We start from the raw sequence: 144,179 nt of genomic DNA, 5'->3' as shown, positions 1-144,179 counted from the left end.
AAAAGCAATTCACTGCTATTTCCAAGCCCATAGGTGATCCAATTTCATCTTGGCAGTGAATTACTGATTCTCACACATATTTCATCCTTGAACTTTAGCCTGGCCTCTGTATTATCCTAAAGCCCCTAAATGAGCTAATTGTGAACATACTACAGTTTAAATGCCTCAATAGGTTGCCATTTTATATAATGTGACAATAAACTGTTATATTATATTTAATGTGGTCTTGTAATTCTCGATTGAACATATTAATGTGCTAGCTATATTAATAAAGCAATTAGAAATAAAGATGGTTAGTGAAGGATGCTCAGGCTTGTGCTGGAACAGAAGTACAAACCAATTAAAGCTGGTCATTAAATATTTATGCTGTTTTAAAACAAAATTAGCAAGACTTTACATACAAAATTAAGTTACTGTAAAAGGGATTTTTAAATGTTTTAATTCATTCTCGGAATGTGTGCGTTGCTGGCAAGGCCGGCATGTATTGCCCATCCATAGTTGTCCTGACTCAGTGGTTTGGGCATTTCAGTGTGCAGTTAAGAAGCCAACCGTGTGGGCTTGGAGTCACATACAGGCTAGACTGGGTAAGGACGGCAAGTTTCCTTCCCTAAAGGACAGCAGTGAATCAGCTGGTCACTTTTACTGATTCCAGCTACTTATTGCTAGTCCAGTAGCATATCTACTACAGACTGAAGGAGGGAAAGAGTTCCACAATTTTGAAAGAGAACGAGGGTAGAAAAATGAACGGAGTCTTGACATTAAAGCGAGGATTTAGTGAGAAATAACAACATGTAGCTTATAGATGCATTATTTGATAGGGTCAATGATTAGACTCTGAACAATAACATTCCTGCAATTGAAATGAACTTTCAGCAGGAACTAATTTATAGAAAACATTTTGTATCAAAGAAAAATGAATGCTAATAACCAATGTTGTATAAATATGTTAAACATGGGTAATGCGTCAGAAGCTGAACATTTTCTTAACAACTTGCTCTCTCAATAAATGCCCATTTGTTAACCTTGTCCAAGTCTAAACACATTCTGCCACCCGTGTTTCATCCATGCTTTTGTTCCCTCCAGATTCTACTATTCTAATGCTCTCCTAGTTGGTCTTCCATCTTCCACCTTCCATAAACTTGAACTCATCCAACACTCTACTACCTATATTCTATATTCTAAATTCTAACCCGCAGCAAGTCCCACTCACTCTGATTCACCAATGCCTCAATGTTCAAATACCTCCATGGCCTTTGCCCTCCATATCTTTAGAACCTCCTTCAGAGTACAATCCACCGAGGACTCTGCATTGCTCCAATTCTGATCTCTTGGCCAACCTCCATTTCCTTCACTGCACCATTGGTGGCCGTGCCGTCTGCTGTCTGGGCCCTAAAACTCTGGAATTCCCTCCCTAAACCTCTCCGCCTCTCTACCTCTCTCTCCGCCTTTAAGACCCTCCTTAAAACTTACCTCTTTGACCACATTTTTATTCACCTGTCCAAATATCTCCTTTTTTAGCTCAGCGTCAATTTTTGTTTTAATATGCTCCCGTGAAGGGTGTTGGGATATTTTCTTCTTTTAAAGACACTATATAAATGCAAGTTGTTGAAAGAGGTATCGCTTATAGAAACATAGAAACATAGAAAATAGGTGCAGGAGCAGGCCATTCAGCCCTTCTAGCCTGCACCGCCATTCAATGAGTTCATGGCTGAACATGAAACTTCAGTACCCCCTTCCTGCTTTCTCGCCATAACCCTTGATCCCCCGAGTAGTAAGGACTTCATCTAACTCCCTTTTGAATATATTTAGTGAATTGGCCTCAACTACTTCCTGTGGTAGAGAATTCCACAGGTTCACCACTCTCTGGGTGAAGAAGTTTCTCCTCATCTCGGTCCTAAATGGCTTACCCCTTATCCTCAGACTGTGACCCCTGGTTCTGGACTTCCCCAACATTGGGAACATTCTTTCTGCATCTAACCTGTCTAAACCCGTCAGAATTTTAAACGTTTCTATGAGGTCCCCTCTCATTCTTCTGAACTCCAGTGAATACAAGCCCAATTGATCCAATCTTTCTTGATAGGTCAGTCCCGCCATCCCGGGAATCAGTCTGGTGAACCTTCGCTGCACTCCCTCAACAGCAAGAATGTCCTTCCTCAAGTTAGGAGACCAAAACTGTACACAATACTCCAGGTGTGGCCTCACCAAGGCCCTGTACAACTGTAGCAACACCTCCCTGCCCCTGTATTCAAATCCCCTCGCTATGAAGGCCAACATGCCATTTGCTTTCTTAACCGCCTGCTGTACCTGCATGCCAACCTTCAATGACTGATGTACCATGACACCCAGGTCTCGTTGCACCTTCCCTTTTCCTAATCTGTCACCATTCAGATAATAGTCTGTCTCTCTGTTTTTACCACCAAAGTGGATAACCTCACATTTATCCACATTATACTTCATCTGCCATGCATTTGCCCACTCACCTAACCTATCCAAGTCACTCTGCAGCCTAATAGCATCCTCCTCGCAGCTCACACTGCCACCCAACTTAGTATCATCCGCAAATTTGGAGATACTGCATTTAATCCCCTCGTCTAAATCATTAATGTACAATGTAAACAGCTGGGGCCCCAGCACAGAACCTTGCGGCACTCCACTAGTCACTGCCTGCCATTCTGAAAAGTACCCGTTTACTCCTACTCTTTGCTTCCTGTCTGACAACCAGTTCTCAATCCACGTCAGCACACTACCCCCAATCCCATGTGCTTTAACTTTGCACATTAATCTCTTGTGTGGGACCTTGTCGAAAGCCTTCTGAAAGTCCAAATATACCACATCAACTGGTTCTCCTTTGTCCACTTTACTGGAAACATCCTCAAAAAATTCCAGAAGATTTGTCAAGCATGATTTCCCTTTCACAAATCCATGCTGACTTGGACCTATCATGTCACCATTTTCCAGATGCACTGCTATGACATCCTTAATAATTGATTCCATCATTTTACCCACTACTGAGGTCAGGCTGACCGGTCTATAATTCCCTGTTTTCTCTCTCCCTCCTTTTTTAAAAAGTGGGGTTACATTGGCTACCCTCCACTCCATAGGAACTGATCCAGAGTCAATGGAATGTTGGAAAATGACTGTCAATGCATCCGCTATTTCCAAGGCCACCTCCTTAAGTACTCTAGGATGCAGGCCATCAGGCCCTGGGGATTTATCTGCCTTCAATCCCATCAATTTCCCCAACACAATTTCCCGACTAATAAAGATTTCCCTCAGTTCCTCTTCCTTACTAGACCCTCTGACCCCTTTTATATCCGGAAGGTTGTTTGTATCCTCCTTAGTGAATACCGAACCAAAGTACTTGTTCAATTGATCCGCCATTTCTTTGTTCCCCGTTATGACTTCCCCTGATTCTGACTGCAGGGGACCTACGTTTGTCTTCACCAACCTTTTTCTCTTTACATACCTATAGAAACTTTTGCAATCCGCCTTAATGTTCCCTGCAAGCTTCTTCTCGTACTCCATTTTCCCTGTCCTAATCAAACCCTTTGTCCTCCTCTGCTGAGTTCTAAATTTCTCCCAGTCCCCAGGTTCGCTGCTAATATGCATTTCCCATTTTCCTGACATCCAAGGTTCATTTTAGTGGAGAAAATAGAGGTGAATGTAAAGCAAAGAGCACTGCTTTATAATCATGTCTACTTTTTAACCAAATGTTTACCAGAATTAGAGAACAGAGCAAAGTATACACCTCGCAATATTTCAATATGAAAGGAAGTGGATTAGCTCCCAACTTATTTATTCGTTCCTGGGATATGAGTGTCGTCGGCAAGGCCAGCATTTATTGCACATCCCTAATTGCCCTTGAGTGGTGGTGAGCTGCCATTTCAGAGGGCAGTTAAGAGTCAACCACATTGCTGTGGGTCTGGAGTCACATACAGGCTGGACCAGGTAAGGGTGGCAGATTTCCTTCCCTAAAGGAAATTCATGAACCAAATGGGATTTTTAGGACAATCCAATAGTTTCATGGTCACCTTCACTGATACTAGATTTTTATTCCGGATTTATTTAATTAACTGAATTTAAATTCCCCAGCTACCATGGTGGGATTTAAACTCATGACCACGATGCTACCATATCTGTAGCATAGTGGCACTAACATTAATGGCAGGAGACTTTGGATTGGTCCATCGCACCTTATGAAAACCTATTTATTTTATTTGACCAGTCGGGTAGAGCAGTGAAAGATGATTGATGGGGTGCTGGCCTCAAGTCTTGCTTATTAATAAAAACAATGGAAAGGGTTTTATTGAGAATTGGTTGACCTCAAAAGACCATCTAGATAGGTAATCGTATTTATGTGGAGAAATCTTAGTGGAGTTTACATACATATACCCTGTACATAGACGCCACAAAAGCAACAGCACAGCAGATTCTCAACTGATTTTCCTTGGGTTACAAAAGCGATGAGAATACCCATTAAGATTCCCTCGATGGCGCAAACCTAACGTCACCACCTCTGAGTCACACGGACCTAAAAAGTCCCAGTCTGTGCTGCGTTAGCTGATCTGGGTTGGAGTGCTGCCATTATGTCCCCAATTTAAGGAAGGACACATCAGCCAGTGTTCTGGCGCAGATTGCTTTACAGCGACCCTTGCTGACAGTGGGTTTGTGTACGTGTAGGGCAAACTTGGCTGTGATGTCTCCCACAATCAAACATTCAAGGCTCACACATGAAAATAGACTCTAAGGTCAACTACTAGACACTAGCTGTGGCACTGAGCCTCAACAAGGGAGTTAACTCATTCAGGAGGGACGGAAATTTATTAAAATTCAAGTTTATCAATTCAAGAACTTTAAGTGCTGTAAAGAGATTACGTTATGAGAAGCAGGGTACCATACACTAAATACTTTTATCGTTCATGCGTTATCATGCCAGCCTCTCTCAAATATTATCCTGATGCAATGCTGACTATTACCCTAAATGTTTGATTAACCCTTTGTTCAGTTAGAATGCGTAGCCACTGACGTTATGTAAGGACATCACATGGTATCGTGGTACTCAGCCTTGTGCACCAGACGTATTCTGGATTCTGGGTCGGTGTTTAGTTGGCCAGAGCAGCCTTTGGGGCCTTAGAATTGGCCTCAACACTCCTGCGCTAGGAAGCAGAAACGTCACCCAGTGCTCCCACACCTGATGGTTATCCAATGATTCAAAGAATGGTAAAGCAAGCCTTGGATTTATATAGCGCCTTTCACAACCACCGGATGACTCAAAGCGCTTTACAGCCAATGAAGTACCTTTGGAGTGTAGTCACTGTTGTAGTGTGGGAAACGCAGCAGCCTATTTGCACACAGCAAGCTCCCACAAACTGCAATGTGATAATGACCAGATAATGTTTTTTTTGTTATGTTGATTCAGGGATAAATATTGGCCATGACGCCAAGGATAACTCCCCTACTCTTCTTTGAAATAGTGCCGTGGGATCTTTTACGTCCACTTGAGAGAGCAGACAGGACCTCAGTTTAACGTCTCATCTGAAAGATGGCACCTCAGACAGTGTAGCACTCCTTCAGCACTGCACTGGGAGTGTCAGCCTAGATTTTTTTTGTGCTCAAATCCCTGGGGAATGATGCAACACACAGGCAGGTCATTCGGCCCATCGTGCCTGTGTTTCTGCTGTTTCCTGCTGGAAAATGTGTATGTGTGGACATGGGGGAAGGACAGGATGGGGTCAGCTTTGATGCCATCTGCTACAGTTTTGGGATTTCTTTACTTTTTTTTGTTCTAGATATTTTTGGCTTCTGTCCTTCAGGTTACTCTCGTAGGTGAGGATTATCTCCAAGTGTTCCAGAGAGAGTATTTTCACTCGCTCAGATATCTCGGTACATTCAGGGAATGAACAGAGAACGCTTTTCAGTTTATTTCAGCGCTTGATTTCGTCGTTATCCTTGGAAGGCTGCAGTGTATCACTACAACTTTTAGCCTTGTCCGGCTTTGGTCAACTGAGTTACTATGCCAGTGATGTGGGCGAGATATTAATCCCATGTCTGACTGAAACTGGTAGTATAGTCAATGTCTGCCAGGGTGTAATCCCTGGCCGCTGTTGGAACACAATCCAACAACCAGTTGAACATGGCGCATGTAGTCTTCATTCTAAAAGACATGCCTGGGAGCATGTACAATCCTGAAGGTGTATCCAATGTGGCGCACAGCTGGACCCCTGTAGTTAGTGACCCTTGCCAATAACCTTTTGTCAGGTCTAGAGTCATCAGATAATTGGTACCAGAGATTCTCTCGGATCTCCTCCATGTGAGGCATAGAAACATAGAAACATAGAAAATAGGTGCAGGAGTAGGCCATTCGGCCCTTCGAGCCTGCACCGCCATTCAATAAGATCATGGCTGATCATTTCTTCAGTACCCCTTTCCTGCTTTCTCACCATACCCCTTGATCCCCTTAACCGTAAGGGCCATATCTAACTCCCTCTTGAATATATCCAATGAACTGGCATCAACAACTCTCTGCGGCAGGGAATTCCACAGGTTAACAACTCTGAGTGAAGAAGTTTCTCCTTATCTCAGTCCTAAATGGTCTACCCCTTATCCTAAGACTATGTCCCCTGGTTCTGGACTTCCCCAACATCGGGAACATTCTTCCCACATCTAACCTGTCCAGTCCCGTCAGAATCTTAAACGTTTCTATGAGATCCCCTCTCATCCTTCTAAATTCCAGTGAATAAAGGCCCAGTTGATCCAGTCTCTCCTCATATGACAGTCCAGCCATCCCGGGAATCAGTCTGGTGAACATTCGCTGCACTCCCTCAATAGCAAGAACGTCCTCCCTCAGATTAGGAGACCAAAACTGTACACAATATTCCAGGTGGGGCCTCACCAAGGCCCTGTACAACTGCAGTAAGACCTCCCTGCTCCTATACTCAAATCCCATAGCTATGAAGGCCAACATACCATTTGCCTTCTTCACCGCCTACTGTACCTGCATGCCCACTTTCAGTGACTGATGAACCATGACACCTAGGTCTCGTTGCACCTCCCCTTTTCCGAATCTGCCACCATCCAGATAATATTCTGCCTTCGTGTTTTTGCCCCCAAAATGGATAACCTCACATTTATCCACATTATACTGCATCTGCCATGCATTTGCCCACTCACGTAACCTGTCCAAGTCACCCTGCAGCCTCTTAGCGTCCTCCTCACAGCTCACACCGCCACCCAGTTCAGTGTCATCTGCAAACTTGGAGATATTACACTCAATTCCTTCATCTAAATCGTTAATGTATATTGGAAATGTACATAAGGCATCAGGTTATTTAGATTTCATAATCTAAACAGAACCACTCGGTCATATCCCTCTTGGCATTCGGTACCACTAGCGTGGCTCACAGCGTCTAGGATGGCCATTTAAATGTTAGATGAGATATTTGATGCTTATTTTAATGTGCACATTAGCACACTGGATCTGAAATGCCCGGGCTCATCTAATGTCAGCTGTGGCTTAGTGGGTAGCACTCTTGCCTGAGTCAGAGGTTTGTGGATTCAAGTTTGTTGTGTATGCAATAACTGTTAGACTGAGTACTGTTTAACACCAAGAGGTATGACCTTGGCTCTGCTTTATTAAGGCTCAAAGTGACTAATATGCAAAATGGCTGACCTTTTATACTTGGACTGCACACATGTGCGTGCAGCCCAATGGCCTCCAACACTGACGCCATCCAGTGGCTAGTGATCCCAAAAGCACATACATGACAATGCCCCCCCTCTGAGATATTAACACAGTCTTTTACAAATTGAGACGGTCCAGTGTTTTACGCTCCCGGGTTGACCGTCTCAGTTCAACTCCAGCCTTGGGTGAGTGTTCAGAGTCTGTTGTGACTGGTGGCTGGGTGGCTGACCTGATGGGAGTGGCAATGGCCATGTCAGGGATTGAAAGTCCCGATTCACTGATGATCACTGAGTCCTCTGATGATTGGGGGTAGGTTGGTCGGTCGTCAATTGTCTCTTCCTCCGACTGTTCCGGTTCGTCTGTGTGCCGCAGCTTTGTCTGATCCATATGTTTCCTGTGTGTTTGCCCATTTTTGAGCTTGACAATAAATACTTTGTTGCCCTCCTTGGTCATGACAGTACCAGTGATCCACTTGGGACCCTGACCATAATTCAGAACATATATAGGATCATTTACAGAAATATCACGTGACACAGCTGCATGATCGTGATACCCTTGCTGACTTTGTCTTCTATATTCAACCTGATTATTCAAGTCAGGGTGTACAAGAGATAGCTTGGTCTTAAGACCTCTCTTCATTATTAATTTAGCAGGCGAGACCCCGGTAAGCGTGTGTGGTCTTGTCCTGTAACTAAGCAGTATGCATGACAGGCGGGTCTGCAGTGACCCTTGGGTTACTCGCTTCATACTCTGCTTTATGATTTGGACAGCACGTTCTGCTTGCCCATTGGATGCAGGTTTAAACGGTGCTGACCTTACATGTTTGATACCATTGAGTTTCATGAACTCTTGAAACTCCTGACTGGTGAAGCAAGATCTGTTGTCGCTAACAATGATGTCAGGCAGACCATGTGTCGCGAACATGACACTGAGATTCTCAATGGTAGCTGTGGATGACATGATTATACACTCTATCCACTTCGAATATGCATCCACCACAACTAAAAACATCTTCCCCAGGAAGGAACCTGCAAAGTCTATGTGGATCCTGGACCATGGTATGGACGGCCGAGAACACAGACTCGGCGGCGATTCCGCTAGTGCTTTGCTGAGCTGCAATCAAGTGTTGCACTGATGCACACATGATCCAGCTTAGAGTCAATTCCCGGCCATTATACATGAGACCTGGCGATGGCTTTCATCATTACAATGCCGGGATGTGTGCTATGTAGCTCACTTACAAATTTCTCTCTCCCTTTCTTGGGCATAACAACACGATTGCCCCACAGTATACAATCCGACTGAATAGACAGTTCGTCTTTGCGTCGAATGTAAGGTTTGGTCTCCTCACACATTTGCTTGGTTATGGCAGACTAATCACCTTGAGGATGCAACTCTTCACCAACGATAAAATCGGATCCTGGCTGGTCTAGGTCTTAACTTGTTAAGCCGTGACAGGGGTTTCTTCACTCTCAAAAGCATCCATAACTAACAACAGGTCTGCCGGTTGTGGTGTTTCCACCTCCGGTGTGGGCAACGGCAGACGACTCAAAGCATCAGCACAATTCCCGGTGCCAGGTCTATGGCGAATGACATAATCATAAGTGGATAATGTCAGCGGCCACCTCTGGATGTGGGATGAAGCATTGGTATTGATACCTTTGTTTTCAGAGAACAGTGAAATGAGCGGCTTGTGATCTATCTCCAGTTCAAACCGAAGACCAAACAGGTACTGATGCATCTTTTTAACCCCATACACACAGGCTAGTGCTTCTTTCTCTACTATGCTGTAAGCTCTTTCCGCTTTAGACAAACTTTTTGAAGCATATGCGACTGGTTGAAGTTTACCCGACTCATTAGCTTGTTGGAGTACGCAACCAATTCCATATAACGAAGCATATGGGTCATAATGTACCAGCAGCTTGTTGGAGCAAAGCAGATCAGTGGCTTTATCAAAAGCTCTGTCTTGAGACGCACCCCAGTTGTCGCCTTTTCTTAGCAGCATGTGCAGTGGTTCTAACAAGGTGCTCAATTTAGGTAGGAAGTTACTGAAGTAGTTGAGTAGACCCAGGAACAAATGCAGCTCCGTCACATTCTGCAGCTTGATGGCCTTGGTTTTCGTGTCCGTGGGCCTGATACCGTCAGCAGCAATTTTCCTCCCCAGGAATTCGACCTCTGGTGCCATGAAGACGCACTTCGAGCGTTTCAATCTGAGTCCCACTTTGTCCAGACGATGTAGAACCTCTTCCAGGTTGTTCAGATGTTCGGTGGTGTCATGACCTGTGACCAGGATGTCATCTTGGAACACGAAAGTTCTGGGAACGGACTTCAGTAGACTCCATGTTCCTCTGAAATATTGCTGCAGCCGAGCGAATTCCAAAAGGGCACCTGTGATAAATAAGCAGTCTTTTATGCGTGTTAATGCATGTAAGTCTCTTCGACGTCTTGACCAGCTCCTGTGTCATGTAGGCCGACGTCAAGTCCAGTTTGGTGAACCGGCTAGCGTTGCAAACAAATCATCAGCCTTCCGCAACAGGTACTGATCCTGTTTCAAAACCCTGTTGATCGTAGCCTTGTAGTCTCCACAGATTCTGACTCTGCCATCACTTTTCAGCACAGGAACAATGGGGCTGGCCCATTCATTAAATTCAACCGGCGATATGATCCCTTCACGCTCGAGTCTGTCCAGTTCGATTTCGACCTTCACCCTCACCATATACGGAACTGCCCAAGCTTTATGATGGATGGGTCTTGTATCCGAGTCCACATGGATCTGCACCTTGGCTCCCGTGAAGTTGCCAATGCCTGGTTCAAACATCGAGCAGAATTTGCTCAGTACTTGGGCACATGTATCTTTTTCCTATGACTACGCCTTGATGTCGTTCCAATCGCATCTGATTTTTTCAAGCCAGTTCCTGCTGAACAGCATTGGGCCATTGCCTGGGACAATCCATAGCGGTAACTCGTGAACCGCACTGTCATACGACACTTTAATTGTGGCACTGCCAAGCACCATTATGAGTTCTTTGGTGTACATGCACAACTTGGCATTAACTGGACTCAGCCTGGGCCTCACAGCCTTAGTATCCCACAGCTTGTTGAATGCCCTCTGGCTCATTATCGATTGACTCGCCCCAGTGTCCAGTACCATCGATACCGGGACCCTATTAAATTTCACGTTGATCATTATCGGTTTGCTCTTCGTTAGGAATGTGGACAGTCCATACACTTCCTCTGGTATCTCGGATTGCGTATCCGGATCCGCGCTAGTCTGACCATCATCCTCCACGTGGTGTGTTGCAGCACGCTTGCTCATCTGCCGACACTTGTGCTGGAGATGCCCCACTCTCAGACAGCCTTTGCAACTATATTGCTTAAATCGGCACTGCTGATACCGGTGTTTCCCCCACAACGCCAACATGGAGACATCTGATGCATTCACGCTGGCGGATTTGGACAGCCACAGGTTTCACATACTCGGTCGGGTAGACCCTGCCATGTGCCACTCTGCTGAACGCCGAATCAATCGTATTTACAGTACTTGCCGAGTTTCAATTTTTCACTGATATCTGCTTTAGACTTCTATCCGTCGTCATGCATGACTGAGCGATCGTGATGGCCCAGTTCAAGTCCAACATCTCCACCGCCAGTAGTTTACACAGGATCACCTCATGGTTGATGCCGATTACAAAGAAGTCCCGCAGCATGTCTGCCGATACAGCCCCGAACTTACACAGTCCCGCTGGACGTCTCAGGTCGGCAACGAATTCTGCCGCATTCTGGCCCTCTGAGCGAACGTGTGTGTAAAAACTGTATCTCGAGATGATGATGCCTTCGTCTGGCTTAAGCTGGTCCTGTACCAGTGTACACAATTCTTCATACGTCTTCTCTGTTGGACTCACAGGCAGGAGTAGATTCTTTATCAGACCATAGATTTTTGGACCGCAAACCGTGAGGAACACCGCCTGGTGCCGATCTGCGTCGCCGACCTCCTCCATTTTGTTGGCCACGAAGAACTGGCTCAAACGGCTCACAAAGTCTGCTCAATCTTCTCCTTCCAACAATTCAATTGTGCTCATTTTTGCATGCAAAGGTTCTTGCTGCCTCGTTGCCAAATGTTGTGTATGCAATAACTGTTAGACTGAGTACTGTTTAACTCCAAGAGATATGACCTTGGCTCTGCTTTATTAAGGCCCGAAGTGACTAATATACAAAATGGCTGGCCTTGGTCTCCAATGGTGACGCCATCTAGTGGCTAGTGATCCCAAAAGTACATACATGACAAGTCCCACACCAGAGACCTGAGCACAGAAATCGAGGCTCCAGTACTGAAGGAGTGCTGCACTGTTGGAGGTGCCGTTGGATAAGACATTAAGCAGAGGCCCTATCTGCTCTCTCAGGTAGATATAAAAGATCCTATGCCACTATTTCGAAGAAGACCATGGGAGTGATCCCCGGTGTCCTGGCCAACATTTATCCCTCAAACAACATAACAAAATCGGATTGTCAGATCATTATCACATTGCTGTTTGTGGAAGCTTGCTGTGCACAAATTGGCCACCTCATTTCCTACATTACAACAGTGACTACACTCCAAAAACTAACATTGGCTGTAAAAGCGTTTTGGGATGTCCGATGGTCGTGAAAGGCACTATATAAATGCAAGTCTTTTTTTCTTATGCAGAAAACACTTTGGGCCATTTAGTTTATTGAGAAAAATGTCTCAAACCTCAGCAACATCTTCCTAGCTTGCTGTTTCTGCAGGGTGATGGTTGCCCAGGCGCTTCAAATCCAGCGTGCTGACCTCTTGCTGTGAGAAGGGCAGGATTTACAGAAGGGCAGGATTTACAGTTGGTGGTACTTCTCCAGTGCTTTGAGGTGCCTACTCTACATAGTCCATGCCCATGCCTCTCTGATAGACCATACACTCGGTGTCCATGTAGTAATCCAAGTGGGCAGATTTCTGAGCCACGTCTCTCCAAGCTACTAGACAAAGTTTTATTCCCATCCTTGGGAGTTCTGCTCACCCTATGCATGCAGTATGTATGAGTCCATGCAACAGTGAACCTCCATACTGGCCCATGTGTCGAGGGTAAGCAGTATCCTCAATATTGAATCAATATTGTTTAACTTGGTAATAATTCAAAAAGGTTGGGATGAAACTTATCTGTGCCATCAGCCAGCTCATGATTTCCTGTCAAGAAAGGAAAAATTACTCTCTGGTATCAAGTTGGATTTCATGAAATGATTTCCTACATGGTTATGGGCGATAGGCTTGCTGTTGATATGCCCTCTCCACCAGTTCAGGAGCGTGTCAGAGCTGTGTCTCTCTCTTTCTTCTTGTCATTGTTTCTTCACCTCGAATCTGTGAAATTCCTTCTTGGGTTTCAGCACCTGCCAATGCTTTGCTTTTTCCTGAACAGTAACATGCGTTAGTTCTATCTCTCTATCCATATCTTTCTGAGCAGTCCTGGGCATTTTTAATTACTACTGGCTGTTGCTATTCTGTTTTTTTGTGTCTCACCTTTGTTGCAGCCACTGTTGTATTGTTGGGCTTCTTTACTCTCATTTTTAACTCGAGGTATCTGCGCTCTGACAATTCTGGCCTCTTGCGCACCCTCAATTTTAACTGTTCAACTGTTGGCGGCCGTGTCTTCAGCTGCCGAGGCCCTAAGCTCTGGAAGTCCCTCCCTAAACCTCTCCACCTCTCTACCTCTCTTTCCTTCTTTAAGACGCTCGTAAAAACCTCGCTCTTTGGCCAAGCTTTTGGTCATTTGCCCTAATATCTCCTTACGTGGCTCGGTGTCCCAGATTTTGTTTGATAATGCTCCTGTGAAGCACCTTGGGACATATTACTACATTAAGGGAGCTATATAAATACAAGTTGTTGTTGATGTTTATGGCTTCCATGTTTCAAATTATCTCTTGGGTGAGGGCAACTCCCAATATTTTCTAGTTAAATTTGTAGCGTGCCCAGGGAATTAACTGAAAACCTCATCAGTTGACTTTAACTAGCAGTTTTATCACATTATCTTGCATGATCCTCCTTATCTTTGAAAGGTATTAACTGTCAGGCAAACTTATTAAACATTAATATAACAAGCAATCAAAAGCAGTAACACAACATATATTTTGACAGTGATTGATAAGCTTAGCTAGTTCCTCGTGTAGTAGAAAATAATACTTTGCAACTGCTGTGTTGAACTATGATGTATGTACTTTTCTTTTGTACCAGCTCTGTTTCCTTTCTCACCATCAATGGAAGTTGCCTCGCCTGTCGATCTCCCTTCAATGGTTACAGGGGTAGATTTTGACTCTGCAATAATGTAAAACCATGGTGTCAGTTGTGGCTCAGTTGGTAGCACGCTCGCCTCTGAGTCAGAAGGTTGTGGGTTCACAGACCCACTGCAGGGACTTGAGCACAAAAGTCTAGGCTGACACTCCCAGTGCAGTACTGAGAGATCGTTGCCGTCTTTCAGATGAGACGTTAAACCAAGGTGGACGTAAAAGATCCCATGCACTATTAGAACAGTGGGGGAGTTATCCCTGGTGTCCTGGCCAATATTTATCCCTCAATCAACATAACAAAAACAGATTATCTGGTCATTATCACATTGCTGTTTGTGGGAGCTTGCTGTGCACAAATTGGTTGCCACGTTTCCTACATTACAACAGTGATTATACTTCAAAAATACTTCACTGGCTGTAAAGCGCTTTGGGATGTCCTGAGGTCGTGAAAGGCGCTATATAAATGTAAGTCTTTTTTTAAAAACAGGTGATAGCGAATCGGCAGCCCTATTTATATATAAATAGGAGCAGGAGCCAGCCATTCAGCCCTTCGAGCCTGCTCCGCAATTCAGTAAGATCATGGCTGATCTTTTATCTCAACTCCACTTTTTCCATATCCCTTGATTCCCTTAATATCAAATAATCTATCGATCTCTGCCTTGAATATATTTAATGACTGAGGTATACATCTCCTTATATACCGTGGTAAAATTAAAGGAGCTGATACCATGCTCAAATCAGGGACAAAACTATTTCATGGTTGAATAGCTGCTGACGCTGGTTATCCAGCCTTGCACATGGAGAGTTTCACTTAGATGAGGTTATGGAGAGCTTCTGGATTCATAGAACGGTACCCTACAAGGAGTCAATGTTCCAGGAAAGGAAGAATGGGGAGAACATGGGCGGGGGGGGGGGTGCCGATGGTGGTGGGGGGGGGGGGGTGGTGGGGGCGGGGGGGGAGGAGGAAGTTCAATAGTGTAGACCACTTTGTTTGTAAGGCTCGCTGTATCCTATTTGAGACTTTATCACTTCTAAGTTATCCGGTCAGCCTCATTTGTCAGGATAATGACCGTATCTTACTATTCGCAATGACATATTATCTGGCAAGAGGCTTATGATGTATAATTTACACAGATGCCACTTGAAAGAAAACATGCAAGTTTTACAAATTGTATAGCAAATTCAATGCTTCCTAGGCCAAGGAATCCTGTAAAAAAGGAATTGTGTTTTCATTTAGTAATATGCCAACTTTGAAAGCACTTTACTCTGTACAGTCAGACCTGATTAATCTATCTCCTATGGGGAAAACCTGAATTTGTTATGTTTTAAAAATTAACAGACAATTGAGACATCAATGTATTGTATTATTGAAATCAACTGGTAATGTCACATTGTTGCATAAAAACATTACGGGAAGTATTGGTGAAAAGCTGATTTATGTAGCTATTTGTTGCATTGTCGGGCATCTGTGATAAACAATCGAACATCTTGCTTTGCTGTCACTATACAGCCCCATTAACTATCCTTTCAAATCTAGGCCCTAAATTCCGGCATTGTTTTTGGTGCAAATGTGATATAGCTCTGGCCGAGATGGGACTGATCCATGAGGAGTCAGTCAAGTGCATCAGAGTTACACCCATTCTAAAATACAGCCTAAATTCTGGCAGAAGTAACCGCTGGCAGAAGATGAGCCCCCCACAAAGAGCCTCACGTATGCAAATGATCACATAAGGAGGGCGAAAAGCTGCTGTCCGAGAATTTGCACCATTTACACCAGAATTGCTCCTGACTTCAGTTAAGGTTGTAAAAAAGTGAGATTTGACTTGTTAAAACAGGAAGTGGTGGAATCTGTTATGTCCTAGGATGCTCTGATAATGACTCCACGAGGCAATGTGTTGTACTTGAACTGTAGTGACCATAGTCCATTACTGATAATTCCAGAGTGAGGATCATACCTGGTGGCCTGCCTTTTATACTAGGCCAGGCACACCTGTACAGGTAACCTACAAGTCTCCCACTACTGTGCCCTCTGGTGGCATACCTTGTGATAGTACAAACAGTAGCCATGTGGGATGCATGACATCATTCTTCCCCAAGCCTTTAGTGCAAATCACCTCTGCATTGACTGTGCTCTGGGCGTAGCTCTATCTGGTTGACCCTTGGCGGGTCGTTTCAATCTTGGGTGAGTGGTAAGTGTTTCGTTGGCAGTAGAGTGCTGGTAGTTGCTGTTTGTGTGTGTCCCTGACCACTTCATTCCCCCCCCCCCGCCCCCCATGTATAGATTATGCCGGAGGCTCATTACATTCATATATATTCAAGTCCAGAAAAACAAGTTTGCATTACATTTGTGGTTCAGTTGTGAGACAAGTACATTCGACTGGTGAGATACATTATCGATACGAACTGGGGATCGGTACCCGGTGCACAAGGACAAGCTAGTTCCAGAACTGCTGGATGGTACCCAGGTAGTCTGGTGGTGGCGCGGTGCCCAGTGCTGGCAGTGGGAACCCGGTTGGCTCAGGTTGCCTGCTCTCGGGGCTGTTGCCATTGCTCCTAGCGTCGGGCCGGTTCACAGATGCCTGTGACCTCCCTGTCCTTTCTTTGCGCCCTGGGTCACTGCTGCTTCCTGAGGAGCTGTCGTCTAGCAGTGCACAGGGAACTGCTGACTCGATAGCCTGGGCGTTGTTTGGTTTGGGATCCTGGCTGGTCCCGGTCCCCTTTGGGAGAACTGTTGCGGGTGACCCTTCGTTCCCGAGTATGGCCTTGGTGGCGATGGGATCTGGGGGCTGCGCCTTAGCACAGTTTGCTCTTTCAGGCTCGTGGCGGTTGGTGCCATCGGGTGCCTGAGAGGTGGAGCCGATCAGGGCAGGGTATCGATACCGGTGCTGTTGCCCTCCTGAGATTGCTTGCTCTGTAGCTCGTGTATATTGGCTGCTTGTGGCCACACTCCATGGTGCATAACTCTGGTCCCAGGGACGCAGGCCACAGCGTTGGGTAGTTCGCTGCACCTGTGTGCTCCCGATGGGTGTTTACCCGCTGCATTGGCTGTATGCAATTGAAATCCTACATCGCACAACGTTTCATTACTTATTGTGAATACCCTGTAGTTCCGATCGCAATCGCGCGACTTTTCTTTGCTTGTTGCATGTACACAACTCCGATCATCAGTTACACATTTTACATCTAGCTCACAGTTGCTCTTGCATTGTTTGGAAATGTGGAACTGTCCCTTTAAGTGTGGTGGGTTGCAGGCCTCCTTTAAGAGAGCCTTGCTATCTTTACCCCAATCCTCTTCTCCGTTTGGTGCCACGTGTTGCCCCATCAGCGCTGCACCTCGTGGTCTGGCCGCCGCCATCTTTTTCTTCAGCGCATCACCTCGTGGTGCGGGCGCCATCTTTCCTCCATCCACGATGTCGACTGTGGTGATCCTCTTCTCCCCGGGTTCTGCCACTGAAGCTGGGAAGTCGCCTTTGGATCCGATTTTCTTCCTCGGGAGTCCTGGCACTGGAGCCTGGAAGGTGCGTTCGGGTCGTCCCAGCTGGATCATCTCCACGCAGTCATGCTGCGCGGCCTGTGCCTCGGGTGCTGTGCTAGTCTGCTCTCTGGTGCCGGATCCAACCTCAGGTGAGGGCTTGCTTTGTCTCTGAATGCAGAGGATGTCGATCGCTGGAGGGGTGAAGTCTTCCCACTTCCAATGGATCTTCTCCATCCACCTTCTTCCAAGTAGCGTTGGTCCATCACCTGTAACAATCCACAGAGATAACTTGTGCACCACGCCACCATGGAGTACCTTTACATCTGCACTACCAACGACTGAGATAAGTTCATTGGTGTAGGTGCGCAGCTTTGCCTGAACCGGGACCAAATTGAGTTGTTCAGCTTGATTGTCCCATCGCCTCTCAAAGGCTTCTTGATTCATTACTGACTGGCTCGCCCCCGTGTCCACTTCCATGAAGACTGGAACACCATCTATCTCGACTTCCATCCTCAACAGGGAACACTCGGTGGTTCAGGTAAACATGCCGTACACCTCATCGTGGGGCTAAGCTGCCTCTCTGCCTATCGTTTCATAATCCGCGCTGGATTCATGACCATTTGCAGAATCTTCATCGACACAGTGAGTCGTATTTCTTTTACACATTCGCTGGAGGTGGCCCTTTGTGTTGCAGCCTTTGCATACATAGTCTTTAAAACGGCACTGGTGAGCCCTGTGATTCCCTCCACAACACCAGCATGGAGCTACTCGGTTAGCCCCCCTCGGCGGACTCTGAGTTAAGGGACTCGGGGGCCTGTTCTCTCCTCCCTGAGAAGGTTCGTGTTCCATAGTCCAGCCTCTAAAAGGCGCCACTCTGTGCACAGTACTTGCCGGGTTTGAGTCCTCAGGATGAGTCATCTGCCTAGAGCCGCAGGTCGAGGTCATGAATGCTTGGCTCCAGAGATGGCCTTCTGCAGTGTGACTGTGGTATCCGTCGACAGTAGCTTATGAAGAAGGCCCTCATGGCCGATTCCAATGAAAAAAATGCCCTGCAGCGCTTCGGTGAGGTGGTCGCCAAAATCACACGGTGCCACCAGCCACCTGAGGTCTGCAACGTATTTCGTGATTTCCTGGCCTTTGGGCCGTCGGTGGGTGTAGAACCGGTGTCTGGCTGTGAGGATGCTCTCCTTGGGCTTGAGTTGCTCATGGACCAGAGCTCCTCGTATGTCTTGGTCGTTGTCTTCGCTGGTGCCAGCAAGCCCCTGACGAGGCCAGAGACAGTGGGCCCACAACTGGTTAGCAGGATAGCTCTGCATTTATCAGCCAGTGTGGCCAGGTTGTCTCCTGCCAGGTCGTTTGCTGTGAAGAAATGGTAGAGCCTCTCCACAAAGGCGCCCCAATCATCACCATCGACGAACTGCTGCAACGTACCAAGGGTAGCCATTTTCACGTGAAAGTCCGTAATCTCGTCGCCAATTGTTATGTCCTAGGATGCTCTGATAATGACTCCACGAGGTGATGTGTTGTACTTGAACTACAATGACGTTAGTCCTTTATTTGCTAACTCCAGAGTGAGGATCACACCTGGTGGCCTGCCTTTTATACTGGGCCAGGCACACCTGTACAGGTAACCTACAAGTCTCCCACTGCTGTGCGCTCTGGTATTCTGAGAATTACACAGATTTACAACCCTCTGAGAGAAAAAATTTCGCCTCATCTCAGTTTTAAATGGGCAGCCCCTTATTCTGAGACTATGTCCCCTAGTTTTAGTTTCCCCTATGAGTGGAAATATCCTCTCTGCATCCATGTTGTCGAGCCCCCTCATTATCTTATATGTTTCAATAAGATCACCTCTCATTCTTCTGAACTCCAATGAGTATAGGCCCAACCTATTCAACCTATCTTCATAAGCCAAACCCCTCAACTCTGGAATCAACCTAGTGAACCTTCTCTGAACAGCCTCCAATGCAAGTATATCCTTCCTTAAATACGGAGACCAAAACTGTACACACTACTCTAGGTGTGGCCTCACCAATACCCTGTATAGTTGTAGCAGGACTTCTCTGCTTTATACTCCACCCCTTTGCCAACATTCCATTTGCCTTCCTGATTAGAAACATAGAAACATAGAAAATAGGTGCAGGAGTAGGCCCTTCGAGCCTGCACCGCCATTCAATGAGTTCATGGCTGAACATGCAACTTCAGTACCCCATTCCTGCTTTCTCGCCATACCTCTTGATCCCCCTTGTAGTAAGGACTACATCTAACTTCTGGATAACCTCACATTTTCCCATATTGTACTCCATCTCCATCTCCATCTGTTCAAGTCCCACTCCAGGGACTTGACCACCACTGCCTTTAATTAGCGCTCCCCAAACGGCAAGCTGAGGTGACAACACCTCCTGCAGCTGCCGTTGTTGATACTGCAGGGGGCAGAAGATCATTTTACATCCGGGGCGTTAACAGGGCGCTGCGCAGCGGATGATGTCACGATCACTGGGGCGCAAGAGATCGAGGTGGTAAGTTTTAGCGCCAGTGCAAACCCGCCAGGGAAGTTTGCGGGTGTCGGTGACTTCGGTGACCCCGTGAGGCGCTAATGGGGGGGGGCGCAAAGGATTGGGACTTGAACCCCCACAACCTTCTGACCCTAGAGACAAGCGTGCTGCCACTGAGCCACAGCTAACGCCTTCAGATGCTGATGCAAGCTTGACTATCTATTGAGCCTCCATGCTCAGTAAAACCAGCAGAGGCCCTGTCGGCTACGTTTAAAACTTATCTTGGTGGGGTCAGGAAGGGCCGCAGTGCCGGCCTGGCAGTCTCCAGGTCTTCGTAGGCCCGAAGCTGGCGAGCTCCTTCTGAACACCCATTTCAGGAGAGTTGCTGGTCGGCAGAATGTTGATGGGGCCCAGTCATTAAAATGGACCAGTTGGGCAATCCATGTCTCCCACCCAAGAGTTACAAATTGCCCCCATAGTTTGGGACAGAAGTCACACATCAGTGAGGGTTAGGGGTAGCAGGTCCCTTACCTCAAAGATATTAGGGAACCGGTTGGGTTTTTAACAATGAAGCAACAACAACTTGCACTTATTAGTGCCTTTGATGTATTAAATCATCCCAAGACGCTTCACCGGAGAGTTATCGAACAAAATTTGACATCGAGCCACATAAGGAGATATTAAGGCAGATGAGGTGGATTTTAAGAAGCGTCTTAAGGGAGGAAAGATAGAGAGGCGGAGAGGTGTAGGGAGGGACTTCTAGAGCTTAGGACCTAGGCAGCAGAAGGCACGGCCGACAACGGTGGAGCGATTAAAATCAGGGATGCTCAAGAGGCCAGAGTTGGAGGAGTGCAGATATCTCAGGGGGTTGTGGGGCTGGAGGAGATTACAGAGATAGGGAGGGGCGAGGCCATGGAGGGATTTGAAAACAAGAATGAGAATTTTAAAATGAAAGCGTTGCTTAACCAGGCACCAAAGTAGGTCAGCAAGCACAGGGGAGATGGGTGAGCGGGACTTGCTTTCATGGTCATTTTTTTTTGGTGCTCACCCATAAATTGCCAAATTTATCAAGTTCAATTTTCCATGGTGGGATTTGAACTCATGGCCTCCAGATTGCACGCCTAGTACAATAACCATGAGGTTCCCATACCCTTCTAGGTGTGGGCAGCCTCATGCTGACGGTAATAGATTGAGGATTAAGTGTGCCAGCAACTAATGGGGACAGTAATGAGCTGCCTACTATATTAATTTTTTAACCTAGGTACTATAAGTTATTGAAATCCAAAAACACTGCACGGGCAGAGAAGCAAAATATCAGCATTCTGTGTTTCTTATTTTTTTGTAAAGCTGTAATTTTCAGCTTTGTGTTTCAAAAAGGGTGCCCTTGAAATTTATCTTGTATCCAAGGTCCCACAAGCATACAAAGCACGGAGCAGTTTGAACTTTGGCAACTCTGGGTCACTTCAAGGTTTTTTTCCCCTCCCTTTGTCGTTATTATCCATAAATAATAAAACAAACTTACATTTTCAGCATTACAGGGGGTAAAAATAACAACCTTCACCTAAACCCAAGTAAATTTTCACTTGGCTGCATGTGGCTCCTCCAACATGCTGAGACCTGTCACCACTGCGGCTCTGTCATTGAGGCCTGCGAGGATGGTGCGAGTTAGATTTTTTTTCCCCTCCTGACTGCTGGGCAATGGCTTTCACCAGCTGGGGTGGATCAGAAGGTGGAAATGAGGTGTCCACGCGATTTTCCCACCCTGGCTCACAGGAAGAATTTTTTACACTGAATATGTGCGCTTATTTCCTGGGGGACATCACTGCAACAGTGTTCGATAGCAATTATTCCTGATATATTAAAAACACAATGGACCTTACAGGTTTATTAAGCAGAAATGCCTTAGCAGTAATTTAGTAATTTTAAATGTAGTCAGTAGATTGTTAGATCACGCTTGAGAATGATAATACGTTAATATTATTTATAAGCTTCATTGATTTTTTTCCTGATTTTTTGGGGCCTCATAATGAAATAACGGCTGCCAAATTTGCCAATTTCATACTGTATTGGCTTAGAAAAATTCTGCTTCACATTACAGAGCTGCACATTCATTTTTTTAAATGACACAAACACTGAAACTAATTTTCCTGGGTTAAGTACTCGGGGTGAAGGAACTGCAGTTCCCTTTCATCCATCTGTTGTGGTATTCTTTTGTGTTTAACCCGGAGCACTCTGTGATGTATGGCTGAATCACAGAAAAAGGCCGCACTGTTTAACCCTCCCTTTGTAGATGCACTTAATGAATGCCATCGCACCCCCAAACAAGTGATGATACATCAATCCTCCCAGTGCTCGCTGCTCCTATACACACACACACGCACACACACATATATATATACTATGTTGCTTATTTTTTTTTCTGGCAGAATTTATATGGCATTTAACCCTCGCATGAAGGCGTTGAAATACCTTTTAAATCCTGATGTTATTTAACTGGAACCTGAATTGCAAAGGAGGGCCGGTTTCCCAGTTGTGCTGACCGAGGGCTGGCGCAATGTATTAAAAGCAGAATGAAACATTCCCAAACACCGGGATCTGAAAGTGCCTTCGATACCCTGCAAAGTGACGGGCAAATCGGCGCAAACTGGCTGAGGAGATTACTGGCAAATCTAGGCACCTCGAGTACGTTGTTTTTGTGTGTAACAAACACCAGTGAGCACTGGAGAAGCCCTCTTTTTTTTGCAAATCTGATGCAGCCGAATAAAATAAACATTAGCAGTGGTCACAGGGAAGGAGGGAGTGACAAGTTTTGCTTTTCATGGTTTGAATAGGGTTTATTTGCAACAACAAAAATTACAGGTTTTTTTGCACGCTGGCTTCTGGTGACTTAAAAAAAAAGTCTTGACAGGATTGGTAAAGACAAATGGCACCTGCACAGTTGAAAATTGAACCATCCTCCCGCTCATCTGAGGAGCGATTTGCTCCGAATTTATCATGCAGCAATGGCAGCCCGCTCAGCAATATCACCCCGATGAGAGATGAATCCGCTAACACCCAGCATATGTGGCGTGTAGCAGCGCTCACACGCGGGAGCATAAATCATTATTGGCGAACATCACAGCCTGTGAGTCAGGCTGACGGGTTATGTGGCTCAGCGCGCAGCCCGGCCATAAATCATAATTCTCTTACAATAGATCCCTCTGAACCGCCATCAGGAAAAAGTGTGTTGGTTTTATCGATTTCTGACACAAACTCGGCGTTGCTCTGAATCATTATGAAACGAACTGATTAGGAATTCATAGAATACTAAATAAACTTTATGAGGCCGTTGTAAGTTTGATGCATGGGGAGCAGAAAATGAAAACTAATGATATAAAGATTACGGAGCATGCTGAGTATTATTACACCACTATTGATTTGTTTTAACTGTACATCAACGCAGAAGCGCCATTTATACAGCCGCTGCTTCATTTGGCTTTTTTAAAATATAATGCTGGCCATAGCAGTTTTTTTTTTGGTCATCGAAGGAAAGGTTACAGCCACGGCACAATTGCTTGCTGTCTGCCCCGGCCCTGCTCGCAACTGCTCAGTCATTTCTTCCAAAAGTTTGGGATTGACCTTTGACCTAACCCCTCGGTGCCTCCTTCAGCCAGGGGGAGATTTGCAAATACAGGACTTTTGCCTGTGGGCTGTCAGTACCAAAAGCTGCATTTGCAGTCACACACACACTGTACTTTGTTAAGGAGCATAGTGTTAGAAAGCTATACTAGTATTTGGACGTCCTTTTGGTTCTTTACTCACCTTAAGCTAATAAGTAACAGATTACATTTTGCTATGTTTTTTTCTAAAGTTCAGTCAACCTCACGAAAGGTTAAACAGAAAAAAAGATGAGCTGCATTCTGTAACATCAGTTTCTAACACTGATCTGTTCCCATATTTGGACTAATTGTTCAAGAGAGAGATTATAAAACTGGACCATGTGGTTACTTGCACCCGTGCAACATGATTTTCCTCAAGTTCGCCTCGTTCAGGTTTGCAGGGTAATTGGATCGCTCTTTCAAAGAGCCGGCACAGGCATGATGAGCCGAATGGCCTATTTCTGTGCTGCATGATTCTATATGATACGCATGATTTACAACATCATTCTACTTCTACTTGTGTGCTGCGAACAGTTCCGTGTGCTGTATCGGAAAATATAACATCCTACATTACAACAGTGACTTCACTTCAAAAAGTACTTCATTGGCTGTAAAGCACTTTGGGACGTCCTGTGGTCGTGAAAGGCGCTTTATAAATGCACGTCTTTTATTTCTTTGTTTCTGGCCCCAGCATAATTTTCAGCCATAACTGTAGTTTGCTTACTGTAGTTGTTTCACATATCATCCCCAGAAGGTCTCTTAGCTGGATTATTGACCAACTTGAAGCAAAAGATTAAGATTCTATTATTTAGTTGTCATCAGTAATATATACTGGACAGTGCAGCCTTTGATCCAGCTCACTGGCCCTTTACTAATGTGAGTAATGAACTTGCTTTACCCTTTAGCACATCAATGTGATTTTCTTCAGAAAATATATACAGGAGTAATTCATAACAGAATTATTAACAGAAAGAGTATAAATGATGGCTTTGTGACTTTTAATTTAGTAAATAGTGCACTCCATAATTTCAGCGTCAATGCAGGCTAAAGTTCCATATGACTGGAAAAGCAAAGAATTGTTATACACTTGAGGATATGTGTTGTCTGTGCACTACGTACTGATGCTGGTTCGTGTATTTATCACATCATAAAAATAATGATGAGCAGCAAGACGAGAATTCGATCACTTTGTGTGAAGGGCCCATGTGGCTTAATTGCTTCAATTGGCACTTTTGTTTTTTTTTCACTTTGCAAACTGTAACTTCATTCCTTGTGCAGGTACAGTAATGGAGTAGTGATGGAGGAAGCAGCAATGGAGGAAGCCATTGCAGCGTGTCTGATCTCAGAGGTGCTTCCGTCACGGAATCCATTCCTGAGTCTCCGACACACCACCTTCATGTGCCTTATGCGACCTGTCCCAGTTGTGTTTCGTCTTGTGGCCTTTGCGTTCCAGCTAGATCTTCCTCTCTCTCTTGGCAGAGTAGGCACATTTACTGCCAGTCAATTTCTGCTGGTCAAACGCGTTAGCCGCACACTGCTGGCAAGGAGTGCGGGTCTTGTTCTGCCTCTTACCAGAACTGTGGTCTTCATAGTCGTGAAAAGATCTTGTGTGTACGTCACACCCTGGTGCGCTGACTTATACTGTAAGGCAATGATTTTCACAGTTTTCTTTTATAGGGAAGCTCCTTGAAAATCTCGGCACACTTCCGGAATCCCTTTGTTTTGATCTCCAAAAGATAAGACTGCTACACAATGCTGTCATTGCACAAAACATTCTGTCATGGCATATGTCAACAGCAATAATTTGCACCTATATAGCGCCTTTAATCCAGTAAAGCATCCCAATGCGCTTCACAGGAGTGTTATCAAGCAAAAGGAAATATTCAAACAGATGGCCAAAGGGGCTTGGTTAAAGAGAGAGGTTTTAAGGAGTGTCTTAAAGGGGGTGTGATAGATAGGCAGAGAGCTTTTGGGGGGGAATTCCAGCCCTGGGTCGCTAATGGTGGAGCGATGAAAATCGGGGATGCACAAGAATTGGAGGAGCGCAGAGATTTTGGAAAGTTTTTTGGGCTGGAGGAGGTTATAGAGATGAAGGGTGAGGCTCCAGAGTGATTTGAAAACAAGGATGTGAATTTTAAAATCGAGGTGTCGCCAGGGCAGGAGCCAATGTCGATCGGCGAGCACGGGGGGACTTGGTGTTGGATGAGCTGGTTAATTAACTGAATTAATATGCTAATAAGTCAACAAACACCAAAAAGCAGAAAGAATATAGATTCTGAAAATCTATGGGGGCTCTCCCGATCTCCTGCTATAATGTTGGCAGGAGCCCTGCACAAATTGTGGAGGCACAGCGTATATGGCGCTGGTGCTGTCTATTGGAACTGCCCCCCCCCCCCCACCACCACACACACTGTTAGGGGAGCCAATCTGGCCTGGATAGTTTAGTCAGTTGAGTACTAGACTTGAGGCTGGAAGGTCTTGGTTTGAATCCTGGAAGGGCCCATCCTTACATCCTTTTAACGTGTATGGCATTAATTTTAGAGATGGAGCTAAAAATAAGAAACTTGCTTACACTCTTGCTGTGTTTCTTGGCTGTTCAGTATTAGGGATCAATGCTGTACCCGGTAGACATTGTGTTTCCTAATCTGACTCCTTCTCTGTTGGCAAGTACTGCTATTTCACCCATTGCCCATCAGTAACATTCAAAGGTTCTCAATTCACCTCATTCCATTAATCCAATATGCAATGTTTTACTTATCCACAAGCCTGTGAGCATACATTACAGGCGTTGCCTCTTTTGGTGGTGAAATAACCAAACTGAAAGAATTGACTAAAGTTCTTCGGGGAATCAAAGCCCCAGACTGCAAGGGGAATTTCCTTGGAGTTCCTAATGAGCTAATTATAATCACAGGCCAAGAATGGACTGCCCTATTCAGTGTGTTTCTACATATGCAAATAAAGTCATAGTTTATTTATGAACTGCATAGTCATAAGAACATAAGAAATAGGAGCAGGAGTAGGCCATTTGGCCCCTTGAGCCTGCTCCACCATTCAATAAGATCATGGCTGATCTGATCCTGGACTCAGCTCCATCAGTCAAGGTCCCTGAAACCCTAAAGTCCAACTCGAATGCCTCTGACCTGAAACTTCTCTACAAAAGTACCTGGTAGTCCCGGAGGCGCCTTGGATTCCAGTCAGAGGCTTTCTCTTCCCGCTCTTCGCATCTTGGAGATACGGATGGAGAAGCTGGAGTCACGTGGGCTTGGCCAACCAATCACGGTACAGCATTCTCATTGATAATAATGGGAGCTCTGATTTTACTATCAATGAGAATAATCCCCTAAAACACCCAAACACAACATAATACATTTTAAAAAATCACCACATATTTAAAATTAAATTGAAATTAAAGTTAATTAAATGTTTTAGAAAAAAAATACATTTTTGTGATTTTTTTTAACGTGTTTTAATAGGTTTAAACTTAACTTACCTTAGTGTACAGGGGTTTTACTATAAAAATGTGCATTTAAATGTTATTTTTATATATTTTAAAACTCTTATGCTGGTAAAAGTAGTCTATGCACCTGCTTTTACCAGGCGTAAGAGTTTGAAGGACATTTGCTGGGCAAGAGATGTGCAAATAGCCCAATCTCACACGCGGATGTCCTTCCTGCGGGGATGTAGATGATCTGTCGCATGCGCCGAAAACTGACTTTTGCGAGGCCTCGCCGGGTCCATACGCTAGATTGTTGGTGCACTAAGTCTGTGGGTCCCACCAAACCTAGAAGTTTATTGTCTTCAAGGAGCAAGTTGAAGGACTACACAAAGAATTCAGACTTTTTTTTCTCAAGATTGTAGATTTTTTTTTGTCTTGACAAGCCTTCCCAGATTCGGTCATTAAGCTCGGTGTCATCAGACAGGAAGCTGAGGAGGCTCAACATCTTTGATACAGGGCTGACCTTGAGTTGAGCTTCCAGATGAAAGTTATAGGCTATTTTGCTGAATGCCAACAGCTCATTTAGAGGAGGCTATAAGACTTGGTGAAGCAAGGCAAAGGTTGAGAACCTGGTGAGGAAGCTTGCAAGGTGATTAGCTTTTCTCCTGCCTGATCACATCGAATGTAATAGACTCTGTAAAACAGCTGCCCTAGACTGATAGTCTTGTGAATACTATTTGCACTGACCACCAGGGTGTACAGGCTAAATTACTGGGAATCCCCATTGAAGATAGGTAACTGTTCAACCCCTGGGTGAAGGATATTTTGGCTCAGCACAAAGAATCACAATTGCTCGAGGATTCCCCCTTGGATGCACAGAGCTCTTGGTGAGGTGGCCAAAAGGAAAAAGGTAAAAAAAAGAGTACAATTATTCTTCAGGAAAGAAAGTAGGAGCAGATGACAATTCACAAACGTGATTGAAGCTGGGTTTACAATTCTAGTGGTTTGTTCATTGAAATAAATCTATTTTTTGTTGTTGTATTTTGATGGCTGTTGGGTTAAGAAACAGCACCGGTGGGATAAAACTCTCTCTTGCATTTGGCTCCCAGGATCAGCATCAAACACTCCCAGTTTAGTAGAAACCCAATGCGGAGAAACATCTCCCTCTAATCTGCCCCAACAACTCAACCTGGGCCCCAACCTCTCTTCGCTCCATTGTGAATTTTTCTATCTCCCATACGAGCTATCGTATTTGAGGAAAATGCTGAATTTAATACCAGTTTATGCCGAATTGAGGATGTTTTTGTGTTGTGTGGAGCTGCACAGGCGAGGAAGCGATTGAGGACAGCCAAATCCATCTTGTGTGAGACCCTCACAGTGAGCAGGGAAAGCAGACTCTCATCTGCCTGCGCTAGATTTGAATCATTCACGTTGCTGCCATATTTTCAATAAAGCTAATCAGTAAACGTCTCCAGGATCTCACTCAGAAAGTGAGCACAATTGTGTGATGCTGCACATCATCATCATAGGCGGTCCCTCGTATCGAGGATGACCTGCTTCCACGCTAAAAAGGGATGAGGTTACAGGTGTTTCAATGAAGGAGCTAATATTGCAGGTCCCGAACTACATATTGAAGGGTGGAAGATGCCTGTGCGTGGATCTTTTTAACGTGTGATGGCCGTTGCACTCCAGCCACCACACGGGCCTGACAGAGTTAGGTCTTGGTCCAGTGACAAGGATTAACCAAAACGACTGGAGACCAGCTCTGCTGCACGGACCTAGTGCGCACACATATCGTAGTGTGTGCTGCCTTTGGGCCCTCACCTCTTCTGGGCCCCTAATTCATGCCCCTTCTAGGCCCCAATCACGTCGCTCCATGATCACTGGCCGCTCCTGCGACCCGACATCGCTGCTCCTGATGTACCAGCCCACGCTTCAGTCAGTGACCTGGATTATGGTGACGTCTAATCCAGTCGCCCTCTTCACAGCTGTCGCTCTCCAGCATTGGCTGTACCTTGAAGTGGTATGCTCCTTTGAAGGCCCCGACCTGCTGATGGGCCTTGCAGGTCAGGGCCGCCTCGCTGAACGCCGGGTCGGGCCGCATGCTGCTCCTTTGAAGCTGCAGAGACGGAGGATTCACAGCGTTAACTGGAGGGAGAACAAGTTTCATTTGAAGGACAGTGCAAGATTTATATACTTTTTTAATTACTTACCTCTGTAACTATAGTAGAGGACGTAATACAGGATTTTATACTTGTCCCTCCCAGGACGTTTGGCTGTTGTAAACTATAGTGGAGATGGTTACAATGCTGATGATGCACATTGCAAAGCAGCAGCTAGATCACTTGGAGAAGTTCCAGCCTTGTATCTGAAGAAGAAGCCTGTAAGAATTTGTCCTTTCCGGGTGCAGTGGGCCACTATATTTGTGTCAAAAGAATACTTTCAAAGTACTCTGAGGCCTTTTCAAAGATCATGTTTTCATGGCAATGCCCTGGACAGTCCCATAACTTTGAGTGGGGTAGTGAAACCTAAAATGATGTACAAGTAGCATTGGAACTTAGGAAATCAAAATCTGAGGAAGGAAATATAACATTTGGCAAATAGAAATTTAAATACTACACGGAATATGATAGCAAAATACTGCGGATGTTGGAAATCTGAAATAAAAACAGAAAAAGGCGGAAATATACTGAAGGTCAGAAAACATCTGTGGAGAGAGAAACAGAATTAACGTTTCAGGTCGATGATCACAGATGCTGCCTTACCTGCTGGGTATTTCCAGCATTTTCTCTTTTTATGCCAAATATAATAATTGCCTGATATTTCTGCAGGATTAACTTCATATTTGGTGCTGTAGTACATTGAGAATACTTTTTTTTACCTCCTTTCAGAGGTACTTGAAGATTAGATAGTAGTTTAGATTTTTTTTAAAAGTCCAATAACTTGGGAGATTAAGGGTTACACGACAGTGTCAAGTGCAAAATCGTTTTGTTTTTGCACTTCTACTTAGGAAGTCCCTTGGAGTCGAGGATGACTTGCTTCCACACTAAAAATGAGTTCGATGTGGGACCTACAGTCTCTGTCACAGGTGGGGCAAATGGTGGTTGAAGGGATGTTATGAAGAAGGTGCAAAATTCACAAGAAATCCTCCCTGTGTTTGGGCTCATTTGGAAGGAAATTTAATTTGGGACTATCTACCGAAAAGTTTGGAACTCTAAAGTACTTATGAAAGAAACTACGAACTTTAATAGAATTTTGGATTTTAAAAGACAAACTCAAGGCTGTGGGCGGGCCGAAGGAACTAGCAGGAGACAGTCTGATTAAGTGAGGCTACCTGGGTGTGAGGACTAAGTTAACCTGTCTGGAGGAATGAGTGTTCGAGAATCCTTCTCCACAAGAGACATTAACATCACAAAATCACCCAGAGATAGCTACCCATCAACATGGGTCTGGAAAACCATTTCAGCATATACATCACAAAGAGGTCCAATCCAGACTGTATATGAAAACTAAGCACAAAAGGGCATTGCAATTACCAAACTAATATTTCCATCAGGAAACAGCTTTTGAACATCAACTCACCCAAAACATATCAACTTTTAATGAGCCCGCCAAAATATTACAAAAGAAGAGCCAAACCCGCCAAATTTAAACACATAATTTTGAACAGATTTGGCGCCAAGATTAGAACCACTGAAATCGTATAACTGGCCCCTGTTTTCAACAGAGGTTAGGTTGCTAAGTAGCTATAAAGTTGCTACTACCTCAGATGACACACTTCGCTATACAACCGAGACCAAGCTGTTGTCATCACGACAAGGAGAGAAACCAATGCGACAGTTGTAAACTAACTTCTCCAGCCTCGAAGTCCTGAAGTCCTGAAGGAAGGAAGAACACCACCATCGCGGCAGCAACCGACCACAGTCAACGTGTTATCAACGGAAAAACCACCGCGATCGACCAAACTCGAACAAAACTCCAACAGGGAAAAACTGAAGAACCAAAACATTTCCACTCTACAATCTAATCCTGACGTACCAATGGGTAAAACATTACCTAACAGACTGTAGAAAACTATTTCTAGCCAAAGAAAATGGGTACTTACCCCACAGATCCAAAACGCACCTTACGGCATCAACCCAACTGAAGATTGTGCAGCAAGAAGTCTTCTCCGATGTTCGGGGTACGACAAGCAGACCCTACCACATCCAGCGAACCCTGAAACCGCGATCTACCGTTAACTGTCAAAAGGATTGGTAGGCATAGTCCCTGCCTGCCCTGGAGTCCAACCTAGCTAGAATTAGGCATTGGGAGGTGGGAGATATAATTTTACTATAACCCCCTTTGAATGTGTAGTATATAGTTCTTTATTAGAGTGATTATAAGTGTGACCTTGTACCTTTCCTTGTATTGTCCCTTATCAGAACGATTGTAAGTTTGGCCTCGTATTCTCTTACTAGAGTAATAAGCTTGATATCCTTGACTGTAATAAAAACAAAGTTCTTTTGCATCAAACCAGTGTCCTTTGCACTTTTGTCACACCCTCCAAAAAAATCCAGAGTCTAGAACCCAAGGGAGTGGGAGCGATTCGAACCGCTCAAGTTGGTCAGAAGGGAACCTGACCCCCTCATAGAGACCACCCCCTTACAGTTGGTTGAAGGGACAGGTGGGTGGGGTGCTTGGGTTGTCATGCGCTCCTTCCACTGTTTGTGCTTGGCCTCCGCTTGCTCCCAGCAAAGAGACTCGAGGTGTTCGGTGCCTTCCTAGATGCTTCTCCTCCACTTTGAGTGGTCTTGGGCCAGGGATTCCCAGGTGTCGGTGGGGATGTTGCACTTTTTCAAGGAGGTTTTGAGGGTGTCCTTGAAGCGTTTCCTCTGCCCACCTGGGACTAACTTGCCGTTTTGGAGCTCTGAGTAGAGCGCTTGTTTAGAGAGTCTCATATCAGGCATGTGGACAATGTGGCCCGTCCATCGGAGCTGATCGAGTGTGGTCAATGCTTCGATGCTGGGGATGTTGGCCTGAGCAAGAACACTGTCGTTGGTGCACCTATCCTGCCAATGGATTTACAGGATATTGCGGGGCAGCATTGGTGGTACTTTTCAAGTGCTTTGAGGTGCCTGCTGTACAAAGTCCATGTCTCTGAAGCATATAGGAGGGTGGGTATCACTGTTGCTCTGTAGACCATGAGATTGGTGGGGGTTTGAGGTCCTGGTCTTCAAACACACTCTTCCTCAGGTGACCGAAAGCTGCACTGGCACAATGAAGGCGGTGTTGGACTTTGTCATTGACGCCTGCTCTTGTTGACAGTAGGCTTCCGAGGTATGGAAAATGGGCCACGTTATCCAAGGTCTCATTGTGGATTTTGATAATTGGGGGCAGTACTGTGTAGCTGTGTAGCGGGGACAGGTAGGTAGAGGACCATGGTCTTACGGATGTTTCGTGTAGGCCCCATACTCTCGTATGCTTCTGTGAAGGTGTAGACGATGGTTTGGAGTTTGGCCTCCAAGTGTGTGCAAACGCTAGGGTCATCTGCGTACTGTACTTCAATGACAGAGGATGGGATGACCTTGGATCTGGCCTGGAGGCGACGGAGGTTGAACAGTTTTCCGTTTTCTCTGTAGATTAGCTCCACCAGCGGGGAGCTTACTGAGGCTGAGATGGAGCATTGCAGCAGGGAAGCTCGAGAAGAGTTTTGGCGCAATGACGCAGCCTTAATTGACCCAGGTCCGTACGTGAATTGGGTATGTGGTGGATCCGTCGGTCAGCATCACGGCTTGCATGTCATTGCTTTGGACTTATAGTATAATTATAGTGTAAAACTGGCCTAATTCTGAAGTCAGGCTCTGAACAGACACTGGAGTGAAGCAGAGTAAGACTCACTGGAGGATGTAGCCTCACTCCGCTTCTCTCTGGAATTCTGGATTGATACCATACAATTTAACACCAGTGCAGTGTGGAAATGCACCTTCAGTATACACGCCTGGTAACAAATCATCTTTTGAGCTTTGCGTCTGACTGCATTCCAAAGAAAGGTTCAAGTTCATTTAACTTAATAGGATGGTAAGTGAAATCAATTTGGAAACTTTCAAGGCAATTGTTAGTGAACACAAGTCTGCAGGCCTCAACTTTCTATGGATTTGGTACTAAGAAAGAAGAAAGAAAGAAAGAAACATAGAAACATAGAAAATAGGTGCAGGAGTAGGCCATTCGGCCCTTCAAGCCTGCACCACCATTCAATATGATCATGGCTGATCATGCAACTTCAGTACCCCATTCCTGCTTTCCCTCCATACCCCTTGATCCCTTTAGCCGTAAGGGCCATATCTAACTCCCTCTTGAATATATCTAACAAACTGGCCTCAACACCTTTCTGTGGTAGAGAATTCCACAGGTTCACAATTCTCTGAGTGAAGATGTTTCTCCTCATCTCGGTCCTAAATGGCTTACCCCTTATCCTTAGACTGTGACCCCTGGTTCTGGACTTCCCCAACATTGGGAACATTCTTCCTGCATCTAACCTGTCCAATCCCGTCAGAATTTTATATGTTTCTATGAGATCTCCTCTCATTCTTCTAAATTCCAGTGAATACAGGCCTAGTCGATCCAGTCTTCATATGGCAGTCCTGCCATCCCGGGAATCAGTCTGGTGAACCTTTGCTGCACTCCCTCAAAAGCAAGAATGTCCTTCCTCAGATAAAGAGACCAGAAAGGAAGACTTCGATTTATATAGCGCCTTTCACGACCACCGGACATCTCAAAGTGCTTTATAGCCAATGAAGTACTTTTGGGGTATAATCACTGTTGTAATGTGGGAAACGCGGCAGCCAATTTGCGCACGAGCAAGCTCCGACAAACAGCAATGTGATAATGACCAGATAATCTGTTTTTTTGTTCTGTTGATTGAGAGATAAATATTGGCCAGGAAACCCTGCTTTTCTTCAAAATAGTGCCATTGGATCTTTTACGTCCACTTGAGAGAGCAGATGGGACCTCGGTTTAACGTCTCATCCGAAAGATGGCACCTCTGACCATTTAGGGCTCCCTTAGCATGGCACTGGAGTGTCAGCCTAGATTTCTTTGTGCTCAAGTCCCAGCCACAACCTTCTGACTCAGAGGCGACTGTGCTACCAACCAAGCAGCGTTTCCAAGAGAAGGTTATTAGAATTTGGAAAGCTTAACACAAATAACTACTGAGGTGGAGGCTGGTTTGGTTCCAACAAATCATATCCTGGAATTGAATACAATATGGGGTAGAGTTTCCTCATTGGGCGTGATCAGAAATCCGGGCTCAAATCACGCTCAAAATTGCGCTAGTTTCCGAATTGATTTTATGATTCAAGTTTCTGCTCGAACTCGCTTGCATAATCACAACTGCAAAATCTTCCATGAACCAACGCAATCGGGCAGCGTTTTAGAACGTAATTGTTTATTTTATATTGTTTTAAAAACATTCCTTGATATATTTAAGAGTGGTAACCTGATACAGTTTGATTAATACAGCTGAGAATGGATTTATCACAAAAAGTAAGCATTTTTAGTAAGTGTCTAGTTCCCCAACTGTGAGTAATCTGATTTTAAATAACTGAAAATGACCAAAACAACTATATAGAACCATTTACTGTTTCAATGGTGCACAGTAGTCAATTTCTTAGTAAATTAAATACTTTTTAATATTTAAAAGCTTTTAAAAGGTGCCTATTAGTGCCCTTGTATCTAAAAAAAAGCTTACGTTTAAGAGCCTCCTTGAAGGGCAGCAAACGAGTGCAATTAGTGGAAACTCGTAATGGTGATTCATTCGATCTGAAGTACGGAAACTTGATTTGCGATGGACGTAAACTTGCGCTTGAAATTCCACAATCGTCTTTGCGAGTTCGGCCGATTTTGGGTGAATTGCGCTAAAACTAGTGCAACCTACTGGAAACTCTACCCTTGTATGTTTTCTCACGCACCCCAAAAAAAGGTTTTTGTCTCAATCATTGTATTCTCATGTCCCATCCCTAATAACACCTACAGAAAATTCTGTTGCTGCACTTAGCATCCCATTGCCACTGGGACAATCAGCCCCATACTCTGGGTGATCTGCAACATCTAACTCATGTCTTAGCTCATCTAAAATTATTAAAATTCACTGATGCAAAGGGGCAAAAAAAAAAAAATCCATTTCATTTATGGATTATACACTTGTGATGGAATGGCATATCTTATTATGGAAAGGCGATCAAACCTTTGTCATTGTTGCTTTTTAAGATGTTGCTGCCATATTTTCAGTAAAGTTATTCAGTAAACCTCTCCAGGATCTCACTCAGAAAATAAGCATAATTGTGTGATGCTGCACAGAGGGACGATTAACAGGACGAAGATAAGGACGATCAAGTTTGACTTGAAGGACATTGCGACGCTAGCAATTGTCAACTGACCACCTGAGGTGTTGCTCATGGTAATTCAGGCAACATACAACACCATCTTGTATTTATATAGCACCTTTAACATAGTAAAACATCCCAAGGCGCTTCACAGCAGTTTTATGAGGGGTGTTGTACCATGTAACAAAAGTTTGAGGAATTTCAAGCACAAGTTACATCCAGTGCAAATCGAGTTTCCGCAATCTTTTGCACCCAGATCGAATTAACGAGCATGCTGAGTTTCTCCTAATTGCTATCGTTTGCGGCCCTTCGAGGAGGCTCTTAAAATTAACCTTTAATTTGTGACAATGGCAATAATGGGCACCTTTTAAAAGTTAAAAATGTTAAAAATATTTAATTTACAAGGAAACTGACTACTGCACACCAATGAAACTAATAAATGGTTCTATATAGTTTTTTAAAGTCATTTTCAGTTGTTCAAAATCAGGTTACTCACAGGCCATAAAAGGAGCGGCAGGCGGCCCTGGTCAGCTTGGCGGCCCCAACCTGCAAGAGACGATCAGCGGCAGGTCGGGGCCATAAAAGGAGCGGCAAAGGGGCCCTGGAGCAGTGTGGAGCATACCACTGCAAGGTGCAGCGCGAGCTGGCGTAGGAGGGCGACGGCAGCGAAGGGGGCGACTGGTTTGGACGTCATTAAGGCCCAGGTCGGTGATTGGAGCGTGGGCAGGTAAGCAGGAGGTTGGGGTGCAGGAGCAGCGAGAGACCATGGAACGACGTGATCAGGGCCCAGGAGAGGTGTGAGTTCGGGGCCGAGAAGAGGCGGGGGCCCAGGGGCAGCATAGGCCAGCCTACATTGCAATATGTGTGTGCACTAGGTCCGTGCAGCAGAGCTGGTCTCCAGTCATCTTGGTTAATCCTTGCCACTGGACCAAGATCTAGCTCAGTTAAGCCCGTGTGGTGGCTGGTGAGCAACGACCACCACACGTTAAAAAAACATCCACGCACAGGCAATTTCCACCCTTCAGGCTGTAGTTCGGGACCTGGAATATTATGTCCTTCATTGAAACACCTGTGAACTCATCCCTTTTTGGCGTGGAAGCAAGCCATCCTCGATATGAAGGATCGCCTATGATGATGACTCACAGGTAGTAGACTAGACACTTTTAAAAAATGCTTATTTTGTGATAGGCCCATTTTCAGCTGTATTAATAAAAGTGTACCAAGTTACCACTCTTAAATATATCAAAGAATATTTTGTAAAGCTGGGGGACAGAAATGAACCATTATATTCTAAAAGACTGCCCGATTGTGCTGGTTCATGGAAGATTTTACATTTGTGATTACTCAAAAGAATTTGAGCGGAGACTTGAAACATCACATCACTTTGGTAAACGAGTGCAATTGGCATCCAGATTGCCGGTTGCGGCAAAGCAGAAAACTCTACCTCACACACACTGTATTATTCTGCTGCTATTATTCAGGAGCTGGGGTTAGGCTGACCTGACCTGTTAGTTCACAGAGTCTAATTGTTATAATTAAGCCTAGTCTGAGATTTATCAGAGTTTAGCTACTATTTGGGGAAAGAGGTTTGCAGATTGGGAGGTGATTGTAAATTTCCGGCTCCAATTCAGAAAAAAACAGTGTGAAATGAACTAAATTTCAATGTAACTTTCTCTCTTTTTCAATACTTCTCCATTTTAAAAATTGTGTCACAGGCACTGTCAGAACCTTAGATAGATAATCATCAGTTAGTTGAAAGGCCAATTATTATACTCTAATTTAGTTCAAGTACTGCAGAGCAGGTGCCAGCGATGATGAGCAAAGAAAGAAAGAAAGATTTGTATTTATATGGCGCCTTTCATGACCACCAGACATCCCAAAGCGCTTTACAGCCAATGAAGTACTTTTGGAGTATAGTTACTGTTGTAATGTAGGAAATGCGGCAGCCAATTTGCGCACAGCTAGCTCCCACAAACAGCAATGTGATAATGACCAGATAATCTGTTTTTGTTACATTGATTGAGGGATTAAATATTGGCCAGAGCAGTCAGCAACTTATTTTATTTTCTGAAACAGTCCACAGGGACATTCCCCTGAGCAAGAAGTTGCAATTAGAAAGCGGTCTTTACTCTCAGCCATAGTCAAATGTCTATGAAAAGAAATGTACCATTGGCAAAGGGCAGGCTTGCAGTTATTCGTGATGCTGACCAAACCCACTATCTAGACTCAAACATGAAAATGGTCACTTGAGCAGGGTCGTGGAATCATACCCCAGCAATTGTAAGTGCCTTCAGGAGAGAAAGAAAGACTTGCATTTATATACATGTTCTCATTTTCTCAAGTTCACAATTTCTGTGACTGAAAATTAATGTGACGATGTCTGAGGAGAAGAAACCAGCACCCAAGAACGGTGCCAAGAAAGTTGTGAGTAAAATCACAGTATAAGGACAGCAAGAAGCAGAAAGGATCAAGGACGGAGCGTTGCTCGACTGACATCTACAACGTGATAAACAGGTTCATTATGACATCGGCGAGGCCACGAACATCATTAGTGCCTTTGTGAACGATATTTTCGAGCGAGTCGGAATTGACGCATCCCGCCTGGCCCATTACAACAAGCGCTCGTCCATCAGCGGCCAGAAGATCCAAACCACCGTGCACCTGCTGCTGCCCGGGGAGCTGGCCAAGCACACCATGTCGAAAGGGACAAAGGCCGTGACCAAGTACACCAGCTCCGTAAAACTTCCCCATGTACTGAAAATACAAAGCACGTTCTCAGGAAATCCCAAAGGGTTTTGCAACCAGTGGATTACTTTTTGAAGTGTTGTGTACACAAATGTGGAAACTCACACGCGTGGTGTGATAGGATCTTTTACATCCATCTGAATAGGCAGATGGGACCTTGACTTAACATCTCATCTGAGAGGCGACACCTCCGCCAGTACTGTAGTGGAATGTCAGAGTCTGGATCTTGTGCTTAAGTCCATAATGGGGTTGGAACCCACAACCTTACGACTCGAGATGAGAGTGCTCCCACTGGGCCAAGCAGGGAAACCAACTTGGTGAAAGAAATCAAACCCAATTTTAATGTTAAGCGTTATATTAATTTTGTTTGGCTAAGATATGTGAATAGTGTTTCATTTCTTCGAGCTAGAAATTCGGTTCTCAGCGAAAACGGTATTTTTTTGCCAAAATTACCACTATCGCTATCAGGCCAGAAATGTAAGCTTTAATTTGCGCAGCGGTAAAAATCAGCGTTGCACGAGGATTCGTGATGCAAACCGTGATCCTCGCCAACCTTAGTCTGAGGCCGAAACCGCTGTGAGTTGAGCCTTGGGAGGGCAGAAAAACACCTAAAAATAAATTGAAAAAAACAAACAAAAGAAATTCACAAAACATTTACAAGACACTTATCTATTGAATCGCTGAAAAAAAAACTTTAACTTACCTTTTTTGCAGTTCTTCATACTTACCGCTGTCATTATTTCTGAGTTTTAATGAGTTCTAAATCACTAATATATATGTATCGCACTTTTAGTCAGCCATGCCATTTCCAGGAATCCTTGTGGAAATGATTGCTTAATCTATAAAGACTAAGATCAATTATCACATACCCTCCCGTTAGTATAAATTGGATTAGAAATATTTGGCATGCTTGCCAAAAATACCGTGAGCACAAATGTATTAGGACTCATTGTAATTGCTGCCTGTACCATTATAGTCTTGATGTAGGAAATGTTACTGTAGTGTTGATATTTAAAACTCTATGTTGGTTTTCTTTTATGTCTATTCCTCATTTTTTTTAATCAAACTGATATAAGAATGGAATACTATTGATCTTAACACAGACAGAGTTTATTAGACAGATATTATTCTGAATAACAGATAGCTGACAGTGACAAAAAAGCAGTAATCTAATCAAAATATTCAGATCACGTCTTAAACTATAAGGGTAAAGTTCTGCTGCTTTTATCCTAACTCGCACCAAGTCCCGTTCACCTATCACCCCTGTATTCACTGACCTACATTAGCTCCCTGTCCAGTAATGCCTCGATTTTTAAATTCTCATTCTTGTTTTCAAATCCCTCCATGGCCTTGCCCCTCCCAATCTCCGTAACCTCCTCCAGCCCCACAACCCACTGAGAACTCGGCATCCCCCCCCGCACTTCTGGCTTCTTGCGCATCCCATTGGTGGCCATGCCTTCAGCTGCCTAGGCCCTAAGCTCTGGAATTTCCCTCCCTAAACCTCTCAGCCACTTTATCTCACTCTCTCCTCCGCGAAGAAGCTACTGAAAACCTACCTCTTTGACCAAGCCCTATATAATGGAGAGCGTGGGCAGGTACACAAGAGTGGCGAGGTTGGGGCAAAGGAGCGGCGAGAGATTGTAGAGGGACATGATCGGGGCCCAGGAGAGGTGAGAGTTCGGGGTCTAGAAGAGGCGAGGGCCCAGGGGCAGCGATATGTATGTGCACTAGGTCCATGCAGCAGAGCCGGTCTTGGAAGCAAGTCATCCTTGATACGAGGGACCGCCGAAGTAGAAGAAGGTCACCTTTCCTAATATCTCCTTACGTGGCTCGGTGTCAAATGTGTTTGATAATGCTCCTGCGAAGTGCCTTGGGATGTTATACTATGTTAAAGGCGCTATATAAATGCAAGTTGTTGCTGGTGTTTGTTTGTAAAGTCCCCTGAATCCTACGATCATATTGCTGCCTTCAATGCACTCCGGAGCATCTATCTACTTTTTAAAAAATTGGCAGAAAATGCTGGAAACACTCAGTAGATCAGGCAGCATCTGTAAAGAGAGAAACAGAATTAACGTTTCAGATCGACGATCTTTCGCCAGAACTGGAAAGCATGTTATTGTGTCTGTAAGCACTCTAGTAATGACTCCACGAGGCGAGGTATTGTACTTGAACTGTGGTGACCTTAGTCCATTTATTACAATGCCTGAGTGAGGGTACAGCACGGTGAGCTCCCTTTTATACCTGGTTACCTGTCGTGTACAGGTGATCCCTAGGTCTCCACCAGTTGCACCCTCTGGTGGTACTAGCATAGTGTATACAGTGTGAAGGTACATCCAGTAGTCTTATGTAACTATATTGAGTGTACAGGGAGTATACTTATGTTATACATACACAATATCACTCTCTCCTAAGTCTTGTGCCACAGGTCTTTGCATTGTGTGCTCTGGCCCTAGAGTTGAGTGCCCAAAGCCCTTGCACCTTGTCTATGCTTTGGCTTGGCTCTCTCCCTGTTGACCCCAAAGTCTTTATTGCCACAACATTGGGAAATGGTCAGCAGTGGATGGTTTGAAATTGCAGTGGGGTTGAGTTGATTCTGGGTGTGATCCATGTGTGTCCATGGCTACATACATCCATTTCCCCCCCCCCCCTCCGATACATAGACTATATGTGTGGCTCAACACCTGCATTTGCATACATGTACAGAAAGAAAGAACAAAAAAAAGACATAGGATTAATTACATCACTGTTTGGGTTCTGCAGTAGTGGAACAGGTACATTTTACAGGTAAGGTACATACGTGGTATCACTGTCTTGCCCCTGGGTTGTGAAGGTGCAGGTGGGTGAGGACGCTAGTTTCAGAGTGACCGGACTGTGTCCAGGTTGTCTGATGGCGGCGCTGCGCCCCCTGCCAGCTGGGTGGGCTCAGATCGCTCACCTGGCTGCGTCTCAGGGCCTTTGCCATCGCCTAGTGGTGGGCAGAGCCACAGGAGTGTGTGGCCTTCCCGGTCCTCCTTTGAAGGCTGCGGTGTTTCTTTGCTGCCCTTCAGCGATAGTGGGAGCCTGGGTCATCCCAGATCCCATTGGGAAAGATGGAGGGTGCTAGCCTCTTGCTCCCGGTACTGGCCCTGGTGGCCAGAGAGGTAGAGCCGATCAGGGCAGGGTACCGGTAGTGGTGCCTTTGCCATTCGCTGATTGCTGGCTCTGCAGCTATATACTCCCCCTGTGTGTGGCCACGCTCCCTGGGGCATCACATTGGTCCCAGAGGCGCAGGCTACATGGTCGGGTAGCCCGCTGGACCTGGGTGCTTCCGACGGGAGGTTGCCCTTGGTTTTGTCGGCATGCATGTAGAACCCGGCATCGCACATCATCACTTCATTTACTCTCACAATACATTGGTTCCGACCGCAATTGCCCAACTTATCATGGTTAGTTACATTTACAAACTTGAATTTGTTAATTATGTCTCTTAGATATGTATCACCGGCATCACTGTATAAAGAGTGGAACTGTCCCTTTAATTGTGATGGGTTGCCGGTCTCCTTTAAGAGGGCCTTGCAATCTTTACCCCAATCTGGTTCGCTGCTCGACATCACGTGTTGCTCCATCAACGCTGCCCCTTGTGGTCTGGTCGTGGCCATCTTTGTCTTAGGCGCTTCACCTTGTGGTTCGGGCGCCATTTTCTTTCTCTCCACGAGGTAGGCTGCAGTGATCCTTTTCTCCCCAGGTTCTGCCATGTAAGCAGGGAAGTTGCCTTCCGCTCCAATTTTCCTCCTCTGGAGTCCTGTCACTGGAGCCTGGAAGATGAGGTCGGGTCGTTTCGGCTGGATCATCTCGCAGTTGGGTTGCGCGGTTGGTTTTTCAGGTGCTGTGCTGAAAAACTTCAGGGCCGCGGAGGATGTCGATCGCTGGAGATTGGAGGTTTTCTCAGCTCCAACGGATCTTTTCCATCCATCTTCCTCCTAACAGCGTTGGATAGGTGAGCAGCTTCACTTGGATCGGGATTATTTTAAGTCGTTCGATTGGATTGTCCCAGAATTTTTCAAAGGCCGCCTGATTCATCAGTGACGGGCTTGCCCCTGTGTTCGCCTCCATCGTGACTGGAACATCGTTGATTTCAACTTCCATTTTCAACAGGGAACTCACGGTGATGCAGGTTAACACTCTGTACATCTCATCGTGGGGCTGAGCTGCCTCATGGACTCTCTCTTCATCGTCGCTGGAGTCCGGATGATCGGCAAACTCTTCATCGACTCGGAACTCTTCATCGACTCAGTGTGTACGATTTCCCTTGCACATTCGCTGGAGGTGGCCCTTCGTGTTACAGTCTTTGCATGTATAGTCTTTATAACGACACTGGTGAGCCCTGTGATTTCCTCCACAGTGCCAGCATGGGGTTAGTCGGTTGGCCCCATGTGGCGGACTCAGGGTTGCGGGACTCGGGGTTCTGTTCTCTCTCCCCTGAGAGAGATTGCGTTCAGCAGCTCTGCTTCTAAAATGCGGCAGTCAGTTCACAGGACTGGCCGGGTTAGAGTCCTGGGGGTGAGTCATGCACTTAAGTTTGAGTTGTTCCTGTAGCAACGTTACAAGCTCCTCATATGTTTTGGTCGTTGTTTTCGCTGGGGCTAGCAAGTCCCTGACGAGGCCATAGACGGTGGGCCCACAATTGCTGAACAGGATAGCTCTGTGCTTATCAGGCAGTGAGGCCGGGTCGTCTCCCGCCAGGTCATTCGCAATAAAGAAGTGGTCGAGCCTTTCCACAAAGGTCTCCCAATCGTCCCCATCGGCGAATTGTTGAAACGTGCCAAGGTTAGCCACTTTCGCTTGGAAATTCATAATCTCGTCATTACTAGTAAGCACTCTAGTAATGACTCCACGAGGCGAAGTATTGTACTTGAACTGTGGTGACCTTAGTCCATTTATTACAGCTCCTGAGTGAGGGTATAGCACGGTGAGCTCCCTTTTATACCTGGTTACCTGTCATGTACAGGTGACCCCTAGGTCTCCACCAGTTGCACCCTCTGGTGGTACAAGCATAGTGAAGGTACATCCAGTAGTCTTATGTAACTGTACATTGAGTGTACAGGGAGTATACTTATGTTATACATACACACCACATGTCTTGAAGGTTTTGTCACTTTTGATTAAGTTTACATTGTCTAGTTCATGGGAACCAAGTGGAATTGGTCGCATGGTTAGCGACATTTTCACCCATTCTGTATTCTTTGGATAACTCTGGATCCAGCCTCTCCATTATCAGCCTAACTCTGGATCCAGTTTCCTTACCCCTGGGCTACGCTCCTGAAAGAGCATCCGGGAGAGCGCTGAGCACTTCGAGTCTTGTCGCCGAGAGCATGCAGAAAACAAGCACAGGCAGCGGAAGGAGCATGCGGCAAACCAGTCCCACCCATCCTTTCCTTCAACCACTGTCTGTCCCACCTGTGACAGAGACTGTAATTCCCATATTGGACTGTTCAGCCGAAGAACTCACTTTTAGAGTGGAAGCAAGTCTTCCTCGATTCCAAGGATAGGCCAGCGCGAACTGAGCATGCTCAGTTCACGATGGCCTAATAAAGATCATGCGAGGCAGTCCCTTGGAACCGAGGAAGACTTGCTTCCATGTGACAAACCATGTGATACTACAACACATATACTTTGTCCCCTTTAAAAATGTATTCCCCTCTCAAATACAACAAATTGATGATCCCACCTTTCCCAGCATTACATGAGCCACATAACAAAAACTCCTGTTTTTTCTTTTAAGTGAACTACAAATCCAGTTTAAAAACAGATTTGTGGAGCCTTCCTGAGCTCCTTGCAGAAGAGTTTGGGGTTGAACCAATTTTTGGGCTGTTTTGTTTTGGTTCCGAACTCAAAGTTGATCCTGTTTCTATCTCAGACTTGTTGCCAAAATGTAATATATGTGGGGAGAACAAATGAAGGACAGAGACACAATGAGTTGCTAGTCCATGTGCGTGCTTTATTAGGTCAGAGCAAACTGAGCATGCTCATAGCAAACCATGTGACAAACCATGTGATAATACATTACAGCTCCTCAACATACCCCCAATCTCCCCGCTGTCAGACTCTAGCAAGCTTGGTCAGGGAACCCGCAGTTTCCTTGGATGTACCAATAGTCTATGGGCTACTTGTTACTACGTGTAACCAAAAGAAGACTTTTTGAGCAAAAGAGTGGCCCCATAGCTTGTTTTACCCTGATTCTTGATTTCTGACCTGTTGCTAACACTACTAAACTGCAAGACGATTAGCACAACAGATTGGGTTCGTTATACCTCACTAGTCACTAAAGTAATCTTTTCCAGGAGGTGGCATTTGTGACAGTGAAATCCATCCTGCTCATGTTCTCCGCATTCTCCAATTCATGGTAGTCAAGCTTTTAACCAGGAGTGGGTAATGGAATTAAAATCTGAATATGTCAGGGCATGTAAATGGCAGTGGCCATTTACAAGCACTTTGCATGGCTTAACAATAATATGCAGGGAAGCTTGTACAATATAAAATCATAAAACTTGTACATGTATCTACTATAGTATTTTAGCCTGTACTAATGAGATCATTATTATGGTAATGAATCTGTACCATGCTGAGAATGTACTAACATCTGTTGAAACATACTGTACTCCTGTCTAGGAATCATTTTGTTATTGAGATTGCTGTTATATTGCTGAGAGCACACTGGGATTTTGGTGCTGAGTTAGTTGAGTTGGACGTTGTATCCAGAGTAAAAGTGCCAACCGTTTAAAATCAGAGCCATAGATTATTGGGCTGTTTGGCCATATGTTTATCCTAACTTGGAAACAGTAAAAGGACACAAGAAAGATTATGTGGTAGAAAATATAATGTATCTTTTGCCTCTTTAATTGCTAATCTTTATGTTTGCTTCATTATAGTAATTGGTTCAGGAAACCAAAATAACTGATTTAAACAAAATAACCTGGTAATATAGTCCCATCCCAAAATCTAATAAACCTTTAAGTCTTTCTAACTATGCTATCTAATATACCCTTGTTCCTTCCTGTGTTCAAACCAAGACTCCTCATTTCTTCTCCTGTGCTAACTGTCTTTCCTAGCACTTTCAAACTACAGAAGTCCTCAGCTCCCTCAGTCCTCTCTTCATCCTGAACTCTACAGACTTTTCAAATCCGAGTTTGGCACTACCTAATCACGACTTCCAGATTCACCTCTCTTCTGCTCTACCCTTTTCTGTCTCAGTCCTAGATTTTGTGCCTAGGCTTCTCAACAAAAAATGCTTTAAGTCATAAAACTGATCATATCCTTTATCTGTGACAACATAATGTCAATTTCATTTTGAATTAACATCAAAAAATGTCAACATTAAGCAAACTATTGGTTCTTACCTTACTGGCAAGTGTATATATGTGTATCATAGATTTAAAAACTGATACGACTGAGTGAATTCAAGGAACTGATCCAACGTTGGGGTTTGATGAGGCAGCAGCGTACTAACACATGGACTTCTTGATCAGATTTAGTGATGCTCCTGGAGTTAGTTGTTATTTTCACGTTTTTGATTGTCCAACCAAAACACTCTGTTGATGGTGCTTAATAAATCGGACAAATTTTAAACAAAAAATTAAATGATCATAATAACTGAATAGTATTATCTTAGAAATTAAAGCTTTGTGATTGATTAGTACTTAAATCAAAATTCTGTTTTATTTAGCTTTCTCCAGCTACCTGAACTTTTAAAAGTTTCTCAGTTACATTTCTTTGCGGCCATGTTGGAGTTGGTCAGTGCCTCATGGATGCCCAGTTTTGAGCTGCTAGATTTGTTAATCTATCCCACTTAGCATAGGGGTAATTCCACACAACACAATGGAGGGTGTCCTTAGTGTGAAGATAGGACTGTGTGGTTGTCACTGTTATGTATTTAACTCCTTGTAACCTGTATTACATTACCACCAGAGGGCCTACCTGTTGGAGTCCCAAGGGATTCCAGCATCCCTTGGGAGCACGGTATATAAGCAGGCCACCCACGAGGTACCGGCACTCTGGAGTCGCATTAAAGAAGCTAAGGTCACACTTGCTCATTGTACACAGTACTCAGTTTTATCCTTTATTATGAGCATAACAGTCACTCCTACTAATGTTTTCATAGACAGATGCGTCTGCAGCAGGTAGTTGGTGAGAAGGAGTATATTGCGTTGTGTTGCTTCTCTCACCACCTGCAGCAAGCCCAGTCTGGCAGATATGGATTTCAGGACTCGGTCAGTGGTGTTACTAGCGAGCCGCTCTTGCTAGGTGTTGAAGACCCCTACGCAGAGCACATTCTATGTCCTTGCTACCTCAGTGCTTCCTCCAAGTGGTGTTAAACATGAAAGAGCACTGATTCATCAGCTGAGGGAAGGTGGTGGGTGGTTTCCATGCCCATGTTTGACCTGAAGCCACCAGACTTCATAGGGTTCTGAGTCAATGTTGAGTTCGCCCAGATCCACTCCTGCCTGACTGTGTACCACTGTGCTCTCACCTCTGATGGGTCGGTTCTGTTGATAGAACAGGACATACCCAGGGATGGTGTTGAAGGAGTTTAAGGCGTTTGCTGGTGAGTATAATTCTGCGAGTATCACTATGTCGGACTGTTGTTTGACTAGTCTTGTGGGACAGCTCTCCCAGCTTTGGCACCAGCTCGTGGGGAGGACTTTGCAGGGTCGACAGGGCTGGGTGTGCCTTTGTCATGTCCTGATTGAATGTTAGGTAAGGTGAGAGTAACTGCCCTTGGCATCAAGGCAGCATTCAATTGAGTGTGGCATTAAGGAGCCCAAGTATAACTGAAATCAATGAGGATCATTTATTTATGTATTTATATTCCTGTTTCTTACTGAGTTTGCTGATGACTGACATTTCCATTCGCCGGCCAACAGTAAGATAGAATTGTTTAGTTTGGTTGAGTTAAGAGGAGCAGATTGTTGATGGTTTTCCAATTTCTCCATTGGAAAAAAACTCACATGTACATCATGTTTCAGAAAAACATCGGTCCAAAATATTACTCGGACGACAGACGGAACAAAGCGAGCTCAAGAATGTCATAAAGTAAATTGCTTGGAGATATAAAGGCCCTCCTTATTCCAGAACAGGAGTAAGGTCCCCAAAAATGTTGGACGGTAAAATTGGATGTTTGTAAATGGAAACCTCATCTCTTTAAGGAACTGTACCAGATTACTGAGCACTTGACGTTGTCTGCTCGTGTCACTGTTGCCAGGCAAAATTAAATCAGAAGAGGGAAATATTAATTTAAGGTAGGAATAGGCTGTTCATTTCCAATTACTCTGTACTCTGTCAGCTCTATCTGACTGCAAACAAGAAAGGAGGTTGGATTAATTGCTTTGGACTCTGCCCCACAACAGGTCCAATTATAGAAACATATTGGCTCCCAGCATTATTATATACACTGCTGTGCAGGAAATTGTGTGAATTTGAAAGGATTCATACAGTACAATGACCAGCGTGGCTCAAAGTAGTATTAGCAAGCCAGTGAAAGTCTTAAGGGAGGGGATAAGGTTAAGCTTGGAGGTCTGTTTTGTGTATTAAGGGATCAGCTTGTTAACCTATGCAATGGGAATAAAGCTTATAACATATCAGCCAGTGGCATGAACTATAGACACATCAGCGAATGACTTGGTGCAGAATTTCATGCTTATGAACGAACAGATGTGAACTTCAAACAAATTAAGGTATTCTGGGTTACGTAAGCTAATTAACAAATGAGTGCAATGCAATGTATATCAAAACACATGTTATCACTGTTTTATGCAGTCAGTATCTGACGTTTCTTATCTTAAAACAAAAGCCTGTTAGTATTTTCAGTTGAAGTGCAATCTTTCCATGCAAGAGCTTTTGGTAATACTTTTTGGAGAACTAAAACAGTGTGAAACACTTTATAGAACTATCGTAATTTGACTTTGAAGAATAATTCCGATTGCTAAGATAACATGGTGGTTGAAGCAGTAGCATTGATGCATTTAAGGGGAGGCTGGATGCATGCATGAGGGAAAAGACAATAGAGGGATGCAGGGTAGGGATGTGGAGCAGGATAGGAAGAGGTCATTATAGTGGGAGGTGGCTTGTGTGGAGGATAGACCAGTTGGGCCGAATGGCCAGTTTGTGTTGTAGATTCTGTGTAATTCAGTACATCTAATATTTATCCTCCCCAGCAAGAATAATTAATTTGTATACAGTTCAAAATTCTTAAAACTCCACAGTACTATTCTTTCAGTGACACGATCCTTAGGTTGGAATGAAATGCCTCATGAATCAGATAATTCTAGTTTTTCAGTTTTAGTTTTATTTCAAAGTTGATGCCTTGGCATTTCAGGTGGAATGGATTCAATTAATGGCAGGGTTTAATCATTTGCACTTATGTAAGTCCTCCCATGAAGAAGACACACTGAACACTTTACAGGGGAGAGAGGGAGACACCGAGTGGGAGAGGGGAAAGCTTTAAGGAGTTGGGCAATTGAATGTACTATCAGAGAAGTACATTCTCACGAAGCTTTTGAAGGAAAAGTCAGAAGTGACAAGGCAAAGCGTCTTAGGGAGAGAGTTCCAAACAACATAGTTGAAGTGACTGAAAGAGGTCTCTTTGGTGGTGGAGCAGAGGCAGTGGGGGTAAGTCATAAAACAAAATTTTAACAGAATTAAGAAGGAAGTAACACTTTTTATATCATTTTACAATACTTGGTACTGATCGCCACAATCAGATCTTTGTTAATCAAAGAGATGTGTTCGATATTAGCATATCCACTGTGATGCTGCTCATGCTGTAGCAGGGAACATGCTGTTTTATAACAACAGAGATGTTTTCAGCAAAGTATGATCGGAAAACTGTTCGGGAAACAAGTGTGATACAGGAACTGTGATACACCGACAATGGGTGTGTTATGTGTGTTTTGTGATGTCTCCATTGTGCATCACACATCAAAGTATTAAGGCATAAAAACAGAAAATGCTGGAAATCTCAGCAGGTAAGGCAGCATCTGCATATTAAGGCAGGCAGCCATTTTATGCTGGCTTCTTTCTAACCTGTAGCTTTAAATTTACAAGCACCCACCAGTTTGCAAACTTCCTTCATCAACAATTAACTGCTATTTGCTCCTAATTTTACATGTTAAAAATGGATATATGTAGCAAAATACAGTTCCACATGTCTTTTTTTGGCTGCGAGTTCATTCGGAGTCATATCTTCAGCCATATACTGTCATGGTGACTGTGACAAAACACAGATCTCAGGATGTACCTATTTATATCAATTGGACAGTAAAATAATACGTTATGTTTTACACAACAGAACACTCCTGTCATTATAAAATAGCAAATAATTCGGCTTACCATAAACCACACCTTCCTCTCACACTTAATATAAAATACCATCTCCTACAATTGTTGCTTTCATGCACCTTTGCTAAAGAACATAACCAAGAAGGTATAATTAGACCAGACTTCTGTTCCAAATATGAGCTTTATGAGTTTCTGGTTGGAAAAATAGCCGTGTGGTAGTTGTATTGTGGGCAAACCTATTTTAACACTTAGATTTTTCACTGACCATATTCATATGCATTAGAGTGGTGAATACTGTCAGCTTGAAGGAGGGGAAAAGTCGACATTCCTGACCGCAAAGTGTAGGCTGGATCAAAATGGAAGCAACATATTTGTTCAAACCTCCCTAGGATCAGGATTTCTCACAGCACTTTTATCTTGTGTGCACAGCAAAAAGTCATAGAAACATAGAAAATAGGTGCAGGAGTAGGCCATTTGGCCCTTCGAGCCTGCACCACCATTCAATGAGTTCATGGCTGAACATGCAACTGCAGTATCCCATTCCTGCTTTCTCGCCATATCCCTTGATCCCCCTAGTAAGGACTACATCTAACTCCTTTTTGAATATATTTAGTGAATTGGCCTCAACAACTTTCTGTGGTGGTGGAGAATTCCACAGGTTCACCACTCTCTGGGTGAAGAAGTTTCTCCTCATCTCGGACTCCATAAGCGGCCCAAGTTTCCCTGGTCTGAAGCCTGTGCTCCAGCAATGCCATACATGAGAGTGTGATTCTTCAGGATGCCCGCCACATTTCCCTGCCTCTTTCTAAAGACAGAAAATGGCATGCCATCAGACCAATGTATAAAGGCTAATACTATCAGATTTATTTACAGGTTGAACAATACATAACAGTACGATACCTAGGGCCTAGAAATTCGGTGCGTTTGCATCTCCCGTTAGCGCCCCCAAGCGCATTAGCGACCGGGCGCAGCATTGACAATGACTACCGCCATATTGGGCGGGAGTTTAGCGGGGGCACTACAGCATTGTGCCCTGATCTACTGCGCCTGGAAGTTGTGACATTATCGTCATGTGCATCGCCCTGTTAGCGCCCCGGACCTGAAATTCACTTTCGCTCCCTGCAGCAGTGCCGGGCGAAAGCGGTGACATTTGCAGGAGGCGTGGATCAAGCGGCCGGCCACTACCGGGAAGATAATTAAAGGCGAGATGGCCAAGGTAAGTAAAAAAAAAAATTACCTTTGTTTCTGCTGTTTGGATCCAGTTTCTTCACGGGTTACTTCCTGCGATAGCTCAGCCTGGCACTCTGCTTGAGTGCCGGGCTGATTGCGTGGGTGCCCTGCTCCCTCGGTGGTCCAGGTAGGTGAATCTTTATTTGCAGAGCCTGCACCGACAGCCCTTCCCTTTAAGGGAGGGAAGGGCCCTTTGAACGTGGCAGCGCTGCATGGCCCAGTGTGAAGCGCTGCTGAAGCCTGCACTCCGTTAGCGCTTGATTTAACGCTCCACTTCCTTCCAGGAACGCTAAACCCAATTTTTTGAGATGGACTAACATTAATGCCTGGCGTGAAGATTCCCGCCTCTCAAAAGTTACCGCCCCCAAACGGGCCGATAATCAATTCCTCCCCAGTACTATACTTAAACAATAAAAATAACATCAGTCCTCGGGGTTAAAGTGCCCATTTTAGGACATATTTCAAACACAACTTGATGATATTTCATGTATTCTAGCCACTAAATAACGTTTAATTTACCTAATTTTTGAACAAACGTATAGACATGCACAAATAAAACCCATTCCAGTCAGCTGTTTCTCATTGAATTTGCTGATAGGTCTAGTTGGTTACAGCTCTCTGTCATCACTGCCACAGAACAAAGAAAGACTTGCATTTATATAGTGCCTTTCACGACCTCACAAAGTACGTCACAGCCAATGAAGTACTTTTGAAATGTCTTTTCTATTGTAATGTAGGAAATGCAGCAGCCAATGTGATAATAATCAGATTATCTGTGTTTAGTGATGTTGATTGAGGAATAACTATTGTTCGGGACACCAGGGATAACTCTCCTGCTCTTCTTCGAAATACTGCCATGGGATCATTTACGTCCACCTGAGAGAGCAGTCAGAGCCTCGGTTTAATGTCTCATCCAAAAGGCACCTCCGACAGTGCAGCGCTCCCTCAGTACTGCACTGGACTGTCAGCCTAGATTTTTGTGCTCAAGTCCCTGGAGTGGGACTTTTACCCACAACCCTCTGACCCAGAGGCGAGGTGAGCCACGGCTGACATGTCATCTGTGTGTGCTTGGGTAATCACTCAGAATCTGTAATATCTTGTCAGGGGTGAAAACTGAGGCGGTGCGGGAAAGTTACCGCCCGGGGAACGTCTGCGCCGTGAGGGGAAATTTTTGCTGTCTGGGCCCTGGATGAGGGGCACAGCACGAGGGGAGGCATTGTACAACTTTTGCGGCGCAAAAATGGGAACCTCGCCAACTAAAGTGCGGGGCCGGGAGCGTTCCGGGAGAGGCCTTGCAAGGGGAACCTCCATCCCCCCTCCCGAAAAAACACAAAAACATTCCAAAAACATTGCCCACACCACAACACCAATCACTACAAAAATAGAAGAATAAACACTGGAACTCACCTTTTTTGTAATTTATATACCTCTCTGCCACTGGCAGGGCTGGACTGGGGAGGAATTGATTATCGGCCCGTTTGGGGGCGGTAACTTTTGAGAGGCGGGAATCTTCACGCCAGGCACTAATGTTAGTCCATCTCAAAAAATTGGGTTTAGCGTTCCTGGAAGGAAGTGGAGCGTTAAATCAAGCGCTAACAGAGTGCAGGCTTCAGCAGCGCTTCACACTGGGCCATGCAGCGCTGCCACGTTCAAAGGGCCCTTCCCTCCCTTAAAGGGAAGGGCTGTCGGTGCAGGCTCTGCAAACAAAGATTCACCTACCTGGACCACCGAGGGAGCAGGGCACCCACGCAATCAGTCCGGCACTCAAGCAGAGTGCCAGGCTGAGCTATCGCAGGAAGGAACCCGTGAAGAAACCGGATCCAAACAGCAGAAACAAAGGTCATTTTTTTTTTTACTTACCTTGTGTTTTCCCTGGGGGTCATCACGGGGCGTGTTTCCGGGCGTACGGGTCAGGTGTGAGTCCAAACTATTGCCGGTGTCGCAACCAGAGGCGTTGCACACCCGGCACAGCTCTTCCCGGCGGTGCGTCTAAGCGCCGCCGCAAAAACGGGACCGGAGGATCGCCACGGGGTACAGCAGAGCTCACCGCCCCATTTCTCGCCGCTCCGGGGCAAAACCCGGAGCGCAAAGGACCCGAAAATCTAGCCCATAGAAACACATTGCAAAGGATTTCATATTTCAAAAAAGGGGCTACCTTCATTGATACAGCTGAATGAAACTGTTTTTAAACCCGGTTTACCTGTCTATCGAAGCTCATGTAACACAAACTATCTGTATTTTGTCACAAACACCATGAAAGTATATGGCTGCAGATATACCTCCAAATAAGCTCGCAGCCAAAGAAAGACATTGTTTTATGGAACTCTATTTTGCTATTTACATCCATTTTTGACATGTAACATGAGGAGCAAATAGCAATTCTACTTATCTAGCCATCTCAATTAACTTACCCCACCCACACAGGTAGGAGATCAATTCTGCCTGTTTGACCATTCAGTGTAAAATTGCTTTACCTGTTGGAGGCCAAATAGGGCTACATAAAAGAGAGCTATAATATTAATACTCAGTGGAAAGCCCAGGCATCAATCTTTTAGTGAGGCCCATGTGAACTCACAACTATAATGACGTTGACTATCTGTGCATGCCTGGGTAATTGCTCAGAATGTGCAGAATTAAGAGTCATAGGGCAAGAACTTCCATTGCTCGGTTTCTCGGCGGTATTGGCCGTTTTGGCGAGAACGGCCAATACCGGCGAAAAATTGCCCAGCTGAGTTACGCCGGCGGTTTTGAGATACCACTGGTGAACAGACCGCCAGCGTGCACCGTCCGCAGATCACCCTGGCGTGATATTTGGCTCAGCGGTGACCCATAGGCATGTTGAAAAAAAAATGCCCACGAGAATCAGCGGAGTTGGGCGATAGGTAAGTAGCCCAATAAAAAACAAAATGGTAAGTAAGTGGGTTTTTACTAATTATTTTAAAATTGTCTTGCAGTGATTTAAGTGAAAATGGTCCTGAGAATGTTTTTCTGATTTTTAATTTTATGTTTTTTGAAAAAATATTTTTTGTGTTGTTCTCCTCCTAGGCCCAACCCACAGCCTCGGTGTAACTTTTTAGTAATTTTAGTTATTATCGCCCATTTTTTTTTAAGAACTGCCCAATCGGCCCACAATTCCATTTTTCGGCGAGAATCGGGGTGTAAGGCCCATTTTTTTCACTGGTTATATTTTTTTCCTTTTTGGGGAGAATTTTTCGCCGGCGATAATTTTGGGAATCTTAGTGGTATTTTGGTTGGCAATCGGGCGCTGGTGGGTTGTTTGGAAATTCTAGCCCATAGGAACTCAACGCAAAGGATTTCAGATTCCAATTTGAGAATATTAAAATATGACTAGCTCCAGTGTTATTTTGTGAGCTGTGAAAAGAGTAGAAGTAAGCAGACTACACGAGTAGATGCAATCTGTGTGGGTACACTCTGATCATAGCCTCGTGATGATCGTCAGCTGAATCCGCCCTGAATTCTGACTATTTAGCCTGGTACGAGGTGGGATTATTGTGATTCCTAACAACCTCTCTGTACGGATGTTTTAATGTCAGAATTTCACTTGGTAACTTGAATCAGTGTAATAAATCTAAATGGCGCTAAATAGTGCTTAGACTTTGCAGCCATTGGAAAAGGACAATTTAGGAGATTAATACACTTGTTATCTCCACTAAGAGCAATGATGTTCATAGTGCTTACAATCTCCTCTGGTAAAGCGAGAGAATATGGTGCCCGTTAGATAAAGATACACTCGTCACATTGTAAATCTACTACTTTATAGTGTTCTTTGTGAAATGCAATAAATATCTGGACACTCAGTCGGACAAAATATTAATGCCTAATCTTATTCTTTCTTTCAATAGAACTCACAGAATTGATATTTAAGACTTTCTTTAACAGAATTATTTTAGAGCAATGGCTTTTCCAGAAAGTGAATTTCTATTTGATAGTTCTTTGCTTCCATGATTTTATTAAGATTTGTGCTACTCCAATAATGGACCTAAATCATTAACACAAAATAGTGACACCCATTGATCTACACGTGTCAGTTTACGTTTTTGCGTTGAAATTTTCCTGTTTAAAAGGTACCAACACCCAACTTTTACACTACACCTCAATAATATATGGTGCTCAGTTTTACAATAGCTAAGGTAGAACTAGTATTGATTAACTCTCAGCTAACCTATTCTTGGAGTTACGTGATTTATTACCTGCTGTTATTTTTACGTTTGTTATCAAATCCGCCTAGTCTCCCTTGTTGATAGCTTGCAGACAACAAACAGAAGCGACTGTGACTGCCATAATGTGTATGTAATGGCCATCAGTGCAGAGTGATTTAGGAATTTTGTCTTAAATGCAATTGGCTTTTTAGCACTTAATTACAGCGCAGATGTTGATGTCTTGAAGTTTTGGGGCTCACTTGTAAAAAACTGTTCTAAATTGCTATTGACGTAAATTTGAAAATGAATTTCCTTTAACATGATCAATGAATTATTTAATATTGCGATGCGTGTGGTGAGATCTTTGACCACGATTGCAATTGGCAGTAACAGTGGGCTCAAAATTGGCCCACCCCTTTTTTCAGCGCACTCACCGGAGATGTGCCGATTTCTGCGTGGAAAAGTGCTCCAAAAAAATTGGTCCCCACTTTGGACGCTGTCTGGCCTCTCCCGGGTCTTTGCGCAGCATGGCCAGTTGGGTCGGGGGCGGAGCCAGCGTCCCGCGCTGAAAACAGTGCCGGGACATCTGCACATGCGCATTGGAGTGTGCGCGCATGCGCAGTAGCTCCTGCCCCCAGCCTCTCAGTGTGCGTGCAGCAGCATGGGACCCGATCATCATCATCATCATCATCACATGCTGCTGGTGCGTCCCGCCCCCTATCCCAGACCGAGTGGTCTACCGCACTGGCCGACCCGCTGCCTTCCCGGCCTGAAGATGAAGGTAGGGTAGGACTTACTTACTTCTATTTTTTATTTGAATATTTTGAAAAATTTATGTCAATATGTTTTGTCTCTTGTTAATAGTGGTGACCATTTGTCAAACCTATTTACCTGGTGCTATTGTAAAAGAAGAACATAAGTGACGGAGGAACACTGAGAGAATATCTTATTTATTGAAGTAGACTTTATTTAGATAATATGGGCTCAATTTTGGCCCAGTATAATCATTGCAAACAAATAATTGTTTAAATTAGTTGTGAGATCAGAGCAATTTAATTCTACTATCTTTTACTTCTTTTATTTTTGTAATTTAAGCTTCCATGAATGCTTCTGTTGTATAGTAAATTAACTTTGTAAAATTTGTCATATGATGTCCTGTATAGCTGTTTGATCCTATTCACATTCTTTAGTCAAGTCATTAAGTTCTGCTGGCCTCCGATGCACCAACCTGCGCTGATTTCTTAACTCTCCACAAGGGTTTCCACAAGCGGCCACAAGTGGCCACATACGCTGGCCTAAGTTAGTTTGGAGTAACTATTAGCTGGCCAAAGTGGCCTAAATGGCCAAAACAGGCGTAGGTGGCTGGTAACGCCCCCTTTTGAAAAAAAAAACTAAACTAAAAAAATCCTAACGAACTCACTTACATTGGCGCAAATTGAATGTGCAAAATGTGGATTTTTAAGATACTCCAGAAAAATCAAGTTGCTCCAAAACAAACGGAGCAACTCCTGGTCAATTTTGAGCCCAGTGATTCTAAGGGCGATGCTGACTGCCACAGCACTGTGTTAATGGGAAATTAGCATCATTACATGAATATTCAAATTTGGTTTAAATACTTCAATTGTCACCATTCTCCACCTGCTCCACGATGACATGCAAGCCGTGATCCTGACCAACGGATCCACCACAGAGCCAATCCACATTCGGACCGGGGTCAAGCAAGGCTGTGTCATTGCACCAATGCTCTTCTCGATCTTCCTTGCTGCAACACTCCATCTCACCCTCAGCAAGCTCCCCGCTGGAGTGGAGCTAAATTACAGGACAAACGGGAATCTGTTCCACCTCCTCCGCCTCCAGGCAAGATCCAAGGTCATCCCAACCTCCGTCATCGAATTACAATACGCAGACGACGCCTGCGTCTGCGCACATCGGAGGCCAAACTCCAAGCCATCGTCAACACCTTCACTGAGGGGTATGAGAGCATGGGCCTTACATTAAACATCCGTAAGACAAAGGTCTTCTACCAACCTGCCCCCGCCATAAAGCACTGCACCCCGGTTATCAAAATCCATGACGAGGTCTTGAACAACGTGGATCATTTTCCATACCTCAAGAGCCCTACTGTCAACAAGGGCAGACATCGACGATGAGGTCCAACACTGCCTTCAGTGTTCCAGCGCAGCTTTTGATCGCCTGAGGAAGAGAGTGTTTGAAGACCAGGACCTCAAACCCAGCACCAAGCTCATGGTCTATAGAACAGTGGTGATACCCGCCCTCCTATATGGCTCAGAGACATGGACTATGTACAGCAGGCACCTCAAAACACTGGAGAGGTACCACCAATGCTGCTTCCACAAAATCCTGCCAATCCATTGGCAGGATAGACACACCAACATCAGTGTTCTCACTCAGGCCAACATCCCTAGCTTGATTAGCTCCGCTGGATGAGTCACATCGCCCGCAAGCCTGACACAAGACTCCCAAAACAAGTGCTCTACTCAGAGCTCCGACACAGCAAGCGAGCCCCAGATGGGCAGAGGAAATGCTTTAAGGACACCCTCAAAGCCTCCTTGAAAAAATGTAACATCCCCACCGACACCTGGGAATCCCTGGCCCAAGACCGCCCAAAGTGGAGGAAAAGCATCCAGGAAGGCGCTGAGCACCTCGAGTCTCCTCGCCGAGAGCAAGCTGAAGCCAAGCATCGACAGTGGAAGGAGCGCGTGGCAACCCAGGCAGCCCAACCTCCCGTTCCTTCAACCACTGTTTGTCCCATCTGTGACAGAGACCAAAGGTCCCGCATTCAGTCATCTGAGAACTCCTTTCTAGTGTGGAAGCAAGTCATCCTTGACTCCGAGGGACTCCCTATAATGATGATGACTGTGTTAATAGGAAATTAGCATCACTGCATGAATATTCAAATTTGGTTTAAATACTTTGATTCAGTGCGCTGTTCTGCTGGGAAATTCGGGGACTATGGCTGCACACAGCATCTGGAGTATTAAGGGGCCATTGCCCCCCAACTCTAAATGCAAGAAGCTAAGAATTGAACAAAAAAGACGAAGAAAAAGGCATTAAAACTGTAAGAATCCCCAGTTAGTTCTATTAGGGATATATATACGGAGACTGATGGGAGTCATACCACCACTGGGTCACCTTCATCGACAGCATCTGACCAAGGCATGTGCAGCATTGCTTAGAATATAATAATAGAATTTAATTGAACCTTAGTCATTGCGGGGGTGGGCGGAGAGGGGGGGATGGCCGGAGTGGAGGTGGATGAGAGAGAGGACGAGGAATTCAAATATGGTGGTTTAGCGGGCCAATAAATAACACGATCTCTGCAGTTCCTAATGTTCATATTAAAATCTTGATTCCACCTGTCCTGAAGACGGGCTCAATATCAGACAGAGCTGAGAGTTTGGGACTCAGCGTTGCCCCTGGAAGCCTGTCACAACTTCTATACAAGATCACAATGCATTTGGAAAGCAGTGACAGGATCGGTCCAAGTCAGCATGGATTTATGAAAGGGAAATCATGCTTGACAAATCTTCTAGAATGTTTTGAGGATGTAACTAGTAGAGTGGACAAGGGAGAACCAGTGGATGTGGTGTATTTGGACTTTCAAAAGGCTTTCGACAAGGTCCCACACAAGAGGTTAGTGTGCCAAATTAAAGCACATGGTATTGGGGGTAATGTATTGACGTGGATAGAGAACTGGTTGGCAGACAGGAAGCAAAGAGTAGGAATAAACGGGTCTTTTTCAGAATGGCAGGCAGTGACTAGTGGGGTACCACAAGGGTCAGTGCTGGGACCCCAGCTATTTACAATATACATTAATGAATTGGACAAAGGAATTGAATGTAATATCTCCAAGTTTGCAGATGACACTAAGCTGGGTGGCAATGTGAGCTGTGAGGAGGATGCTAAGAGGCTGCAGGATGACTTGGACAGGTTAGGTGAGTGGGCAAATGCATGGCAGATGCAATATAATGTAGATAAATGTGAGGTTATCCACTTTGGTGGCAAAAACAGACAGGCAGAATATTATCTGAATGGTGACAGATTAGGAAAAGGGGAGGTGCAACAAGACCTAGGTGTCATGGTACATCAGTCATTGAAAGTTGGCATGCAGGTACAGCAGGTGGTGAAGAAGGCAAATGACATGTTGGCCTTCATAGCAAGAGGATTTGAGTATAGGAGCAGGGAGGTCTTACTGCAGTTGTTCAGGGCCTTGGTGAGGCCACACCTTGAATATTGTATACAGTTTCGGTCTCCTAATCTAAGGAAGGACATTCTTACTATTGAGGGAGTGCAGGTTCACCAGACTGATTCTCGGGATGGCAGGATTGACATATGAAGAAAGACTGGATCGACTAGGCTTATATTCACTGGAATTTAGAAGAATGAGAGGGGATCTCTTAGAAACATATAAAATTCTGACGAGATTGGACAGGTTAGATGCAGGAAGAATGTTCCCGATGTTAGGAAAGTCCAGAACCAGGGGTCACAGTCTAAGGATAAGGGGTAAGCCATTTAGGACCGAGGTGAGGAGAAATCTCTTCACTCAAAGAATTGTGAACCTGTGGAATTCTCCACCACAGAAAGTTGTTGAGGCCAGTTCGTTAGATATATTCAAAAGGGAGTTAGATGTGGACCTTACAGCTAAAGGGATCAAAGGGTATGGAGAGAAAGCAGGAATGGGGTACTGAAGTTGCATGATCAGCCATGATCATATTGAATGATGTGCAGGCTCGAAGGACCAAATGGCCTACTCCTGCACCTATTTTCTATGTTTCTATGTTTCTATCACACAATTTTCATATGATTTCTGGGAAAAGCTAGTGATGCCGTTTAGCACCAGAGGGTAGCCAGCACCTGTCAACTGTGCCTCATCACCATCAGGGGAAAGTGACTGAAAATTGAAATAAACCAATAGTTATATGCAACAATATGTAAAAGACTTCATTTGAGGAAATTTGTGAATGATAAATATATCTGTTTCATAAATTTTCGCAAGACAATATTTAAGGCAGAAGACTAATACTAAATGTTAAAGTGTGTACTGAGCATGATTTTTACTTTTATGAGGAAACATTGATTCTTGCATTAGGTATCAAGATGGGAGAAATAAATGCTGCTGGAGCACTCCATGTTAAAAGGAAACCATTTGTTAAGGTACTGTCCATTTTTTCTTGTGCCACCTGATGTGGCCCATTCACACTTGACATTGTGTGGGTTAATTCGGGTATATAAGAGCATAAGAATTAGGAGCAGGAGCAGGCCATTCGGCCCTTCGAGCCGTCTCAGCCATTCAATAACATCACAGCTGATCTTTTACCACAACTTCACCATCGCGCACTATCCCCATATCTCATGATTCCCTTAATATCCAGATATCTATCAATCTCTGTCTTGAATATAGTCAACAACTGAGCATCCACAGCTCTCTAGGGTAGAGAATTCCAAAGATTTATAACCATTTGAGTGAAGAAATTTCTCCTCGTTAGATCCGCGGTAGTATTCTTGAATCTGGATCAGAAAGTGGGGAGTCCAAGTTCCATGAGTACATAACCATCATCAACACCTTCTCCAAACCGTACGAAAGTATGGACCTCACATTAAACATCCGTAAGACAAAGGTTCTGTACCAACCCATCCCCGCCACACAGTACTGCCCGCCAATTATCAAGATCCATGACTAGGACTATATACAGCAGCTGCCTCCACAAGATCCTGCAAATTTATTGGCAGGATAGGTGCACCAACGTCAGTGTTCTCGCTCAGGCCAACATCCCCAGCATCGAAGCACTGACCACGCTCGATCAGCTCTGATGGACGGGCCACATTGCCCGCATGCCCAATTCTAGACTCCCAAAACAAGTGCTCCACTCAGAGCACCGACACGGCAAGTGAGTCCCAGGTGGGCAGAGGAAATGCTTCACGGACACCCTCAAAGCCTCCTTGAAGAAGTACAATCTCCCCATCAACGCCTGGGAATCCGTGGCCCAAGACTGCTCAAAGAGGAGGAAAAGCATCCGGTCAGGCACTGAACACCTCAAGTCTCTTTGCCAAGAGCAAGCTGAAGCCAAGTGTCGACAGCGGAAGGAGCACATGGCAGCCAAGGCACCCCACCTAACAGTTCCTTCAACCACTGTCTGCCCCACCTGTGACAGAGACTGTAGGTCCCGCATTGGTCTCATCAGTCATCTGAGAACTCATATTAATGTGAAAGCAAGTCATCCTCGACGCCGAGGGACTGCTTAAGAAGAAGAACATAAAGTAGACTAATGCTTCGGTGGCTTACTGAGGGAACGCTACACTGCTGGAGTTGCTGACTTTTGCATGCGATCTTAAGCCAAGTTCCTGACATGCCAGTTCAGGTGAACTTAAATTATTTGAGGGCCAACATTCACCCCTCAGTCACCACCAAGACAAAGTAACTGGTTATCTATCTCACTTTTCTTTGTTTCATTTTGCCGTGTGGATTGGCTGCCATGTTTCCCTACAACAACAACTGCTGACACTTCACAAGCAATCCATTGGCCGTGAAGCACTTTGTGTCACCCTGCACACAACGTTATACAAAAGCAAGTTCTTTCTTTCAGTAAGTATGTAGTAGTATGGGCTGTATGTTATATGTAAACCTGATAAAAAGAACTGAAATCTGTGCCTCCAGTAGAATGCTGTGGACCATAGATACATCTGTCTTTGTTAACCGAGGTATGAGTTTGCATTGCATAATCTAGTACTGCTTGATCTGAATGACACTTGGTTTTGGAGACATCTGCCGTGCACCATTACCTACTCAAGAGAGCAGGCAGGCAAGCAGCCGGTGTGTAATCTATACAGACCCCCCTACATTAGCATTAGACCCTTTATCAGACTAACGATTATTGGTGAAGATGTCACAACAGACCCTAGAGTTCCTGTTAAAATTGCCCCTGTGGCATATTCATCTCTAAGTGAGGCAATTCTTCAACTGTTATACCAAAAGTGCTGGGCTTGTGTAAAGTGTTTTCTCTCTTTAGCTTTTGCAGGAATTTGCAGACATTTTTGAGAAGTGCATAATACAGAAGGGAAAGAAAGCTCCATTCTCCAATGGCAGGCCCTCTTTGAGTGATTTTCAAAATGATCATGGGGCCACAATCTGTTACGTATGCAATAACTGTTAGACTGAGTACTGTTTAACTCCAAGAGGTATGACCTTGGCTCTGCTTTATTAAAGCCCAAAGTGACTAATATACAAAATGGCTGGCCTTTTATACTTGGGCTGCACACACGTGCGTGCAGCCCAATGGCCTCCAACAGTGACTCGTGATTCCAAAAGTACATACATGACACAATCAAATGAGGTGGGGGAGATTTAGTCTTGTACGCGTGTAGCAAAATTGTAAATTGCATTTGCGATTTTTGTCCACGCAGCCTACAGAGGAGACTCTCTCCTAAGGTGTACATTTTGGAATGCAGTGTTGAAGCTGCTTCACAAGAGAATAAAACAGACGAAAAGTTGGTACACTTTTTAAAATCAAGTGAAGCATTCTAAAATAACTTTGATTCGCTACGACAAAAAAGGCTAAAGTGATTGTTTTAGATCAAATCAGAATAGGTCCTAAGAGAGCCCAGGTGTGTTGCATTGTAATGCATAGGTTATATGTGATGATTTTATTGATTTCACAAATCCTATTGAAGTTTTGAAAATAAATGGTTTAGTGCAGGGATTGGGCTAGCACACTGTCCTTTCACCTCTGTGACCTGCATTCTAATCGAGCCCACAATGATGGGGTGAAAGTTTCCCCTCTCTGCTGCCTGTAAAGGTTCTATGTGAAATGAGGCTGGAGCAACTTCAGCATCATTGTTAATGGTCTTTAGGCCCACAGCAAATAAAACATCAAGATTTGGTAGCAAAAGTAGCAATCATACTCTGTGAACTCCAACATCTTGCGAAGCACTAAGTTCAGCAATTTGATTTTAAACTACTTTTTGAATGTTCTGAGTGCTGCATGCAAACTCCCGATTGTGAAACACATCCCAGTTAAAGAACCCACAACTTTGCAGTACTACTGACCGCTTACTGACTGTGATCTGTATGTTTCCGAGACCCCTGTTGTGTTCATTTCAGAATTTCATATTATTGAGTTCCCTTATAGTTTAATGGGTAAATGCACTACCTGGAATGGTAATGAGCACATACAACAACAACAACAAAAACAAGAAAGACTTGGATTTATATAGCGCCTTTCACGACCACCGGACATCCCAAAGCGCTTTACAGCTAATTAAGTACTTTTGAAGTGTAGTCACTGTTGCAATGTAGGAAAAGCAGAAGCCAATTTATACACGGCAAGCTCCCACAAACAGCAATGTGATAATGACCAGATAATCTGTTTTAGTGATGTTGATTGAGGGATAAATATTTGGCCAGAACACTGGGGATAACTCCCTTGTTCGTCTTTGAAATAATGCCATGGGATCCTTTATGTCCAATTGAGAGAGCAGACGGGGCCTCAGCTTAACATCTCATCCGAAATACGGCAGTCCCTCAGTACTGCACTGGAATGTCAGCCTATATTTTAGTGCTCAAGTCTCTGGAATGGGGCTTGACCCCACAATCTTCTGACGCAGAGGCAAGGATGCTACCCACTGAACCACAGCTAACACAACGACAATTTACATTTATATAGCGCCTTTAACGTAGTAAAACATTAAAAATACAGAATAGGACGGTCCCAGGTTCAGTTCCTGATTCATAGAAACATAGAAACTTAGGGTCCAAGTGTGCCCCCTCTGCTAGAACGGCGCACCTCCATGAGGCGGACTTTGTAGTACAGAAACGGCACCGATTTCTTCCCTCCATATTCTCCAGGCCTGTGGCCTGTGGCGCAGCGCATCGGAACGCGTGGTGGGCGGAGCTACAGCCCTGCGCCGAAAAGCGTGCTGGCAGCTGCGCGCGTGCGCAGTAGCTCCTGACCCTCCCAGCGCGCCCTGGCTCCGGGCGTCCCTATCCCTGGCCAAAGGGACGACGCGATGTTCGCCGCCCCTATCCCGGGCCGAGTGGCCTGCCGCACAGGCTGGCCGCTGTCTTCCTGCACTGCGGGCTACAAGAGACAGATTGGTGGAGGGAAGAGTTTTGATTGGAGGGGGCAGGGAGAAGAGTTTTGATCTGGTGGGGCGGGCCCGCTGTGGATCTCTTCCCTCCCCCTCCCCCGTTGTTAAGATGCTGCGTTCACGACCCCCATCACCCCCCCCCCCCACTTGCCCCACCCTGCCGCGTTGAGCCTTCTCCCTCCCTCCTCCCCCCACCCCCCCCCCCCCCAGTTCAGATGCCGTGTTCTCCCTCCCCTATCCCAGGCCGAAAGGACTCCCGCACGGCCAGCTGCTGCCGAGTTTAGTTGAAGGTAGGATTTACTTCAGTTCTTTATTTTTTATTGAATGCTTATTACTTTTTGTGCTTTGTTTGGTGCTTGGTGGTGCTTTAAATGTAGTTATTGCATTGATTCCTTAACTATAGGTAAGGTTTTTCTGTGTGGACAGAATTGGCAACATACACTGGCCTAAGTTAGTTTGGAGCAACTATGGCCAAATGGCCAAAACAGGCGTAAGTGGCTGGGAACGCTCCCTTTTGAAAAAAAACTAAACTTAAAAAAAAACTTAACTAACTCACTTGCACTGGTGCAAATTAAATGGCCAGAATTGCAACTCAAAAGATACTCCAGAAAAATCAAGTTGCTCCAAAAAAAAAACAGAGCAACTCCTAGGGAAATTTGGGCCCATAGAAATTTACAGCGCAGAAGAAGGCCATTTTTGCCCATCGTGTCCACACCAGCCGACAAAGAGCCACACAGCCCTTGGTCAGCATCCCTAAAGGGCTAAGTTATCTGATCTCAGTCAGGATGGTAACAGGGGCTCCACATTTAGCCAATGGAACTAGAAAGAGGGGTAAAAATATAGCCAGGCTCCCACTCCGGATTGTTGTCGAGTGACCCCTGCTGAAAAGTGTGCATGCTTGGGCATCAGACTGGATTGTGCTGAGATGCTGCCCATGATTGAATAATCTGCCGGTACGCATACACATGAGAATAAATTGGGTGAGGTACAGGGGGACTGCTGTCACCAATGAAACCCTACCAAAGACCTTCCCATCTGTATGGATTAGTTCCAAGTTGTGTGGTGCCTTTAAGAAAAAAGAGGTTATTTTGGCTGAGTTATTTACCCCTGCAGAGGTTCCTGAACACTTGGCTCTGAAAAACGATTTTGTTTTTAAATCCTTAAATCTCTTTGTGCGAGTGCAGGTAGACCCCCTGAATTCTGCCTATGAGACAGACACATCTCATCATCTTGCCCACCCATTTGTGAAATGAATGAGGGTTGATTCCTGAAGGCACTGATTCGTGCTGGGCCATGGGTCTTGGCCAATCTCCAGTACCTTGCCCGAATGGCCTTTCTTCACGTACAGCTCAGACAACAACAACTTGCATTGATATAGTGCCTTTCGTGTAGAAAAACATGGAGGTAGAGAGGAGAGAGGTTTGTGCATAGAATTCAAGAGAGTGGGATAGAGGTGGTTGGAAGCATTGGGGTTCAGTGGTGGGGGCGAAGGGCGGTGGTTGCAAAATAGCCCTGTGGCAGTGGAAAGGAGAGTCTGGGGTGAGTTTGTAGGGCTGGAGGAGGTTAGAAAGATAAGTGGGCCTAAAGACATGTTAGGTCGTTCAACTGGCTAAGACTAATTCTGTTGTAATACACAAACACTTGTTCACTGAGGGGCCTCGAGATGGCAGTCAGGAGCATGAATCTGATTTTTCCCCTCTCTAGCCCAAAGCCAATTATAGCGTCCCTGGCTAAGGTCAGCTAAATGATCACAGTTCAAACGTGGAGCCATCTAGGTCTGCATGGCTCAGTTTAAAATGTTTTATTTTAAAGTCAGTGTTTAAAATGTAATTTATACAAAAGATGGAGGCGGTGAGGATGTTTTTTCTCCAACCCTCTTGATAATTAAAGAACCTTATCCACTGATTGAGCAAATTTCGGTGTGGAACACGTTTAAAAGACTATAATTTCAGCGAGCCTGATCTTGAAGTCACCAAAGGTAAAGAAACAGATGATTATAATTTGCTTGCCATCTAAAACAGCTGCTTTAAAGGACTGAAATGATGATAATAGTTGCATCTGAAACACTCACAGGTAAAATGGACACCATTGAAATGGATACAGCAGCAATAGAGTACTACCTCCGCTGCTGAATTCATTGAGATTCCATTAGCTCCGCAAAGATTGTGGCAGCCCAGATTTTTAGTGACACTTGTGTAGGTTCAAAACAAATTGGCTCTGTCATACTGGACAATTTTGAGATGTGAAGTAAATTAAACATGTAATCAAGCAGGAAATACTTTACAACACTCTATCACAAGATTTCCGTGAAGCTGCACACAGTATTTAGATGTTGCCATTTTTTTTTCTAGACACTTTCAGTGATAGCTGTGTAGCAAACCAGATGAGGCAAATATATATTAAATGCATGTGCACTCGCTAACTGGGGTTCCTTGAATCATTTATAGAGCTCGGCTTTCATTCAGGAGCGTTTAGCTGATGCTAATTGTGAAATGATTAATACCTGGAAAACATAACACTCCTTTTGAAGAATGAACAGGTTTGAGGGGAGCTGGGTGGTTTGTGTTCGAACTCTAACCGTGCACCTCCATGACAACCCCCCCTTCCCCCCCCCCACACCCACCTCAAATTTAACCCAGGTAGGTTGTGTGCTTAGTGGCTGTCGGAGGTTCCAGATGAAATGAATTTGGTCTGCTTCTGTCTCTTTCCTAGGTAATGTGTGTACGTGGCATAAAACTGCCTCCATAATTCATATTTGCCACTGAAAGAAAAAAGAATCAGTTCAATAACACCTTCCCTCAGCGAGTCACGGGCCTTGAAATTATGCTGCGGGGCTATTATTACGACTTAAATGGGTCGAACACATTGCACAAAGATGGTTTTAGATAGCGGAGAGAAAGGAATTTCAGATGAACGAGTCATTTGAGAGCCAGAAAGATTACACAGCCAGTCGTAACCTGACCAGATCACATCAATTAATGCAGCAAATTGGTTTACATCCCAAATGTAAACAATCCCACAAAATCACCGTACATTTAGTTCATTTAGCAAATAGAGGTCCAAATTGACCGCATGTGTGGATCAGTTTAGCTCAGCAACATAATCTTGTGCCTTACTGCTCATCAGAGAGGGAAAAAAAATATCTCGGCAGTTATAACGACAATTCTTAATTACAATTAATATTCTTTCTTTCTGTCTGTTTCACTTTAAAAAAAAATGTTTTGAATCTTTTTGTTTAAACACTGAATGTTGCTGACATCATCTGGGAATAGGACTGGAGGGTGGGGGTTGGTAGCGAGGGTTGATGGGGGTGGGGGGGAGGTGTTAGACAGCTACTCTACTGACAGAATGAGGGAGCTGAATTAATGTACACAGTTGAAAATGGCGAGATTGCAGCAACACTCTGGGCTAATGACTGTAGCTGCTGATTGATGCACACTATTGGCTTGCAGTACCTTCTCCAAGTGGTTTCTCCTAATTTTGTCACCAATATTCATCATTTAAATTAAAAATATTTCCCCCGATATCAATGGAACTAGATGGGCGGGGAGGCAGAAAGAACAGAATGTTGAAGGGAATCAGAATTGATTGTAACGGACTCTGAAATGGACAGGAACCATAGAGGCCTGGCAACACTGGAGCTCTCAACAAGCTGTGCCACAGAATGGTACAGTGCCAGTTTGCTCCTGCAATCCCTTGCAGGGAGAAATTGTGGGTCTCAGCTGTGTCATGGTGAGCGCCCTCCTATATGCCTCACTGACGTGGACCATGTACAGTAGGCACCTCAAAGCACTGAAGTACCACCAACGCTGCCGCCGCAAAATCTTGCAAATCCATTGGCAGGATAGGTGCACCAACGTCAGTGTTGTCGTTCAGGCCGACATCCCCAGCATCGAAGCATTGACCACGCTCGACCAGCTCTGATGGACGGGCCACATTGTCTGCGTGCCCGACACTAGACCCCCGAAACAAGCGCTCTACTCCAAGCTCCGACGTGGCAAGCAAGACCCGGGAGGGCAGAGAAAACGCTACAAGGACACCCTCAAATCTTCCTTGAAAAAGTGCAAGATCCCCACCGACACCTGGGAATCCCTGGCCCAAGAGGAGAAGCATTCGAGAAGGCGCTGAACACTTCAGCGGAAGCTAAGTATAAACAGCGGAAGGAGCGCACGACAAATCAAGCACCCCACCCACCCGTCCCTTCAACCACCACCTGCCCCACCTGTGACAGAGACTGTGGGTCCTGCATTGGTCACCTTAGAACTCATATTAGTGTGGAAGCAAGTCATCCTTGACCCCGGGGGACTGCCTAAGAAGAAGAAGAAGGTGAGCGGGTGGTGGGCAGAGCTCAGACTCTCCTCTATGAGGGAAGGAAAAAAATTTAGACTAACTTAGGCCTTGGAATCGGTCGCTTGCCTTACCTCCCCTCCAGGAATGGTACATGATATGTGGGGACACCAGAAGTCAAGGAAAAGTTGCAAAAACTCTTAAGAAAAGGGCCTGTAGTGACCTATCTCTTGTTTAAGAAAGCAAAGAAGAATCCATGCATATATTTTGTGACTACACCGCACAGTCCTGTCAGACAGAACTAGCAGGGGGATGCATTGGCGCATTAGGGAGTTGCTACAGTGGTGAACACACTCGGAGCAACATGCTCTGGAGGTTAGTCTGGGTAAGTGGGATATAAAGGCTACTGCATACAGAGACAGGGGATTGCATGGTTTGTTGCTTGCTCTTTGTGGGGCTTTAGTATCCCAGGTCTTGCCCTCCTTGGCCACTGTCTGAGGCTGAATCAGACTGTTCATAACCACAGCATGCTATTTGACCCTGAGCTGAGCTTCTGACCCCATGTCCTCTCTGTAATGACTCAAGAGTCTGGTTACTGTAAACTCATTCAGGTGCAACCTGATCCATCTTTATTCCAGCCCGAGAGTTCCTGCGTGACAAAGACACCCAGTTTATATACAGGTGACCAAGCACACATGCCACATGCGTACAGCCCGATGACCTCCGACCGCGGCGCCCTCTGGTGTCTGGTGACCCCAAGCATTAATACATAACACTCTCCACAGCCAAGACCACCTATTTCACCTCTCTTGCCCATTTCTTGACCCTGCCTCAGACCATCTGCTGCTGAAACCCTGATCCATGCCTTTGTTATCCACAGACTCGACTATTCCAATGCTCTTCTGACCAGCCTCCCACCTACCAGCCTCTGTAAACTTCAGCTCATGCAAAACTCTGCTGCCCATATCCAAACTCATACCAAGTCCCGTTCACCCATCCCTCCTGTGCTCACTGACCTACGTTGGCTCCGAGTGCAGCAACTCCTCCATTTTAAAATTCTTATCTTTGTGTTCAAATCTCTCCATAGCCTCACCCCTCCCTATATCTGCAGCCTCCTCCAGTATTGCAACCCTCCGAGATCTCTTCACTCCTCCAATTGTGGCCTCTTGCGCATCCCTGATCATTGCCCCATCATTGGCGGCCGTGTCTTCATCTCCTCGGCCCTAAGCTCTGACATTCTTTCACTAAACCGCTCCACCTCGCTCTCCTCCTTTATGATGCTCCTTAAAACCAACCTGTTTGATCAAGTTTTTGGTCACCTCTTTGGGCCCAAGTTTCGGGCCACGCCTAGAACGGCACAGCCCTGACCTGGACGCCCATTTTTCGCGCCACAAAGTGCGCCTAAAAAATACTTACCGATTCTCCGGCTCCCTGCAGGTCCTCTGGAGCTGGACATGGCACAGCACGCGCTGTGGGGGGCGAAGCCAGGTCCCTGCGCTGAAAACAGTGCCGGGACCTCTGCACATGCGCGCTACAGTGGGCGCGCATGTGCAGTAGCTCCAGGCGCCCAAAACTGTGTGGGAGAGGTCCAAAGCACGCAGCCACTAGCCCTGGCCGAATGGCCTCACTGGGGCTGCGTGGATCAGGCTGCACCTCCCATGCCCAGCTCCTGCTTCCTCCCGACCCGACTCAACTCCCGCTCTCCCCGCCACCGCCCCCGGACCGGACCCGACTCCTCCCCCCGTCCCCGGACCAGACCCCCCCACCCCCGGACCGGACCAGACCCAACTCGCGCTCCCCCCCCTGCGCCCGGACCTGACCCGACCCCGGACCCGAACCCGGACCCGACCCCCCCCCTGCCCTCGGACCGGACCCGACCCGACTCGCGCTCCCCGACCCGCCCCCAGACCCGACCCGCACCCCCCCATCGCCCCCGGACCCGACCCGACCCCCCGGCCACCTATGTGTAAATCCGGTGCTGGGGGCGGGCCCTGCTATAAGTCTTGGGCCCGGCCCGTTCAGCCTCCCTCTCCTTTCTCCCCTCTCCCTCTCCCTTCTACCCCCTCCCTTCTCCCTCTCCCTTCTCCACCTCCCTCCCTTCTCACCCTCCCTTCCTCCCTCCCTCCCTTCTCCTCCCTCCCTCCCTCCCTTCTCCTCCCTCCCTCCCCTCCCTCTCCCCTCATCCCCCTCCCTGCCCCCTCTCGCTCCCCCCTCTCTCCCTCCACCCCCCCCTCCACCCCTCTTCTCCTCCCCCTTCCTCCCCCCTCCCCTCAGAAACACACACACTGACAGATAGAGAGTGAGAGACACACACACAGACAGACCGAGAGATAGAGACACTGACAGAGACACACTGGGGGGGGCGGCCATTCCAGCATGCTGTTGGAGGACTCCCGGTGCTGCAGTCGGTAAGTAGAAAATGTTTTATTTATTGATTTTTTAATTTTTTTAATTTTTTATGAATTTTTTTTGATTGATTTATTGGTTGATTTATTGATGTATTTATCATTTATTATTGATGATGGCTCTTTATTTGTAAAACTGAAGTGTTTAATGTTTGTAAACTTCCCTTTAAACCCCCCTCCCCCCCAATTCCCTACGCCTGATTTGTAACCTACGCCTGATTTTCTAAAGTGTAGACAAGGTTTTTCTGAGCATACAAAAATCTACACTTACTCCATTCTAAGTTAGTTTGGAGTAAGTTTTCACTGCCTAAACTTTCAAAACGGGCGTAAGTGGCTGAACACGCCCCCTTTTGGAAAAAAAAATCTGTTCCAAACTGAAACCGTTCTAACTGACTAGAACTGGAGCAAACTAAATGCTGAGAATTGCAATTTCTAAGATACTCCATTCTAAATCAGTTGCTCCAAAAAAACAGGAGCAACTGAGGCTGAAACTTGGCCCCTTTATGTGGCTCCATGTCATATTTTGTCTGAATACACTCCTGTGAAGCGCCTTGGACGTTTTACGACATTAAACGCGCAATATAAATACAAGTTGTTGTTGTTCTTGAGAGTGTGTGGGGGGTATCTGGTCTTGTGAGAAAAAGAAGCTCATGCATTTATATAGCGCCTTTCATGACCTCAGTGCTTTACGGCCAAATAACTACTTTTGAAATGTTGTCGCTGTATGAAACGAGGCAGTCAATTTGCGAACAACAAGACGCCACAAACAACAACGTGATAATGACCAGATAATATGTTTTCAGTGATATTAGTTGAGGGATAAATACTGGGGAGAACTCCCCTGCCCTTCTTTGGAATAGTGCCACGGGAATCTTTCACGCCTACCTGAGAGGGCAGGTGGGCCCTCAGTTTAATGAATCATCCAAAAGTCGGCACATCTGGCAGTGGAGCACTCCCTCAGCACCCCACTGGAATCTTAGCCTAGATTTTGTGCTCAAGTCCCTGGAGTGGGACTTGAACCCACAATCTTCTGACTTCAAGGCAAGACTGCTACCAACTCATCACCATCATAGGCAGTCCCTCGGAATCGAGGAAGACTTACCTCCACTCCTGAAGTGAGTTCTTTGGTGGCTGAACATTCCAATACGAGAGCTACAGACTCTGTCACAGGTGGGAGAGATAGTCGTTGAGGGAAGGGGTGGGTGGGACTGGTTTGCCGCACGCTCTTTCCGCTGCCTGCGCTTGATTTCTGCATGCTCTCGGCATTGAGACTCGAGGTGTTCAGCATCCTCTCGGATGCACTTCCTCCACTTAGGGCGGTCTTGGGTCAGGGACTCCCAAGTGTCAGTGGGGATGTTGCACTTTATCCGGGAGGCTTTGAGGGTGTCCTTGTAGCATTTCCGCTGCCCATCTTTGGCTCATTTGCCGTGAAGGAGCTCCGGAGCACTTGCTTTGGGAGTCTCGTGTCTGGCATGCGAACTATGTGGCCTGCCCAGCAGAGGTCAGTGCTTCAATGCTGGGGATGTTAGTCTGGATGAGGATGCTGATGTTGGTGCGCCTATCCTCCCAGGGGATTTGTAGGATCTTGCGGAGACATCATTGGTGATATTTCTCCAGCAACTTGAGGTGTCTACTGTACATGGTCCATGTCTCTGAGCCATACAGGAGGGCAGGTATTACTACAGTCCTGTAGACCATGAGCTTGATGGCAGTTTTGAGGGCCTGGTCTTCAAACACTCTTTTCCTCGGGCGGCCGAAGACTGCATTGGCGCACTGGAGACGGTGTTGGATCTTGTCCTCGATGCCTGCTATTGTTGATAGGAGGCTCCCGATATATGGGAAATGGTTCACAGTGTCCAGGGCCGCACCATGGATCTTGATGACTGGGGGCGCAGTGCTGTGCGGTGAGGACAGGCTGGTGGAGGATCTTTGTCTTATGGATGTTTAGCGTAAGGCCCATGCTTTCGTATGCCTCAGTAAATAAGAACTGAGCCATAGCTGACACTACAAAAAGGCTGCAGGCAAAGGCTCAGGACTACCTCATATCTATACAGCTCCAGGTAGCCTTCACATTATATATTCCAACAGTTGTATGTCCCACAGATGTTTCACTCATATTTGTGGGGTACTTCAAATTTACCTATTTTTCAAAAAATTATGACATTGTCCAATTGACAGCATGTGCAATAATAATCTTTTCCTCATACGACAGACATCCATTTTCATTATAAAGCTTTCACTTACACACCGAATGGGGGCTGTTGTTGGTAGCACAAATCCTATCGACATGATTGTTGGGTATGAGACCCAAGGATCAGTATTGAGCATGAATCCATCCATTCTTGGCAGAGTTGTTAGGCAGATAGCTTTAGTTTGGTTGGAAATGGCATCTGAGATGGGATAAGCTGATATACTAGTTTCATTCTACTGTAAATGTGACTCCTGTTGGTCAATTAAAAGAACTGAGACTGATGAAGATTTTAGCGAAATACTAAACCTACTTGAGCCAGTTTCTTGAGGTGTCCTAATATGATTCTGGTTCCAATTTATTTTCTTGCTTTCCTTTAGGAAAGGCATGACTCTGCACTCGTCCCATATTACACAGTTGGCAATTGGAACTGGGCATGTGAGGGAATGGTGCCATTCAAACCCATGTCTAATACTCTGGCAAACTAGGGCACTCATGGACTGTCCCACTTATATGTTGAATGTTTCAGTTCCATCTTGTGAGATTTTAGTGCTTCTACCAGCTATTAGTATATTCCATGTCTCTGATGCTAAATACTTTTCACAAGGGTATTAATGATATACGGGGGTACAAATTCGTCTCGGGCTGTGGCATAAAACAGTTGGTATCGGATTGACCACCCATTACACGCAGCCCCTGATATTGGGTTCCATTGACTGCATTGGAATTAAATATCAGGCGCTGTGTATAACGGGCGGCCAATCCGATAACGCCCGATTTGCGCCACCGCCCGAGACGAATTTCTGCATCAAGGTGTCAACTGTAGCATTTGAAAATTACTGCTTGTTCGTTTACCAGCATTTACCTTGCTCGCTGTGTATTATTTCTTACACAGTATACTGTTTTGATGATTGTTTTCAAATCCCTCCATGGCTTCGCCCCTCCTCTGTAATCTCCTCCAGCCCCACAACCCCCCCCGAGATGTCTGCGCTCCTCTAATTCTGCCCTCCTGAGCACCCTATTGGTGGCCGAGCCTTCTGTCTGCTAGGCCCTAAGCTCTGGAATTCCCTCCCTAAACCTCTCCGCCTCTCCACCTCTTTTTCCTCCTTACTACTAGGGGAATCAAGGGGTATGGTGAGAAAGCAGGAATGGGGTACTGAAGTTGCATGTTCAGCCATGAACTCATTGAATGGCGGTGCAGGCTAGAAGGGCCGAATGGCCTACTCCTGCACCTATTTTCTATGTTTCTATGTTTCTATGTTAAGACACTCCTTAAAACCTACCTCTTTGACCAAGCACCTGCCCTAATAGCCCCTTATGTGGCTCAGTGTCAAATTTTTAATCTCATAATACTCCGGTGAAGCACCTTGGGACGTTTCACTACATTAAAGGCGCTATATAAATACAAGTTGTTGATGATGAACTAGTTGAGTAGAAATGATTTGTGATCATTTTATTCAGACTTGTGTCACTAAAAATGAAATCAGGGTAAATTCCACCAAATATTAGACATTAACCTATTATAATTTGTTATTGTTAAAAAAACTGCAAAGAAAATGTGAAGCATTCATTTATAATTTATAGAAATTCTGTTTTGAAATTCTTTTGTGATCAAAATTAAGAATGTATGTTGCTTTTTACGAAAGACATTCTAGAGGAAGATTTCCACTGCATTGTGTTTGTATCAAAGTCAAAACTGCATTCTTTGTAAATGAATTTATATTTTCATTACAAATAACACACAGAAAAAATCTACCCACCTCAGTGTTTAAAGTGTTAACTTTCCTTGATGCGTTACTGAGTGCATGTAATCTGTCCTATTTAATCATCCTGTACAGAGAGACTATTTAGATGGTAGGACTGACTGCTCCTTTCTCACCTGTCATACGTTGGATTTCAGGAGGTTTCACTCTTGCTGATGGATGCTCCAAGTGCCCATAAAATTGATGTTCCCAACATGACTCAAAAATGGGATCAGTGGCAGTAACAAGCATTCTGTTCACAATTCTTATCTAAAATGACTTTCACCACAAAAGGTTATCGTAGAGATAATTCCCAATGCTCCTTATGAGAGCAGGTTTATTTGTCTATTCTCTTGAGTAAAGATAGAAGGAAAGAACTTGCATTTATATAGTGCTTTTCCCGTCCTCGGGATATCCCAAAGTGCTTTACTGCCATTGAACTACAGTCTCCCTCATCTACATTGTACCAGATGTACTGAACACCACACACGGAAGGAAGCATTTGGCCCCGAGTTAGGGACCAGCATCTTCAAATCATATCCTCCGCTATTCACCTTGGTCTTTCCAGAGGTCATTTTGCCAAAAGAAATGCTAACTGAGTGCTCCTCCAATTCAAGGACAGCCATGTAAGAATGAATCCACCCAGCATTCATATCTACTTATAGATCGGCATCTGAGCTACTCATTGGTAGTTATAAGAAGGACCTTTTTCCCATTTTGCCCCACTGTATAAGCTGGGGTATTAGAACTGATCCTGGTTTGTATACATAAATCATACCGAGCTCAAATTCATTCTGACTCTGAAGTGAACTTCTTTGATGAGTTCAAAACAGAAGTGGACAGTATAGCCTATGCCTTATTAAAGACTAATTTAACACTACTTGATGTGCTATTCTACTTGAAGGCATGTTAGGAAAAGAGCTGCTTTGTTCATTATGTTCAAACCAGTAGGGAAAATCACTGCTGGACTTCAATGCATAATAGGTTTTAAATCATGTATTAAAAGAAATCTGTTCTCCCCCACTGATACCCAAGTTCAAGATTTGATGCAACTTCCTTAAAGAAAGAAAGACTTGAATTTATATAGTGCTTTTCACGACCACCGGACATCTCAAAGCGCTATGCAACCAATGAAGTGCTTTTGGAGTGTAGTCACTGTTGTAATGTGGGAAACGCGGCAGCCAATTTGTGCACAAAAGTGCCACCTCATTGTCATGTATCTTACATTATTATATATAACTGTATTCTAACATGCTATACATGACTGTAATAAGATATGACCTGTAACCACCAGCATACCTTACCACCAGGGGTGCACTTGCAAGAGACAGGTATATAAGGACAGGTCTCAGGCAAGTGCAGCATTCGAGAGCTGTGAAATAAAGGTGCAGGTCCAGAGTGACCTTGACTTCACTACATGCCTCGTGTGAATCTGTACTGAAGGGATAGGACTTTACAGTGGCGACGAGTTACGGGATTACAGAATCCACAGAATGGCGAACAACGGATCAGATGAAAAGTACAATGCGGGAGACAATTGGGAGGACTTTATAGAAAGGCTCCAGCAAAGCTTTGTAACCAAAGACTGGTTAGGCGACGATAAGGCAGACAAGAGAAGAGCCCATCTCTTGACCAGCTGTGGCTCGAAAACATACGCTTTAATGAAGGATCTGTCGGCACCCGAGAAACCAGCAAGCAAGTCGTTTGAAGAATTGAGCACACTGGTGTCAGAGGACTGGAGAATTCGAAATATTACATCCCTGTTCAAAAAAGGGTGCAAGGATAAACCCAGCAACTACAGACCAGTCAGTTTAACCTTGGTAGTGGGGAAGTTTTTAGAAACAATAATCAAGGACAAAATTAACAGTTACTTGGACAAGAATGATTAATTAAGGAAAGCTAGCACGGATTTGTTAAAGGTAAATTGTGTTTAACTAACTTGATTGACTTTTTTGATGAGGTAACAGAGGGTTGATGAGGGCAATGTGGTTGATGTGATGTACATGGACTTCGAAAAGACGTTTGATAAAGTGCCACATAATAGGCTTGTCAACAAAGTTGAAGCCCATGGAATATCATCATCATTATAGGCAACCCCTCGGAATCAAGGAAGACTTGCTTCCACTCTTAGAATGAGTCCTTAGGTGGCTGAACAGTCCAATACGAGAGCCACAGTCTCTGCCACAGGCGGGACAGACAGTTGTTGAGGGTAAGGGAGGGTGGGACAGGTTTGCCGCACGTTCTTTCCGCTGCCTGCGCTTGTTTTCTGCATGATGATACTCGAGGCGCCCAGCGCCCTCCTAGATGCACTTCCTCCACTTAGGGCAGTCTTTGGCCAGGGACTCCCGGGTGTCAGTGGGGATGTTGACTTTATCAAGGAGGCTTTGAGGGTGTCCTTGTAACGTTTCCTCTGCCCACCTTTGCCTCGTTTGCCATGAAGGAGTTCCGAGTAGAGCGCTTGCTTTGGGAGTCTCGTGTCTGGCATGCGGACAACGTGGCCTGCCCAGTGGACCTGATCAAGTGTGGTCAGTGCTTCAATGGAATAAAAGAGACAGTGGCAGCATGGATACGAAATTGACTAAGTGACAGGAGACAAAGAGTAGTGGTGAACGGTTGTTTTTCGGACTGGAGGAAAGTATACAGTGGTGTTCCCCAGGGATCAGTACTAAGACAACTGCTTTTCTTGATATATATTAATGACTCAGACTTGAGAGTACAGGGCACAAAAGTGTAAAATGATACATTTTGACAGGATGAATGAGGAGAGGCAATATAAACTAAAGGGTACAATTCTAAAGGGGGTGCAGGAACAGTGAAACCTGGGGGTATATGTGCACAAATCTTTGAAGGTGGCAGGGCAGGTTGAGAAAGCCTTTTAAAAAAGCATACAAGATCATGGGCTTCATAAACAGAGGCATAGAGTACAAAAGCAAGGAAGTTATGATGAATCTTTCTAAAACACTGGTTCGGCCTCAACTGGAGTAGTGTGTCCAATTCTAGGCACCACACTTTAGGGAGGATATAAAGGCCTTAGAGAAGATGCAGAAAAGATTTACATAAATGGTTCCAGAGATGAGGGACTTCAGTTATGTGGATAGATTGGAGAAGCTGCTGTTGTTCTCCTTAGAGCAGAAAAGGTTGAGAGGAGGGATCTAGACAGAATAGATAGAGAGAAACTGCACTCATTGGCAGAAGGGTCGAGAACCAGAGGACACAGATTTAAGGTGATTGGCAGAAGAACCAAACACGACATGATGAAAAACTTTTTTACGCAGTGAGCAGTTCGGATCGGGCATTCACTACCTGAAAGGGTGGTGGGGGCTGATTCAATTGTGGCTTTCAAAAGGGAACTGGATAAGTACCTGAAGGAAATAAATTTGCAGGGCTACGGGGAAAAGGCAGGGGAGTGGGAGTAGCTGTAGTGCTCTTGCAGAGAGCCGGCACAGGCTCGACGGGCTAAATGGCCTCCTTCTCTGCTGTAACCATCCTATGATTGGGTCAGGGCAGTGAAAACAAGAGGAGGACTGAGGAAATGTAGTGGGGTTGTGTGCACATGGTGTCCAGCATTTCCCGCAGAGCTAGGAGCAGCAGCGCCAGCAACAGCAACATGGTGAGTGGAAGTGGCACTGAGTGTAGAGCAGCCAGTAAAGGAGCGAGTGAAACCTGGGGACCTTACTGTAGGTAAGTAGTGAAAAATTGTTTCTATTTATGTGCGAATGGAGAACAAGGGACGTCCAACAAACGGGGAAAACGCACACTAATTTCTACCCCAGTGAGTCCAAATAATTTGCTGAATGTGGCCCATGCCAGTGCCAAGATGTTAAATCAGGACCACCATGTAAATTGAGTTTGACAGCCCTGTTATTCTATAGACATATGCAAATTAATGAGAACATGGATTAAACTTTATATTGGTTCCTGTTTAACATAAGGCTGCATTAATACTCTCAGTCATTATAGATGAGTCAATATTTCAACACAAGTTTCAAGCAGCAATAAATTCCACTTACCAAAGTATGGCATATTTTTCAGTTCAGAGCAGGCCCTCACAATCAGGAAAACAAGGTATAATATATACAAGGAACCCACTATCAGAAAGAAAATCTTCATTCCCTACAAGACAGTAGCAAAAATAAAATTAAAAATAAAGACATTTTCTACATATAACTAGACACGTTGGAATATCTTTTCAACAGAATCTTGAATCCCACATGATCATATAGAAGAAAAAACTTGCATTTATACAACACCTGAATACGTCCGCAGGATGTCCCAAAGCACTTCACAGCCAATGAACTACTGGTTCAGTCATTGATGTTACGTAGTCAACATAACAGCGGCTTTATACACACCAAGGTCCGTAAACAGTAAGTGAACAACCAATTAATCTGTTTTTGGTGGTGCTGGGACAGGTAATATATTGGCCAGGACATTGACAAAACTCTCCAAATAGCGCCATGGGATCTTTTGTGCCCTCCCAAACAGGCTCAGTTTACAGTCTCATCTGAAAGACAACATTTCTGGCAGTGCAGTATTCCAGGTCCTGCACTGAAGTATCAGCCTAGATTAGGCACTCCAGACTCAGGAGAAGGCAATACCACATGAGCCAAGCTGGCACTATATTAATAAACAGTATGGGCCCGAAATTGATGCACTCACCGCCCACTGCCACCGACATTCCTCCTCGGGTTCCGCCCAGTGCCAGCTTCGATCTGGTCTGGAGCAGGCGGGAGGGGAGAGCTGCCGAGTGGCGTAAGTGGACTCCCATTCGCCGAGATGCCAGATTGGTGTGGGCGGGAGTCGACACCAGAATGGGGGCGGACCAATGCGAGGAGGCTGGTCTGTCCCCAACGGTAGGTATGAAGTGCTGAAAAAAAAAGTGAGTAAACATTTTTAAATTTTTTTTACAGGGACTTACCTGTATGGGGTCCCCTGAAGGTGTTCCAATGTTTTTTTTTTAATGCTTTTTCTTTGCAGGTCTTCGACCCCTGTGTGGGCCCGACTCCATCCATGGTGGCACTTGGGCAGCAAGTGCCTTTGCCGCCGAGATTGGGAACTCCCGCCGACTGCCACCCAGATTGGTGGCGCAAGTCCCTCATTTGCTGCCCGCCGACCTTCAAGGGACCTTGTTGATGAAAACCCCATCCAAAGTACCGTCAGGTACCTCGGCGGCCATCGGCGTTCCTTTAGGTGGCACGTGGGCGGGCAGAGGCCTTCATCAAATTCAGGCCCATAGTCTGCTTAAAGCTGTGATCAACATGCGACATTACACAAAAACGTGCATTCTCTTAACAGCTGACTAAAAGGCAGCTCACTGGCAGTGAACTTTTTAAACTCAAACATCTATGGGATCAGCTTTATAACATGTATTATGCAGAGACTGCATCCTGTCTATAGGCTACCATCATACTACCAAGGGCAGTTGTGAGTTTCATCATATGATACAAAACAAAGCTATATCCAAATGAAATTAGTCCAAATTTTACTTTTAGCAGTTCTAATTGTTACTTTTTTTGGTTAAAAGCTCAGACCTCAATTCCCTACAAATCTACCATAAACAGAGTCTCCCTACAGGACCAGTACCCGCTGCCCAGAGCGGATGACTTATTTGCCACATTGGCTGGAGGTAAACTTTTCTCAAAATTAGACCTCACATCTGCGTATATGATGCAAGAATTGACCAAGGAATCCAAGCTACTCACCACCATCAACACACATCTAGGCCTTTTCATGTACAATCGATGCCCATTTGGCATCAGGTCGGCAGCTGCCGTATTCCAGCGCAACATGGAGAGTCTGCTCAAGTCCATCCTGGGGACGGTTGTATTTCAAGACGACATACTTATCACGGGCAGGGACACCGACTCCCATCTCCGTAATTTGGAGGAAGTACTAAAGCGGTTGGATCGGGTAGGCCTACGAGTCAAGAAATCCAAGTGCCTGTTTCTCACACCCGAGGTTGAATTTTTGGGCAGAAGGATTGCCGCTGATGGAATCCGCCCAACAGAGTCCAAACCAGAAGCAATTCGCCTGGCACCCAGGCCCCGGAATGTCTCAGAACTGCGCGCCTTTCTCGGGCTACTCAATTACTTTGGGAACTTTATGCAGAACTTAAGCACGCTGCTGGAGCCTCTCCACGTGCTACTCAGGAAGGGGTGCGATTGGTTTTGGGGGGACGCCCAGGAATGCGCCTTCAATAAGGCACGCAACCTTCTGTGTTCCAACAGTGTTTTGACTTTCTTTGACCCAGGTAAAAAGCTAGTTCTCACATGCGATGCGTCAGTGTATGGGGTCGGGTGCGTTTTGCAACATATGAATAGTGCGGGCAAATTACAACCCATAGCTTATGCCTCCAGGTCACTTTTGCGGGCGGAGCACGGGTACGGAATGGTAGAGAAGGAGGCGCTCGTGTGTGTGTATGGTGTCAAAAAGATACACCAATACCTTTTCGGGGCCAAGTTCGCATTAGAAACCAACCACAAGCCCCTCACGTCCCTCCTATCTGAGAGCAAGGCAATAAACGGCAACACCTCGGCGCGAATTCAACGGTGGGCACTCATGCTGACAATAAGGCACAGACCAGGCATAGACAACAGTGCCGACGCGCTCAGCAGGCTACCCCTGGCGACCACAGAAGGGTCTGATGAACAGGACTGTGAGATAGTCATGGCAATCAATGCCTTTGAGTCCACAGGTTTGCCCATGACGGCTTGCCAAATCAGAGCCTGGACTGCCAGCGACCCCATGTTATCCTTAGTAAAAAGATGTGTCCTAACCGGTGACTGGGCAGAGGCTCGTGATGCCTGCCCCGAGGAATTAAAACCCTTTCACAGGCGCATGCATGAGCTATCACTACAAGCAGACTGCCTGATGTGGGGCAGCCGAGTAGTCATGCCTCTGTGAGGCAGAGAGGTATTTGTCCGGGAGCTCCACCGCGAGCACCCGGGGATCGTTCTCATGAAGGCCATAGCCAGATCCCATGTCTGGTGGCCTGGTATTGACGCAGACTTGGAGCTCTGCGTCCGAAGGTGCACCATTTGTGCCCAACTCAGCAATGCCCCGAGGGAGGCTCCACTGAGCCCCTGGCCCTGGCCTACCAAACCGTGGTCGTGGGTGCACGTAAACTATGCATGCCTATTCATGGGCAAAATGTTCCTCGTAGTTGTAGATGCATTTTCAAAGTGGATCGAATGCACCATTTTAAACTTGAGCACAACCTCCACCACTGTGGAGAGCCTCGCAACCATGTTTGCAACACATGGAATCCCTGACGCATTGGTCAGTGACAATGGTCCGTGCTTCACCAGCGCAGAATTCCAAGACTTTATAATTGACCACGGCATAAATCACGTCAAGACGGCACCGTTCAAGCCAGCCTCCAACGGCCAGGCGGAGGGAGCAGTGCAAATCATTAAACAAGGCATGCTTAAAATCCAAGGTCCCACGCTGCAGGGTCGCCTGTCGCGACTGCTGCTGGCATACAGATCTCGTCCGCACTCACTGACTGGGATCCCCCCTGTGCAACGGTTGATGAAAAGGACTTTAAAAACAAGGCTCTCATTAATCTTCCCAGACATGCACGAAATCATTGAAGCAAAGCGCCGTAAGCTGACTGAGTACCATGACAGAAATTCGAGGGGGAGATGGAATGAGATAGGGGACAAAGTGTTTGTACTAAACTATGGCAGGGGTCCCAAATGGCTTGCAGGGACAGTAACGGGCAAGGAAGGAAACAGGCTACTGGTAGTACAAATGGACAATGGCAAAACCAGCCGGAGGCATGTAGACCAAGTCAAAAGCAGATTTACCAACAACACTGGGGAACCAGAGGCAGACTACAATGTGGAACTCGCACCACACCTGATGGACAGACAGAGGGAACAACCTGAGGAAAGCGCAATCCCAACAGACAGCCAAAGCGAGTCAACAACAATCACACCAATCGAAACAGACAGCCCAGGTGAGATACCAGCAACCACACCCAAAAAAAACAGACACCAAGGCAAACAACTGAACCACAACTCAGACGCTCCAAGCGAGAGCATAGACCACCTGAGAGACTGAACCTATAAAGACAATAAGACCTTGGGGGAGGGTAATGTCATGTATCTTACATTATTATATATAACTGTATCCTAACATGCTATACATTACTGTAATAAGATATGATCAAGAAAGACTGAATCAACTGGGCTTGTATTCACTGGAGTTCAGAAGAGTGAGAGGGGACCTCATAGAAACGTTTAAAATTCTGACGGGTTTGGACAGGTTGGATGCAGGAAGAATGTTCCCAATGTTGGGGAAGTCCAGAAGCAGGGGTCACAGTCTAAGGATAAGGGGTAAGCCATTTAGGACCGAGATAAGGAGAAACTTCTTCACCCAGAGAGTGGTGAACCTGTGGAATTCTCTACCACAGGAAGTAGTTGAGGCCAATTCACTAAATATATTCAAAAGGGAGTTAGATGAAGTCCTTAGTACTCGGGGGATCAAGGGGTATGGCGTGAAAGCAGGAAGTGGGTACTGAAGTTTCATGTTCAGCCATGAACTCGTTGAATGGCGGTGCAGGCTAGAAGGGCTGAATGGCCTGCTCCTGCACCTATTTTCTATGTTTCTATGTTTCTATGTAACCACCAGCATACCTTACCACCAGGGGTGCACTTGCAAGAGACAGGTATATAAGGACAGGTCTCAGGCAAGCGCAGCATTCGAGAGCTGTGAAATAAAGGTGCAGGTCCAGAGTGACCTTGACTTCACTACATGCCTCGTGTGAATCTGTACTGAGGGGACAGGACTTTACACTCATATTAGACCAAGTCGCATATTATGCACGCTCTCTGTCAGGATTGAGGTAAACTAGGACTGCCAGAGAACGAGGTCAACATTCTGGGCTCCATCAGGCAAACGCTCGGTGTTCATTGGGCACAATGCAAGCACATATTACAGTTTAACAAAAGCCTGTTCCTGATTCCCTTTTTCCATGAAGTGAAGCACCTGCAGCATATTGTAGGTGCTGCTTGCGGCTAGTTAATCCCTTTCCAAGAACCACCTGTCTATCATTTGAAAGATCTGTAAAGAGAGCCATTCAAAGGAACTCAACTGTTTTGTCTGTTTAAGTCTTTAATTAAATGGTTCAAAGCTGCCGACTTCAGCTGCTTGCTGCTGTCAATGAATCTATCTGCGAGTAAACTGATTTGAGAGTTTAGTCTGCTATGAATGTGTCTGATGCGAATGGTATTAATTCTGCTCTCAAGTGATTGTGGAAATCCCAAGTGTAAATCCAAAAAGAGTCTAACTGGTCTATTGTTCAGGGACACCCTCCAAGGTATACGGGTACTTGAAAAAAATGGGTATGACGTGGCAGGTTACGTTGCACACAGGGACAGAGTTTGCTGGAGTGAGGCATCTAGCAGTGTTAGACTTGCCCTGGCACGTTTAGGTTTTTAACATTTCTGTGTGACAAGTTGCTGAAAGTGTGACCTGATAACATCGCAGCGAGGTAAAACCGGGCATCTTGGACCTGAATGATCAGGGAATATAGCGGTGTATCTCCTTAACCAATCAGACTGAAGGATTGAGAAATAAACAGCGCAAGGACTGAGAAAGGATTGTAAATTAGAGTGGGTGAATTCAATGTCTAATCAGGTACAGAGAGAGAAATATAGAGAGGGAAAGAAAGAGAAAGAAAATAAGAGACGGAAAGGAAAAGTAAAAAAAAAACCTTTTTACATTTGATAAATCTCCAACAATTAAAACCTGATGGAATAAGACTCCGCATTTGTAATAGTTAATTTTCGGTGCCAGAGAGGTTGATTGGCAGTAATTAACGCTCACATCATTAAAAGGGTACTTAGACTGGAATGTACAAGACTTAACTTTGTGTGTCCAGTTTGATGCGTACCTACCACACAAATACTGAACTTCACGCCGTTCAATCCATTTCAAATGCGAGACGGACAGCGAGATGATGTTTCGCAATGCTAACAGTGGAGTGGTGCAACATGGACAATACATTTTGGATATTTGAGTTTAACCGTGCATCTGCTCCTCGCCTGAAGTTGCTGTACCATTTGCGCATAAATAACGGCGAGCGGCATTAGGCTTGCTGTTATTTTGATAGGAAAATCTGGCCCGAGGTCTATTTTCAGCTCATGTCTGGTGTGGCCTTTTTTATAGGAGCTGGCCTTCGTGTTGATCACAAGGGAAAGTATCTGGTGAAGCCAGAGTTGCAACAAAATTCTTTTAAAAAATCGCAATTGCCGCTCCAAAGTCAGATCAGTGGGAGACCACTTAAAATTCACCTAAAAAATTGAAATTACCAATTAAATTGGGACTTTTGAGCAGTTTGAACAAAGCCATCAGAGACTGCGGGTATGGATTTCCTGAAAAAGGGTATTTTTATATAAATGCCTGCATATTTCCAAGGATTCCTGTGTGCCTTACAGGATTTCCTTGCCAATGTATAGATTCAGCAACAGAAATAAACATTTCTTAAACATAACAAGTGCTGGAGATTTGCAACCTCAGAATCACTTGCACAAGGTAGTTCTCCCACTCGGCCATTAGCGGTATGGTGGGTATTGAGAGGTGAATCCTGGGCTGGCCATGCTTTGATCTTGCAGCATATAATAATATGAGAGGTAGAAGGAGCCTCTTGTGTTGTAACATGTGGGGTCAACGATTTACCTCTCTCCCTCACTACATAAGAACATAAGAACATAAGAATTAGGAACAGGAGTAGGCCATCTAGCCCCTCGAGCCTGCTCCGCCATTCAACAAGATAATGGCTGATCTGGCTGTGGACTCAGCTCCACTTACCCGCCTGCTCCCCGTAACCCTTAAATCCCTTATTGGTTAAAAATCTATCTATCTGTGATTGGAATACATTCAATGAGCTAGCCTCAACTGCTTCCTTGGGCAGAGAATTCCATAGATTCACAACCCTCTGGGAGAAGAAATTCCTTCTCAACTCGGTTTTAAATTGGCTCCCCCGTATTTTGAAGCTGTGCCCCCTAGTTCTAGTCTCCCCGACCAGTGGAAACAACCTCTCTGCCTCTATCTTGTCTATCCCTTTCATTATTTTAAATGTTTCTATAAGATCACCCCTCATCCTTCTGAACTCCAATGAGTAAAGACCCAGTCTACTCAATCTATCATCATAAGGTAACCCCCTCATCTCCGGAATCAGCCTGGTGAATCGTCTCTGTACCCCCTCCAAAGCTAGTATATCCTTCCTTAAGTAAAGTGACGAAAACTGCACGCAGTACTCCAGGTGCGGCCTCACCAATACCCTGTACAGTTGCAGCAGGACCTCCCTGCTTTTGTATTCCATCCCTCTCGCAATGAAGGCCAACATTCCATTCGCCTTCCTGATTACCTGCTGCACTTGCAAACTAACTTTTTGGGATTCATGCACAAGGACCCCCAGGTCCCTCTGCACCGCAGCATGTTGTAATTTCTCCCCATTCAAATAATATTCCCGTTTACTGTTTTTTTTCCCAAGTTGGATGACCTCACATTTTCCGACATTGTATTCCATCTGCCAAACCTTAGCCCATCCTATTATATTGGGGAGATAGTGGGACAATGTTTGTGCAAAATGATCACTAGATTGATTCCTGGGATGAGAGGGTTGTCTGATGAGAGATTGCATAGAATGGGCCTATAATCGCTGGAGTTTAGATGAATGAGAGACGATCTCATTGAAACATACAAGATTCTGAAGGGGATTGACAGGGTAGATGCTGAGAGGTTGTTTCCCCTGGCTGGAGAGTCTAGAACTAGGGGGCACAGCCTCAGGATATGGGGTAGGCCATTTAAGACAGAGGTGAGGAGGAATTTCTTCATTCAAAGTGTTGTGAATTGGAATTCGCTGCCCCAGAGGGCTGTAGATATATTCAAAGCTGAGATAGATAGATTTTTGGAGTCTAGAGGAATCAAGGGATATAGAGATCGGGCGGGAAAATGGAGTTGAAGTCGATGATCAGCCATGATCTTATTGAAATGCAAAGCAGGCTCGAGGGGCCGTATGGCCTACTCCTGCTCCTATTTCTTATGTTCTTATGATGCTTCATGGGTTTCCACAAGTTTTGAACAACATCTCCTGGGATTTTGACTCTAATTACTGTGGATTGTATTTGCTCTGGGTATTAATATTGGCTCCTATATCTCTACAGGAAGGAATCGATTGTCACTAGCTCTGTATGTGCACAGTCGGGCTATACAAGAGCTGGAGCGGCAGGCCCTGGAACATCGTGGCCCCCCGATCTGCGAGAGAACAGCTCCGCAGGTCGGGCTATACAAGAGCTGGAGTGGCGTACCACTTCAACCTCCAGCACGAGCTGCTCCAAGTGTGCGACGATTTTGAGATGGGCGACTGGGTGACATCATCAAAACCCTGGTCTCCGTTTTAGAGCGTGGGCAGGAACATTGGCAGGGCCCAGGTACAGAGGAGTGGGAAGGTCAGGGCAGATGAGCGGCGAGTGTTTGTGGCGAGATGCGGTGAACGTTTATGGTGGAGGAGCGGCGAGAATATGTGGTGGAGGTGCGACAGATGAGGGTACAGGGCCCAGAAGAGGCGAGGGCCCAGGGGCAGCACGGGCCAGCCCACACTGCGACATGTGTGCGCGCTAGTTCCGTGCAGCAGAGCTGGTCTCCAGTCGTCTTTGTTAATCCTTCCCCTGGACCAAGACCTAGCTCTGTCAAGCCGTGTGGTGGCTGGTGTGCAACGGCCACCACATGTTAAAAAAATTCACGCGCAGGCATCTTCAATTGGAGTTCAGGACTGGAACATCGGGTCCTTCATCGAAACACCTGTGAACTCATGGAAGCAAGTCATTCTCGTTCAAGGGACCGCCTATGATGATGATGATGTACACAGCTCTGGCCACCATACTACAAAAAAGGATATTGAAACACTGGAGGAAGTGCAAAATATTGACAAGGCATGATACCAGCACTGAGAGGGTACAACTATTGGGAAGGACTGAATAGGCTGCGGCTCTTTTCTCTAGAAAAGAGACCGAGAGATAATCTGATAGGGGTATTTAAAATTATGAAGGGCTTTGATAGGGTAGACATAGAAAAGATGTTTGCACTTGTGGGGGAGACCGGAACGAGGGGCCATAAATATAAGATAGTCACCAATAAATCCAATAGGGAATTCAGAGAGTGATGAGAATGTGGAACTCACGACCACATGGAGCGGTTGAAGTGAGTAGCATAGATGCATTCATGGGAAAGCCAGATAAGTACACAAGGGAGAAAGGAATAGAAGAATATGTTGATAGGGTGATATAAGGTAAGGTGAGAGGAGGCTCATGTAGAGCATCAACCTGTTGATCTCGACGGCCTGTTTCTGTGCTGTAAAATTCTATGTAATTATCTTGTGCGCTATCCAGTCATACACTCCAAGCCTTTATTAATCTGTCCCCCTCCCCCCAGCTTCATTGCTCAACAACAACATGTGCAAACTGACGCTATATTTTCAGACAATGTTGCCGAGGGACAGTATGTAAATGAGAAATAGGAAGGAGCCAAGGATAGCTCCGAGGGGGATACCAGAGCTAATGGTGCAGGAGCGGGAAGAGAGCCATTGCAGGTTATTATCTGGCTATGACTGGATAGATAAAAGTGGAACCAGGTGAGTGCAGTCCCACCCAGCTGGACAACGGTGGAGAGGCATTGGAGGAGGATAGTGTGGTCAACCATGTCAAAGGCTGCAGACAGGTTGAGAAATGTAATGTATTATGTGTTACTGAGCCGATCAGACTTAGGAAAGACCAAGTTTTATCCTTGGTCTATATTAATTTATGCTGATCTCTGTCCATAAGCTATTTAGGACACTAATATTTGTCCCAGCACCTCTGGCCTTAAATGGGTGAAATCAACCAGTGTTCCTGTTCCTGATCAACAAAAGAACATAAGAAATAGGAGCAGAAGTAGGCCATTTGGCCCCTCGAGCCTGCTCTGCCGTTTAATAAGATCATGGCCGATCTGATCTTGGGCTCAGCTCCACTTCCCTGCCCGCTCCCCATAACCTTTCACTCCCTTATCACTCAAGAATCTGTCTATCTCCACCTTAAATATATTCAATGACCCAGCCTCCACAACTCCCTGGGGCAGAGAATTCCACAGATTTACGACCCTCTAAGAGAGAAAAATCCCTCATCTCAGTTCTAAATGGGCAACCCCTTATTCTGAAACTATGCCCCCTAGTTCTAAATTTCATCCTCTCTGCATCTACCTTGTCGAATCCCCTCAGAATCTTATATGCTTTAATAAGATCACCTCTCATTCTTCTAAACTCCAATAAGTATAGGCCCAACCTGCTCAACCTTTCTTCATAAGTCAACTCCTTCATCTCAGGATCAACCTAGCGAATCTTCTCTGAACTGCCTCCAATGCAAGTATATCCTACTGTAAATAAGGAGATCAAGACTGTATGCAGTAGTCCAGGTGTGGCCTCACCAATACCCTGTACAGTAGTAGCAGGACTTCCCTTCTTTTATACTCCACCCCCTTGCAATAAAGGCCAACATTCCATTTGCCTTCCTGATTACTTCCAATACCTGCATACTAACTTATTGTGTTTCATGCACAAGGACCCCCAGGTCCCTCTGTACTGCAGCATTTTGTAATTTCTCTCCATTTAAGTAATAATTAGCTTTTTTATTTTTGCTACCAAAGTGTATAACCTCATATTTACCCACATTATACTCCATCTGCCAAATGTTTGCCCACTCACTTATCCCTTTGCAGATTTTTTGTGTCCTCCTCGCAATTTGCTTTCCCACCCATCTTTGTATCATCAGCAAACTTGGCTACATTACACTCGGTCCCTTCATTTAAGTCATTAATATAGATTGTAAATAGTTGAGGCCCCAGCACCGATCCCTGTGGCATCCCACTAGTTACAGTTTGCCAATCGGAAAATGACCCATTTACCCTGACTCTCTGTTTTCTGTTCGTTAGCCAGTCTGCTATCCATGCTAATATATTACCCCCAACCCTGTGAGCTTTTATCTTGTGTATTAACCTTTTATGTGGCACCTTATCGAATGCCTTTTGGAAATCCAAATACACCAAATTCACTGGTTTCCCCCTTATCCACCCTGCTTGTTACATCCTCAAAGAACTCCAGCAAAGTTGTCAAATATGATTTCCCTTTAATAAAACCTAGCTGACTCTGCTTGATCGTATTGTGCTTTTCCAAATGTCCCGCTAGTGCTTCCTTAATAATGGACTCAAGCATTTTCCCAACGACAGATGTTAGGCTAACTGGTGTATGGTTTCATACTTTCTGTCGGATTCCTTTTTTTAATAGGGGGCGTTACATTTGTGGTTTTCCAACCCGCTGGGACTCTCCAGAATCCAGGGAATGTTGGTAAATTACAACCAATGCATCCACTATCTCTGCAGCCACTTCTTTTAAGACAATAGGATGGTAGCCATCAGGTCCAGGGGACTTGTCCAGCTTTAGTCCCATTATTTTACTGAATATTTTTTCTTTAGTGATAGTGATTTTTTTAAAGTTCCTCCCTCCCTATAGCCCCTTTATTATCCATTATTGGGATTTTTTTAGTGTCTTCTACCGTGAAGACTGATACAAAATATTTGTTCAAAAGTCTCCGCCATTTCCCTGTCCCCCATTATTAATTCCCCAGTCTCATTCTCTAAAGGACCAATGTTTACATTAGCTACTCTCTTCCTTTTTTTAATACCTGTAAAAGCTCTTACTATCTGTTTTTATATTTCTTGCTAGTTTACTCTCATACTCTATCTTCCCTCTCTTTATTATTTTTTTAGCCGTCCTTTGCTGATTTCTAAAAATGTCCCAATCCTCTGGCCTTCCACTAACCTTCGCAACATTTTATGCCTTTCATTTCAATTTGATACCATCCTTTACTTCCTTAGTTAGCTACGGATGGTTCATCCTTCTCTTAGAGTCTTTCTTTCTCACTGTAATATATCTTTGCTGAGAGCTATGAAATATCTCATTCAATGTTTGCCACTGCTTTTCTACAATCTTATTCTTTAATATAGTTTCCCAGTCCACTTTAACCAGCTTTGGCTTCATACCTTTGCAATTGCCTTTATTTAAGACCAGGGGCTAGAACCTCCACTTTCTTTGCATGCTAAATGCCCACTTAACGCCTATTTTACTGCTGAAATGACGTTATAACGCCCATACATCGCCCATTTGGCACAAAATGGAAACTGACGGGCTTTTTTTGGCGATGTATCGCCAAGCGTGATTTTCCAAATGGGCTTAACACCGGGAAAAAATATTACTGCCCGCCCACTTTTTTGGGGCGGAATCAGCAGAATGGACGAAATCAACGCCTATAATATCGCCCAGCGTTACTTTCTGCACGGAATTAACGCCCATCCACCGTTTTTTGTCATAAAGAGCATATTTACCCAAACTAGCGGCCATGGAGATCACCTATCATCGATTTCACCACCCCTCACACATATCGCCCACAATATCGCTCGCTCAAAAAACCGCTGACAGAAAGTGGAACTAACTGGAACGAACACCAGCGGTGTGGCTAGCATTTGTTAAATCCCACTTTTATGTGAGGAGCTGATATCGGAAAGATTTGCCTGATGTGAGTGACAACGCTGACACACTGCTGTGTGTGTGCAGCTCAGACATAAATGGTGCCCATCATCTTGGTGCCAGTTAAAGTTTACGTTGATTGCTGTTAAGTTGTCTTTAACCCTTTCATGGTAAGGAATCACCAGTGTGTAACGGTCCAGCTATCTGAGACAATGCACAACAAGGTTATGTTCAATAACAAAAGTTTAATACCAACTTTGGTCTGAAATCATAAGTATTACAGCCATAACACCCAACCCCTGCCCACACCCCACTTTTTCCTCCAATGACATAAATCACATGTTCAACATGTCCACCAACACAGAATACAAAGGCAAAGCAGGAGTGTGGTCCCCAGCCCCCATACATTACAACAAATTGCATACACCTAGATGGAGAGATAACACAGCCATCATCTGCGCACATGCACCTCACTTTCCTTCCCCCCCTCTCCTCCTTCTCACCACCTCTACCCCTTCCCCTTCTCGCTCCACGGCGCCTGGCCGAGGTGCTCCTCAGGCAGTGCCTCATTGGAGGGGGGATGAAGGCAGATGCAGTGGTGGCATGGGTACGAGAGCAGGGGGTGCCAAGGGGGCAACATTCTCTGATGCAGAAGCAGGATCTTGGTCCTTGCTCTCATCTGCCATTTGCAGTGGTGGTGCGGAACCTAGGGGTGGAGTGCCACGCTCGCGCACCACTGAGAGGCCTGTGGCAGCATTGTTGCTGGCTACCAGCTCCAGAGCCTCCTCCACCCCTTCCATGTTATATCTTATTTGTTGGACAAAAACTCGGTGCCAACTATGTTCTTGGTGCTTAGTAGGCTTTTTGGTACTATTGAATCTCTGTTGTGCCTCCCACAACAGCCAGACAAGAACACACCACAGCCACACACGTTTTCAGTGCCTCTGAGCTCCCTCTCCTTTTCTGTCTTCTCTTCTACGCATGTCATGATGACCCTTGACCTCCTGAATCGCGGTAATCGAACATCGCCATGCCGTTGCTAAGGACGGCCACACTTTACGGCAGAAGGTCAAAAAAATGTAATACTACTGCCCATTTGATATCACTCGCAGTAACGCCCATTTTCAAAAATGTAAACTAGGTGTTTTGAGAATGTACGAGAAGCCGGCGATCTGAAAACCCTTTTTTAATGCCCACGCTGGAAATAACGCCCATTTTTGGGCGCTAAGCACAAAAGTGGAGGTTCTAGCCCCAGGACACTGGTTTTAGATCCAATTTTCTCACCCTCCAACTGAATTTGAAATTCAACCATGCTATGATCACTCTTTTCTGGAAGATCCTTTACTATGAGATTATTTATTAATCCTGTCTCATTATACAGTGCCAGATCCAAGTTATTCTATCTGGTTATAATTTCCCCCACCGCTACCCTGTTCTATTGCCTTCTCCTTGTTCTTTGACTTTTTAAATTCCCGCTCACCTGAATGCTCCCCTCCCACTATTTAGTTTAAAGCCCTCTCTACAGCCCTAGTTATTCGATTCACTAGGATCCTAGTCCCAGCATGATACGAGTGAGGCCCGTCCCAACAGAACAGCTCCCTCTTACCCCAGTACTGGTGCCATTGCCCCATGAATTGAAACTCATTTCTCTCACACCAGTTTTTGAGCTATGTGTTCAACTCTCTGATCTTATTTACCCTGTGCAAATTTGCTCGTGGCTCAGGTAGTAATCCAGAGACTATTACATTTGTGGTTCTGCTTTTTAATTTAGACCCTGGCCGCTCATACTCCTTCAGCAGAACCTTTTTCGTTGTCCTACCTATGTCATTGATACCTACGTGGACCATGACAACTGGATCTTCCCCCTCACACTCCTGGTTCCTCTCCAGCCCAGAGAAGATGTCCTTAACCCTGGCACCGGGCAGGCAACACAGCCTTCGGTACTCACGCTCTTGGCTGCAGAGAACATTATCTATCCAGTGGCTCCTGCAGAACATGTGGATGCTGGATGAAGACATGGCTAGAATTGCCCCATGGTCTACTGCCTCTCCCTGTCTAGAATCATACATGAAGGATAGACTATTAGTGGAGTTGCCTCAACATGAGTGATTGCCTTCAGAAGCGAAGGAGCAACGGAAGAAAAACTGAGGCGGTAAAAGATAAGCAAAATAAAGTTGCTTCAATTTTGATATCTATCCTCTCGTTCACTTGTAACCTCTGAACTCCTCAGCCAGTCACTCCGAACACCAATCAAATATGTGATTTCTTTCTTTTAAGCCAGCTACATGTCATTTCATGAACCAGTTATCAGCTGATGTTCCTGGGAGCTTGCAGTTACTCAGATGACTTGAATTTCAATGATACCTCCACGCTCATTAGCCTGAGACAATGGAAGAGCCTTTACAACCATTTCTAGACTGATCATTGAGAACTTGATGGTCTTCTGGGTCTCGACCAGTAGCAGAGGTGCAGGGTTTGAAAGCTCCATAGGGAAAAAATGAGCAATTGACTTTGATCCAGCATGAAGCCGAAGTTTCTCAAAAGGTAAACATAACTCAACTCTAAATACTTTATCACTTACTCAAAATAAATGTTAAAAGTATGACACAGGTTAAATTGTTAGTTCAGACATTTTGATTAAACGGACATTCAGGGGTTTCCTTTCTTGCTAATTTTATCATTAGAGGTTGCGTGTGTAATCATGTTAAGAGACCTTTTGTACTGATGACTGTGGAGTAAGTTCAAGGGTTGTTCCATTGGTACCACGGATACTGTTTATGATAAACAGGTCATTAAATGAACAAAGTATACTTTCGCGATTTCCAGTTCAATGCATAGTTACAATTAAATGTAGTCAGACCTGCAGCATTGGGGAATAATTGCTTTTATTTCCCTTATAGTTAATTCTATTGTTTTTTTTAATAAATCGTATTTTTCTTACTGCCTTGCTGAATGTTGTGACCTTAGCAACCTACATTCCAAAAGAAGGAGTCAATTAGGAAAGGTTATTCTAATTAGGTTCTTACCATAATTAGTATAGATGATCCTATTTAGCTAATGTTAAACCCCAGTGGTACATTCTGATAATAACTATAAGGTTTTTCTGATGGGATAATTTAAAAGGTACATGTTAAGGGCCCTGACTGAATTAAAGAGTATATCACTGGAGATAAACCAAATATAGGGGATAGGATTATCGCAAACTTGTTCAACTAAGAAAGTTTGCACAAAGTTGGAAGAAAACTTTATTCTTCAGCAGAAATATCCAGAATTTATAATATGAATCAATAAAGGGTGGTGGAGGCAGACTCAATGCTTTCAAAAGGGAGTTGGATAAGTACCTGAACGAAAAAAAATTGCCAAGGCGACAGGGAAAGAGCAGGGGAGTGGGACTAGTGGAGGTACTCTTGCAGAGAGCCGGCATGGGCTCGACAGGCCGAATGGCCTTCTTCCGTGCTGTAACCATTCTATGATTCTATGATTCTATGATCCGGAATGTATATTGTGAGTGATAAGGAATGGATATTGTGTGATATGGATTTTATATTGAGTGATACAGAATTTATGTTCTGAACACGAACAGTTTGCTGATACCAAATTACATGACAGTAGTCATGATGTCATGAACTACAAAATCTCACATCCTCCCCTCCTTCTCATCTCTTCCATCCTCTACTACTCCCCCTCTCCATTCCTGCCAGCCTCTCCTCCCTCCATTTCTTACCCCTCCTCACCCTTGCTCCCTCCCATATTTTCTCCTCCCTTTCCCCTTCTCCCTCGGTTTATACTCTCCTCAATTTCCTTCCCTCCTCCTCTCCTCCGTTTATATTCTTTCCTTCTCATGCACTGGCTGTCCACTTCTCTTCTTCCCTCCCCCCCTCGCCTCCCACTGCTCCTCCTTGCTCCCTTCTCTCATCCTTCCTACATTCTTCCCCGCTCCCCTCCACCCTTATTCAGCCTCCTCCTTCCCTCTCTTCCCCTAATTCTCCCCCACCTCTCCCTCTCCTCCCACCTTCTGCCCTAAATCTCCTCTCCCTGCCCCTCTCCTCTTCTTTCCCTCCTTCTCCAGTTATACCCTCTGAATCCATGATATAAAACCTCCCCCTGGTTTTGACACTCCTTTGCAATGTACTTGGGATTGACCATTAATAAGTTTTAAAAAACTTACATCTGTACAGACTTCCTGTCAACTCTTTCAATTATAAATTATTACATCCACATTTATAAAGGGAAACTGCCTATGAAAATTTGCCATTCTGTAATTACACCATCTCCACCACTGTTGGGAGGGTATAATTACAGGGTGACATGTTTACATAGAAGGTTTCCATTATAAATGTGGATGTCGGAATTTTACAAGGGGATTAAATTGCACCTGAGAACCCCTGACCTCTAACCACACTTCCCCTGAAAACTACACTTGGTCTTCAGTCCCTGTGTGCAATGCCACAAGATGTCGACTAATCATCTAGTACTCTTCCTTCATACCCCAGCCTTCACACGTCATTACTGATGCAAAACAATTTTTTTTTTAAAGAGAAAGAAAGCCTGAATTTTGTAAGCATTTGCAATCAGCCTCTGCTTGATCTTAGTGTTTCATAAAGCAGCTAGAATATTTGAATTTGCCTATGTAGAAGTGGCCTTAAAGGGGCAAGGCAGCTTACCATCCCAACTATTCTCCAATCCCCACTAGTATATATACCATTTGCTTTTAAAGTACTGCCGTGTCTGGTAATAATCTAATTATGACAATTAAGATCATTCACAATTTGCTCCAAGAACAACCGGAATGAAAAGATATGATGGTAAGTACTGCAGGGAATCAAATATGGTCAAGGTGATCTCCTGGACTAGTTTTGATCGCTTGGATGGGTTGGAGAGGAATTTTCCCAGATTTTTTCCTGGGTTTTTATCTGATTTTTGCCTCTCCCAGGAGATCACATGGCTCCAGTTGGGGTGGAGTGTAGAATGTTTCAGTGTAAGGGGTGTCACAGTTGTGTGGGGCAGACTGGTTGGGCTGGGTGCTCTTTACCTTTCCGCCATTGTTCATTGTTCATAGGTTTATATGTAACCTTCAGGGCTGCTGACCGAGGGCTGTGTGGCTCTTTGTCGACTGGTGCGAACACGATGGGCCGAAATGGTCTCCTTCTGCGCTGTAAATTTCTATGTTTCTATGAAAAGGAAAATCTGCAAATGCTGAAAACTGTGACAAAAGACAAACAAGCACCTGGAGATCTCTTGTGACAGGCTAGTGGTGAGTCAGGGGCGGCACTGTTGCAAGGACAGTGTTTGGAGATGGAAACAATGGAGGGGTAAACAGTTACATAAGAACTTAAATACAATGATTGCCCACAATCAGACTTATTTATGTAACTGTATGAACAACAAGTGTTTTCAAGTTCTCAGTATCAACAAAATAAAGAAAGATAACTGTTAAAATTATTTATTACAAAATATTAAGACTCCACTTTGAGATTTGGCATTGTTTACAGTTTGATTTGTCACCAACGTGGCCGCACAGCTCTCAGCCCGTCTCATGCAGCCTGAGGCCAGTTTTCCCAATGTTAAATTTCACGCCTCTGTGAATGAGCTACGCAGCTCCTTAAAGGGGCCACGCACCCAAAAAATAATTGGGGGGGGGCATTCTTTGTCACATGGGAAACATGTTGTAAAGAACTCCTTGAATGTAGTAAACCTGGGAATGCACAGCCAGTGCATCAGCATCCATTAGTTCTGTTGACTCCTGAAATATGAATCCACCTTTTTAGGTGCTAAGGTTTAATTATCCAAGTTAGTTTTACCAGCAGGGAGCCTTGCCCGCTGGCTGCACATTTTGCATGGGTACGCTAACCACAGTTTCTTGAATGTACATTACATTCCTACATTGCAACAGTACTTCAAAAAGTAATTAATTGGCTGTAAAGTGCTTTGGGACATCCGATGGTCGATAAAGTCGCTGTATGAATGCAAGTCTTTCTCTCTTTCTCTCTTTCTCTCTCTCTCTCTCTTTCTCTCTCTCTCTCTCTCTCTATCTCTATCTCTTTCTCTCTCTCTCTTTCTCTTTTTCTTTCTTTCTTTCTCTCTTTCTTGCTTTCTTTCCCTTTCTCTCTCTCTTTCTCTCTCTCTTTTTCGCTTTCTTTCTCTCTCTCTCTCTCTCTCTCTCTCTCTCTCACTTTCTCACCCCTCTAAGGCTAGTTTTGTCTAGGTCAAGGCCCAGTGTTTCCTGATTCCTTTAGTAGTTCTTTTAGAAATTGGGAAGTTACAGAATGTTCCCTTAAGCTACCATCTTGGGTCTATCAAGAGCAGTTCAATGAAACAGGGTCTGATTTCCTCTTTGAGAATATGTGTCCCCGATTCAAATAATTTCCATTCGCAGTTAGAGTTTCTGTGCAAACCTATAATCATTAACCAGTATTTTGATCATTACTAGGCATATAAAAGGAATAGTAAGTCTCCCATAACCATATCTTATACTGATTACAAATGATTCCAGTACAGATTTTTTTTAAAAGCTAGAGGGGAGGGAATTCAATAATCTGCAGCCAAGTGATATTGTGTCATTAAACTTGTCATCAGAAAAGCATTGCCCTATAATAACTGCTGCATTTTAGGGGTGAAGGAACCTACAACACTGTTAGCGTGATACAATCTCCATTGCTATTTGCCGGAAGTGCTGAATTCCATCGATGGTTTCTGTTTCAAAATTGTTACAGTGTACAAAAAGTTTTTTTTGGATTACTGAATTTTAAAATATTACTAGCTAAATATTATAATTATAAATCAATGTTGATTTTAATTTTATATCATAGAATGATGCAGCACAGAAGGCGGCAATTTGCCCGTCGTGCCTGTGCCAGTTCTTTCTAAGAGCTATCCAATTTAACTTAAGCTCGAGGAATAGCATCTCATCTTTCGATCAGGCACTTTACAGCCTTCCGGACTCAACAACGAGTTCAACAATTTCAGACCATAACCCCCATCTCCTATTTTCTTTTTACATGGCAGTTGATGATTCTGATTCACCTTGACTCATCGTTTGTTTCTTAACTTGTCGAATTACCATCTCCTTTTGCCTCGCACCATCAGCCCTTTTGTCTTTTAATCTCTCCTGCCTTCCATCCTATCACAGACCTTCCCTTATCATAGAATCATAGAATAGTACAGCACAGAAAGAGGCCATTTGGCCCATCGGGTCTGCGCCAGCTCTTTCCAAGAGCAATCCAGTCAGTCCCTCTCCCCGCTCTTTCCCCGTATCCCTGCAATTTTTTCTCTTCAAGTATTTATCCAATTCCCTTTTGAAAGCTACTATTGAATCTGTATCTACCACCCCATCAGGCAGTGCATTCCTTTTGTTGTTACGTCCCCTTCCGCCCCTTTCCTTGCCCCTGCACTTGCTTAAAAATCTGTTACATCGCTAACTTTTACCAGTTCTGGCGAAGGGTCATTGACCTGAAACGTTAACTCTGTTTCTCTCTCTACAGATGTTGCCTGACCTGCTGTGCATTCCCGGCACTTTTTGTTTTTATTTCAGATTTCCAGCATCTGCGGTATTTTGCTTTTGTTTTTAATTAGTCCCACCCCCTGACCCTGTCCCCATCACCCTGTAAATTGTTTCTCTTCCTGCATTCATACAATTCTCTTTTGAAAGTTACTATTGAATCTGCTCCCACCGCCCTTTTATCTCTGAGTCAAAAAGTTCTAAGTAAATATCCTACTCAAAGACCTGAGCATTTAATTTAGGCTGGCACGCCAGTGCTGCGTTGTTCGAGTTGCCCTCTTTCAAATGCGCTGTTAAACCATGTGTGTCTATTCAGTTGGATTGTAAAAAATATCCCATGGCACTATTTGCCAAAGAACAGATCGTTCTCCTGGTGTTCTGGCCAACATTCTTCATTCAACCTGTTAAGTATTGAATAAAGAGTCTGGCCAGATACTGTGAGCTCAAAGTAAAGTGTGACCGTAGTCTTTTATTGCAGAGTGCCTCTCCAGCCTGTGAGGCTTCCTTAAGTACAGGTGCGCCCAATGGATTGTGGGATCCTGTGGGACTCCAGGGGATGAGTCCTCTGGTGGTTGAACAAGGTATTTACAGGTTTACATATATAACACAACCCACAGCACCAAAGTAGATTATCGGGTAGTTTGTGTTGATTGTGGAACCTTGCTGTTTGCAAATTAGCTGCAAATTTGCCAACAAACAAAAGTAACTACACTTCATAAGTAATGCTGTGGAGCATTTTGAGATGTCCTGAGGGTGTGAAAGGTGCTTTACAGATGCAAGTTGCTCCCATTCTTAAAACTACATCTTGGCTGGGACAAAATCATATCCATAGCCATGCAGTGTGTTATAAGAACATAAGAAATAGGAGCAGGAGTAGGCCGTATGGCCCCTCGAGCCTGCTTGCCATTCAGTATGATCATGGCTGATGTGATCTTGGCCTCAACTCCACTTCCCTGCCTGCTCCCCATAACCCTTGACTCCCTTTATCATTCAAAAATCTGTCGATCGCCACCTTAAATATATTGAATGACCCAACCTCCCCAGCTCTCGGGGGCAGGGAATCTGAGTTATTTAGGTCTGTATTGGGAATGCTGAGAGACTATTCCATCCTCATCCCCAATCTTCTTCCATCCTCGCCTGACCGAGCTGAGGTGCAGTTCCACAGGTGCCAAACTCTGTCGCTCAAGTGACCATTCTTCATGGGAGAGAGCTCCTACTTAACAGTGAAAAACTTACTGAAAGATCCTATTATAGTAATAACTTGCATGTGTCCACAGTGCCCTGAGCAATAACTGGCTCCTGCACTTTGATTAAACACTCCTACATTTAATCAGCAGGGGAGCCATTTATTGCTTTGTACACTCTGGACAAAGAGAAATTATCACTTCATTTTAGTCTAGTTTATCCTTCAGTACTTCCTATTGTTTGGCGTAATGTGTAATATATGAGTTCTACAGCAATGAGGACAGTTTTAGTGCATCTTCATATTTAGTGTATCCAAACATCACACGTGCTCCTCCCCACTGTGAAACTGGTTAATGGCTTTTTAAAAAATAAATAGCTTTTCACCGAAATGAAACATGAACTTATTTGTGACATAAACAGAACATTCACTGGATGTTAATGAGACACGGCTATATTGCACTCATGGGGAGGATTTGTATAACCCACTCATATAATATTCAAAAGGGATTTGACACTATGATTTGTGTCCTTGGGCTAGAATTTCCATTGGCTTACTGCCCGATTTCTGGGTGTTATTGGCCATTGTGGGCGGTAATCAGGTGAGCGAAAATTTCCTTACGTGAGTTACGCCGGCGGTTTCGAGGTACCGCTGGGGAGCGGACCACCGGCGTGCATCGTCCTGAGATCACCTTGGCACGATATTTGGCTCAGCGGTGACCCGTAGATAAGTGTGAAAAAAAATGCCCATGAGGATCAGCGGAGCTGGGCAGTAGGTGTGTAGCTCTTCAAAAAAAAGGTTAATAATTGTTTTTTTACTAATTATTTTAAAAATGTGTTGTGATTTAGTTTTAAAGTGTCTTGGCAATGTTTTTTTGATTTGTTAGTTGATGCTTTTTGAAAAATTAGTTTTATTGTTTTTCTGGTGTTAGGCCCAACCCGCAGCCTCGGGGTAAATTTTTATTGATTTTTTAATTTTTCGGTCATTTTGTTTACGAACCGCGCAATCGATCCTAAATTGCACTTTTTCGCCCAGAATGGGGGTGCAAGGCCTATGTTTTTCGCTCGGTGGATTTTTTAATTTTTTGGAGGGGAAGTTTTCACCTGCGATAATCTTCCCAATCTTAGCGGTCTTTTGGGCGGCGATCAGGCGCTGGCGGGCTGATAGGAAATTCTAGCCCCTTGTTTTTAAATCCTTCCTTAGGATTGCTCCACCCTACCTGAGTGATCATCTCCAGCCACATATCCCTGCTTGCATCCTCTGCTCCCCCAGATGCTTGTTCCCTGGTCCCCTCCGTTCCATAATAAGCGGCCATTTCTTTCATTATTTCCCTTCCCTCTGAAATTCTCTCTCCAAATCTCTTAATCTTGCTACATACTTCCATGTCTTCAAAAGCCTCCTAAAAATCTCTTCTTATTGAAGGCACCTCTAGTATCCCAGCAACCCTCCCTTCAATTTCCTCCTTTTTGTACCCTGCTCGATGTCCACCGATTCATCACAGAAGCTGAGAATCTTACGTCACAGAAGGAGGCCATTCGGCCCATCGTGCCTGTGCCAGTTCTTTGAAAGGGCTATCCAATTAGTCCAACTCCCTCATTCTTTCCTCCTGGCCCTGTAAATTTGTCTGCTTAGTTAAATACTCTGAAACATTTTTTTTTACATGAGTGCTGTATAAATGTGAGTTGCAATTCGACTGGCTTATTGGGTCTTCCATGTGATTATAAAACAATTGGCTCATCACTTCATCGCTGGCTCAAAATCCTGGAACTCCCTCCCTAACAGCATTGTGGGAGTACCCTTCACCACACGGACTGCAGCGGTTCAAGAAGGTGGCTCACCACCATTTTCTCAAGGGCAATTAGGGATGGGCAAAAAATGCTGGCCTTGCCAGTGACATTCACATCCCAGGAACGAGAAAAAAAAATCTCCCATTAAGTATTCTCTATTTATGTACAAAATAAGTGACACTGTAGTTTGTTATATGTGGGAAAACTGAGGACAGATTCTTTGTACTGCTACTGCAATGGAGAATCGCAGAAATTCCAGCACGGAATTAGGCCATTCAAACCATTGCACCAATACTGATGATAGCTCTTCAAATCCGGTTATTGATATTAATTGCATTTGCTTGGTATTTTCTTATATTCCCTTGTATTCCTTCTTATTAAATACTTACTAGTTCCCTTTTATAGTTTGCCTGGGACACTATGGTGTAATTAGGGATGGGACATTAGGATACAATGATTGAGACTAAGACCTGTTTTTGGGGTGCATGAGAAAACATACAAGGGTGGAGTTTCCAGTAGGTTGCACTAGTTTTAGCGCAATTCACCCAAAATCGGCCGAACTCGCAAAGAAGATTGTGGAATTTCAAGCGCAAGTTTATGTCCATCGCAAATCGAGTTTCCGTACTTCAGATCGAATGAATCACCATTGCGAGTTTCCACTAATTGCACTCGTTTCCTGCCCTTCAAGGAAGCTCTTAAACATAAGCTTTTTTTTTAGACACAAGGGCACTAATAGGCACCTTTTAAAAGCTTTTAAATATTAAAAAATATTTAATTTACTAGGAAATTGACTACTGTACACCATTGAAACAGTAAATGGTTCTGTATAGTTGTTTTGGTCATTTTCAGTTATGTAAAATCAGATTACTCACAGTTGGGGGCTAGACACTTACTAAAAATACTTATTTTTTGTGATAAACCCATTCTCAGCTGTATTAATCAAACTGTATCAGGTTACCACTCTTTAATATATCAAGAAATATTTTTAAAACAATATAAAATAAACAATTATGTTCTAAAACGCTGCCCGATTGCGTTGGTTCATGGAAGATTTTACGGTTGTGATTATGCAAACAAGTTCGAGCAGAAACTTGAACCATACAATCAATTCAGAAACGAGCACAATTTTGAGCGCGATTTGCGCCCAGATTGCCGATCACGCCCAATGCGCAAACGCTACCCCATATTGTATTCAATTCCAGGATATGATTTGTTGGAACCAAACCAGCCTAAAGCTTTCCACATTCTAATAACCCTTTCTTGGAGACACGGCTTGGTTAGCAGCACACTCGCCTCTGAGTCAGAAGGTTGTGGGTTCAAGTCCCACTCCAGGGCTTTACAAAATCTAGGCTGACACTCCAGTGCAGTTCTGAGGGAGTGCTGCAGTGTCAGAGGTGCCGTTTTTCAGATGAAATGTTAAACAAGGCCCCATCTCAGATGGATGTAAAAGATCCCATGGCACTATTTTGAAGAAGAACCAATGAGTTCCCCTTATTGTTCTGACCAATATTTACCCCTCAACCAACATCACTAAAAAACAGATGATGTGGTCATTGTCACATTGCTGGTCGTGGGACCTTGCTGCGTCCAAATTGGCTGCCATGTTTCTTACATTACAACAATACTCCATTGGCTGTTAAGTGCTTTGGGACATCCCGAGGTTGTGAAAGTCGCTATATAAATGCAAGCCTTGCTTTCTTTCACTGGCTGTGAAATGATTTATGACATCCTTGGGATGTGGAAGATGCTTTATAAATACAAGTTCTTTCTATGAGATCCTGGCATGAAGAGTAGAGTTCGGTTCAACCTCTAGTACTTGTGCAATGCCTTGGTGGAGGTGTCACAGCCTATGAATAGTATTATATGTCCATGGACCATGTGAAAACTGCTTCTAACTTCCTCCTTCATTTATCTTGTGGTATTCCTAAGATTATGCTCCCTTTTTACCACTGTACGGACAATCTGCCCACTCGCAGGTCCAAGATATTCTAATCCTGTTAACTTAATTATTGCTACTATTAAAAATTGTATAAATACAAACCAATAGAATAAACAGTTTATTCCATGAATGACAAACAGAACTCACAAGCGACTTAATTCTTTCGAAGTCTTAATAAAATGAATATCTCCGTTATCATAATGCTTGTAAATTTAAGTGCAGTTTGTTTTTGTTTGATTGGGTGATTCAGCTCCTTGACACTTTAGTGATACAACTCTGAGATAGGGTGTATTGGGGGACAGGCTGGTATTAGGGTGCTTTATTGTATTTCAATGCGCTGCAGGTTTACTTTGCCCATTTGGGGAGTCACCTGGTTCTTTGTGTTCCTGTATCCTGCGGTGTTGCTGCCCTGGGTCCCCTCGCTGGGTTTTCGGGAACACACCGCTCTGGGGATTCATTCCTTGGCACCATGTCTGCTATTGATTCTCCTTTCCTTAAGTGTAGTTTTGAATATAATTTAAAAAAAATAAGGGGGTGGGGTGGGGGAGATTTCCTCTATTCAGTATGTGTAACAAATTTGTAAATAACTTTTTATATTTGCATTTAGAATTTTGCTACAATTCATTTTTTTTTTATCAGTTCTTGCGATGTGGGCATCGCTGGCTGGCCAGCATTTATTGCCCATCCCTAATTGCCCTTGAGAAGATGCTGGTGAGCCGCCTTCCCGAACCGCTGCTGTCCAAGTGGTAACAATTGATAAGCAGAAGAAATCTTCTCCCAGTATGCTTGTTGAAACTTTGCAGAATGGATAACTATTGAGGCAACAAATTAGCCTCCGCATACTAACAAAGAGCTCACGTCCCATCCCTAACATTGCTACAGTCTTCCTGGCAGTGACACAAGTACATTTATCATTGTATTGGATTTTCTAACCATTCTCAACACTGTTCATGGCTTTTGCATCAGGGAAGCAATGATAATTCACAAGATTTCATCTAAGCGGAATTGCAGGGACCGCCACACTGTCCCTGGGCTAGGGAGGAAAAAAACAGACAGGATTCCCATTTCTATTAGCTATTCATTGACCTCTGTTGCTAAACGCAGGTGTGTGAATGTCAGGGCTTGGCAGCAATGCTATAAGCAGTCGAATAGTCTGCCAATGCACTGTCTAAGCTCACACATGAAGAATGGCCACTTGAATAAGATACCAGAGAGCAGATGTCACCTGTGAAACTATACCCCAGCATAAGTCAATGCTTTTAAGAGAGACGGAGAGATATCGAGCCAGGGGAAGTTTGAATTTAAAAAATATTCACCCGGAGCTGCCAAAACTCTTAAAGGCAAGCCAAAGCCATGGACATACCTTTCCCTTTAATCCCACGGGCCGAATCAAGCACAACTCAGCTCTGTGCAGCCTTTTAGAGCCAGCAGTTAGCAATGTATTTCTTTGCGATGCCCAAAAATACTACCAGACATACGGAAATATCGGACAGGAATAGACCAGCTGGGTCCATCTAGCCTGCCCCATAGTGTTGTCAAGAGATTCCCTACCTCTCGGGTGGACATCAAAGATCCCATGGCACTATTTGAAGAAGAGCAGAGGTGTTCTTCTGGTGTTCTGCCCAATGCTTATCCTTCAATGAACACCGGCAAAAACAGATTAACTGATCATTTATCTCATTGCTGTTTGGTGTTGCTCGGTGTCCTGGCCAATATTTATCCCTCAGCCAACACCAGTGAAACAGATTATCTAGTCATTATCACAATGCTGTTTGTGGGAGCTTGCTGTGTGCAAATTGGCTGCCACATTTCCTGCATTGCAAACAGTGCCAACGCTTCATAAAGTACTTTATTGGCTGTAAAGTGCTTTGGGGTGTCCTGAGGTTGTGAAAGGCGCTATAGAAATGCACAACTTTCTGTTTTTCCTTCATTGGTTGTGAAACAATTTATGACAAATTTAGGATGTGAAAGATGCTATATAAATATAAGTTATTTATTTCTATGAGGTACTGACATGAAGAGTAGAGTTCGGATCAACCGCCAATACTTGTGCAATGCCTTGATAGAGATGGCACAGTCTATGAAGACTATGTTATGTGTCCACGGCGCATCATAGGTGGTTCCTCGAAACGAGGATGACTTGTTTCCACGCCAAAAAGGGATGAGTTCACAGGTGTTTCAATGAAGAACCTAATATTCCAGGTCCCGAACTACATCTTGAAGGGTGGAAGATGCCTGTGCATAGATTTTTTTAATGTGTGGTGGCTGTTGCACACCAGCCATCACACGGGCTTGACACGGGCTAGGTCTTGGTCCAGTGGCAAGGATTACCCAAGATGACTGGAGACCTGCTCTGCTGCATGGAGCATGGCAGCAATAAAAGACATTTTCAGGAATCAGGAAGTTAAGTTGAGGCCTTACCTTGAATGTAAAGACTTACACGAATTGCTAATAGCAGTTCACTCACACCTTGCTGCTGCATCCTTGGTAACAAGCACATCACTTGGGCCATTGTTTACTTGTCTAACAAATGCACCTGCATGTCCATAGTGTTGCAGCACACACTTTGTTGCAGGCACAGAAAGACATATCATATGATCTCACGTAAGGATGACTGCACGCACGAGTGATGCTGGAGGTGAAGTTCATCTTGGATGGTGGTGCAAAACAAGCAATAGTTAATATTCCACTCCGCCCAATATTCTTTTCCACTGAAAGCAGGGAGGTTATGTTAGAACTTTATAAAACACGAGTTAGGCCACAGCTAGAGTACTGCGTATAGTTCGGGTCACCACATTACAGGAAAGATGTGATTGTGCAAGAGAGGATACAGAGGAGGTTTACAAGGATGCTGCCAGGATTGGAGAATTTTAACTATGAGGAAAGATTGAAGAGGCTGGGCTTGTTTTTCTTTTAAACAGAAGAGGCTGAAGTTAGACTTGATTGAGGAGTACAAAATGATGGGGTTCCTCCATGGAGTGGATAGGAAGGACCTATTTTCCCTTCTTCTTAGGCAGTCCCCTGGAGTCGAGGATGACTTGCTTCCACACTAAAAATGAGTTCGCAGGTGACTGATGAGTCCAATGCGGGACCTACAATCTCTGTCACAGGTGGGGCAAATGGTGGTTGAAGGGACGGGTGGGTGGGATGCTTGAGTTGTCATGCTTCCTTCCGCTGTTTGCGCTTGGTTTCCGCTTGCGCCCGGCAAAAAGACTCGAAGTGTTCAGTGCCTTCCCGGATGCTTCTCCTCCACTTTGAGCGTTCTTAAGCCAGATATTCCCAGGTATCAGTGGGGATGTTGCACTTTATCAAGGAGGTTTTGAGGGTGTCCTTGAAGCGTTTCTTCTGTCCACCTGGGACTCGCTTGCCATGTCGGAGCTCTGAGTAGAACGCTTGTTTTGGGAGTTTAGTATCGGGCATGTGAACGATATGGCCCATCCATCGGAGCTGATCGTGCGTGGTCAATGCTTCGATGTTGGGGATGTTGGCCTGAGTGAGAACACTGACGTTGGTGCGCCTATCCTGCCAATGGATTTGCAGGATCTTGCGGAGGCAGCGTTGGTGGTACTTCTCCAGTGCTTTGAGGTGCCTGCTGTACATAGTCCATGTCTCTGAAGCATATAGGAGGCGGGTATCACTACTGCTCTGTAGACCATGAGCTTGGTAACCATGAGGCATAGATTTAAAGTAATCGGTAGAAGGATTAGAGGGGAGGTGAGGGGAAATCTTTTCACTGAGGGTGGTGGAGGTCTGGAACTCACTGCCTTAAAGGGTGGTAGAGGCAGAAACTCTCATCACAAAGTTACTTGGCTATGCACTTGAAGTGCCGTAACCTACAAGGCTACGGACCAAGAGCTGGAAAGTGGGATTAGGCTGGACAGCTCTTTTGCAGTCAGCACAGAGACGATGGGTTCAATGTCCTCCTTCTGTGCCGTAAATGTCTATGATTCTATGATTCTCTGGAGTAAATAAATATATTGGTATACTCTGCAGTATGCCCGTGGTTAGTATTGTGGCAGTACCAAATTACATAGCACTGGGAGCTCACAGATGGAATATAGATTCCTGATAGGAACTGGCAAACATTAATGCAAAAAGTCACCAAAAGATAAAATTACTTACTTAACTAACAAACCTCCCTTTACAACACCAAGCCGCACAATTCTTGAAGAGGCCTTCCAACCAACACTTGCGTTTCTATGGGCACTGAAAACTAGCAGTGATTTCCCAGCACTGATACCAGATTATGGTGGTTTTCAAATGGTTAATGAGGGCAGCGAATGCCATGTCATGTCTCACTGGATTATAACGCAATCAGTGCTTTAAGCAAACAACAGGTTTAAGGCCTATGCACCTCATAATGTGGAACCTGGTTGCACGATCGGTACTAGCACAAGCATTATGACATAATTCCTATCTTTTCTCCATGGTACAGTTTTGTACCCAGCTTAAAAGAGCGTGACCCTGCGCTAATATATTGCACAATCTCGACAGAAAAAGGCACAATCCCAAGTGCTAAAAATGTGATATAATATTTTTATTTAATGTGCATGGATACCATCATAACTCACAAGCAACAAAGTTGAAAGCGCGTTATAAAATGTTGCGTTTAATTAAAGTCCTTTCTTACCATTTTACTGTTTAGATTCTGCTATTGATTTTTGGTGCATTTAGCAATAATAAATGTGGTTTCCATTTTAAATAGATTTATTGGAATGGAGCAGTGAAGGGTAAATTATTCAGAGGTGACAAGTGGTACAAGTCTTGTCATAGCTGGAAAAGAATAGTGCTCCAGTAGCGCAAGGGACCAATATGTATCTTGGCAGAAGTTTAATTCCTTTCACTTAAGGACCAGACAGACTGCTGCATCTGGGCTTATGCTAGCAGTCTGTCGAACCCTATGTCTGGCACGTAACTTATTCTGCTCTAAAAATACTGATCTATACACCGGGATCTAGTGTGCACTTTAAGCTTTGCATCCCATATCCTTGTCATTTGTACATCTTTACCTGCGTACTATGGGATTTCTGCCTGCTATTTTATTTATTTGTTTTGCCTTTTATAAGGGTAAGGATTTCACAAGTGCAAAACCAGGAAATTAAATACAACAGACAGCACAAAGCGTGTGCAATGTCCACTGAAGGTAAGATATGCCTGGGCCTGCTGTGTCAAGCTGTCTGCTTGACTCCTGGGTCTTACTCCCATCTTGAACCTGACATCTGTTGTCTGTTCTTGGGGCAAGGTAGAAAAAGAGGACATTGGCAAAAACAAAAGAGAAAAGACAAGCTGCCCGTGTCTTATCTGCTAAGGCTACACAGGTCAGAAAGCGATTGGTTAGCACATACAGCAGGCTACATGGGAGCTGGAGCTGGAGGGGTGGGAATGGGAGCTTATTGAGGGAAAGTATGTTCTGAATGAGAAATGTTCATTTGTAATTTAACTACACGTGTACTCCCCATCAGGTGCATCAAGCCCATTGCAGCATTATTTGGATCAAAAATAAAAAGAGTCTTTTTTATGTCAGTAATATTGCACATTTTATGAAGTGATGTGAAGTAACTGTAAAGTCTTTACACAATACCACAAATCCACACGAGGCACATTCTATGGACAAGGTCACTCCATGACCGGAACCTTTATTCACAGGACCAAGAAGTGATGACCCTGCGTGGGACCTCTCTATATATACCTGGGTGACCAAGTGAGGAGTGTCTCCCACAAGTTCACCCCCTGTGGTCAAGGTGTGCATTTCTTATGTATATACAGTATTGCAGTGTTGTTACATAAAGGTTACATACATGACATCACCTCCCCCTCAACATCTTATTGGGATCATAGGTTAAGTCTCTCGGGTGGTCTGCGCTCTCTCGTGGAGCGCCGCAGTTGAGGCTCTGGTTGTTGAGCCTTGGTATGCGTGTCTGTCACCTGTTGTGATTCCGGCCTGTCCGGGCTGACTGCAGGGACTGTGCATGCTGCTGAATGTTCTTGTTGCTCATTCACTGGCGGTGGTGTGAATACCATCTCATGATCTTCCTCAGGTTACTCAGTGTCCATGCTGAACCTTTTTTCTTACTTGGTCCAGATGCTTGCGGCATATCTGCCCATTGTTAAGTTTAACCACTATGACCCTATTCCCCTCTTTGTCTATTACAGTACCCTCAAGCCATTTGGGCCCCAAAGCGATATTGAGAACAAATACGGGGTCATCAATTTCTATACATCTCCCCCTTGAATTTCGGTCATGGTACTCGTTTTGGGACTGGCGCTTGCCTTCAACAATGTCGGACAGGACTGGATGAATGAGGGACAGCCGAGTTTGAGTGTTCATTTCATGAGTAGCTCCGCAGGTGGGACCCCCATGAGCGAGTGCGGTCGGGACCTATAGGCCAGCAGGAGGCGCGATAGGCGGCATTGAAGGGAGGGTCCTTGAATCCGGAGCATGCTTTGCTTTATGATTTGGACCGCACGTTCCGCCTAGCCATTGGAGGCCGGCTTGAACGGTGCTGCCCTGACATGGTTAATGCCATTACCCGACATGAACTCCCGGAATTCGAAGCTTGTGAAACATGGGCCATTATCGCTAACAAGGATGTCCGGCAAGCTGTGGGTCGCAAAGACCGCGCGCAGACTCTCCATGGTGGTGGATGTCGTGCACGACTTCAAAATGATGCACTCGATCCATTTCGAGTACGCATCAACCACAATGAGAAACATTTATCCCATGAATGGGCCCGCATAGTCTACGTGAATACGTGACCATGGTCTGGTGGGCCAGGGCCACGGGCTGAGCGGGGCCTCCCTGGGGGCATTACCTAGCTGGGCACACGTCTTGCACCTGCGAACACAGTGTTCCAGGTCTGAATCAATTCCCGGCCACCACACATGTGACCGGGCAATGGCCTTCATCAGCACGATGCCTGGGTGCTTGCTGTGGAGTTCCCTGATGAATGCTTCCCTGCCCCTTTAGGGCATGACTACCCGGCTGCCCCATAGTAGGCAGTCGACTTGGATGGAAAGCTCATCCATCCGTCTGTGAAACAGTCTGACCTCCTCAGGGCATGCTCCGTGTGCGGGTGCCCAATCCCCAGTCAGGACACATTTCTTAATCAAGGATAGGTGGGGATCTCTGTTGGTCCAGATTTTGATCTGGCGGGCTGTGATGGGGGAGCCTGCGCTGTCAAAGGCATCGACAGCCATGACCATCTCAGCGCTTTGCTCCGCTGCCCCCTCGGTGGTGGCCAGTGGAAGCCTGCTGAGCGCGTCAGCGCAATTTTCGGTGCCGGGCCGGTGTCGGATGGTGTAGTCATACGCAGCGAGCGTGAGAGCCCATCGTTGTATGCGAGCTGACGCATTGGCATTGATGGCCTTGCTGTCTGACAGCAGGGATGTTAAAGGCTTATGGTCCGTTTCTAATTTGAACCTCCTGCTAAAAAGGTACTGATGCATCTTTTTCACCCCATAGACACATCTCAGCCATCCCATATCCCCGTTCAGCTTGAGAGAGCGACCTGGAGGCATAAGCCACAGGTTGTAGTTGGCCCTCAGCGTTACCCTGTTGCAACACGCACCCAACCCCATAGGACGATGCATCACATGTCAGAACCAATTTCTTACGGGGGTCGTACAGGGTCAACAACTTATTTGAACAAAGTAGGTTCTGCGACCGATTGAAAGCCCGTTCCTGACAGTCCCCCCAAAACCAATCACAACCCTTATGCAGGAGCACGTGTAGCGGCTCCAACAATGTGCTTAAGTTCGGCAGAAAGTTCCCGAAATAGTTCAAGAGTCCCAGAAATGAACGCAACTCCGATGTGTTGCAGGGCCTGGGCGCTTGTTGAATCGCCTCCGTTTTGGATTCGGTGGGCCGAATCCTGTCTGCAGCAACCCTCCTGCCCAGAAACTCGACCTTGGGAGCCAAAAACACATATTTAGACTTCTTGAGTCGCAGGCCTACCTGGTCCAGTTGGCGTAGCACCTCCTCCAGGTTGTGGAGGTGTTCCTCGGTGTCACAACCGGTGATGAGGATTTCGTCCTGAAATACGATTATTCCAGGAATGAATTTGAGCAGGTTTTCCATGTTTCTTTGAAAAATCGCGGCCGCTGATCGAATGCCAAATGGACACCTGTTGTAAACAAACATTCCTTTGTGCGTGGTGATGGTGGTCAGTAGTTTAGATTTGTCGGCCAGTTCTTGGGTCAAGTAGGCTGAAGTGAGGTCCAACTTGGTGAACAGCTTGCCGCCTGCCAGCGTGGCAAAAAGGTCCTCCGCTCTCGTGAGCGGGTATTGGTCCTGTCGGGACACCCAGTTGATAGTGGCCTTGTAGTCGCCACAGATTCTGACCGAGCCATCCGCTTTTAGAACGGGAACGATGGGGCTTGCCCAGTCGCTGAATTCAACAGGCGAGATGATGCCCTCTCTCAGCAACTGGTCCAACTCGCTCTCAATTTTCTCCCGCATCACGTACGGCACAGCTCTGGCTTTGTGGTGCACTGGTCTGGCATCCGGGGTGATGCGTATCACCACTTTGGTACCTTTGAACATTCCGACGCCAGGTTGAAATAATGACTCAAATTGCTGTAGGACCTGTGAGCATTAACTTCGCTCCACAGATGACACTGCGTGCACATCCCCCCATTTCCAGTTCATCTCAGCTAACCAGCTCCTCCCCAACAGTGCGGGACCATTGCCCGGGACAATCCAGAGCGGCAGCCGGTTCACCGATCCATTGTGTATGACCGCCAACATTGCACTGCCTAGCACAGGAATGATTTCTTTGGTGTACGTCCGTAATTGCGTCTCAATGCGTTCTAGTTTGGGTCTGCTGGCTTTGAGTGGCCACAGATTTTCGAATTGTTGAACACTCATGAGTGACTGACTGGGCCCCGTGTCCAGCTCCATGCGTACAGGGATGCCGTTTAATAGGACTTTCATCATCATAGGTGGCGTCTTGGTATATGAACTGTGAATGTTTGCCACATGAACCCGCTGAACTTCAGCGTCCATTGATTTGCCCCAAGCATCATCCTGCCTCGCAGACCCCTCATCTGGTTCATCCGCCTCGTATATTAGCCTGGTTACAGGCTTTCTGCACATTCTGGCTAAATGGTTACAATTTCTGCCGACGAACTGTTGAAACCTGCAAGTCCTGGCAGCATGTCTGCCCCCACACCTCCAGCATGAACTGAGATTCCCATTGTTGTGAACAAAAGAGCTGATGCAAGGCATTCCTCGCTGATTGTCCCTTTGACTGCTCTTGAGCATCCTGTTAGTGGGTGTCAATGGCCCCATCCCGGGCCGCATTGTCCACTGGGGGGGCGTAAATGTCCGTTCAGCCTGCCATTGTCTCTGTTGAAGACTTACTCTTGGGTCTATTGCTGCCTGGGGTGTCTCGAACTGCCCTTGCCTGCCTGCGGGGCTCTGTGTCGTGTTTATGATATTGACTCACTGATCCATCGCCACGTTGGAGGCAGGATTGCGCACGTATATTATCTTGGTTTCCTCCTCCCCCGCCATAAAAGTCTGAGCCATCAACGCCGCCGCTTCCAAGATCAAGTCCTTGGTCTCAATTAGCTTTCTGAAAATCCCAGCATGACCGATGCCCTCAATAAAGAAATCCCTTAGCATCTCCCCCCTGCAGGCATCTGTGAACTTACAGAGGCTGGCCAAGTGCCGGAGGTCCACAACGAAATCCGGTATGCTCTGTCCTTCCCAACGTCGGTGTGTATATAATCTGTGTCGGGCCATGTGTATGGTTGCTCACCAGTTTGAGGTGCTCACCGATTAGTTTGCTGAGCTCTTCGAAGGTTTTGTCCGCCGGCTTCTCGGGTGCTAACAGGTCTTTCTTGAGCGCGTAAGTCTTAGGTCCACATTTGGTCAGCAGATGAGCCCTTCGCTTGTCGGCCACTGCATCTCCCAGCCAGCCCTTTGTGATGAAACTCTGCTGGAGCCTCTCAATGAAATCGTTCCAGTCCTCACCAACACATTACCATTCATCTGTGCTGCCGGTGGCCATTCTCGTGGGTCGATGATTCCCGTTTCTCGTCACAAATGTAAAGTTTTTACACAATACCACAAATCCACACGAGGCACATTCCATGGACAAGGTCACTGCATGACCTGAACCTTTATTCACAGGACCAAGAAGTGATGACCCTGCGTGGGGCCTCCCTTTATATACCTGGATGACCAGGTGAGGAGTGTCTCCCACAAGTTCACCCCCTGTGGTCAAGGTGTGCATTTCTTACGTATATACAGTATTGCAGTGTTGTTACATAAAGGTTACATACCTGACAGTAACCTCATTTGAATTTAAGTCACTTTTACCTTGAGGTTCGGGTACTGAGACAACAAGATATAAACATCCTCCATGTGTCATGCTTCCACCTGCGGCTCAGTGGGTAGCACTCTCGCCTCTGAGTTAGAAGGTCGTGGCTTCAAGTCCCACTCCAGGGACTTGAGCACAAAAAATCTAGGCTGACACTCTAGTGCAGTGCTGAGGGAGTGCTGCACTGTCAGTCGTGCTGTCTTTCGGATGAGATCTTAAACCGAGGTTCCGTCTGCTCTCTCAAGTGGACTTAAAAGATCCCATGGCATTATCTCGAAGAAGAGCAGGGGAGTTCTTCCCGATGTCCTGGCCAATATTTATCCCTCAATCAACATAACAAAAAAAACAGATTATCTGGTTATTATCACATTGCTGTTTGTGGGAGCTTACTTGTGTGCAAATTGGCTGTTGGATTTCCTCCATTACCCAACAATGACTAGACTCCAAAAGTACTTCATTAGCTGTAAAATGCTTTGAGACATCCAGTGGTTGTGAAAGGCACTATATAATTTCAAGTCTTTCTTTCTTTCATTATATTTAAATCTACCACTAGTCTCCTGTAGGGTCATTGGCGATTGCTTCTCCTCATGCCCAAAGTATCCTGATACCTTGGGACTCAACATCGAATTCAGCTATTTCAGAGCTTGACCGCTGCCCATCTTTGCTCCCTCTCCACACCCCCCCCCCGCCCCCCGCCCCCTCCCCCCCACTCCGGAGCCTATGTTTTTTTTCCCTCCTTGTCTCCAATGTCAGCTGGTCATTATTCCGCGATTCACACCCTACCTTGACGAATGTTTTTCTAACTCCTGCCATTACCATTTCAATTCGGCCCATCATCCCTTTTGTGTCTCGAATGTCTCCTGTCTTCCACCCTATCACAGACCTTCCCTTTTGTTCTTTCTTCCCCTCCCCCTTTCAGTGTTTCTTAAGAATGCGTTCTTTCCGAACACTTTCCAGTTCTGACGAAGGGTCGTCGACCCGAAACGTTAACTCTGCTTCTCTCTCCACAGATGCTGCCTGAACCGTTGAGATTTCCAGCATTTTCTGTTTTAATTTCAGATTCCAGCATCCGCAGTATTTTGCTTTTGTGTTATTATCCTGATACCTTGATGCTGCAATGGGCTTGCGAAGTGACGGTGGGCCAATTCTGTGTGTCTGCACCCCCGTCATGACTGACAGCAACTGCTCACTGTTAGGGGTGGGGAGGGGGCGTGGGGGTGGTGGGTCATTTTGACTTTGGGCAAAAGTGTAAAACGAGCGATATTGGAACGACCGCACATTATACTTCTCCTGATTTTCATTTTCATAGAAGTTACTGGTCTCAAACTGATCACCCTACTGTAACAATGGGCGTAGATAATTCACACAATATTGCTGGTATTTTGTGGTTGTCCATACTTCTATAGTTCTGCCCTATCTTATCCAACCTCCTTCTGTTTAGCCAGAAATACCAAACTTCCATTCGCTTCAATGAATCAAAGCACATTAGCTAGCACACAGGTGGTATACTGCACCCCTCACCTCCCACCCTACCCCAAGGGTGAAAGGTTGAAACATTGACAATGTGATTATCCAATTCTCACAACATTGATCAAGTTGGAGAGTAAATTAGGATCAAAAATGAACCAGTTATGCTTTAATTTGCTGCATTCTGACAAATATCAACTGAATACGACACATTAGGGCAGGAATGTGAAAATTAAACTCTTCTATTAAATGCATTGACTTATTCATTGTTAGGCTGATATACTTTGCTAATTGTCCACAACTACTCTGCTGATCCACCTTCGCAAAGCAAATCATATGGCGAACTTCCAATTAATTGTTGATAACAGTCTTATGAGGAGCGTGATTCCAGCCCCACAACTTGCCCTCTGCCACAAAAGTGCTGTTTCAATTTAAATTGTATGTTCAGAAATCATTGTGTGTCAGGATCAAGTAAAGTGCACTTCATAGTCACTTAGATCAGCTGATAAAAAAGTAAATAAGTTTGTATTTAGATAGAGATTTCACAAGCTGATACATTTCTTGCACTGTTTTCTGTCAAAATATAAAATGACTGCACCTATTTCCAGTTTTGGCACACACACACACCGGCTTACAGTGTCAGCTGTGGCTCAGTGGGTAGTTTGGCAGATGGAGTATAATGTTGGAAATTGTGAGGTCATGCACTTTGGCAGAAAAAAATCAAAGAGCAAGTTATTATTTAAATGGAGAAAGATTGTAAAGTGCTGCAGTACAGCGGGACCTGGGGTACTTGTGCATGAAACACAAAAGATTAGTATGCAGGTACAGCAAGTGATCAGGAAAGCCAATGGAATCTTGGCCTTTATTGCAAAGGGGATGGAATCTAAAAGCAGGGAAGTCTTGCTACGGTTATACAGGGCATTGCTGAGGCCACACCTGGAATACTGCATGCAGTTTTGGTTTCCATATTTATGAAAGGATATACTTGCTTTGGAGGCAGCTCAGAGAAGATTCACTAGGTTGATTCCAGAGATGAGGGGGTTGACTTAGGAGGAAAGGTTGAGTAGAATGGGCCTCTACTCATTGGAATTCAGAAGAATGAAAGGTGATCTTATCGAAACGTATAAGCTTATGAGGGGGCTTGACAAGGTGGCTGCAGAGAGGATGTTACCACTGATAAGGGAGACGAGAACTAGAGGGCATAATCTTAGAATAATTTAAAACAGACGAGGAGAAATTTTTTCTCTCAGAGAGTTGTGGATTTGTGGAATTTGCTACCTCAGAGAGCTGTGGAAGCTGGGACATTGAATAAATTTAAGACAGAAATAGACAGTTTCTTAAACAATAAGGGAATAAGGGGTTATGGAGAGCGGGCAGGGAAGTGGACCTGAGTCCATGATCGGATCAGCCATGATCATATTAAATGATGGAGCAGGCTCGAGGGGCCGTATGGCCAACTCCTGCTCCTATTTCTTATGTTCTTATGTATTCTCGCCTCTGAGTCAGAAGGTTGTGGGCTCAAGTCCTATTCCGGGGACTTGAGCAGAAAAAGCTAGGCTGACTCTCCAGTGCAGTGCTGAGGGAGTGCGGCATTGTTGGTGGTGCCATCTTTCGGGTTGGACATTAAACCAAGGCCCCGTCTGCTCTCTCAAGTGGATATAAAAGATCCCATGGCATTATCTCGAAGAAGAGCAGGGGAGTTACCCCTGGTGTCCTGTTTTCCCTCAATCAACATAACAAAAAACAGATTATCTTGTCATTATCACATTGTTGTTTATGGGAGCTTGCTTGTACACAAATTGCCATGTTTCCCACATTACAACAGTGGCCATGCTTCAAAAGTATTTAATTGCAAAGTGCTTTGAGACATCTGGTGGTCGTGAAAGGCACTATATAAATCCAAGACTTTCTTTATTTTATTTAAGGAACTGTCAATGGCTCGAGTTACATTCCCCCAATATTTTCAACGGGATAAGACGCTACATCGCTTGCTTTAGCAGATCAGTGTGCGCCAAGACTGTACATTACTCAGTATGTATTAAGGTAGATTATATTTGATATCAGATTATATGTTTGCTAATGTGTGTTATGACTTGCATTTATATTGCATCTTTCACAAACTCAGCACGTCCCGAAGTGTTTAACAGCTGATTAAGTACTTTTTGGAATAAATGACCTGGCATTGGAAATACTTTTTGAAGTGTTGGAATGTAGGAAATGCAGCAGCCAGGTTACGCACAGCAAGCTCCCACAAACAGCACTGCGATAATGACCAGTGAATCTCTTTTTAGATGTTGGTTGAGGGATAAATATTGGCCAGGACACCGGCTACCGGGGCGTCTTTTACGTCCACTTGAGAGGGCAGTCGGTTTAACGTCTCATTTGAAAGACGGCGCCTCCAACAGTGTGCAACACTCCCTCAGTACCACACAGAAGTGCAAGCCTAGATTACGTGCTCAAGTCTCTGGAGTGGGACTTGAACCCATGAATTTCGAGCTGACAGTGTTACCACTGAGCCAAGGCTGACACGTGCATTCCTAAAATAATGGTTATCCACTAATGGGAATAATATTTAGTCCAACGTATTTTTAGGCTGGCACCACAATCCTTTAATTAGCTTTCTATCACATCTTTTCTTCCTCCGGGACTGAAAATACACAATCCTACATAATCTTCTTCCTCCCTGCACTGTTGCTATGTTGAAGTCAAAGGGTATGTGATCCAGGGAGCACATCTTAGGAAACTGCAAGTTTAAAATTTGCAATCTTCCATCTATTCATTTTTTGAAGGGAAAATTGCATCCAGGAAGAGGGTCGCGATCTCAGTTGTCGGGGTACAGTGACAGCGTATTTTTGTGGGGCACTGGGCCCCAGAGAAATAGTCTCAAACTTACCTTTGCTGGGCATCTTCGGCTCCCCTCGCCTACGAGCTGGTCGGAATGTTCACGGCTCCGGCTCCAACCAGTTAGAACCTAAAATGGTCCTCGGACCACGATTTACATATCAAATGAGGCCCACCGACTCGCATCTGTGCTGGGTGGTTAGTGGGATGGCACCTTGGAGTGTAGTGCCATCTCCCGACATTATCGCGTGCCGCACAGCATGGACAGCGGCAGTCGTTTGGCCCGTTACCACAACTGTCCGCTCAAAACTAAGCGCTCGAAGCCCTCCGTTATTCGAGCGCACATTGTGGCAATGTTACCGGTCAACCCACCGATCGCCTGGAACTTGTAGCGACGCTCTCCCTGCACAGTGTGAGCATGTCCTCATTGGGATCTGCCCGTCGCGGCGCGTGCCAACCTCGCTGACTCAACCTCGGTGGGGTCAGCGTGGGCACTGTACGCCTTGGAGTTGCCTGCTGCAAGCCGCTTGGGCCCGCTACTTCTTCTGTCGAAGACGACGATGTGGCCGCAGGTACAACAGATACCGGGATGCAAGGGGCATCCTCCTCGGTGCTTTCCACCTCCGGCGCTGGCTCAGTGGTCTCCTCCTCAGCGCCTGTGGTGATGATCACCTGGAAGGGGGACAGGTGCGGCCTCCCTTTGCGACCTGCAAAACACAATTGAGCTTATTGAGCTTATTAGAACAGAAGGGTACACATGATTCTTGCGCTGCGCTGGCATACGGAGGAGGAGCAGCACTACTGCAATAAATGTAACCGAGAGACGTTACATATTAATGCATCATATGGTAGTACATCTATGTGGAATTCACTGCCTCAGAGAGCTGTGGAGGCTGAATCAGTGACTAGATTTGAGGCGGTAATAGACGGACTTCTGAATGATAAGGGAGTGAAGGTTTATGGGGAGCGGACAGGGAAATGGAGCCGAGTCCATGATCAGATCAGCCATGGTCTTACTGAATGGCAGAGCAGGCTCGAGGGGCCAAATGGCCTACTCCTGCTCCGATTTCTAATGTGCTTATGTTGTTAACCTGAGAGTAGTACAGAAACTGCATGCATAACATGACGTCATTCATATGAAGCGCTGTTACATTACTTTGAATTACCACTGCTTTACACATTACTCACTTGACGCAAGCAAGGGATCTGCAGCACTACGGGTGGCTGAGCGACTGTAGGTGCCCACAAGTGCTGCACGTTCTTCAAGGTCGCTGAGCAGCTGTAGTTGAGCAGGGCCTCCTCCGGTGCGCCTCTGCTCACTGCAAATCTTAGATATCTTCCTCGGCAAACGTGACAAGAGCATGGCATAAGCTAATTGACTAGGTACTATCATGGAAAGACACGAGGTTCCAATGTTATATGCTCATACGGTTTGTATCCACAATTGATGCATGGTTATAACATCTACGTTCAGATAAAATATTTCATAAGATTGTGTTTAGGATCTAATGCTTGACACCGAACATCTTGACTACAATCTCCTTGAGAGCCCCCGGGGGGACGGAGTGGAGGGGGGGGAGAGGTAATCAGGACCGCTGGTGAGCTCGGCAATGACAGGAGCTAATGTCCGAAAGTGTCCCAGGGCAGACAGTGAGCCAGGGCAGCTCTCCCCCAGTCCAGGCTGGGTCATTGTGTAAGTGACAGCAGCTGGAGAGACCGCACAGTCTGGGTAAAGGTGAGCGGACCCTTCATTGCTCAATCGTGCCCCATCCACCAATGTAACCCAAAAAGAGACGGTGCCAAAATTAGACTTAAAGGGCGCAGGTTCCGAGCCCTGTCCAGATCTTAGCAGGGAATCTATGCAAGAGTAACCAGCTTAATTTCAATCCAGGAGATTTGCATATTCTGTGGATCATTACAATTTAACATCTATTTAATACTTACTCTTGCTGAAGCAACCAGGCTGTACCAGTGCTTGCGGCACTGGTCCGACTCCCTCGTCTCGTGGGACGCCGCTGAGACCACATCGGCGATCTCGCCCCAAATTTTCCGGTAGGCCCGGGGTGGAGATTTCTCATGTCCACCCCGGGATAATTGGGCCCACTGCGAGTGCACCTCCCCTCATTGGCCTCGTCAGAGAAGGGTTTGGCCTTCCTCCTCCTCCCCTCCACATCCTGGCCACTCTCCGTCGACCCTTCCAGGTTGGACATAATTTGCTGATTATTATTTCAATCTCAAATGTATTAAGAACTAGAACAATTATTTCAATCTCTGTCATTGTCTGTCTCTCTCTCTATCTCTCTCTCCTGTCTGTCTCTCCAATCTCTCCTCTCTCTCTCTCTCTCTTCCCCCTTTGCCTTCTGCACATGCCCAGATGACCCCTGACCTCCCGAATCACAGGAAACCTTCTTTGCAAAAAAAAAACGCATGCACAGATAGGACGTTGCTAGGGACGCCTTGCCTTCCACATCGCTAAGGCCCAATCCACATCGCTGAGCTATTGCTAAGCTATCGCCCCCCCAAAAAAAGCCAAAAGTAGCAATCAGAAAAGTGGGCGATCTTCCAGCGATCCTGAAAGCTGAAACATAGCTAAGGCTGGAACATCGCCCATTTTTTGGACGATAGCCAGCTAAGTGGATAGTCTAGTCCTTTGGCCACACAGCAGTAGGCCCCTTTCAAAATGCCGGCAGTTGCATCGCTGGTGTCAACACGGTGGTAAAGTTAGCAACCTCATTTTGAGGCCCTTACCACCACGTTAACACCAGTTGTAGCAAGTACAGGAACAAGTGGCCCATCGGGAGTGAAGAGCAAGTGTAGTCTTTAGGTGAAGTGGAATTAGAAGGCGGGGGACTTTAATCCCTATTTTAAAGTTGTATTTTTTATCATTAATTTTAAATAATACTTTGACTTTCCATTGCTATTTATAGTTAAACAGCAAAACTTAGGGAAATTTGGGAAGCAGGGAAGTGGAGTTGGTTGGAACAAAGGAGTTTCTGTGCAATAGAGGTTGAGGAGCTGGGAGATGCAAAATAGAGACACTACATTGTCACCACTAGAGGCAATGATACAAATATGGTATGTCATATTTGCAGTGGCAGTTTCCATTACAAGTGTGAACATAGGAATTTAAGTTTGGGTAAAATTGGCAGGGTTTGCTCACAGATGTCAAATTTTAAATATATAGATTAGATGTGCCGAGTATCATTTAAATCTTGGCACTAGTTGAAACATAGAAACATAGAAAATAGGTGCAGGAGTAGGCCATTCGGCCCTTCGAACCTGCACCACCATTCAATAAGATCATGGCTGATCATTCCCTCAGTACCCCTTTCCTGCTTTCTCTCCATATCCCTTGATTCCTTTAGCCATATGGGCCATATCTAACTCCCTCTTGAATATATCCAATTAACTAGCATCACCAACTCTCTGCGGTAGGGAATTCCACAGGTTAACAACTCTCTGAGTGAAGAAGTTTCCCCTCATCTCAGTCCTAAATGGCCTACCCCTTATCCTAAGACTGTGTCCCCTGGTTCTGGACTTCCCCAACATCGGAAACATTCTTTCCGCATCTAACCAGTCCAGTCCCGTCAGAATCTTACACGTTTCTATGAGATCCCCTCTCATCCTTCTAAACTCCAGTGTATAAAGGCTCAGTTGATCCAGTCTCTCCTCATATGATTCCCGCCACCCTGGAAATCAGACTGGTGAACCTTCGCTGCACTCCCTCAATAGCAAGAACGTCCTTCCTCAGATTAGGAGACCAAAACAGAACACAATATTCCAGGTGAGGCCTCACTAATGCCCTGTACAACTGTAGTAAGACCTCCCTGCTCCTATACTCAAATCCCCTAGCTATGAAGACCAACATACCATTTTCCTTCTTCACCGCTGTACCTACATGCCAACTTTCAATGACTAATGAACCATGACACTCAGGTCTCGTTGCACCTCCCCCTTTCCTAATCTGCTGCCATTCAGATACTATTCTGCCTTCGTGTTTTTGCCCCCAAAGTGGATAACCTCACTTTTATCCACATTATACTGCATCTGCCATATATTGGCCCACTCACCTAACCTGTCCAAGTCACCCTGCAGCCTTTTAGCATCCTCCTCACAGCTCACACCGCCACCCAGTTTAGTGTAATCTGCAAACTTGGAGATATTACACTCAATTCCTTCATCTAAATCATTAATGTATATTGTAAAGAGCTGGGGTTCCAGCATTGAACCCTGCAGCACACCACTAGTCACTGCCTGCCATTCTGAAAAGGACCCGTTTATCCCGGCTCTTTGCTTCCTATCTGCCAACCAGTTCTCTATCCACGTCAGTACATTATCCCCAATACCATGTGCTTTGATTTTGCACAACAATCTCTTGTGTGGGACCTTGTCAAAAGCCTTTTGAAAGTCCAAATACACCACATCCAATGTCCACCCTACTGGTTACATCCTCAAAAAATTCCAGAAGATTTGTCAAGCATGATTTCTCTTTCATAAATCCATGCTGACTTGGACCGATCCTGTCACTGCTTTCCAAATCCGCTGCTATTTCATCTTTAATAATTGATTCCAACATTTTCCCCACTACTGATGTCAGGCTAACCGGTCTATAATTACCCGTTTACTCTCTCCCTCCTTTTTTAAAAAGTAGTGTTACATTAGCTACCCTCCAGTCCATAGGAACTGATCCAGAGTTGATAGACTGTTGGAAAATGATCACCAATGCATCCACTATTTCTATGGCCACTTCCTTAAGTACTCTGGGATGCAGACTATCAGGCCCCGGGGATTTATCGGACTTCAATCCCATCAATTTCCCTAACACAATTTCCCACTTTATAAGGATATCGTTCAGTTCCTCCTTCTCACTAGCCCCTCGGTCCCCTAGTATTTCTGGAAGGTTATTTATGTCTTCCTTCGTGAAAACAGAACCAAAGTATTTGCTTAACTGGTCCGCCATTTCTTTGTTCCCCATTATAAATTCACCTGAATCTGACTGCAAAGGACCTACGTTTGTCTTCACTAATCTTTTTCTCTTCACATATCTATCGAAGCATTTGCAGTCAGTTTTTATGTTCCCAGCAAGCTTCCTCTCATACTCTATTTTCCCCCTCCTAATTAAACCCTTTGTCCTCCTCTGCTGTATTACAAAATTCTCCCAGTCCTCAGGTTTGCTGCTTTTTCTGGCCAATTTATATGCCTCTTCCTTGGATTTAACACTATCCTTAATTTCCCTTGTTAGCCACGGTTGAGCCACCTTCACCGTTTTATTTTTATTCCAGACAGGAATGTACAATTGTTGAAGTTCATCCACGTGATCTTTAAATGTTTGCCATTGCCTATCCACCGTCAATCCTTTAAGTATCACTCGCCAGTCTATTCTAGCCAATTCTTGTCTCATGCCATCTAAGTTACCTTTCCCCAAGTTCAGGACCCTAGTCTCTGAATTAACTGTGTCACTCTCCATCTTAATAAAGAAATCTACCATATTATGGTCACTCTTCCCCAAGGGGCCTTGCACAACAAGATTGTTAATTAGTCCTTTCTCATTACACATCACCCAGTCTAGGATGGCCAGCTCTCTAATTGGTTCCTTGAAATATTGGTCTAGAAAACCATCCCTAATACACTCCAGGAAATCCTCCTCCACTGCATTGCTACCAGTTTGGTTAACCCAGTCAATTTGTAGATTGAAGTCGTCCATGATAACTGCTGTACCTTTATTGCATGCATCCCTAATTTCTTGTTTGATGCTATCCCCATCCTCATTACTACTGTTTGGTGGTCTGTACACAACTCCCACTAGCGTTTTCTGCCCTTTGGTATTCCGTAGCTCCACCCATACAGATTCCACATCATTCAAGCTAATGTCCTTCCTTACTATTGCATTAATTTCCTCTTTAACCAGCAATGCCACTCCGCCTCCATTTCCTTTCTGTCTGTCCTTCCTAAATGTTGAATACCCCTGGATGTTGAGTTCCCAGCCTTGGTCACCCTGGAGCCATGTCTCCGTGATGCCAATTACATCATATCCGTTAACTGCTATCTGCGCAGTTAATTCGTCCACCTTATTCTGAATACTCCCCGCGTTGAGGCACAGAGCCTTCAGGCTTGTCTTTTTATCACCCTTTGTCCCTTTAGAATTTTGCTGTAATGTGGCCCTTTTTGCTTTTTGCCTTGGGTTTCTCTGCCCTCCACTTTTACTTTTCTTCTTTCTATCTTTTGCTTCTGCCCCCATTCTACTTCCCTCTGTCTCCCTGCATAGGTTCCCATCCCCCTGCCATATTAGTTTAACCTCCTCCCCAACAGCAGTAGCAAACATTCCCCCGAGGACATTGGTTCCAGTCCTGCCCAGGTACAGACCGTCCGGTTTGTACTGGCCTCACCTTCCCCCAGAACCAGTTCCAATGTCCCAGGAATTTAAATCCCTCCCTTCTGCACCACTCCTCAAGCCACATATTCATCTGAGCTATCCTGCGATTCCTACTCTGACCAGCATGTGGCACTGGTAGCAATCCTGAGATTACTACTTTTGAGGTCCTACTTTTTAATTTAGCTCCTAGCTCCCTAAATTCATCTTGTAGGACCTCATCCCGTTTGTTACCTATATCGTTGGTACTTATATGCACCACGACAACTGGCTATTTACCCTCCCCCTTCAAAATGTCCTGCACCCGCTCCGCGACATCCTTGACCTTTGCACCAGGGAGGCAATATACCATCCTGGAGTCTCGGTTGCGGCCGCAGAAATGTCTATCTATTCCCCTTACAATAGAATCTCCTATCAATATAGCTCTCCTACTTTTTTTCCTGCTCTCCTGTGCAGCAGAGCCACCCACAGTGCCATGGACTTGGCTGCTGCTCCCCTGAAGAGTCATCCCCCTCAACAGTACCCAAAGTGGTGTATCTGTTTTGCAGGGGTATGACCGCAGGGGACCCCTGCACTACCTTCCTTCCACTGCTCTTCCTGTTGGTCACCCATCCCCTATCTGACTGTGTAACCTTTACCTGCAGTACGACCAACTCAATAAACGTGCTATTCACAACATCCTCAGCATCGCACATGTCCAGAGTGAATCCACCCGCAGCTCCAGTGCCGCAATGCCGTCTGTCAGGAGCTGCAGCTGGATACACTTCCCGCATATGTAGTCGTCAGGGACACTGGAAGCGTCCCTGACTTCCCACATAGTACAGGAGGAGCATAACATCTGTCCAAGCTCTCCTGCCATGACTTAACCCCTTGATTAACTTAATTTGGCAACAATAATGCTAAAGGTTACTTACTGATAAAGAAAAGAAAAAGAAAAAATTACTCACCAATCACCAGCCAAACACTTACCCCCTTGGCTGTGACATCATCTTTCGATTTCGTTCTACTTTTTTGCCTTTTCTCCCTGCTGCAGCTGCACCACTCCGACGTCCCCAAACCTCTTGCTGTGATGTCACACTTCATTTTCGTTTCCTCCCAGGTCGGGGAGTCAGCACTGGTGGGGAAAACAAGACAAAACAACACCTCCCGCTCCTACTTGCCCGAACTCTCCCACTTACCAAACTCTTACCTTTGCACTCCGAGCAAGACTGCACCAAGCCCCCTCTTTTCATGCTGTTCCTGGCTGACTCACCACTGGCCTGTTTAGGGAACCAGTTTTTACTAGCTGTCTAATTAACTAAGCTAGCTTGCTTGTTTGTCTCTGCTTAAACCTACAAGAAATAGAAGCATGAGTAGGCTATTCAGTCTTTTCACTGAAGCATAGAAATTTACAGCGCCCTAGAAGGCCATTTCGGCCCATCGTGTCCATATCGGCTGACAGCTATCCAGCCTAATCTCACTTTCCAGCTCTGGATCTGTAGCCTTGTAGGTTACGGCACTTCTACTGCACATCCAAGCACTTTTTAAATGTGGTGAGAGTTTCTGCCTCTACCACCCTTTCAGACAGTGAGTTCCAGACCCCCTCCACCCTCTGGGTGAAGACATTTCCCCTCCATTCCCTTCTAAACCTCCTAACAATTACTTTAAATCTATGCCCCAGGGTTGTTGCCCCCTCTGCTAAGGGAAATAGGTCCTTCCCTATCCACTCTAACTAGGTCCCTCATAATTTTATACACCTCAAAAAGGTCTTCCCTCAGCCTCCTCTTTTTCAAAGAAAACAAACCGAGCCGATCCAATCTTTCCTCATAGCGAAAATTCTCCAGCCCAGGCAACATCCTCATAAATCTCTTCTGTACCCTCTCTAGTGCAATCACATTTTTCCTGTAATGTGGTGACCAGAACTACACGCAGTACTCTAGCTGTGGCCTAACTAGTGTTTTATACAGTTCAAGCATAACCTCCCTGCTCTTGTATTCTCTGCCTCGGCTAATAAAGGCAAGTATTCCATATGCCTTCTTAACCACCTTATCTACCTGGCCTGCTACCTTCAGGAATCTGTGAAGCTTTGAGCCTGCTCTGCCATTCAATAAGATCACAGCTGATCTTCTATTCAACTCCCATATCCCTCAATTTCCTTAGTATCCAAAAATCTATCAATCTCTGTCTTGAATATACTCAACTAATGAGCATCCACAGCTCTCTGGGTAGAGACTTCCAAAGAATCACAGCCCTTCCATGAAGTCATTCCCACTCTCCTGGGGTGGCACCTCAGCAGTCCTATTGATCTGTTGGCAAACAGATTGATGGATCTTGTGATGCCCTAGAAGCTCCTTTGAACATTGGTATCCGGAGCTACAATGGCAGCAGTTTGAGATTACAAGGCAGCAGTCTGAGCTCCTACTACAGCATTTGGACCTTTGATGGAAGATGTTTGTGCTGCAATTGAAGCTATGACATCGTCCATCGGACACTGCATCATGGTAGTAGGTTCTACAGGTTTTCTGATGGATGTGACCTCCCGTTTCATGTTGGAAAGGATAGGCTTTCCAGTGCACCAAGCATTTGGTTGTGCAAACCCATCAGCCTTCTTCTGTAGCCTGGTTTATCAAAGTCCGCATCTGACTCCTCTGCAGCAGTACTTCAGTGCTACCGTACTCTCTGGCAAGCTGGCACCTGCGCTATCCTTTTCCCTACACTGACTCTTGCACACTTGTGCCCGGCGTCTCATCACATGCAGATCCCTCCTCTATCCCAGCCTCTGAAGTACACACAGTTTCCGTCTCTGAACTGGTGGCTGTGAATGTAAGGTCGAGAGACGGCGTCTCCTCATCTTCACTGTCTTCTTCCTCTTCCAATGACTGGGAAGGTTTCAGTTCTTAAGTAACTGAAAGGAAAAAGGTATAGGGTTCGGTTGTGGAGAGGTGGAAGTAAGAAGTGCATGCTTACAGCATCTGCAGTTTGTGAATCAGAAGAGAGTGTGGGATGAGGGAGAAGTTGGATGAGAGAAGGAGGACTAGATATGCAAATACCCTTATCATTGAGCCCTCCAGCCCTGTCAGTGGCCACAGCCTCAGCGATGCCCCTTCCCATGATGGCCGGCATGGACACGATGGGTCGAATGGTCTCCTCCATGGGGGTTAAAACATGCAGGCGTGCTTGTCCACCAGTTCTTTCCTGTTCTGCGCCACCTTCTCCTGCAAGAAAGAGGAAAATGTCTCTGAGTGTCCTGCAATATGATTGGGTAATGTGGCTGTCATGTTTGAATAGCTGCCAGTGTTCAGGAACTGAGTTGTGGGTTCAAAGCTTGAAAAAGTGCTAAGTGTGTGAAGATGAGGTAAAGCATATGAATTGAAGGGTTGAGTGATGGTTGATAGAGATTGTTGGCAGTGGGGTGATGGGGTTGTGGTGAATTTAGCAGTGGATGACGTTAGTGGTGTAGTTGGTAGGATACACCATTTAAAGATGAACTCACTCACTTGACAACTCGCGTCAGATCGTTAAACTTCTTCCTGCGCTGCATCCATGTTCCTGGAGCTACACTCCTTGACCTCCACCGCTACTTGTTCCCATTGGCTCCTGAGCAGATGTCTGGAGGGCATCTTGCCCCTCCCCTCCCCCTGCGGTATAGGATATCTCTCCTTTCCATCTCTTGCAACAAGACATCCAGTGCATTGTCAGAAAACCTTGGTGCTCGTTCTTTTGCATGTTCAACCATTCCTCAAAATATCACAGCCCAGCTTCATTTCTTGCAGTCACAATGCACTTCCCCTTTAAGGGGCACAGATTGCCTTCAAGTAGCGCTAGCCATTCACCAGATCGCCCCTCTGCTCATGTGTGCAGCCAATGAACAGCGCGAGTAGCACCAGCTGTTCCCAGCAATCATATAAAACAGCACGAATTTACCATGCTGCCTGCATCGCAATGAACGGGTGCGGGTTAATCACGCACTGCGATCCCCACATCCATTGTTGGGGCTTATCCAACTTAAACCCCCCATTGGCTCTGAAACATCGTACAAGTTGACACGGGAGGTTTTTTAGATGAGTTCAAACATTACAATGAGGTCATGAATTCCCACAAGATGGGCTCACTTTTCGTCCCCAAATGAGATCAAGTGCCTGATTTTGAGACCCAAACTCACTGTTTGTGGGGGCCATGCACAACTGGGGCTGAGTGACAATGGCCGAGATTTTCTTTACCTAGGCGATGTCGGTAGCGGGTTGCGGCCCCGCTGCTGGCTCCAACCTGCTCTGGAAAATGAATTTACATTGATTGGGCGTGTTAAGCTCGCCCAGCGCGTTTCCTGGCCAATTAGAGGAAGCAGGTCTGGTGATGTCATTCATGACGCTTCGTCAGCCAGTTTCCTTAACATTTGTGCTATCAGTACTCTACAGCATTGAGCTGCTGCAAACACTGACAATGACTAAAAAGATGTACAGGGTTGCAGCCAGGCTCTCTCATGGCTCCCTCTATATGCTTATGGAGGGAGTCAGAGCAGGCAGGGAGGTCCCCTTCCCTTCCCATGGGCTGAAGACACCTCCCCAGGAGGCCAAAACAGCCTGGTTGCACATTGTGATATTTTCTTTACGACCTCACAAACACCAAACACACAAGACTTCACAAGATGGCTGCTAATTCCATCTTGTTAGGTGACCTGTCACCTGATGCTTTATTCTTGTAAACAGCAATGGCTGCATTACCACAGTAGTCCACTAAGTGAAGCAGTAGTCCACTAGGTGGAACTATATATTACACTTCTCCCTCCTTAATGAAGAAGTAATTATACTAGGGGGATCAAGGGGTATGGCGAGAAAGCAGGAATGGGGTACTGAAGTTGCATGTTCAGCCATGAACTAATTGAATGGCGGTGCAGGCTCGAAGGGCTGAATGGCCTACTCCTGCACCTATTTTCTATGTTTCTATAACAAACAATCATCATACATAACTTGCATGGTTATACTTAACAAAAGATATGGACTTATTTTGCCATATTTACAAATCAAACTTAACCATTTGTTTTCTGTTTCGAAGAAGATACCTTCGCTCTCGAACAGAACCTTCTAAGCATGGTGTCGAACTCATTCTCGGCTGATCCTGAGGTAAGTTTTCCTCCAAGGGATGCCCTTGATTTACATTTGAACTCTCTACGACTTCAGACTGTTTGTCTGCCTGATTTGGACTCGGACTTAAATTCTGACTTTCTCTTCAACTTGTTTCTAGTACATTTGACGTAGGATGTGCTACTGGTACTGTACTTGTAATAAAATTATCTGATGTCAGAAATAATCGAATCATTCCAGCTTTCAACTCCTTCCACATCTGTAGGTAAAATATGATGAATGTGAACAAACCTAACCTGTCCATGATCAAACATCTTGATGAAATATGTGCAAGGACCACATATCTTCACCACTCTTCCTGGTAACCACTTTAACCATTTATGGTAATGATTCTTCACTCTCACCTTCTGATTTAATTTCACACTTCTCTCTTTTACTCTACCTCGATCATGATTCTCTTTAGATACGTCATAGTGAACTAACATGGTGCTCTCTACCAATTGGCTTTTATACTCCTTGAATGCTGTGTTCCATTCATCTGACCACGTCCAGTGGATCTGCTTTTTCAACAGTTCATTCAGTGGATGTAACACTGAAGCCAAATTTGGTAGGAACTTCCCATAATAGTTCAAAAGACCCAAAAATGAACAAAGTTTAGTGACATTCTTGGGAGTAGTGCATTTCTAATTGCATCCAGCTTTCCCTTGGTTGGATGTAAACCATCTTTGTCTACTCTGTGCTCTAAATACTCCACTAAATTTTGAAATAACTCTCACTTGCGAGCAGTCACTCATACTCTGTGCTTCTCTAGCCTTTCGAGCATTTTATTCAATATGTTATTATGGATTTGCCGATTTGGTGCTGAAATGAGTATGTCATCAAAATAACATGCTATCCCTTCAATGCCTTGCAGAATCTGGTTCATCATCCCTTGAAATATGGCGGGGGTAACCTATTAAATTGATATAGGCCTTAATGAGTAAAGTCAAGCATGACTTGGACTCCTCAACTATTTCAAGTTGTAAATAGGATCTAACTTTGAGAAAATCTGACCCCCTGTCAGCGTTGTGAACAAATCTTCTACATTTGGCAATGTATTGGGGAGATTACCCTCTAGAACTTGGTTTACAGTTACTTTATAATCACCACACAACCTTACCTTACCATCAGACTCAGGTACAACAACAATGGGTGTAGCCCAATTACGTAGATCTACCTTAGAGATAATGTTCTCAGTCTCTAGTCTTTTGAGTTCTTTCTCCTTGAGTGCATATGGTACGGGAGCTGTGGAAGCTGGGACATTGAATAAAATTAAGACAGAAATAGACAGTTTCTTAAACAATAATGGGATAAGGGGTTATGGGGAGCGGGCGGGGAAGTGGAGCTGAGTCCATGATCAGATCAGCCATGATCTTATTGAATGGCGGAGCAGGCTCGAGGGGCCATATGGCCTACTCCTGTTACTATTTCTTATGTTCTTATGTAAGTAAATCTGGCCATGATGAAGCCATCCCTGGCAGCAATGTGCTTGGGTGTTGGTGCCTTTCGTCCTGTGCAGCATCAGTTGATTGTGGAGAAGGTTGGTGTTGTTGGTGCTGCTGGTGTGCCTGGTGATGCTGGTGTTGTAGCTGATCATAGTCAGATTCTGAGGACCAAGATGAGGCAGTATAAAGTGCACCCATGTTGCTGGAATAGATGGCAGGTGAAGTAGAGATGACAGAAGCATTCTGTCAATGGTGAGAGAGTACTTCCAATGAGGTTAGAGTGGATGGAGAGTGGAAAGTGGAAATCCTGCAGAATCTGTACTGGAAATGGACTTAGAAACAGCTTGTGGCAGAGGAAAGTGATGACCTGTCAGCTGGGAGCTTTTATTGCACATTTGAAGCTGTCAAGTAATCAGCTGGAGCAATGGCCATTCAGCTCCTGCCTCAGTTTCATAGATGTGATCCCCGAGCAGTGTAGACCCCATGAGCGAGCAGTTAAAAGTTAAACGGTAAGGTTAAATGCATTTTAAGGGTCTGTCAACAACCCAATTCAGTTGCCAACCCGCTGTCAAAAAGAATCAAATTTCCTACCCTACCTGCCACTGACCCCACCCCCCAGGAGATTCCAGCCACTGGACTTCAGTGGGACCTCCACTATCTGCTGTAATGTGGGGAACCCCAGTAGGGTACTGAAAATTGCCAGATCGTTGAACCCCTCCAGAATTTAGTCTCAAATGTTTGGCACAGCAACACAGGAATGAAGACGAGCACAGTCCGAATAACAGCAAAATAATGTTCCCATTTTATTCACCAAGCAAAAGAATGAAGTAAAAATAATGAGAGACTACTGATAGCACATGTAAGGAATTTATCCCAAACAAGTTTTGGACACAATATCCAACATTGTGTCAGCTGTGGCTCAGTGGATAGCACTCTTGCCTCTAGGTCAGAAGGTTGTGGGTTCAAGACCCACTCCAGAGATTTGAACACAAAAAAATCTAGTCTGACATTCTAGTGCAGTACTGAGGGAGCACTGTGCTGTTGGAGGTGTCATCTTTTGGATGAGATGTTAAACCGAGGCCCCATCTGCTCTCTTAAGTGGATGTAAAAGTTCCCATGGCACTATTTCGAAGAAGTGCAGTGGAGTTAACCCGGTGTCCTGGCTAATATTTATCCCTCAATCAACATAACAAAAAAAAACGATTATCTAGACATTATCACATTGCTGTTTGTGGGAGCTTGCTGTGCGCAAATTGCTGCCGCGTTTTCCAAAAAAGTACTTAATTGGCTGTAAAGTGCTTTGAGACGTCTGGTGGTCGTGAAAGGCACTATATAAATCCAAGTCACTCTTTTTTCTTTATAAATCAAGATGGCATGGAAAAGGTTTTACTGTGCAATATCCTGGGGCTGGGAACTAGAAATTCTGAATGATGAATTATTCTTCAATTTGACTCACATTTTCTGCAACAGCCCTTAATGGTTAAACAAATTTGAAAAGAGACATTTTCTTGTGAATTTCTCAATTCCTTTATGAATTCTGATTATTAGGGGGAGAAATATAAATTGCTGTGCATATTTCACACTTCAGAATATTAAAGTGCATAAGGAAAATGTCTTTTCCCTATACGCTGTGGCTCAGTGGGCAGCACTTTCTGCCTCTGAGTCAGAAGGTTGTGGGTTCAAGTCCCACTCCAGGGGCTTGAGCACATAAATCTAGGTTGATGTTCCAGTGCAGTGCTGAGGGTGTACTACACTGTCAGAGGTGCTGTTTTTCGTATGAGATGTTAAACCAAGGCCCCGTCTGCTCTCTCAGTTGGATGTAAAAGATTCCATGGCACTATTTTGAAGAGCAGGGGAGTTATCCCTGGCTTCCTGGTCACTATTTATCCCTCAATCAACACAACAACATTATCACATTGCTGATTGTGGGGGGTATGCTTGCGCCCCAAATTGGCTTCTGCATTTCCCACATTACAACAGTGACTACACTCCAAAAGTACTTCGTTGGCTGTAAAGCACTTTGAGATGTCCGGTAAATCCAAGTTTTTTTCTTTTTTTAATTTAATTGTATATGTAAATTGTGTTCATGTTCATGTTCTGCTGCAATAACGAAACAGTGGTAGATTTTGAGATGTTCAGAGAAGGCCTCACTACTGTATTGAAACATCAATGAAAAATGTCTACAAATGTGTTATTGAAACTTACACTTGCCTAAAGGACATCCATAAATTTACATATGACATGCCTGTGTTGTGTATTGTGTGCTTCCATGCGTGAAACTATTTAGGTCAAACCTTTACTCGTGATTTCTTGAGACCTTTTTGCTCTGCTTAAAATATTCCCCGTCCCAGTTGCCTGCACTCGATCCAACACAAAAAAAAAAGCCTTGGATTTACTGCTGCTCCCGTCATGCAAATGGGCTGCCTCCACACCTGCCGAAGATGGCATCCAGTGCAGTCAGAGTCTGTGTGAGGCGAAGTGTTTGCTGGAGTGGACGGACTGACATGCAGAGACCCGCTCACAGTCACCCTACTGGCAGTTTGATTTTAATTGCAAATTCCTGGATTTTTAAACGCGGGCGTTCACTTCAGGCTACGTGAGCAGGCGAGGGAGCTGAGATTGAGTGTGGACGGCTGCAAATGAGTCGAAAAGACAAAGAATTAGCCATAAATAATCAGAGAGCAGGGGCCAGTGCTGGAGGGATAGTCGCATTGTTTGGGCCGGCTTTTTCAGAGAAGCATGGCCATCTTTTTGCAGTTTGAGAATGTTTATCAGGAAACGGAAGATGATTCTGAATCGATGTGCCAGTAGTTTTAATGGATAGGAAGGGGCTGATAAAAAAAAGTATGCTATGCTTGAACACTGTCAAAAACATCAGGAGGCTTTCTCTTTAAAACATTATTCTGAATAGAAATTGCTTATTAGAACTGAGACACTCATACACTGAAGTCTGTTCCAGATACATGGGTGATGAAGTAACATTAGATCCCAGGGCTTCTAACAGGAGCTGACTCTATCAGAGTTAACTCCTTACAGATGATAATTTACTTTGGAAAATGTATTTTCCGACCCCCTTTCTCTTTTTGTCTTTCCCACTGCCATCTACCGTCAGACTTTCCAACCCTCGCAACATTTTCTGAGGGTGAGGATTCAGTTGACTACCGTAGGTCCGAGGTTTAGCCAGATTTGCCTTGGATTCAGCCCTTGATTTAGGCCTCAGAGCTTTGGATTCTCAAAAAACCTTCATTTATTCTGTTTGATTCCCCAAACAATACCTGTAAATGAAATAGCTGCAAATATATGTTTATTAAAAAAAAACGGCTGGTAATTATTCAGAAAGGAGAGTGTTGCCCTCAGACTGGAAAATCTGCCCCTTTCAGGAAAACAGTCAAACAACCTGTACCCAGGCCTCTGCTAAAGTTCAGCGACTTAGAAGTGCATAAGAGCAAGCTGAGGTGAATCCCTTCCTGTGCAGAAGTGCCCGACCTCCAATGAGAATGAGAACTCATATGGGGCATTTGTGTCCAACTACTTCACGTGGATTGGTAAGAGGACCAGAGAACAATCAGGCCAGGAGCAATCACTTCACAGAAAATGGGAAATTGTAAAACGAAACATTATTGATAAAAATCTGTGTATTAAAATAATTTTGTTTTAAAATGCAGACAATGACAAGATAGCAGCAAACTCAAAGAATAATAATAATCACTATTTACTGTACTAGTGACCCCAGTAACTGAAGGAACATTTCACACTGTTCTAATAGTACCAATTTGCTGTTTGCAGAAAATGCACGATTATCTTGCTTTTCTTTTCTGGCCTAATTTCCTCCCATCCCTCCTAAAGGCAGTGAGTCTTGCTGAGAGGCAGTTCTACAACAATCAGTCTCCTTCTGGTACCTCAATCCTGTGGCCACTTGTCTGCAGTTGTGCAGAAGATGGAGGCCCAGAAATTCCTCTTGGGCCGTGGCGTAAAACGTGCGGTATCAAGTCGGCCGCCCATTATACCCAGCGCCTGCTATTCACTTGTACCATCTGTGGGGCTCAGTGGGCAGCACACTCGCCTCTCATTCAGAAGGTTGTGGGTTCAAATTCCACTCCAGGGACTTGAGCACATAAATCTAGGCTGCCGCTCCAATACAGTGCTGAGGGAGTGCTACACTCTCAGAGGTGCCGTCTTTTGGATGAGACATTTAACCGAGACCCTGTCTGCTCTCTCAGGTGGATGTAAAAGATCCCGCGGCAATATTTCGAAGAAGAGCAGGGGAGTTATCCCCGGTGTCCTGGCCAATATTTATCCCTCAATCAACATAACAAAAACAAATTATCTGGTCATTATCACATTGCTGTTTGTGGGAGCTTGCTGTGTGCAAATTGGCTGCCGTGTTGCCTACATTTCAACAGTGACTACACTCCAAACAATAATTCATTGGCTGTAAAGCGCTTTGGGACATCCGGTGGTCGTGAAAGACACTGTAAAAATGCAAGTCTTTCTTTTCTTTTCTACTTCAGTTCCATTGCAGTCAATGGAACTGAAAACATCAGGCACTGCGGATAACGGCTGGCCGATCTGATACCGTCTGTTTTGCCCCTGTCTCGGCCTGAGTCTGTTTTCTGAGTCAGCCTCCAATGGGCCCTCAGAAGGTGGAGGCACAGAACAACTCAAATACAGGGAAGTTACGAACGTGGGAACAGGAGTCGGCCATTCAGCCCTTCGAGCTCGCTCTGCCATTCAGTTAGATTGTGGCTGAGCTGTTGGTCTGGTGCTGCATTCCCAAAAACCTGGGTGTCATGTATTCAACCAGCATTGTAACCCATGTATAATCTGACCTAAGTTGTACATGGCGAGAACAATGACCACTAGGTGGTGAACTTGTGGGAGACACTCCTAACCTAGACCTTCAGATATAAAAGGGGAAGCTCCACCCACTTCCAGCACTTGAGTGCTATGAAATAAAGGAAAGGTCACAGACTGACCTTCTCTCAAGCATGGACCTCGTGTGCATTTATACTGTATAGTATGGACGTATCAATGGCGACAAGAAACTGGGATTTAAACCACGTGAGCATGGCCACTAGCAGAACAGACCAGAGGTACTGTGTTAAGGAATGGTTGGGGCAGAGATTCAACATTGTTAAAGCAGCACACAGTTCTCCAGGCAGACAAGGGCAGTCGGGCATGCCCCAATATGTAGACGAACCCAGAGGGGGAGTTCGACAGAGACAATGGCAAGCTGAACAGCGATTCACGCCATTGCAAGGGACAATGCGGCCAGTAATGGGGCCATCAATACCTGTTAATGGTGCACTCAAGGACAATAACAGGGGCAGTCAGGGACGATCGACTGGCAAGGGACCTTTTGTTTCAAACAGCAGCTCATGCTGGAGGCGTGGAGGCACACACTCAGCCAGAGTTTGCAGAGGTGAGCAAAATACCTGCAGAAATTGCAGAAATGAACGCTGGGGGAAATCGCTGGAAGCTGAAGTTCAGCGAGTTCATGTGGAGCACGTATACAGTTCACACACCAGGACGCCACCGATAATGATGAAAGTGCTCCTCAATGGCATCCCAGTATCAATGGAGCTAGACACGGGTGCCAGCCAGTCCCTGATGGGTATCAAACAGTTCGAAAGGTTGTGGGCGTCCAAGGTCAAGAGGCCAAAATTATCGCCGATTGACGCACAGCTACGGACTTACACAAAGCAGATCATTTCAGTGCTAGGCAGCGCCACGATAGTCGTGACCCACAAAGATTTGGAGAACAGACTGCCACTCTGGATTGTCCCGGGGCGGTCCCGCACTACTGGGGAGGAGTTGGCTTGCTGTCATGAACTGGAAATGGGGCAATGTCAATGCAATTTCCTCTGTGGAGCGAGTATCATGCTCACAGGTCCTGGACAAATTTGACTCATTATTTCAACCCGGCATTGGCACTTTCATGGGGGCCAAAGTAGTGATTCACATAAACCCGGATGCCAGGCCAGTACACCACAAGGCCAGAGCGGTGCCGTATGTGATGCGGGAAAAGATAGAAGGCGAATTGGACCGCCTGCTGAGGGAAGGCATCATCTCGCCAGTCGAATTCAGTGACTGGGCGAGCTCGATTGTGCCGGTGCTCAAGGCGGATGGGTCGGTTATATGTGTGGTGATTACTAGGCCACCATCAATTGGGTGTCACTCCAGGACCAGTACCCGCTACCGAGAGTGGAGGACCTCTTTGCGACGCTATCCGGTGGCAAACTTTTTTCAAAATTCGGACCTGACCTCCGCTTACATGACCCAGGAGCTGGCGAGTGAGTCGAAGAAGCTGACCACCATCACGACACACAAGGGGTTGTTTAAGTACAACAGATGTCCGTTCGGGATTCGCTCGGCCGCCGCGATCTTCAAACGAAATATGGAAAGCCTCCTCAAGTCGATTCCAGGAACGGTGGTTTTTCAGGACGACATCCTCATTACGAGTTACGATACTGAAGAACACCTCCACAACCTGGATGAGGTGCTACACAGACTGGACTGGGTAGGGCTGCGACTGAAAAAGGCGAAGTGCATCTTCCTAGCTCCAGAGGTAGAATTCCTGGGGATGAGGGTAGCAGCAGACGGGATCAGTCCTACTGTGTCCAAGATGGAAGCGATCCAGAGAGCACCCAGTCCCCGTAATACGAAGGAGCTGCGTGGGGAGTGGGCAGAGAAGTGGAGTTGAGGCCAAGATCAGATTAGCCATGATCTTATTGAATGGCAGAGCAGGCTTGAGGGGCCAAATGGCCTACTCCTGTTCCTATTTCTTATATATCCCGTCTGCCCTCTCAGGTGAATGTAAAAGATCCCATGGCACTACTTCCAAGAAGAGCAGGGGAGTTATCCCCGGTGTCCTGGTCAATATTTATCCCTCAATCAACATCACTAAAAACAGATTATCTGGTCATTATCATATTGCTGTTTGTGAGAGCTTGCTGTGTGCACATTGGCTGCCACGTTTCCTACATTACAACAGTGACTACACTTCAAAAGTACTTGGCTGTAAAGCGCTTTGAGATGTCCGGTGGTCGTGAAAGGCGCTATATCAATGTAAGTCTTTCATTTTTCTTTATAATCAAGATGGCATGGAATAGGTTCCACTGTGCAATATCCTGGGGCTGGGAACTAGAAACTCTTAATGATGAATCATTCTTCAATTTGACTCACATTTCCTGCCACAGCCCTTGATGGTTAAGCAAATTTGAAAAGAGACATTTTTTTTGTGTATTTCTCAATTTCTTTAAATGCTTACCTATTCACACCTGGCAATGCCTTCTTCTCTCAGAAACTTGTCTAGTTCCCTTCACGAATCGCAAAGCTGGCAGTGACATCGGCCGGGCGCCATCCTCGCCGTCCGTGGCACAAATCCCCCCGTGTGGCACAAGGGGGTCGGCGTGCATGCCAATGATGTCATTGCTGTGCGTGCACCAGCCCGGGGCACAAATCGCCGGACATAGCGCTAATAGCACAACGCCCCCCCAAACGCCTGGGGAAATGTCCCTGGAGTCACTATCGACCCCTTCCCCCGGTCGATAACCTCATTACTCCCCATCAGCACCCCCGGAGGCACTAATGGGGCTATAAAAAAGGCCAATCTCGCCCCTTTCTGTTTTGCCGGACTGTTTGAAAACGATTCTATACAATAAGTTTCTCTGTGATACTGGAACAGTGATTTTGCTGCTTCTCTCACAATATAGACATTCCCTGATCTAAAACACAGAGGAAAAATACATATAGCATTGGCTGGGGGAAAAAAACATCAAGATACTAAATATTAGTTGCAAACGACTGACACAATTTATGTACCGAACACCTGTATATTATTAAAAATCTCGTGTAGGGCACGGACATTCTGTCCATGTTCTTTTGTTCTTATGTCCATAAATCGTACCTTTTGGTTATGCTTTTCTCTCAACTTTTCCCATTGGAAATTGCTCTGCCAACATTCTCCGTTTAATTTTGACACTTCAATTGTCTCAATGTAGTTGTGGGCTGTCAATTGTAAATGCTGGTGATTAGTGGAGTGAATTTCTGCAATCTCCATCTCCATCTTATCCATTCAACAAAAAACTCGTAATCGTTGACGTCCGGTGGGCTCTTATTAGCATGCTGTTTACATGCGTAGTTTGACTCCCACTCAAAATGAAGAGAGGCAGTCTAAATAGGGGTTGGGTCACGGCGTGATTTCAGTGGAGAATGGGTAGAACCGCCCACTTTCCCAGTAGCAAGTTGCTCGAATCAGGCTGGCGGTAACGATACCTTTGGGAATACAGAATTGAAAATGTTCCATTCTTCACCTTGATGCTCGCCCAGAAACAAATGATTTTTTGCTATCTCATTACTTTATATGGCATTGTTAAAGCTAATTGAATTTAAAGTAAAGGCGTTAATAAAGTGAACTAGGAATTCTATTATCCTTGTTTGAAACGGATCATTAGCATACACTGAGAGTGTGTGGGGCAGTCTATCCAGTATAAGGGCCCAATTTTCATTGCCCTAAAATATGCATCATTTTTGAAGTATTCATGCCAGAATATCCTGTGTAAACAGTAAACCTCAGGGTCAGATTGCTCAGCACGCAGGCAGTGTGTACAATGCTTTGGAGCATCGAAGCACTGACCACGCTCGATCAGCTCCGATGGACGGGCCACTCGTCTGCATGCCCGATACGAGACTCCCAAAAGAAGCGCTCTTCTCGGAGCTCCGACACGGCATGTGAGCCCCAGGTGGGCAGAGGAAACGCTTCAAGGACACCCTCAAAGCCTCCTTGGAAAAAGTGCGACATCCCTACCGACACCTGAGGATGCCTGGCTCAAGACCGCTCAAAGTGGAAGAGAAGCATCCGGGAAGGCACCAAACACCTCGAGTCTCTTCGCCAGGAGCAAGCGGAAGGAGCACACATCAATCCAAGCACCCCACCCACCCGTCCCTTCAACCACCATCCTCCCCACCTGTGACAGAGACTGTAGGTCATGCATCGGACTCATCAGTCACCTGAGAACTCATTTTTAGGGTGGACGCAAGTCATCCTCGAGTCCGAGGGACTGCCTAAGAAGGAGAGAAGAGTGCGTACAGTTTTCCCCCATTCGCTTTATCCACTTGCCGGGTTGCACAACTTTGCTCTGTTCCAAGTTTGTGTGTGGTGAGAGGCACTCAACATAACCCACATCAGAGTCGCCGGCGAGAATGCTACAAATGATCTAAACTGCCAGTTGACTCCAGCAGACCATGAGCAAAGCCGGTATATTTCCTGTGAGAAATAGAAAATATAAAAGGCATGAACCAAGAATTACAGATCACGTTCTGCGGATTGTGATAAATGCCACGGGCCGACAGCAAAGAACACGCTGTTGAACAAGCCATCAATGCCCAGAGAGTGACGAAAGTATGGAACATCATCACACAGGTCAATGTGGGGTCGTGTATCAGGAAACACTGGAAAGGAGTGTGGAAGAAGAGTCGAAATGCCATGGTCGACATCAGCATTGCTTGTTATGCCACAAAAGTAGCCAGGATCTAGTCTTGTCCTGTATCTCGCATAGTTCCTGAGGAGTACAGGATGTTAACGTTGGGGACACTGCATCAGGCAGTGCTCCCGTATTTGCCCAGGCTCTCCACTTTTACACCTGGGCTGATTTCTGAGCTTCCAATTGGTCATATTGCCACCGGTCTCTGCCACCCCGGCTCTCGCTCGATTTAGGGTACACCAGTATTTTCGTTCATGGTCAGAGCCTGGAGGAAACAAAGTTCCCCAAGATCATCGGCATTTTTTGCAATTTTGTTACTCTGTAGCCTTCCTCAGTGGTATTTTGGAGTAAGTGATTTCAGAGGCAAAGCTCCTTCTGGATTTAAGCCTATTAGGTGGTGGAGCGTGTCCAAATAGTGAGTGTGTGGGATGATGCACCTGTTTCTGTATCTCATTTATACTGAAGTCCTCCTGTCTCACTGTTGTTAGTGCAATCCCCGCCAGGCAGTATAGCAACCGTGTGGGAGTCAGCCCTGTGATCATACTACAGTATTGATGGAATTCAGCAGCGATTTTCTTTGATCCAGTAATGGCCATGCTCAAGCCATGCACACACTGCCAGGATAAGAACTGGAAATGAACATGACTGAATCTTACGTGTCATAGACACAGGTAGCTACTGGTGCCAATCATGTTAAGTTACAGATGACAGACGAGTTTGTTTCAACCCGAGTTGATCCAGCAACCTGCTGCAAATGCAACACAAAGCGAAATCGTGACCAGGTTGAGCACTACTTAGAGCAAGGGGAATGTTGAGGACTGAAGACTTATTATAATTATTCACATATGCAACTGATAGTTATAATGCACCCGGTTAGCTCTTACACATTCTCACAACCTTATTATAGGCAAAGTCCATCACATTCTGGTAAGCAGTATAGAAGGGCGGTTCGATTTAGGGTACAGGAGTGTTTTCGTTCATGGTCAGAGCCTGGAGGGAGTCGTTCTGAAGGAACCAGGCTCTCCAAGAACATCGGCATTTTTTTCCCCATTTTGTTACTCTCTAGCCTTCCACAGTGGCATTTTGGAGTAAGTGATTTCGGAGCGAAAGCTCCTTCTGGATTTAAGCCTTTTAGTTGCTGCTGTCCAAAATACACAACATATAATTTGCTTATTCAATACATTTTTATCTTCTTAAGAAAAAAGATTTAGGGGGAGCAATTCGGTTGGGGCGCTAAAGGGTTTGCAGCCGTAGGCACCACTCGGCAAATTCAGTGTGCCGGGACCGGTGGTGTGGAGGAGTATCACCCGGGAGCATAGCGCCCCCGGTATTGACACGGGAGCAAAGTTTGTTTTGCGCTGCACTCATACTGACCCTGCCAGAGAAAGCTGGTGTGCAGAGCTGTCCCGGGGCGCTAAGGGAAGAAATTACTGCATGAGGTAAGTGTGATTGATATTTTTTTTGCTATTTAACTTTATTTAGGGTGAGTAATGTATCAGGAATGTTTTTTTGTGTTTTTTGTTCCGATTTTCTAGGGAGGCTTCAGCTTGAGAGTCATCGTGAAAGAGGGCAAAAGGTGAATTTTGCTGTTCCCGTCGCTAAATTTCCAGTGCTAAACTTACCACCCGCCCAACATTAGCGCCTTCGGAACGCTCCAACCAAATTTCTAGCCCCTTGTGTTCAACAGAAGGCTCAGAGTGTGGACGGTGAAATGAATCAAAAGGCTACATCTTTTGCCTTCTTTCAAGATGCTATTATTAGAGGTTGCCAGTTGGAAAGCCCGTGTGGGTGCCTCTCAAGCTGGAGGAGAGCAATACACTCCGGGTTTGTAGAATTAAAATTACACACCTTCTATGTGCAAATGTTGTTCAGCAGGTGTCAAGCGTTGACTATTGCATTGCAAAAGGTACCACGTGCTGACTGCACAGCAAAAACACGTGTAACTGTGCTCATTAACTTATTCTTCTTGCTGCAGGTCTCCCACGACTCCAGGAGTCCTCTCAGTAATAAGTCTCACACAGCCCTCAGTGTTATCACAGCCTTGAAGCAAGCTCCAGCCCACAGATAGATGGCGGTGGGTTCTAAAGAGGAATTCACAGGATCTTACATGAGGCGGAGCTCAAGTAAAGCTGACTACTGTTATCGAGCAGAGGCATAACATCATCAGAGGCCCTGCGAGATCCGGACCTCATGCTGCCCATTATCAGATGCAGTGTCTGTGGCAGGACCAAACCTTCAGTCGGTATAAGTGGCTAGAAGCAGCACTGCTTGCTCAGCTGCATTGGCTCCAGGTCCGGCAATGTCTCGATTTGAAAATTCTCGTCCTTAAAATTCTCTAAAATTCAAATCCTTCCGTCACCTCGCCCTCTCCCTATCTCTATAACCTCCTCCAGTCTTACGATCCCCCTAGATCGCTGCGACCTTCCAATTCTGGCCTCTTGCGCATCCCCGAACATTGTCCTGATAATCTCTTTATGTGCCTCAGTGTCACATTGTGTCTGATAACACTCCTGTGAAGCGCCTTCGGATGTTTTAACTGCGTTAGAGGCGCTAGATAAATGCAAGTTATTGTTGAAGGACAGGCAGAGTGGCTGTCAATTCATCAGCAGTCTCTTGCCTGTAGCTACGACTGGACACGTGGCAGATATGATCAGATACGCTATTGCAATATGCTGTCATTTACACGTTTTAAACAGCCTGGCAGTTTCCCTCCACTATCTCCTGGGACTGAGATATAATTGCAGTAAAATGGTTGCCATTTTGCTGAGTTATCATTCTTGTTCTTATTGCATGGTACCATCAATAATATGAGCCTGGAAATTACTGGTGGCAATCTCAAGAGATGAACGGTTAACGTGCTCATGAGATATCTCTCTGCCTGATATTTCCATGGAAGCATTAACTCTTTTAAAATAATATCCATCAAAATTGCGGACATAGGAATGTCGTATGAAGGCATTAAGTGTTTCTGCGCTGATGGTGCCATCAGTAATTTCTAGGATCTGTAGTTTCTCACAGTGGTGCCCAACACTCTGACTGTGAGACTACAGTCCACAGAAATGCTGGTTGTTTGAAAGCTGGATGTTGTGTAAGTGTGGTGACAATTTGAAATCCTGGGCGGGACGGGACCTAGCGAGTGGCCGGCCCTTCCGGCAGCAACAGTAAGGAGGTCCAGACGATTTTAATGGCTGGGCCTCATTAGCGTGCCGCTGGCCAACATCTTGACCGGAACGGCTCGGAGGTCAATGGGAGCCACTGGCTGGCCGTTAAAACTGGCCGAAGGGCTGGCGGGGGTGGTGGGGAACACAAGAGATCAAAGGGCATGTTCCCCGGCTAAATCTTCAGGAGGAGGCTTTGACAGAAAGCATGGTTGGAGGGAAGGGAATCCGGGGCAAGGGAAGCACAAGGTTTCACTGAAGGAACCCGAAGGCAAAACTCCTGCTCCTCTTGGCCCACAAAGAAAAGAGAAAATGACTAAATCTCACCTGTCTGGATCTGTTCTGGTGCTGCATCCAACTATCAAACAGCTTTGCCTGGCGGGAAGCCACCACTGCTTCTCCCACTCAGGTTCAGGTTAATATTACAGTCGGCTGGCAATGACGTCCTCGGAGCCCGATCTGCATATTTA

Source organism: Pristiophorus japonicus, chromosome 16 (assembly GCF_044704955.1).
Source record: "Pristiophorus japonicus isolate sPriJap1 chromosome 16, sPriJap1.hap1, whole genome shotgun sequence".
NCBI lineage: Eukaryota > Metazoa > Chordata > Chondrichthyes > Pristiophoridae > Pristiophorus > Pristiophorus japonicus.
This window is presented reverse-complemented; position numbering follows the sequence as displayed.